Below are 144179 nucleotides of genomic sequence, written 5' to 3'. Positions count from 1 at the left end.
AATATAATGTAAAAAATTGGACATTCTACTTAGAAAGACAAACTTAACCTCTAAATCTTCTCTATGCCTCCACCAATAAAGAAACTGTTGATACTATATCATTTATGGTATTACTACAGATAACTATCATATTACGTATTATATACTTATTATAGATACTATGTATATCTTTAGACACTACTACTTTTACAAGCAATATCGTCCTTTATTGTTTGAAACAACGATGATATTGCGGGTAGATGAAGTTAGTGGAACACCCTGTATATAGCTCATACAGATATATCGAAAAAATGGACGTAGAAACCAGAAGCCATCACAAGCCATGAGGCTAGGATTATGTATAAATACATAATAATAAATAATAAAAATATAGAAAACAATCCATGCGAAAATAGTTAACCCTTCGCTTGCAACCTTATTTTTACTGACGTCGTTTGCATACTGGGTGGTTTAAGTCTATGCAGTTCCTTTTAGATCTTTGTATTTTAAAAAATCCTCCGAAATTCTTGGATATTTTTCCATGTTCCTGCAATATTATTCAATAGTTTGTATTGTTATTTTAATTTTTTTAGCAAAGCAAAATTTAAACAAAAACGTGGAAAAAATGAAAAGACCACTTCAAATTACTGGTCGAAAACGACCCAGCATGTAAATGGAGGGTCGAATAAGTTAATGAAGCAAGTGTAGAATTCATGTATCCCGAAAGAACAACAGTATTTCAATAAGGCAAAAGTTAATAATTTTAATGATTAAATAATAATTTAATAATTTGTTGAGATAAAATAAGTTTGGATAAAATTGTTTAAATAATTAAGTTAAAAAAAATAAGTTTAATAATTTTGTAATATCAAGTCGAAAAGTAAAAGGATATTTGAAAAATTTTGAAAAATCGATTAAAGATATTAAGAAGAACAAAATAAATCAAAGTTTAGGCGTCTGTTGACACCCTATGTACTTTTTCCGGTAGACTAACGAAAACACGATCAAATGGCGCACACGGGAAAAAGATAAAAAATATAAACATTTTTCTCACCCTATATAAAATGTACGTAAAAGAATACTTCGAAAGAATTAAGAAGGATATTGATGCAAAAATACAGAAACTATTTAATGGAAACAATAAAATAACAGAAGCAGTAGAATAACATAACGGAAAAATACCGAAATAACAGAAGACGACGTTGATGGTTTTAAGGGAACTTCGAATAACGGGGCGCAGGGAATAAAGAGGTGAAGGAAAACACAGTGATTCAGCTGAAAATAAAGCAGTTAAACTTTGAAGATGTGAAAACTCGACGTACTAGAGTAAAAAGTAAGAGTCATTAAAAATTGAGTAATGAACGTGATGTAACGAGTAAATTCGTTTGTGTTTGTAGCAAAGGTACGAGAAAATGGAAGTTTGAGACTCGAAGAAAAATATATGGAGGTAATTCTAGAGATATCGATTTTCTACTTCTACGTCAAATAAATCGGACGGTTTGTTGTCGTTGGGTCATTTTAATTCACACAAGGGATCGACTTTCCTTGAACTATGAGCCAAGGTAACCGATTGATTCTACAAAGATAATAAATTTAGCCATCGAAATTTGTTTTTCGTCCATTCACACCGATCAGCTTCGTTCTTTGGCTATTTTTCTACTTCGTTCATTTTATTAAAGTGATTCTTAGCCAACTATGTTATTGCAATTGAACTTGGTTAATAAATGATAAATATAAAGGTAGTTTGTGTGTATGGAGATAATAATAATTTTTAACGTCATTTACATTTGTTTTAAAAAGTTATATGTTAATATAAATAATTGCAATACGAAAATACAATGTTAAATTGACCAGCGTGGTTAACTGAAGCACCAGACTTGACAACGTCGCCGCCATTCGTACCGTTTTGCTTAACGTCAGATAATTTATACGATTCAGACTTAGTATGAATTTGAAGCAATTATACATCATATTTTTTACAACATACTATTGTAGTATCGTGGATAGAAAAGCCTAAAAATATCGGGTAAACTATAAACATCGTCGCGAGCCGAGGTGTCGGCCCATCAATGTGTCGTCGGTCCTTTAGCTGAAGATTTTTGCAGAAAAAGGCCTACGTGACTCTGGCCACGAGCGGTTACGTAAGACGTGCGTGGTGAGATTAAGACAAAGGGACAAAGGGGATGCTAAGGCATAGAGATAAATTCACAGTCAGTGTCAGTGGAGAAGTCAGAGAGTGTGAATCGAGAAGCTAGAGAGTGCGAGTTGCGTTGTCGATGTAGAGTTGCTAGCGTTGTCGAGAGAATATGGTCCGCGTGAGAGAGTGAGCGTTGGATCCGTTGTGCAAATTAATTATTGAATTGTCTAAAGTACAGTACGTTATTGCGATTAGTTCATATTAAATAACCATCGTTTCCCGTCTAATGAACATCTGTATCAATCCATATTCTTAAATAAACCATCATTTAATTATTATTAAGTAGTATAAATTCCCCGATACTACACTATTCTTTTTCGAATTAGCTTTAATAAAGAAATTGATGTATTTCAAATAACAGTCGCTCGCTATTTACATGTCTAAACGTATCCATTCTGCGACGTTGCCACGTCGACTGCTCTGCGTAGTTCGCACGCAAACCTATTTCTTCATTAGCATCTAAGAAAAAACTATATGGACAGTTTTACAGGAACTAATAAATTCGTTTCACGACATTTCGATATAATTTTTTGCCAATTTTGGTACGGTTTTGCATATAGCTTTCATGTTCCAAGAAGAAAAAGTAAAAGTAAAATCCTCTTTCTTCAGATACGCCATATGACACTGTGTTACGATGCATCAACTTTTATTAACAGTTTCCGGACAACTATTTGATAGATCGATTCCAGATTTCACAAAAGAGTTTCTTGTGCTTCAAATTAGCTCTGCTCGGAATTTGAGAATAGTCTCGAATTTTAAGGTTTTACTTCGTCATTTTATATCGTTATTAATTTTATTTTAATATTTATAGCTATTAGAATAATCGAATTACAAAATTATTCGAGCCCAATAAGCAAGCTGCGGATATTTATGCAAATTCTTATCCCTATAAATCTAATTAAACAAATGGAGTATAAGTAAAAATTTATTTCATTCACAGAGTATTATAATAAATACGCGCGTATTTTATATGTTTTACGTATTATGTATGCGTTACTGCAATTTTGAAGTTCCTATAAATGCGATAAAACGCACGAAAGTGAAACAAGCCAATAAAAGTATTGAAAAACGGGTTTCGACTTGGAACAAGTTCATACAACGTATGTAACTACATAAAGTGCTGGGCAACATTTTATTTATCTATTAAATACTAAATAACAATTGGAAGCAATATTTTTGCTGTGGACTTTCTTCTTTAAATAAAACTGATTTAGATGATATCAGAACTAATTCAGTTATTATTTTTTATTTGCAAATAAAATCTTATTCTTTATTTGGATTCCATTGGAAAACAAATGATGATATTTGTACGGTGAAAAAGTCATGAAACGAGTATGGTTATTTTTCACTAGACAGATCGTTTTCAGAATCACAGACTTTCTTTCGAAACTATATATTTTTCGAACAAGTTGTCCAGAAATATATTTGATTTTGCTATGTTCATCATAGCTAACATATATTATTAAAAATTACATTAATAAATTATTGTAATTTACAGTACTATTTCTGATTAAAGTGTTATATTTGTGTAAAAATAAATTTGTTCAGCGATCGATAAACAAATAATTAATTTCAGTATTTTAAGTAATCTATTTAGTTTTTCCCAAATAACAAATATTTATTTAAATGAAAATTTAGTCAACAATGGTTGTATATGACTTTATGTATAAACGACAACAAAAGATCTTTGAAATTATTTGAATCATTCAAACATTAACAATATATTTTCACACGTATACTATAGTATTTAATATTTAATTAGTCTCTCGATATTTAACATTAAAATATATACTTTGTTTAATAATTCAAGTTAAGTTTAATAACAGTTCGCCTTTGCTTTAAAATTCTTCCATAATTACAATGCTTAATTCAATTTAATTTTTACTTAATTTGTATTCTAATTACTTGTATCCTACATTTTGCATAACAAAGGCGATTAATAATTAATAACAACAATGACTAATTCTGTTAAATAACGTTATTATTATTGACATCGAGTAAAGCATTTAACTCTGTATAAACAAAAAATTTTATTTTTCCATGTAATAGGTAGCAGATTTTTATCTAGACAGCTTTTGATATTACTTACAAAATGCAACGTCGCTGGGATAACGCGAACCGAATGAAAAAGAGAAAAATAAATTACTGTCGATCGAACGAGAGAAACGAAGTGAACAGAAAACAAGAAGATACATACATATGGAAAGGATTTTTCTATGACATAAAATCCGATTCTGTGTAAAGATGGGAATAAAATGGATAGTCCTGGGAATGTGAGAAAATAGTGTGCCATTTGTTTAAAAACGATCGACAATAATGTTTTAAAAGCTGTTAATGATAATAATTCTCCTCATAAATATGCAATTGGGAAGAGTAAATACGGAAAGGGTTTTTCTGTGATGCAAAATCCGATTCTGAGTAAAAATGGGAATAAAACAAAAAAGTTCACAGATAGTGACGAAAAACTGCGCCATCTGCTTAAGTGATATTATGTGACGATAATAATTCACGATAAATAGATAGGAAAATGGCGTTCGAAATAAAAGTAAATTTGCCCTAGCGCTATTTCTCACTTAAGATCAGGGATTCAAAATAACCGTTATTTTAACCTTTTTTTTTTCAAAGTATTAACTTTTATTTAAATGGAAACCAGATATTAATTATAAATATAAATAAAGATATGAATCTCAAAGAAATTTCTCAAAAAAATTAGATGATTAAAAAGTATTAGTTTTTAATCGTTCCGATTACCAATAGTCATTATGAATGATTACGATCTTCTTTTTCTATCAATAACCATTATCGATGATGGAAATTTAATCTTGGTTGCGAGTAACCAATATAGATGAGCAGAATTTGTATTCGGTTATTAGTAAACACTATCGATGGCCCGAATTTTATTTTAGTTATCGATAATCATTATCGATGGCGGAAACATTTTGCGTACCTCTAACCAATATCAGCGACAAAAATTTTTTTAACTACATTCGATTATGTTTGTTATCAAGAAAACTTACTTATTAAGCAAAAAGAACGGTTTGAAAATACGTCAGATAAAGAATAGAATAAAAATTATTGTAATATAATATTTTTATTAACACTTGTGTTAAAATTGTATGATAGTAACTTTTATTCTATTCTTTCTTTCATATATTTTCATACCGTTTTTATGTTTATCCATAAATATGAAGTCAAATGGCAGTTGATAATACTCGAATGTGATAAAACAAGCTAATTCTCGTCGATAATGCTCATCAGTAATTGAAATAAAATTTGGGCCAAACTTGTGACCAAAGAGATCTATTTATTTATATTGGTTACTGGTAACCAAAATAAAATTTGCATCATCGATAATGGTTATTTGTAACCAAAATTTCTTAATTAAAGATATTACTTCTTATACCATAACTTTTAACATTTATCTTATAACAGTTATGATTTCTGTAGATGTTATGATATTTTTAAGATGTCTGTAGTGTAATTTGACTTTCTTACAATTTCTTTGAAATTTTGACGGTACGCTATTTAATATATTAGCTATATATGATTCAATTTTTAAAGAGTTTAGCCTTATCGAAATAGAGAGACAGTAACTTTAAAGATGAAAGTTTTAATTCGTAATTCCTATACTAAGTGTTGCTATTATTTAATATGAGAACTATCCGCAAAGTTAAAATACAGCAAGAAACTTTCTTGATCGCAACATATAGATCTAATGACGTAATAACATTCTATTGTTTTTTATGTTACTACTTTCGTAGTCTATTCTTACATGCAACTTATCCCAATATATATAACTGGAAAACTATATTAATTAAAACTATAATTACGTACATTTTTATATGCAGTTCACTTTTGTTCAACTTTCACATGACAGGTAGAAGATACGAGACCAACGGTTAACGTTCCTAAATGCATCACTTTTATATCACTTGTCAACCAATCAGACGATGTGAAATATTCAATCTCAACAATAATCTACTGCAGAAATGGCTCTCTAATTAATTATGGAAGAATCGCTCTTATAAAAAGCTAATATATTGTGTAAAATGGTTAAAATATCTTTTTGAAAAAAATTTTACTCCGACTCGCTCGTTTCTGGCGTTCAAAATGCTGTATACCATATTGTGAATTTGTTATCCGGACCATTTCAAAGTTATTTGTTAATGGTCGCGAATAGAAGAAACAAACAGCCAAAAAATGTTTTCCTAGAGAGAGAGAATCTCAAACCAGCACGAAAAATATGACTTTCGAGTTTCAGAGTGCTTTAGTTATGAAAAATATTATCGCGTTACAAATATCTACTTAAATAGGAAACCTGAAGAAAATAAACAATGAGTTAAGCGATGAGTAAAGCGTATTATCATAACGTATGACGAAAAGTGGAATTAATACGGTAATACAAAACATTGGGGTTAATAAATCGATAAGAATGAACATACGAAACAGGTTTCATAACCATCGCCTTTTTTAAAGGCTCCTAATGAGAAATCGAGATTTTGGATACGCCAACTAGTGACAGAAAATTAAACTACTGAGAGTAGGTTGAGTATTTATATGATCATCAAATTAAATTTTAATGGACGCAATGTGAATGTGGATGTGTTTTAAATTGATCAGTACAACAAGAATCGTATAATTATTTAAGTGATTATAAAAATTTGTGCAATGAAATTTTCTCCTCGAAAAAATAAAAGTAAAAGTAAAGGTGGAATACGGCATATATGTTTGGACACTCTTTAAAGCAGAATAACTTTTTTTAAATTGAACCTTTTTTTACACTATTTTTGTTAAGTTAGGAGGATTAGTTTAGTTAGAAAATTTCATTGGAGTCAGTTAATATGGAAACAAACGACAGGTAACAAAAAATGTAGATTTATTTATATAGACCGTATGTCGTGAAAAACCGTGGTTTTTTTAATTTTCAAATCTGCGAAACGTATTGTTTAAAATTTCATTACAAATTCAGATCTAAAAAAGTGCTAAAAAGCGACCAGCACTATTTTCTTTGCGATTCCGATAGTTTTTTCCAGAAACCTTTTACACGTTCGTTAATAAATAAATTCGTTTAATTTCTAAAAAAAAACAACATGTTTAATTCACTTTTAAAAGAAGTTATTCTATTTTAAAGAGTGTCCGAATATTAATGCCGACCACGATATATTACTGTGTGTACAATTGTTGCAGTCATACATATAAAAATGACATTGTCCACTTTTACTATTTTTCCTGAGAAAATGAAAATTTATTGAGATTGAAAAATAAATTAAATAAAAAAATAATCAGTGCATCAGTGCATGGGTGAAAATTCTAAAAACATGCTAAAACGTATCATCGTCTATGAGGGTGTCTATGCTCATTACACTTTACAAAACAAGATTTTATCCCATCAAGTAAACATCGTTGTAATCATAAATAGAGTTGGACATAAAATTTATGAGTTTTAGGAGGTCGTGTCTGAAATTTATCTACATCTTCTCTTCCAGATAGTCGCATACGTCGTTTAAACAACAAAGCTACTAAATATGTAGCACCCAAAGAACTTTTCTTTAATTAAAAAAAACTCTAAGATTGGTAAAAGCTACTGAGTATTCGTAATGTAAATAAATTATCTGATTTGGATAAATGCAAAAGACTAAAAGTTCTATTTTCAATAATTTCTCATTTTACCACCAGAGGACTGGAATTTAAGCAACGCCGCCTCTGAGTTTCCCAACACATGTTGATACATATTACAATGCATCTATCGATACGTTTCATGAAATCTGCATTAGTTTCAATTCACCTCCACGTCACCAATTCTTCTCAGTTTGTGATGTGATGTTATCGTTGAAACACGTGTGTCAAAATACCCGATTATTTTCATCTACACTATTATTATCGATAGAATAATAAATAAAAAATTAAAGATTAGAAAGAAATGTACAAAAAGATGGTTAATTAAGAGAAACAAATTTACTAATTCCCTGTTACTAAAAGAATTAAAAGTACATAAATAAGTGATAGTATTTCTGTGATATAGTGTTGGTTTCTATCTTCCTTTTCAGACTTATTTCTACCTTTATTGTAAGTAATTATTATTACATTATCCTAAATGAGGGTATACTATCTTAATACTTTGGACAAATTGCTCTATTTTTCATTACACTCTATATGAACTATCACTGTAATCTTTTTACATCCTCTTCAGTGTTTGCTCTCGTAATTTGCCTGCTATTTTTATTTGTACATATTTTTAGTCTAGATTCACTAGATTGTACAATATTCTAAGATGTGTTCGATTGATTTTGTTTTTCTTTCTGTCACATATTTGACATAGTTCGTCTTCATTTATATACTGTGGTATTTTATTTATTCTGCTGATTTTCCATTATTTTTTTCTACTTCTTATTGACACTTTATCTACTACTCATTATTGAGGTTACAATTTACTAACGACCAACTTAATTGCGGGGCACAGGTTCAGCGCTAATACCGGCTCGGCTTTAGCTTTCGCGAGGGAATGTATGTGCCTATTTATCAAGCTCTATCACTCTAAAATCAAAATGTGAGAGATTATTCATTACGTCGTTTCGATTTCTTTTGCTTCAGAGCAGTGTAATTTTGTCGGTATTTATAATTATCACAACACCATTATTATATTTATTTCACGTAATAGAGCTACTTATAAACTAATATTCGTATAATAGTTTCAAACAGCAGCTACAATCTGACAAATTATCTCAATAAAACTCCTCATCTTCATTATCTTGATCCATAGTAAACGATGAAAATTTGTAAAGATATCGAAAACTTATAGTACAGTTACTAACAAGTGAACATAAAATATGAAGGTTCCCAGTCGGTAAGTGTTGGCATCGAAAAACCGATTAATAAGCTATCGGTCGATAAACGATCGCATCAAAAAGCATTTAAGAGGCTTCCGGTAGATAAAATATTAATTGTGCTAAAGATTTTTTCAGTTTGATTGGAAGGTACATTTTTTCATATAATGTTCTTTGCTCATTCCACTTAGTTCTTTCAACTCTTTGTAATTAGAACTATAAAGACGTTTAAAGTTTTTCTTTCCATTCCTGAATACCTCTTTTAATTTGTTTTCAAACTACGGAAATTTCTATGATAATGCAGCGCAGCACAATGATAAGTCAAGAAAACTAGGGAATTTAAAATTTAGAAGACCTATGCGAGCGATGGTAAACGGTTTTCTCCCCTTTCTCGCTTCCAATCGCTTTTACGTGAAACTTTAATAAACGCTGATATTTCTTCGAAACCGCTTTTACATATCAAACCGCGAATAAAGTTTCTCGCAGTCTGGAATGCTTCCATTTTAAAATTTATTGGAAACAGTACGCAAGAGATCATTATAGCTATTCCCCAACATAAATAAATTATTCCAAAAATGTTTACCAATTGCAAAACCAGGCAAAGTAACTTTACTTATTTATTTAAATAACAACAGTAATATGTCACAATGGTGATTAAACACACGAATCTTTATATTTGTCGTACATTGTATTTGCAAAGCATTTGTCATACTTTATTTGTCATGTATTTATCTAGCCTTTTCCAGGTGTATTTATTAATACAATTTGTATTTTTTATTTAAAGCTTTTATTAACACCTTTAATTGTAGTTTTATTAAAATTGTTTTTAAAATTGAAGTTTCAAATCCGTCGGTACATCATAGTGTTTTTAATGAGTTGGAACTTCCAAACACAAAGAGAGTGATGTAGGAACTTTATTGTACATACAGCTTTGTATACATACATATGATAAAGTAGATATTATTTTTAACAAGATATTAATTAACAGAAAAAGCAACATCTAAAAAATCATCTCATTGATATTAACAATGCAATATTTTTTAACATCAGCAAATATTAAATAAAATTCCTTGTTTATGGAGAAATTGTTTGGCGAAAGCTTGGTTCTACGCAAGCTATGAAAACTCATACGCCTACATGGTCTATTTTTGTACATACAATGGTCTGCATATTGTACCATTATTATCAGTTAGTATTGATATTCATTTATTGCATTTTTACCTTCACCTATTACAATCTTAAAATTAAACAAACATTTATGGTAATTTTATTGATTACATTATATTATTACATTGACATATTATTTTCTTGTACTTTACTTATTTATTATACTCTATTATATTAATTTATTTACTTATAATTTCATACTTATAATTCAATTGCAACATTATAATGTATTATATTTTATATCACTATATCATTACTGCTATTATTACTATGTAGCGGCACTCGACAGCAAAATACCACCACTCGACACCAACTAGTATCCGACGACGGCAGCGCAGTGGTTGGCGCCTTAGGTTACGAACGTTCGGGACCCTGGTTGAAATCTCGACGACCGAAGTCCGATTTTTCTTCCGCGACATCAAAAACGAGAAGAAAAATGCAGTGGTACCCCAGCAGCGACATCTACATCCGCAGCAGAACCTGTCTCACTCTACACACTAGCAGTAGCGCACTATCACCACAACTATACAGGCTAGCGCACTAACTAAGAGACTACTAGCACATCTCAACTATTACTATATTTACTTAATTATAATTCAATTATGGTATATTATAATCCAATGCCAACCCCCAGTTCCAAGACTCACCTGAAGAAGTAGTAGACTGCAATGTCTATGAAACGTTACAGCAAAGTGCAAGTGCAAGTGTAAATGCAAAGTGCAAGTTTAAGTACAAGTGTAAATGCAAAGTGCAAGTGTAAGTGCAAGTACAAATACAAATGTAAAGTGCAAGTGAAGTGCAGACTACAAGTGCAAGTGTAAGTGCAAGTACAAATGCAAATGTATAGTGCAAGTGAAGTGCAGACTATAAGTGCAAGTGTAAGTGCAAGTACAAATGCAAATGCAAAGTGCAAGTGCCAATTGCAAAGGTAAAGTGCAAGTTTAAGTGCAAAGTACAAGTGCAAGTGCAAGTGAAAGTACAAGTGCAAATATGAAGTGCAAGTGCAAAGTACAAGTGCAAATATGAAGTGCAAGTGCAAAGTACAAGTGCAAATATGAAGTGCAAGTGCAAAGTACAAGTGCACAATGCAAGTGTGTAAGTAAATGTGCAAGTGGAAAGAGCAAAGAGCAAGCAAGATTGCTTCCAGAAAATCAATATTATGACAACAAGTAAAATGTCTCAAACTTTTCTATCTATGAGAAGACTGATTTATGGTAACGGAAGGCATAATGATGTATCTCATTAAAGTCGTTTTATTGATTTAATATTTTTGGCTACTGCCCTTATTTTTTTAGTTTCATTTACGACTTTAGGTACACAGTATCTCTAACATCATCGCGTAAATTGGTCTGACGAGCCCTGGCTATTCATTTAAGCGACATTTATTAAATTATACAAATTCCCATAATAATTTGTTTGTTAAAGGCTATTTATTCTAAATTACGTAGGTTTATAATTAATAATAAGTTACAATTAGATTGCTTTGAAGTAGACGTATGAAACCTCTCTTCAATGTATGTCTTTAACCTCTACCAAACACGATATTTTCAGACAATAATACAATCCGATTTTCGGTGCTTTCAGTTTAACGTTAAGTGCTGTTATAGTGTTCGATAACGATAGTGATGTGTACTATTGAAAGCATTATCGCGTAAAATAATTGATTTTATAAGAATCAATACACAGTGACATAAATTTTGTATGAGTGAAATAGAAACCTATAGAACTTACAAAACTTACTCGCAGCAAAAAGACGCACTGCCTCTAATAAATATTATATTTCAGACCAACAAATTTGTTCAGCACAATCTTAGCTTATCACGACTGCTAAAAGTACCATGTATTGTAACGTACGATTCTCTTTTCTCTATCAGGTAATAAACATTTTATTTTATTTTATTAAATATATTTAATTATTATACTTAATATATTTAAATATATATTATATTTTTATTTATTTATTTTATTGTATATTGTATAAAATGTTATAACATTTTATATAATCTTATGGCATTTACCACTACAAATACAGTAGAACCTCTATTATCCGAATTCTCTATTATCCGAATGTTCCATTATCCGAGCACGTTTCGTACGTTAAAAGTTCAATCCTTTACAGGAATTTTTGTTAACGACCAACGATACTACTGACGACAATGTGATTCAACTTCCCAAACAATTAAATTTAGAGGATTGCTGTTATACGATGACATATGTCTCGGAGGGCGCTAAATGTGCGAGACTAAGAAGAGTGTGCAAAAGGCTAGTAAATTACATTGAAAATACCATACAGGAAGAAGAGGAAGATAATGTTAGCGCGGATGAAGAAAATGCTCTTTATGCATTGAATACGATAGCAAGATCCGCGGATTGTAATAACGCCGGCGTGATAGAATAGTTTCAATGTGATGAATCTTCTTTAACTGGCCATGTTACCAATGTTATCTGTGCTTCGAGTAACGAATTGAAACACAAATATAATGACAGTGGTAACATTCCTCAACATGTTGTAGTACTCGATTGTCCCAAAAGTTTCTTTCGTTTTATATTATATAATAAAACAAATATAATATAAATATAATATAATATAAAAAAATATAATATAAATATAATATAATATAAAAAAATATAATATAAATTAAACGAAAGAAACTACTGGGACAACCTAATATTTCAGGCCTTGGAAATAAAGTTAAGATTGTAGCAAGCAGAAAAGGAATGTGACTTCAGCGAATTAAATCTGCTAAGAAAATTGTGTAGGTTAGCAGATTGAAGAACCTAAAGAGACTTGGAACCCGTGATTCTATTATCATATCACATTTAGTTTCACTATTTCTACTACTATTAAAGTACAAGAGTAGGAAAATGATTAGTTGAAAAGGCACTTTAATTTCAATCAAAGTGCTTTTATGTTTATGTTTTCCTTGTCTTCCAGACACTCAATTTGATGAAATTAAAATTGAAACATCTTTTAAACTAAACATTTTCAGAAACAAGCACCTTGATACCTTTTTGTATAAAATTAAGAACTTCACCGAATGATGTACAAAAAAGGGAACCATTTGCAAACAAAAAGATCACCTTGAGATCTGAGAAAGTCCACTTGGATAAATCTGGTGGTCGTTACAAGACATTCTTGGAAGAGAACAAGTTTCACAGTACAAGTTTGAGACACTTTTTCGAACAACGTATAATTTATGAAATATTTAATATTATATTAATAATATTAAAATCAGATAGCCTGTATATAGAAACATTAAGGTGTTTAACTAATAATTCTACTGTCGCATCTCATAACCTAATAACAAATAAAGTAGATTGCATTTAACCAACCTCTCATGGGAATATCACGTATATATGTAAGTACGTTGTACACAGATATAAATTTCTAGCTCTACCTTAGCCAACAAGTGGTTGGATAATACCAAAATATATGCCAGTTATTCATGTATGTGGAATGTAAATTCGGTTTATTATAGTAAATTTACATGCGTAAATAACGTCAGAATATTTGCACAGATAATAATCTTTTATTTATTTATCAAAGCAAACTCGTAGAATTATTTCCATCAAAAATACATTAACGACAAAATATCGTAGATTATCGTGTTCGATGTATTTTCTATCCAAATGGCTTCTTCTTTTTTAATTTCTAACCTCGCCGGGAGTTTGCCAACTCTTTACGTTTTTATTTCGCGTCACTTCTCGTTGGCTAACTTTCTCGATATAAAAATGACAAGTGAAACACCAAGAACATTTTAAGTGGCCATTTATTTTTCTTATTAAATTTCTTTTTATTATTTGTATCAAATAATATTTTATATTTCATATTTGTTTCCGTATTTTTAATATCTCTGGACACGTGCCGTTTGCAAACAGAATTTGAAGAGTTTGAAGAGAACTTTGAAGAGAAGCAACCGGATTACAATACATATTTAGCTATAAGCAGAGAACTTGAGTTAAGTTCTTTACACTTTTAACTTTTCCCTTTTATCTTATTTTTACTTAGAACTTCGATTGAAATTTCCTTTATGGAGTTTTCTTATTCACTGCGCGTCGCAACGAGGACGTTGCCGGTTAATGCGAGGATCGAATAAAGCAGAACCGAAGCAAAAGGACCTACCATGATTTAAGATAAATCGGTAATTTTCGCAGTCATAAAGTTTGTTAGTTTACATTATCGCGATAGAATGCAATGTATTGAAATAGTTAAAATTTATCTTAAATAGTATAATAGTTAAATTAATCTTTATAATAATCACCGTATTATACACTGCCGTTTATAGGTATACAGCTACTGCACTAATCGATTTTTCCATTTACAATTATTAAGAACATACAAGGGCTAGTATTGATCCAATCAGGACCAACGTTATGGTAACGCAACATTTCATTTGTAATCTTCTTTACTGGTAATTTACATTATCGAGCTCTACTTTTTAACATTGTACAATAGGCATGAAAAGAAATTTCAAGAATTTACTTCATATCCTTGAATAAATCCTTAAAATTTCTTCTATAAATATATTTATATAAATATTTTTAAAATATATATATATATGAAGTAAATCTTGAAATTTGTTTTATAAATATATTTATATTAATAAATAAATTAATATTTATTATATATATCATATATTATGTATTATGTAATGCATTATAATATGTATTGTGTAATATATATATATATATTACATATATTCTTTTTATTATTGTTTCTTCCTTCATATTCATAGATCTTGCAATTGTATACAGTTTGAAGAAATTGAAGGGTTATTTATAGAATTGTGATAAATTATATTGTTTTATTCATTTTTTCATATCCTTGACTTTTATAGTGTGCAAGTTTGTTTGTATATATAAAATAAATATGAAATAATATATATATATATATACAGTAATAACAATGATAATAATATATATAAAAATATTATTGGAATATATTTTCTTGTATCTTCAGGGAACAATATACAATTTATTTTATATACGCTTTTATTCATTATCTTTTATATTACTGTCTGGCTCTTAATGGGATAAAATAGCCTTTCATTAAGATGAAATGTTTTTCATATCCCTTCAATTATGATCATTTATATCTCATTATACTAAATAAATGGATTTATTTATTAGCATAAAAGAATCTCCCTCATCTGATTCAAGGACAAAGCAATCTGTGAATAAAAGATTATTCACAGTTCAGACAAAAAAGTTATTTCATAATATTCAATGCGTTTTAGTTTTATCGTTTCATCATATTAAACGATATATAACTACAAAGATAACAAATAATAAAATAACACTGTCTTACAAACAAATACCTATGCGTTCATACATATTTGAACATATTTGAACATATTTGAACGGTTGTATACATGCCTACATAGATATTAAATCCCGGCCTTATTTAAATAATGATAAGACAAAGATTAATGAGGTATAATCTAGGATCATGAAACTCATTAAACATTCCTCCGCTTTTTCTTATCGTTTTATGCAAAACACCGCTCTCGGAAGCAAATACGAGTTAAAGTAAAACCGACGAATGAAAATTCAGGAAAAACCAAACTGGTTACTACATTCATCGGTGCATTAAGGTACAGCACAACTTCATTCATCCGCATCTCATTTATCCGAACAAGTTACGACTGGAACCATTAATTTTGAATCTGCTTCTGAAGAAATGATTACAGCCAACAAGAAAAATCTAAAGAAAGAGTTACAAGGTTAAGTGCAATATACAGTACAACCTGTAGTAGTATACGAATTAATGGAGAGACATAGCAGCTGTTCCGATAATAAAATCTGCGTCACTGCGTATAATTATTATTTTATATTTCAGAAACAATAATACAAGAAGAATCACAGAGAATAATTTACATATAATTTAAATGCAATATTTTTGAAATTATCTGTGGATCCTACATCTGTTTTACTGCTAAATGAAATTTTGTTAATACGTTCATCTACGTTGAGTTATACTCTATGACTCAAACTATTTAATCGTAGGTCCTTTTCCTAATGCGTCACTCTGTATAATTATTATTTTATATTTCAGAAACAATAATACAAGAAGAATCACAGAGAATAATTTACATATAATTTAAATGCAATATTTTTTAAATTATCTGTGGATTCTACATCTGTTTTGTACTGCTAAATGAAATTTTGTTAATACGTTCATCTACGTTAAGTTATACTCTATGACTCAAACCATCTGATCGTTGGTCCTCTTCCTAACGCCATAAATGTTCCAAAATAAAAAGACAAAATAAATTCTCGTAATTACCTTCACCATGATTTTTCAGCATGAGAAATTAAAACGTTGATGATAATATTTATCCAAATTCCAACATTGTTTACATTACTAGTGTACAATACACATCTGCATGTTGGCATTCATTTATTGCCATGATTATTACCATTATATAACGGAATACAAATATTTATTTTTTATATATATTAAAATTCGTCTACTTCTCATTCTTCGTGTCTTTAATTATAGATCTTCCGACATTGTAAATCTTCCAACCAATTTACACGAGACTTCCACACCTTTTCCTAACTTTTCAGGCATCTTTTCTTCACTTTTAACGCTCCATGCAACATGTCTCATACTTCACGCCACTGTACGCAAGACGTTACCGTGTATCAACACTGTTCTGACTAAAGTAACAGAGGAAAGTAGCATGAAATTACAGAAAGGATATAGAATAACAAAGGACACAATTTGTAGAATTAATGTAAAATGTAGAATTAAGAGTGCATTCGCTGAAGGCTGCGCTCGACTGACTTAACAGGACACATCTGAACAGGATAATGCAGAGAAACGGAATCTCGGCGCGACTAAAAAAAGGAATAGAAGAAATGTACAGGGTAAAGAAGAACAAGCAAGAAAGAGACGTATTTTCGACGAAGGAAGAAACAAGGCAGGATTACCCATTAAAACTCTCGCTATTTGTACATAGCAGACTTGGTACAGGAACGAGCAAGGATGTAGAGAGAAGGGACGTTAATGGACAGGTTAAAGTGCATGTGCTGGCATATGCAGATGATGTTGTGCTGGTGGTGGGAACAGAAAAAAAGAATTGGAAAGTACGACGATTGAAAAGAAATTGGAGAGCTGGCTGAAAGTGAAGAAGTTGCAACTGAACAGAGAGAAATCAAAGATTCTGATTGCAGGCAGGGGAGGAGGTCAAAGAGGGAGACAGAGTAAAGCTGAGAAGGGGAGAGTATAAAAGAAATAAAAGGGCACAAATACTTATTATGCTAAAGACTGTAGGAGCAGTTGAGTAGGGAAGCAATGGCAAAAGTGTTGGGAACTAGGAAAAAGGAATCTGATAAACATTTTAAAACAGGGATGATGATGTACTGATCAGTAATGCAAAGCATTGGAATAATGAGGATGAACAGACCAAGAAAAATTGGAAAGCATAAAAGTAAGTATATGAGATGGATATTGGAACTAGACAAATGGACACCAATGTACACAGTAAAAGACCACAAAATTGGACAAAAATGGAATAGAGGCAGCAAGCAGAGCACATAAATATGAAGAAGAAATAGAGAAATAGAGAAGAAATTGCTGGAAGGTTGTACAGGGGAAATGAGAAAAAGGAAGAACAAAAAGTTAAAATGGGAGGAAGAGAGGAAAATTCTTTCAGAGAGAGGGTATGACTGTACAACCACAGAAGACAGAGAGAAGGAAGAGGAAAGGACATAGCACCATAAAGCAGACAAACGGATAGAGGCAGGAAGAGATTGCAAAGGTAAGAACGATATGAAAGAATCAGAAGCTCCACATATAACGAAGAGCACAGAAAGATGAGAACAGTGACAATTCCAGAATACTTAATTAATAACGACGTTCAAATGTGGGAAAGAAGAGTTGAGCAAGAAATTCTGGTCGAAGGAGGAAGAAAGAAAGTGCAGGCTGTGAGAGAAAGCGTGAGATCATTTGAAGAATAGGTGCAAGGAGATAAGGACAAAGAGGGAGCAGAGAAAATATTGGAGAAGGCGTTTCAGGAGAAGACTGGATGAGAAAATAAAGGGGAAGGAGTCGTCTTAGGGTAGCACCCCAAAATTTATTACGCTCAAAATGGGAATAACCTCTTACATTTGAAATTTGTTTAATATAAAAAAACGAGTAGCTATATGCAACGGATTCTTTCAACCTTATATTTTCTGAACGATGATGATGGGATTGTGAATATGCATGGTTTTAATTGGAAACGTGGAAAAGGCTGTAACAAAATATAAATTTGCACCGACATGTCAAGATATTGCTTCCCTTCCTTCCCCGGAAGACAATAACTTTGTCGATACTTTTGGTCCGAAAAGCTGTTTCCTGAACAACCCATTATAAATGGTTATTACAAAACGTTTATAGCTGCACGAGATTAATGATACCCGGCCATTAGTTATCATGATGGGTACGACTTTAATATACGAAATTTTATTAACGAGGATAAATAATATGCAGTAAGTGGCGTGATCGGATTAAATGAAAATGTATTTTATGGTAGAGGTGAGTTTCAACGGTACGTTTTTCTTAAGTAAGACAGATATGCCTGGCCCGAAAATGTATGCCCGCTATTATAATTGTACATGAAAGTTTAACAAGCTAACATGGGTAATCTATCGAGTCATTTTGCAAACAAAGTGTCGAGCTATCCCAGAAGCTGAATTTCAAAATCCTCTCAGGGCCTGTTATGTCAGTTACCACGATCTCGGAAATTAAGTAGAAAATCCTAGCGTTAAGTCCAAAATTTCCGCTGGATCGTATGCATAATACTCGCTTGATGTACCGTGCAAAGATCAGTAATAGTCTATCAGCATAATACATGTGCGCATCATTTATTTCATCTCGCCACTTCATAAACACTACATCATCGTTGCATTATGATAACATGTACATATATATGTATATTTCTTTTCTTTTGGGGGGGAGGGGGGAATCACACAGTTTTCAAGGTGTAGAATTCGGAAATACAAGTTCGAACGGTATTCCCTAGCGAGCGTCAAGACCTGTTTACATAAACGTGGACGTGAGCGTACAAGAGGTTAGGGTGGCTAGACATTCTATAGCGAATGATCGTAATTATCAGGCGTACCATTATTATAATATTGTAACGAATCTCATCGTATTATTGAATGTTGTGTGTTGCTGCTAACACGACAGAATCTGCTGGTGCAAAAGGTATGCAGAATTAAGTATTTTTAGGTTATGCGTATCTACGCCATATTGCTTCTATCACTTGATTGTCTGCACCAAAGTTGGGCATTGTTCGAATAGCATTTCGAATAAATTATACTTGGAATAAAAACTGCGGATAAATGAAGTTGTTCGAGAATAAAAAGCAAGTTTTTATTGAAACTTTGTTCAAATAAAAACTTGTTCGAATGAAGATTTATTCGAATATTATACGTAGAGAGTAGAGAGCTGTAGTAATGCGAGAAAATCATCGCCAGAGTGTTAACTTAAAGACAAAGATCAATAAGATACAAAATTCGATTATTCGTTCGTGGTACTGAACTTATTATATCGTGCTTAAATCGTACATAAGATAACTATCATCCGCTATCATGTACTCTATGATCATGATGGAAACAAAAAAAAAAAAAATAAAAAAAAATAAAAAAAGGAAGAACGTGAGTAAAAGAGAAATTGATCTTCGCATTACCAGCAACGTACTTACTCGTCATATTTCCACAATAATATTCATACAACTGTTCCTCGTGCCAGCACTACGTATGGAAATTTACATACATGTAATAACTTTAATTATTTATGTGCTTTAACCTTACCAAATAGCTACACCTAATATCTTACACATATCAATAGAGACCTGTATACTAACAAGTTGTAAAAGCTCATTAAAATCGAAGTCGACAAATTGGAGTCCTTTTCCCTTGTTAGTGGAAAGTTATGTAGGTAGTTTCTACAAGCATAACTGGTTACCTCACGACGTCCTCGGAGTAATGGATTGTAGAGGTTTGAATAAGAGCGAGAGAAAAGGGCGTGCAGGGAGGAAGACGAAAAGAGACTTACCAGAGGACTCGTTAGTGAGACTATCTAGCAGCCCTTGTCCTAGACACTAGGATAGGATAAGATATTTTGGAAACTACATTCGTAGCAAGCACTGGGAATTCGAGTAGTGGCGAAAAGCTCTTTCGTGTCGTCGTAACGGACACCCTCGGACGGTAGATGAGCAAGAAGTGTTCCCACTTTAAGGATAACCTAAATTTAAAATTGGTGTCTACTTTTAGTAAATGTAGGTCTCCACCAAGACAATTGGGTGGCCAGAGGAAAAGTTCACATAAAAGTAATCTATTCATGTCGAAAAGTGACTATTGGTTTAGCAGATATTTTGGTTATTATGTACAAAAGTGGACGTGGATTCCAATTTTGTTGATATGTTGTAGGGGATCGTGATCCAAAAATTCTGACAAAAAGAAGATGGTACTTGGTAAGTTACATTTATTCCAATATTAACAGTTGAAGATGAAATTGCATATGTAAGTTAGGTTAGGTTAGGTCAGATTCTATGGCTGACCCTCCAAAAGATCTAACCTAACTTATGCATGTTACTCAGGACCTTCTCGTCTACAACGTATGTGAAAAGCAAGGTCATTGGGGTTGAGGCTTCTTTCATGCATAATTATCGATAGCTTTCATTTTGTAGAACCTGCCGTATGAAATAATAGAAGGAAATTGTATTTGCCTTCCTTGTTTTTTTGTACGATAGGCTTTACAAAATAAAAGTTGAGATATCCGTCAAGCTTATTATAAGTCTTGTTATAGAGAATATCAAGACGGATCGATTGGTGCATTGAAAATTGTACAATTCCATTTAAGGAAACATATACGCGTCCATTTACAACAAAACTAATTACACGTAATATAGATACAGATTATGTTCCCTTCGAAACCATTCAATTTTTGTCTGAACTGTCTCCTGTTTTTGGTACAGTTAGTAATTTACTCGGTAATATCCGGACATTTTGGTTAACATGTAGTAATAATGCATAATCGTTACTAAAAGGTACAAAATTAATAATAATCTAATGATTAGTATTATGGCTTTTTTGGTACTGTGTATTATACTGTGTATTATATCCGAGAACATTGAAATGTACAAATAGTGCAATAAAATACTACTACTACTAATATGCAATTGCAAAAAGAACACTGCACGTCTCATAGGTTTGAAACCTGCCTGACCTAACCTGATCGCGAAAAGCTGTGTTCCAATTTAAAACTGCATAGATAATTGAAAATTAGTTAGAATATTGATGATTATATTTTTTATATTAATTATATTTTATTCACTATTAATTATAATATTATATATTATATATTATATTTATATATATTTATTTAATTATAATATTATATATATTATTAATTATAATACTTACAACAAGAGCTGCATTATTCAGGTAAAAAGCTGATGTATAATATAGTCGTACATCAAAGTACAGGCTGAGCAGAACAATGAAAACACCTCTTATATGTCATATATATCATATATGTACATGCTTATGTATACCAAATTCCAAATATTTAAAACAAAAACTGGATCATTTACGTAAAAACCTGATGATGCACTCGTACATCAATATACAGGAGTTGAATAAAATAATGGAAACACCTGTTATATATCATACATATAAGAGGGGTTCTCATTATTTTGTCCAACCCCTATATATATATTTATATATATTTGGTCGTCTGAAAAGTTTCTTTCGTTTTATAAGGAAATAGTGGATGCACAATATTTTCCGTTTTATATTATTTTATCGAATTACGTATGATCCATTTTGTTCTATCAAAATAAAGCTCACAACGCTCGACAAATTAGGTTTCATGTTTGTGTAAAGACGTTGCAAAAGACGTGTCTATAAAAGAAAGACACTTTTCGGACAATCTAATATATATACATCATATCTGAAGATATCAAGAGTATATTGGATAAGTCCTCCACAAATTCCCTCTTTGAACATCTTTCTTGTATTATATGGTACTGCCTATAACAGCGCTGCAGCGGTTCTCAACCCGCTGTACACAGACTCCCGGGACCATGAAGTCTGCAACACCCCGATTGTTATTGTATTATACTAATGAAAAGTATTTAGTACGTGTATTTGTATGTATAATATTTTTTAGTCAAATGGGCATATTAATGTGTACATATTTGGCGCATTAAGGATGTAAATTTTGGGTTAAATAGATAGATTTCTACGCAAGCACATTACAATGAAGTTTTTGATAGCTAAATTATAATTTTTCTTAAAAATATGATGCATATACTTTAACTTTAATAATTTACTTTAATAATTAATAATTAATAATAATAATTAGTTGAAGATTCTAAAAAATTATAAGGATACGGATCGGCATATTAAAAGGAGCATCTAATAATGGTATATTTATTTTAACGAAAAGCAACAATTGGTACCTGACACTGGCGTATCAAAAACAAAGACTATGTATTCTGTCTGTATATTGTTAATACTGTTATAAAATGTTGTAAGGGTAAAACAAGTGTGAAGCAAAGTAAATAAAAAAGATCATTTAGTTGAAACGGTAAGTGAATTAGTCAGTAGAGTGAGCCATAGTCAGTATAGTCAGCATAGTGGCGCATCATACCTAAGAGGTTAGGATGAATTCGTGCTAAGCAAAAGCTTGAGAACCGCTGACCTATAATGTTTTATGATTGTGCTTGCCGAAATATGTGACAAACAATCGATGCTTATGAAACAATTGCTACTCGATATCTGATTCCTTTTTGTTCTTTCCTCTATTGTAATTCTCCGCGGAGCGTCTAGTGTCTGCGAACTTCAAAATTAGATTGTAGGAAAGTTGCACAAAACAGCGCTTGATTTCACGAGAAACCAAGGAACTGAGTGTATAGTATAAAGTAAAAGAGAAACGTTGACCAAACCATATAAAACCATTGAATTTTACTTAAAATATTAAAATGCATGCGTTAAAAAAATGGCTGCTATTAACTGCGTGTGCATGGTCGTCTAATCAAATTTTCCAATCTGTTTGTTGCAAAGCCTAGTCATGCGTCTTCCTCTTCGAAATCCAAGAAAATAATTCATTTCGGATAGCACCGTGTGCTAGAGAAAGAAACATCGATCGCTAAATGGTATTCCTTAATGCAGTTCATTTCTTTAATTTCAATGAACTTTACAATTCGTCCTACAAGGACATCTGAAAATTTGTTTAACTGGTAATTGTAGATATAACACTCGTATGATTAGACTGCGGATGTTTACACATTTAGGAAAAATTTGGAGGCACAAAAATTTGCAGAATGCACGAATATTCCACAAAATGCATCAGATGTACAAAGTAAAGAACGTGTTACAATATTTAGCAGGTGAAACAAATTTTTGTTTAAGTTTCACTTTGTAAAATGGTAAAAATATGAATTTGCATAAACATTCGTAGTTTATTTATTACAAATAATATAACACTCTCTCAGTGTAGAGTATCTATGCATATAACAATTCTAAATTTTATGGATTTGTGACTGTTGTTTGCAATCATGCAAAAGTATTGTTTTATTAATGCGGCAGAAGGTGATTAGAATACCTTTTGTGTAGTTCTGTAGGTAAGTTATCTGTACAGAGTTCCTTGGCTAGGTCGTTAAGATGATTGTCTAGTCTGGTTTTGTATTTGTCACTAAAGCGTATAATTTCCTTAGTTACTGAACCGATTTTCAAGTCTTTACGGAGTTCGTAATTGTGCACATACCTCGGTGCGTTTACTATGGTCCTGAGCACAATAGATTGCGAAACACCTAATTAAGCTGTGCGGCTTTTAGTGGCCATCTCGATATCGTACGTCCAAGTGGGTTTGACGATTGTTTCGTAGACGAGAAGTTTGTTATCTGCACTGAATTTCCTATGGTTGCTCATCAGCCAATACGTCTCTTTCCTTTTGACCCTGAATTGGTCGATCCTTTAATATAATAGAAATTTTTTATTTATTACCCTACATAGTATCCGATTTAAACAATTAACACAAATAAAGAATAGTCTAATTATGGACCCTTAGGGATTTGGTAATTTAGAAAGAACTAGAAGAGCTGTGTAATAAAAAAACAATTCAGAATTTTGAATTTCCCGCGGTTTTAAAACACTACGTAGCCTCAAAAACAAACAACAAAAGACCAAATATTAAACATATGTATGCCCAAGTACGCACGAATTGGTGTGTATTATATACACACACACGAATATTAAATTTAAATTATTTATTTATAAACATATTAATAATGTATTGAAACGATTTCATTGATACACCGGTTTGAAATATCGCTGTTTGAATTGGCTACGTAAATCACTATAATATTTTCTTCTTTTTATATTTATGTTACGTTCGTATCATACAATTCCCTTTTTCGGAGATCACATATACGCTCGACTTGGATTACCGAAGCTCGCAAACGACGGACAGTAAGAATTTTATCCACGAAAATCTCGTGTTAGACATAGATTTCTTCTGGCTTCACTACTCCCTTATTCATAACTTTTGGGTATAAAGCAGGTTAGATCAATTAAATTGAGGTTAATAGTCATAACATAAACTCTTGTCTTGCCTTAGCGAAGCATGTGTGGACTTACATCTGGCCAGAAAAAGATAAATTCTTCCAAAATTGTTTATTTTATGCTCTACAATTGACTGTTAACTTATCAGACAATATCATTTTAGATCAATTAAATTGAGGTTAATAATCATAGCATAAAATCTTGCCTTGTTTTTGTGATCCATGATTGAATTTGTGCCAGGCCAGATAAAGACAAATTCTTCCAAAATTGTTTATTTTACGCTCTACAATTGACTGTTAACTTATTAGACAGTAATAGATTAGATCAATTAAATTGAGGTTAATAGTCATAGCATAAAATCTTGCCTCGTTTTTGTGATCCATGATTGAATTTGTGCCAGGCCAGAAAAAAACAAATTCTTCGAAGATTGTTTGTTTTACACTCTATTGTGCTAACTCAATTGAGTGTTACCTCATCAGCAATTGGTCAACTAAGTTAGGTCAATTAAATTAAAGTTAATAGCTTTCATCTAAACTCAGATCTATCTCGCTACGAGAAACGGAACGAACTTTCTGTTCAACCCGGTATAGCTTTATCGCTCGAGGTGTACCGATTAGTTAAACGTAACGAGGTGTACTATTAGGATATCCTGCAACTCCAAGCGTTACCCACACGTTGGTTCGTTCGCATATCACTTTCATGGCGCTCCAGGCGTTAGCCATACGCTGATTCGTTCCCACATCTTGACCTTTCCTGTGGCTTCTGGCGTTAACCATGCGTCAGTTTGTCCACGATAACCAAACTCTTGGAGCTGCCAACGTTAGCCATACATCGGTTCGCCCCCACGTCTATTTCTTTTGACAACTAGTACAATTAACAACACTGGATTTACTTCATAATAACTTCATAACCTAAAAGGGCGTCGACTACGTAGCCGCTTATGCTCCAACTTGCAGCAATTACGAGATAAATGAAAATTATTAATAACGATTACATTATTTGAGTAAAAGATACATTTGGCATCTATGTATTTTTCACAGACCTGTAAATGTTTTTCCTGAACTTATATAAATTATATGCTTGTAAAAATTATAATTGTGATATTGATTACGATTGTTGATTTCTTATTATGCTTAATTCATAAACTAATCTGCATCATAAGTATGTACTTTCAGCTTGTACAATAGGAAAAAGTTTAATACAATATCCTACTACAGTCTTAATTTACATTTCATATTAAAGTCTTCCATACGACAAGTTTAACAACATTGAAGTTAAAATATCTCACTTCCCAACACAAATACCTCGTCCATAATGAAAAAATGTACCGAGTGGTAAATAAAAAAATGTATACATACTTGCATCTAAAAAAAATAGATGACCTTAGTACGACCTTGACAAATTGACGATAAAAGTTTGCATTTTTACGGTGACATTCTACATAAAAAATGGTGATAAAAGTTTCCTTACATATTTGTCCTATCATCTCTGTTATCTAGTAGTTATGTTAAACAATACCTATCATGGAACAGCCTGTAAAATATTTATTATTATCTGCGGTTTTCGATATCCGCGAAAGGAACATATCATTTATTAAGTTGTTACGCATGAAATGCGTGGTTCTCCCAAACTGACACATTTTACTTAAACTAAATCTTCGATAAATAAAATCATCGGTAAATATCAAATGTCACGTGACATGTTAAAGCCCATATCCTATAGCATTCGTCACGTTTCGCATTGGTTGGTAAAGTGAGGTTACGTTTGTTTAGCAACAAGAGAAGGCGAATGATGGACTCCGATGAAATTCGAATAATTTATCTTTACGAATATAAATTGAGACATGGTGCTGTGGAAGCAATGCGAAATATTAACGAGCATTCGTTACAGTATGGCCTCCATTATCCGCACTGATGGGGAGGCAAAACTGTTCGGATAATAGAACAATTACTTTCCCGACCTGAAATTTCATTTATTCAAATTTAGATGAAGATTAATTGTCCGTTTCTTCAAATATTTATAGATCCCCAATCTCTTTAGCCGATAAGTCACATAATTCTTTTGATATAAGTAAATGCATAGAGTTACTTTGTTCTTCGTTCCTTTTGTATAATAATAAGATTTAAGACAGTAGGAGCAAGGACGAAGAAAATGAACTGAGAGAAGAAGATAGAATAAGGAAGGGATTTTACTTACTCGAGGGAATAGGATGATGAGGAACGGAGGTGAAAGAGTACAAATAAGGGAAAGAGTGAAAAAGACGGTAACAGTTATGAGATCAGTATAGAGGATAGGAAAGAGAGTATTTGGAATGGAATAGTAGATGAGGTTACGGTCATTCGACAAGTTGGTGTGGGCAATGTTAGCGTACGGACTAAAAGTTTCGGATTGGCAAGAGAGAAGGAAGATTGAAAGAGTGCAAGATTAGACTGAAAGTTTCTTGAGCCGGACGTTGTGGTGGACTGATGGGCGCCAGTGCATATGTTTTTGTATTATGATTAGAGAAGAGTTCCAGAGGAATCTGATGAGGATACGAACAGGAAACGCAGGGTGAAACTATGAACAGAACCTGTGACAGAGAAAAGATGGCAAGCTTGCAGGAGAATGTTCGCAAGAGAGTAGGAAAGAAGTTGTAAGAAGCAAAATAAGGGGAGGATGGAAAAAGGAAGGGAAAGAGGTTATGTTGACAAAGGGAACAGGAAGTCATATGTTGGCTATAGGAGAAGGGGAGGAGGCTCTTAAGAAGAGCTAAGAAGGAAGTTAAAAAGAGTTAGTAGGGATGAATAGAGAAATCCAAGAACGAGAGATGGCAGAGGATAGAGAAATCAAGATACAACAGATGGTACAGATGGTGAAAAGGAGAGGGGATTTTAAAGCATTTCGATCAAGGCTGGAGCGAAGAAAGTTTAAGACGGATGGCCAGATTTACATTAGGCAATGGAATGAAAGAAAGCAAATATTGGATGAGTGAGGAGGATAGGGATTGCAGGCTGTACGATTTGGATGAAGAAACGTGGGAACATATTTGGCAGGTGTGGGGCAGGAACAAGAAGAAGCATGACAGACCAACGTTAGAAGGATTCTAGGAAAAGAAGGGGAGGGAGAGGCATGGTTGTTTCGCTGGAGCTGTTATAACCTAAAATAGGAAAAGGGAAGTTTTAATGGATGATCTGTTCTGTGTTAATGTCGAGTTTGAAAAGTTTACTTGGGTTAAAATGTATAGTGAAATAGCGGTGTATTACAGCTATATAGCTATCGGTTAGTACAATCAGTGGCTATCAGAAAATTATAAATTCCTTTCACGGGTATCGAAAACTGCGGATAATAATAAACGTTATACAGGGTGTCCCACGATGAGCGTTGTTTGATATAACAACTGAGCCTGCAGAAGCGACGGGGCAAAAGTATATATGGAGATTCTCATTGTCATCTCTTACGTAGGATGTCACTGTGAAAGAGAAAATTTTTACCTTCGATTTTTTAAAGTAACAATAGGATCATCTCTACTTTTTCAAATGGAACTGTGTTATATAGCTGTCAGTTAACAGGCTAAGTTAATAAATTCATATTAAGGCAGCCGGGTATATCTAGTTATCGATGTGTTGGAAATGAAACACACGGATTGTTGAAATTGATCTTTGTAGAAGTATGACCATTACCGAGCAGTCAAACCCTCTCAAATACAAAGAAGAACACACTAAACTTTCGATATTGTACCTTTTAAATAAATAGTATGCCATAGAAATATAAATAATTAATATTATAACGACGAAGAAATTGTCTACGAAAAAATCTAACAATATTTAACAGAAACCCAGAATTCAATGATTTTATTCGTCGTTCAACTCTGCCAAAAAATTCTTCTTGTTCGATACTGACAGTTTGTAGACCTAAAAACATAGGTTAATTTATAGGTTATCTTATAGAGAATGCCACGACAGATTGGTTAATAAAAAAAAAGCGTATAGTTCCATGAAAAAGAACGAAGTTGACCTTTGTTCGATTTACAGAAAATTCTTTACGACATAGCCAGGGGGAGGTGGTGCGTGACTTTGCAGTGATTTCCACGAACAGCATGCATTTTCGAATTTTCTATTTTCGCCTTTCCTTGCCTCGATACATATACGGATCGTTGCTTCTCAAACGGGGCGAAAAGCACATTCTTTCTATATTCGCACGCAGACGTTGTCTTTTGTTTTACATTTCGAATGGAAAACGAAATTCTTGTCTACGGACGTGCTTTTTACGGAGATCCCCCCCCCCCCCTCTCCTTCGCCTGCCGTGTGTATCTGTCGACAATTGTCCGTCAGTGTGAACGTGACTTTAATCCACGAATGGTATCCGGACTCGAATTTTATTCATCGTCGTCTGTGAATTCTCCGTGAAAGAAAGATGCTGATTTGCTGCGACACGTGTCTGCGGACAATTGTCCGTTAATGCGACTCCAGCTAAAAGACATCGCGCAAAATTGTAGTAATTTAAACGTGTACTTACGAAGCCGTCGCTTCATGCGCATCAGCCTAATGGTTTTCTGTGATTACGTTTGGAGTGCTCAATATATACATCGACTATTTTTCTCACTTTTAAATCTGTTAATCTCGCCTTTTAGATTGAAAAATTGATCCAACGTCGCGTTTAAATGACCCGTGCCGCTGAAGTTGCTGCCACGCGGAAAGTTTTGTGAAATAAATCATAACGTGCCAGAAGAAGAGAGAGTGTAACGGATGCGATACCAATTTTCAGTTGAATTCGTTAATTCTCTCTATCGTTCTATTTGCATGTGTCTGAGCGTCATCGATTAAAAAAAAAAAAATGCGCTATTTTTTACTATTTGTTACTGCCGGTCATTTATCTCTCGAAGTTACGCTTAATCTATTTAATTGTTCGCTATAAACTGCAACCGTCATGGTCTTATTTTGTTTTAACGTTTAATTAGTTTGAAAAGTTTGCAATAAATGATTCTTTATATAACGCAGAGTAAAGTTCTCTAAGACGAAAATCAAATTTCACAGCAAGCGCTGCTCCTTAACCTCACGATGGCCATTGTTCTTTACGATTGCAGCTTTTATACAGAAGCTATTTTTCATCCCCAGTTACGATCCTGTCGAGAAACGCATGATATTATTGTCGATCTCATCAAAACGAATTAACAACGACGCGCCCACTGTTCGTTGCGAAGAATGCATTTCGTTAATATTATACTTTTTCTGCTACTTGTTCAGTAATTAAACGTGTTTTTCCTTCCTCCAGATATTTTCTCCAAATAACTGCAACAGACAAAAGTGTAAGTAATATAAATAAATACGGTGGTGAAACTGCTGTATAGGGGAGCCACATTCAATGGCCTTGACCTTAACACACGTCGTCAAGGTTGTCCTCCTCAGTAACCTTCAGAAGTTTTTAGACGTCGTTCGTTGTTTCTTAAAACATTATTGACGCTTCGTGTGCAAAGGTAGGTACAAATGCTGTGTCCATAATCGTTTCGTTCCATTTGAAGTGGGGTTAGGGTTGATTAGGGTAGGCGAGATAAAAATACCCAAACCTAATTATGATAACGTAGTTAAGAAAGTCCGTAGTTACTTTGGCAGTTAACTCGCGCTTTCTTGAATTTCTCCGCGTTGATATTCGGAACACTTGGGCAGAAGTCACATCCTATTTTCGGGTGAAGTTTGGAATACTTTTCGACTTACTCCTGTGTTTTTTCGACCCAATTCCTAGAATTCTTCGCATTTCTTCCCGCGAATGCGTAAATCGTTTAGGCTAGCTAGTGGTTTAAACAGCGCAGCCGATAACGAACGACCTAACACAAACCTAACCTCAAATTCAAACAGAGCTGTAAGTGCAGTAAATTAGTATACAACGCGTGTACACGTAGCATGTGTTGACTCATTAAACATGTATGGTATTTAGCGTTGATAAGGTACGTTCGACTTCTTAAAATTATTTCATTAATAAACGACAAACAACAAGCGCTGAACAAACGACAGCTGAAATCTTCTGCAGGTTGATGCGATGATCTGAGGTTGACTTTGATGGCATATGTGAAGGTGGAGGTCGTTAGAAGCGGGACCTAAACAGCAGTTTTATCTTGTTTATTAAAATTTGAGAATTCTTCCATCGTACGGAAGAAATTATTAATTTCTTTCAGATTATATAATTATTAGTTTCTTTCTATGAATGTCAGAAATTGTTGGAACACTAACTGTGCTATTAATATTGCGATATTGATTGTTTCGACATTTGGCAAACTTCTTTCACGAGTAATCGTTAAACAATTCCAAGAATTTAAAAACGCACGTATCGAAATATTTTTAAGAAAACAACGAGAGCTTCGAAATAATAATGCGAATAAGTTATTCATTCCTTAGAAAATAATATATACATCGTTAATTAAGTACTTCTTATATAAGAGTAACGATGTTCGAGGTTTCCTATTTTTAAGGAATGCGAACGAATTTGTTACATAACCTCGCAAAATATTGTTTTTCTTCAATTCACGCCGCGCACGATAGGTACAATGGATCTCTGGCACATATTCTTAGCTTTCTTGCAACGTTATAAAGAATGACATGAACGATGCTAGCATTTTATTTGAATTGAAGAATTTTTGTGTTATGAAAACCGCATCGGGAAGCTTTAAAATACACATACGCGCGCGCGCGCGCGTACACATAAATACAAAATATATTAACTATATTAAGATATACTTATAATACCTAATAATACATATAATAATAATACTACAGGATGGATAATATATAACTGACTAATTTGAAACTCTCTCGAGTCTGGAACGACGCGTCATCTTTTGTTCCACTTTGGCAATTGTTTCACGGATTCGTGGCAAATTAATAATATAGAGCGTAGCACAGTTCAGTAGCGAGTCACGATTTTAAATAGAACATTTTATCAAAGCAATTCGTCGATGAAGTTGCATTCGCTATATCATCAGACCGCGTAGATCTTGTGATTTAGCTGTGCTGGACATCTTCTCATGGGATTTTCTCAAAAGTAAAGCATATGTCGATATACCAAACACCATCGAGCACCTAAAAGATGAGAAGCAATATTACATAACTTTCTTATATATTATTATAACTTATTATATATTACAACTTATTTATTTATCAAATAATTTATTATACATAATACATAATTTTCAAGTATTAATAAATGACTCGTGTTGAGAAGACTGTTGCTGTTTTATTTCGTTTTAAAGCTATCGACAATGAAATTCAATCAGTTGTACATCCTGTATATACATTTTTCCTCTTGGTATATTCTAGACACCTTAGAGTCTTGGCAACCTAACCTCTTTGCGACCTAACCCCTAATCCCAGATTGGCATAACAGAATGGGACCACGTGCCACGAACACATCTAAATCTTATGATGGCGCCTGTACAAAATTACATTTTATTTATTGATTCTTGATACGAGTTTTTGAATTCTGTTTATGCAGAAGTATATTTCGCTGATAACTGATCAACTAACAGCTAGGGGAGAGTCGTGTAGCATCGATGGCTCCAAGTTGATTTGTTACGTCTTGAGTAACTATGCTACAGTGGGTAAAATTCAAAATTAAGAAAATGAGCTTGTGCAACAAACCTAACAAAAGGTGAGAAATTAATTTATTTGTATGTCTATATGCACAAAGTGTGCAAATTCCCCCGTCCTATCTCCTATTCCAAAAGATATGTTTCTGTGGCTTCTGTCGTAGCTTTCCACAGATTAAATGCAAACAATATAGCGTGCCGTGTACGTTGTTTACTGGCAGCCATGGTGTGTACTAGTAATTCAGAAGATTATGGTGCGACGACTGTAATATGTTCTGATGTACGTTGCTGAGACTTAATGCATGACTATACGGCGTTGTTGCACGACTGCAAACTTGTCTGCGAACGCTGGAAAACCACAAAGGAGTGGGAGAATATTTCGATTTGAATGGCCGTATCGTTTATGTGAATTCAGTCGGAAAGAATTTATATTTACACCTATTAATAGCCGGTGAATGACTGCATAATTACAATATTGTTAATACGTAGTTATTTATATATTGTAATTGCGCCTAATATGCGTTTATACCGTACATTTATTATTTTGTTCAACAAATTGACTGTGATAATATTATAAAAAATGTAGCTTCCAAATTTCAGAAACGTGTTGTCCTAAGAATTTTATGGATAAAAATAATTCTCGGTGCGCAATGATAATAATACGGTATGACCTTGATTATCCGAAACCCTGTTATCCGGATTCTCTTTTATCCGAACGTTTCATTCTGCAGATTCCACATTTAACAAACTCACTCTTCTATAAGAATTTTTGTCAAAGATCAACGATGCTACTGACGAAAGAACGGTACAACTTCGCAAATAATTCAGAGGATTGCTGTTTGTATGGTGGCATATGCTACTTGGATGAACGCCAAATGTGTGACACTACGAAGAGCATGAAAAAAGCTAGTAAACTACATTAAAGACACCATAAGGGCAGAGATGAAACATAATATTACGACAGATATGGAAGAAACTCTTTCTATATTGAATACAGTGATTGTGACAGCGCCAACGTTGTGGTATAGAATGGTCTCAATGTGATGAATCTTCTTCAATTGACCATGATACTAATGTGATGCTTAGCTATGCTTGTTATACACTAATGTGTGCTTCAAATAATGAATTGAAACACAGGTATAATAGTAATGATGATATTCCTTAATGTTTTGGAGTATTGCAGTCTTTCAAAATAGAGCTAAAATGGCACAAAAGGAATGCAATTTTACTGAATTAAATTTCCTAAGAAAGTTGGATAATTCGCTAATCGAATCATATTTAATTTTATTATTTGTATTACCATTATTATAAATTATATATTATTTGTATTGCCATTATTATAAATTATAAATTATAGATCAAAAATAAACATTCAAAGATGGACTTGTTTATTTAATTTTATTATTTGTATTGCTATTATTGTAATTTATGTTCCTTGAGATGCATAGAACAAAGATAAACTTTCAAAGATGTATATGTTTTTGTTTAATTTCTGTATTTATATTGCTATTACTACAGTTTAGGTTCTCCCTTGAAACAGAACAAAAGTGAACTTTCAAAGATGAACATCTTTTTATTTAATTTTATAATTTGTGTAGCTATTAGAAAATTTGTCTTCTTTTTTGAAATACATAGAACAAAGATAAACTTTCAAAGATTTACATGTTTCTGTTTAATTTCAGTATTTGTATTGCTATTACTACAGTTTAGGTTCTCCCTTGAAACAGAATAAAAATGAACTTTCAAAGCTGAACATCTTTTTATTTAATTTTATAATTTGTGTAGCTATTAGAAAATTAGTCTTCTTTTTTGAAATACATAGAACAAAGATAAACTTTCAAAGATGTATATGTTTCTGTTTAATTTCAGTATTTGTATTGCTATTACTACAGTTTAGGTTCTCCCTTGAAACAGAATAAAAATGAACTTTCAAAGATGAACATCTTTTTATTTAATTTTATAATTTGTGTAGCTATTAGAAAATTTGTCTTCTTTTTTTAAATACATAGAACAAAGATAAACATTCAAAGATGTATATGTTTCTGTTTAATTTCAGTATTTGTATTGCTATTACTACAGTTTAGGTTCTCCCTTGAAACAGGACAAAAGTGAACTTTCAAAGATGAACATCTTTTTATATAATCTTATAATTTGTATGGTTATTATAACATTTGTCTTCTTTTTTTAAATACATAGAGCAAACATGAGTTTGCAAAGATGAACATTTTTTTGAAGATGGACATCAGGAAAGTAACAGTTCTGTTATGCAAAAATTCCTTTATCCGAACAGGCTGTTCGCAATTAATTTGGATAATTAGTAATAAAATATTGATATCCTTGTAATAATAAAATATAGTAAATATTAAAAATAAAATATGAAGATATGAAAATCTGCGTATGTCAGCAAAAAATACTTCGAGCCGTCTATCATTTTACTAAGCATTCGAAGCGTAGAGTTTATTAGCATAGAGAGATTAAGAAGATTAGTGATGAATGTCGCAAAGGAAGGTTGTCCCCATTCTGTGTCCGTTGTTAACACAAGGGCTATTATGTAAATTTCAATGGAAACAATGGGAATATCCACCATATAATACGCACCTATCACTCTACAGTAGCAATGTGGCACATACATATAAAATCTAAATGTACAACGATATGATTGAAAATCATGTGAAAAGAAGGTAAAGAAACGAATTAAGTAGCCTAAAAATAATATCGGAAAATTAGATGTGAATTTTTTTAATACACAATTAGTAAATTGATTCCTCGACATTACAATTTACAGATATCCGCCAGTTTTATTGAGAAATAGTGGCTTAATGTAAAGTCATGTGGGTGATAAGCAACATTTTGTTCCACTTATTTGCATTATTATAAAGAAAATAACATACGTATCGAGTAAAAGTTATTGAGACCCAACAATGACAATGACAATGACAATGACAATGACAATGACGATGACGATGACGATGACGATGACGATGACGATGACGATGACGATAACGATGACGATGACGATGACGATGACGATGGCGATGACGATGACGATGACGATGACGATGGCGATGGCGATGACGATGACGATGGCGATGACGATGACGATGACGATGACGATGACGATGGCAATGACGATGACGATGACGGTGACGATGACGATGACGATGACGATGATGACGACGACGATGACGACGACGACGACGACAACGACAATGGCAATGACAATGACAATGGCAATGACAATGACAATGACAATGACAATGACAATGACAATGACAATGACAATGACAATGACAATGACAATGACAATGACAATGGCAATGACAATGGCAATGACAATGGCAATGACAATGGCAATGGCAATGACAATGACATCGACGATGACGATGACGATGACGTTGACGATGACAATGGCAATGACAATGACAATGGCAATGACAATGACAATGACAATGACAATGACAATGACAATGACAATGACAATGACAATGACGATGACAATGACAATGACGATGACAATGGCAATGACAATGACAATGACAATGACAATGACAATGACAATGACAATGACAATGACAATGACAATGACAATGACAATGACAATGACAATGACAATGACAATGACAATAAATGTTCTGGTATGATAGAATGTTATTACACGGTATAAGTGATTTATAATAACCAATACGCAACAGCAAAATTTATTTATTTATAAATGTCAAACGTTATGGAATAGTTTTATTTGTAGCAGCACATACGTCATAGGACGTTTCGATTCGAAGATGCCTCACGTAGTTGTTTTGCCACAGAGGATTAACAGTGTACGACGCACAAAATGTAATAAACAAACTCTGGACAAAGCAATATCACGGCTACGTGTAATCGTCAACCGGAGCCAAGTTCAAACCTTCCAATACCACCCCGACTAGTATAAATAGACGACCATGTTCTCCAGACATCGTCAGTCGCGCGAATCAATATCAGTATCGAGTCATCGAAATCATCAGTCAAGCGAATAAATATAACGAATCAGCATAACAATTAGTATCAGTACCGCAGTATCGCGCAATCTTATAATGAATATCATCGAGGAAGCAACACATACGATTTACTTTGTATTCTACATTTTACAATATCTGTAAATATAGTTAACGAAATTAACTCGTCTCGTTATTAATTTAACCAACAACACGTCTCACCGTCCACCACATATTATATGAAAAATTGTTTATCCTCGCATCGTTTACTCTGGAAATTGTTGATCCAACGAAGGAAGATTTTTAAATCTTAAACGAACAAGAACTATCGTGACCAAGTCAATAATATTTTAAGCACTGGTATATAAACGAAATAATTTCTCCATATACCGTTAGTAACTTGATAATCTGAGAAATTGGCAAATATCGTTTTTAGTTATTAACTTATTATTAATTTATATATTTTAATAATACTCATATATTGATACTACAAATTGACCAAAGTGTCTGCAGTCTGGACACATATAAACGGTAATATTTGCCATATTTAACTGTTTGTAGTTCATAGAAACGTTAATTAATTTCGAACATATCTTCAGCATGCAAACAACTCACGAATTATTAATAAATCTTCGAACCGAGTCGTCCAAATTTTCATTTCTCAGATAAAAAAGTCGTAAAGAGCGAGCTGCACTATTTTCCTGCAGGATTCCGATCAACCATAACCTTTCCAATGTTTCTTTCGCGCATCATCTAGTAAACTATTCCTTCTAACTTATAAAAAAAATCAGATCGTTTAATCGAATTTTAAGGAAAATTATTCTGTTTTAGAGAAACGTTCACTTAATTTTGTCCACAGTTGCGCGTATAATTATGTCAAGTGTAGTCAAAGTAAAGATCGAAATTACACGAAAGATGATCTGATGATTAACCTTCCGCGCCAGAAGCGCCTTGTCACCTCCCACCAGAGAAATATATAATTAAACGCTCGGAACTGTAAAATCGCAACTGCAACTTTCTACGTTCAGACGAAGGTAACGAGTACGAGCGATGGTATCGACAAGCTGACCAAAACATACAGCATGCAGCGTAGTTGAACTTCGCTGGGATTCACTGAAGTCTAATAAAATTCAGGATTTATGGGCCATCGCTTCAATCGTTACATCTTGCAGGAAATCTCGCACGATCATGCTGTGAATAGAAGCGTCGATGCTGGAAAGTAAAGGCGATCACGAATAATCGACAGATCGGACGATAGGAAATAAGACAACAGAATTATTTACGTATATCTGGAGCAACTGTGCTTAATAATTTGGAACATTGAGATATCTTGGCGAGAAACTAACCAAATCGATCGGCAACGGTGTCAAGTACTTCGTGAAAAGCAAAAGACGAGCATGTTGGCGTTTGAGCTTCGTTTGAAACTGTGTCGTTGCACGTAGTCGATTGTCGTGTTCGAAAGCGTATAAAGGTTATGGAGAGGCGAGCGAAACAGTGAAATCGTTTAGCGAGTGCAAGTTACAAAATATTCTTGCGTGATTTATCATAAAACGCGTTTGTTTTGAACTTATTTTCTTCTTAGGGTAATTATTATTTTTCTATCGAAATACGTATGTGCCTAATATGGAACACGTTAAGAGTTACGTATGTTATAACAGCACATGTCAATGATACTGTTACGAATGACGACACAGAATTACGTTTATTTTGTAGCGGATATTACAAAAGAGATATAGTGTAAGAATAAGATTTAATATAAAAAAGAATGATAGTGAAAGATGGATCTCATATATCCGCTGTTTTCAGTGAGATCACGAAGAATGCGCTTCAGATGCGTCAGTCACGTGTTCAACGTTTAGGAGACAAAGAAAATTAATATAGGGGAGATTCGTGCACTACCAACCGCCCTAAGTTTCTTTCTTATATCTTGGACTGGAGTAGATCTCTAGCAAACTCTTGTTGCGAGAGAATTTTATCAAAGGAAAATTTTAAAAGTGAGTTTGCTGTATAATAAAGCTTGGTGGAAGAAAAGAAATTAATTTTGTGAAATTCGATGATAATGAAAATGTTGCAATTTGTGGGAAACGAAAAATTGTCGTCCAGTACCGACCGATTATTTCATTAGTAGATGTCCCAGCCTAAATGATTAATAACGTTAAAAAACTGACATTTAGAGGTTAGAATACACGCATTTATTCAAATTGTATTCTTACATACAGTGTGTCTGGCTTATCTCGAAACGCACAAATATCTGGCAGAACACGGATGGTACGAAAAAATGTTTCGGACAGAAAATCCATAGCATGGGCGAGCACGTACTGTACTTTTGTGTATTTGACTTTGCGGTGACCTCCTGTGAAAGCCATATTACAATTTTTAGGTGAACACGTCCGCCTGGTATTACAACATATTCTTGTTGCTGACATTCGGTCGTTTTCAAAACACTGCAAAGTCGTATCTTTTGCACTATTCGCTATCAACTTGAAAAACTAATTCAACGGAGAAATACGAAGAATCGCCTAACCTAAAAACGATTGCTCGAAAGTGACTGATTGTTTTGGAAACATTAGAAAACTGCGACCTTGTGTTTCGGCAAAGCCATTTCAATAGTTGAGTTATGAAAAGCGCCTTTACGTGTCCCTGTAATGTACATTGAGTGGCGCTAAGATCGACGAATAGATCGAATCTTAAAGTTCATATTTCGGTAGCGAGTAATGCAAAAGACACGAGTTTGTAGTGTTCTGAAAATATCCGAACGTCGAACGTAAAAATATGTAATAAGAAATGAAGGTATCCATTTAAAATTTTAACGTAGCCTTCGCTGGAGGATTCGACGTCAGCGCAAGGTCAAGTGCGCAAGAACATAGTACATTCTTGTCGATATCACGCAATTTTTTTGTCATTTATGTTTCTCGAAATATTTGTGTGATTCAAGATAAATCGGATACACTGTATGTCACAAGGAAAGTAATTAATATTTTCGTGGTGTGTGCATCGGACATGTGTGCAGTCTTCGCATTCGTCGTTTTTGGAACACTGAATGCCTCAGTAGTCTGTCTCTGAATCATTTTATTTCCGAGGACTAGCTTCAAAGCCGAATTCATATTCCTCTCTGCCTAATTTTCTTTTTTGTGCTTTGGAATTTCAGATATTTTTCTGCGTGAAAATGTATAAGAAAGATTAAACGAACATCTTCTGATTTAATTTCACCTGCCAACAGATTGAACTTGCAGATGAAAAAGACGTGGTGTGTACTAGTCGACGTTTGATTGGTCGATACTGGACGATAATCGATTGGTCTTGCCTGGATGACAAACACATGGAAATGTTTTATATTATAGTGTATATACATAGAAATAAGATCGCAAAATGCGACTAGTAATTAAACTTAATAGGTTAGTTATAATAAACATAATGAACAATAAACAAAATATCAGATTTGGAAGATAATTTTTAACACTAGGAATATCAACGTGTACGTTTAAAGTGTTAGAACAGTGAAAAAAATTGAATAAACAATATAGTTCATTATATGTTACACAGAATTCTTATATTCATCGCTTCATTCAAATAAAGTGCTCATATTACATGAAGAAAGACCAGAACTAATTTTGGTCGGTGCTGCACTCCTCTGATATGATATAAGATAAAAAACAAGACATATTCGTTCATTTGATTTCTTTATTTAAATAAATATTCATTCTGTATTCAGATATTCGTTCGAAAATAAACTTCTTTGAGACTTCTTTACAAATTTTTTAGCAGTTCCATATTAATTAAGTATCATTCTTCTAACTCCGCAGATTGGACATTTTTTACATTTCTTACATCTAGATACTTAGGCTCTAGCCTTCAGTTATCTATTAACCAGTTAGCTGTTTTTGACGAGTATACTCGTCACGAAGAACCGGCACTATTTTGTGTTACGACGAGTATACTCGTCACGAAGAAACGGCACTGTTATGTGTTACGACGAGTATACTCGTCACGAAGAAACGGCACTGTTTTGTGTTACGACGAGTATACTCGTCATAAAGAAACGGTGCTATTTTGTGTTACGACGAGTGTATTCGTCATAAAGAAGCGGCACTGTTTTGTGTTACGACGAGTATACTCGTCACGAAGAAACGGCACTGTTTTGTGTTACGACGAATATATTCGTCATAAAGAAACGGCACTATTTTGTGTTACGACGAGTGTATTCGTCATAAAGAAACGGCGCTATTTTGTGTTACGACGAGTATACTCGTCATAAAGAAACGGCACTGTTATGTGTTACGACGAGTATACTCGTCATAAAGAAACGGCACTGTTTTGTGTTACGACGAGTATATTCGTCACGAAGAAACGGCACTATTTTGTGTTACGACGAGTATACTCGTCACGAAGAAACGGCACTGTTTTGTGTTACGACGAGTATACTCGTCATAAAGAAACGGCGCTATTTTGTGTTACAACGAGTATACTCGTCACGAAGAAACGGCACTGTTATGTGTTACGACGAGTATACTTGTCACGAAAAAACGGCACTATTTTGTGTTACGACGAGTATACTCGTCACGAAGAAACGGCACTGTTTTGTGTTACGACGAGTATACTCGTCACGAAGAAACGACGCTATTTTGTGTTGCAACGAGTATACTCGTCATGCGTAAAAAGTAGTTCGAATTTACTGTTTAATTGGAATTTTAACGAAAGCTAAAATATATTCGTAAATGTTAAGATGTTTTGAATATTTGCAGGCCAAGGCGAAACAAAACGAACAAACAAAAGAGTATAATTAATTCTTATGAGAAAACTGTATATATGATAGTGTGGTTCTCTTCTCTGTCTTTATCCTCTGCTATGGTTTCATTTTAGGTACACACTTTTCAAAGAGGTCAGCTAACTGGTTAACGCACGAATATCTATTAATTCCCTGGTGTGTTAACGTTAGTTTTGTTAAAAGAGAAGAATGGTTCTATCTTTGGGCCGCTCTTAAAGTCAGGTGTTCCAGACTTGGCGCAATTATCCTACGCCTAAACGAATGTGCCCAAGTATATGAATGTACAAAAGAATAAGACAAAGAATTATTAAGTAGATGGATCGCGTGATAAATAGAAGGCTAAGGGTGGAAGGGAAAGAGAGAAAATCGGAATGAAAGAGGAAGGGGGAAAGAGCGAGAGACAGGGAAATGATCTGCGTCTGCGTTAAAATTTCGGGGCGGCTGCAACATGGGATAGCGTCGCGGCGACATTAGCTTGGCCGACGTCGCTCGGTTCCGACGTTCTCCGTCACGGTTGCGTCGTTCGTTTCTCCAACTGCTCGCTTGTTGCATCTCGTTGTGTGTCTTCCATTCGGTTTAAATTTCAATCGTTCCAACAGCTACAAAATAAAAGGAGAAACAAAAAAAAAAAAAAAAGATACTTAATTACGTAAATGAAAATTTAAATTAATCGTAGTGTATTAACTGTTCGCGTTTTAGTTGCGTTTTGTTAATAAGAAAGGAAAATAAAAAAGTAAAAACTGTCGATCCGTTAAATGTGCTCGCTAGAACAATCGTACGAGACGAGAGGAATTTTCCAGTGTCTTTCTTGAAAACGTACGATCGAAATGGTAAATCGTATTTGAAAAGAAAGAAACGGCCATACAAATGAAAGGTAAACTGTTCGATTCGATCGAGCCGTCATCGAATGATAATTTCGTTCGATTCCTATGAGAAGATCGAAACTGCAAAATATACTGCTGACTAATCCACCAGCGCCACAGAGTCTTAATTTTCCTTTGATTCGAAGAACATCGTTAAGGATAAGCGGCGATTTCCCGACAGATTCTAAAGTCTCAAGAATAAAAGAACGGAAGTCGTAAAGGGAAGCCAAAGAGGATTTCTTCGAGGACTAAGCACAAGAGTGCAACAAATTTTCAAATAACTCTCTACACGGTTCTAAAGATAAAGAACAATAAACAGAGAGAGAGAGAGAGAGAACATTTCTAACAATAACGCAAAGTACCAGAAATATTCGTCCATACGTATGTTCTTAATCATTTCTTCTTAACGATTAATTCTTTCTTCTTGATGGTTTAAACAGCATTAGCAAAACGTACAAAAATGTATCGCTCTTCTTTTCTCGTTTTCTCATTATCGTATTAATTTGCGGGAAAATTCGGAGAACGAAATTCGAAGGATCGATATCGCGATATTTAAGGGATTTCCCTCGGAAAACATTTCTGTACCTGGAAAAGGAGGAACAGCCACGTTCGGTTACGCGGAATTACCGTTGCGAGCAGAATACTCGAACATCGAAGATCATCGAAGATATCCCATTAGGATAATTACTTATCGAAGACCAGCCGGCAAACGAGCAACGACGAGAGCCGTTAAAAAACGAGAGAGATAAAAGAATAGCTAGTGCATTTCACACGATCATGGATTTCAACGCATCAACCAGCTACTACATTTGCGATTTATCGTCGTTTCATTCCTATTACTCACGGCTGCACGGCTGGATTTCTCTTTTCGTTTGTATTTTCGGTTCGATCGCCAACATTTTAAACATTCTTGTCCTGACCCGGCGAGAAATGCGATCACCAACCAATATAATTTTAACGGGATTGGCCGTGGCTGATCTGCTCGTCATGATCGATTACATTCCGTATGCGTTTCACCTCTATTTGTATCGGCGATCAAGAAGGGACACCTTCACCTACGGATGGACGATTTTTGTGCTGTTCCATTCGAATTTCGCACAGGTAACGGACAATTAACACGATTGAATTAATTAACATCGAGATTAACAGATTCCGTTAAGAAGTTGCTTTTGCTTGCAAGTTCGACTAGGCCGGGCAATCTCCGGTACGCGAATTGATGATGGGTCGACATAACCTCTACAGCGGTAGAACGCGCGTCTGTTTCTCGAATTATCTAAGAAAAACGCATTTGCCGAATTGTTGTATATATCGTAAATTACAGCGATTCGCGTACTCGAGATCTAATGATAAACCATAGAGTTAGGGTCGTGGTTAACCAGCGGAGGAAATTGGCTTCTCGCTTGAAACAGTATAGCTCCTCTATCTTGAATAGAATGGTAGTTGGCTTGCTCGATTGTTGATTGTAGGAATAAGGTCCAGTCCGATTGAGATTGCACGAAGAATTTACGAGTTCGACGAATTTCTGTAACGTGTAAAAGGGGGAAGTTAGTATTTGTCGTCGACTGATCTATCCGCCAAGTAAATTTCATAAATTAGCGTGGCATTCGTTTCGCTTCCATTTGAAAAGAAATCGTTCATCGTTTTCTGCTCTTTGATGGATAAATTGGAGAGCAGCGCCTTGAAACGACCAGGCGCTCAAATTAAACAATAACAAGAAACTAGTTAAATAACGAAAGTTAAAATTGCTTTCTTTTTAAGAATACGAATTTCCATTTCATGTTCCTGGAAATAATTTTGCCTGGAAATTCTATGAACTGTCTGAAGAGCAGATAGGCAAATTCGTCGCTGAAAATGTCGATGATTTGTTAGAAAATTTGAAAGCATTTCTCAAAGTGAAGAATGATTGCATCGAATAAAATACAGTGGAACCTGCAGTATCCGAATTAATGAGGGAGCATAACTGTTCGAGTTTCGAGTAATGGAACTCGCGTCTCTTTTTTTTTTATTATTATTCTATATTTCAAAATGAATAATATCACGTTGTCCCAGAAGTTTCTTTCACTTTGTAAGGAAATAATCCGCAACATTCTCTGTTTTATATTATTTTATTGAATTATGTTTCATTCTATTTTATTTCTATTATTATGATCATACATAATTCAATAAAATAATATAAAACAGAGAATGTTGCGGATTATTTCCTTATAAAACGAAAAAGTATAATATTTTTTTAATTATTTATGAATCCTATATCTTTTTCGCTACTACATCACATTTTGTTAATACATTGAACTACGTTGAACTACAGTCTGTATATGCCTCAAATTAACGCTTCTAACGCCATAAACATTTGTTAGAAATATTGGGCCCGGCATAAAGTTCGTTCCGTTTTTCTTAGCGACTTCATGTTCTTGGATCTGAGTTTAGACAATTGTCCTTAACCACAATTCAATTGGTCGAGCCTGGTATTGTCGATTAATTAACAGTCGAATGTGACACGAACATTTTTGGAACAACTTGTTTCTTGTTGATCTGGCACAAATTCGAACATGGTTCACCAAGACCAAATGCGTCAATCGGTACACGACAAAAATGATGACGTAACTTGAATAGGATATTTTATCGCGTGTAACATATTTTCACGATCTTGCACGCTCAGACTATCGCTTGTCTCGCTTGTTATAAAACTACCTCAACGACAAGAACTTACCATTCTTTGGAAAAACGAACTGGAACGTTTCTTTTCTTCGGAAGACTAAGCACTTGCGCACCGATGGAATGACGAAGTTACCACACGGAAGGCGAAAAGTTATCGAAAGGAATGGTGCGTACATTGATTGAAGACGATGCACGTAAAGAAGAAAACACGTTCTTCAGTTTGGCCTGAAACTGAAAAACGGAACGAACTTTCCGTACAATTCAATATAAAGGTTCCTCATCGTCACTTTCACTATAATCTTCTATTTTCCAGCACGAGGGCCTAAAACGTTGATAATAATTTTTATCTACATTCCAAAATTTTTACGTATAATATATATCTAGATATTGGCATTGCATTACCTCTGATTTGTTATTTTTTATTATTTTTCATATGCATTAAAGTTTTTCTATTTCTTCCTAAAACACCTGGATAATTTTCAATTACACGTTTTTGTTTTGACAGCATTAATTACAGGTCTACCAACGTTGTAAATTTTTGTAATTTTGGCAACACTTCCATACGTTTTTCTAACTATTCGAGTATCTCTTCCTTTCCTTTCAATACTCGATGCAACACGTTTTCTCGTTGATCCCACTATACACAATATATTACACGCGTATTAGTTTCGTATTAAAACAATAGGAAAGTAATAGGAAATTAGAGAAAATACGTGTAATAGTAAAGAACGCGAGCAAGAAATATCGTTCCGTTAATAGAACGTTTAGATAGTGTAATATTCGAAATAATAGATGTTTGGATACTGGAGTTTCTACTGTAAGTTTCTACGAAACGTAATAATTTATTACTACGAAGGAAGGAAAAGGAAGGAAGAGGAAAATTCCAAATTTTTCCAGTTGTCTGTGCATTACGTACATAGTTAAACAAAATTAGAACATTTGATAGAAATTTAACTTACTAACTTGAGGCTGACTTAAGAATGCGAGGGTTCGAAGTAATTTTGTCATATGGAATTAAAATTTCATTTCGAAAATACGTGTTAAATAATTATGTGCATAATAGCAATGTGTTTATCGTACTAGTGACCTATAAAATCGTTTGGTATTTATGGCTCATCGCATTCTTTCTGAACCGTCGTTTCCTTGCTTTGTTTGATGAGAATCGACCTATACGTTTGAACACCAATCAATCCAATATACAATATATTGGATTTGCCTTCTTCTTTAATTAAAAACCAAATTGCAGTCCAACATGGTTTATCTTTATTTTATTTCATTTTCTTCAAATCAGACTCTGATATTAAAATTACTAGAATTGGTAATATATTAGTATTAAAATGCTAATGTTGGTAATAAACTAGAAAAAACACTAGCATTAGCAGTAGACTAGTTTTAAAATACTTGATCTAACTTTTCTAACCAAATCAGTTACTATACATGCATTGGAACCAACCAAAGTTCTGCAAAGTTTCACTGCGATTTAAACAGAGAGGAAAAAAGTAGAACTCGTGGAAGTTCGCTCGGTATTTATAGCGAATGTTTCTGTCATAAACATTTTTCTCTTCAACATAAATCGAGAAAATAAGCATACGATTCGTAATTGGAAAATATCGATTTAACAAAAAGGAGCAACAATACAGATAAATTCACGGAGTTTCAATATAATATCCACAGGTTTGTCACACCATTTCAATTTGTTTAACTTTGATACTGGCTGTGTGGAGATACGTGGCGGTAGCAAGGCCGCAACAAAACAGAGAGTGGTGTAGTTACAAGAGAACTATTTTTGCGATTTCGATCGCGTATATTTTCTGTCCTGTGCTTTGTATACCCGTGTATATCACGACAGAAGTAAGACAGCAAGTAGAAGTTTTGGATTCCAATGGAATGAGCATAAAGTCTCGAAATGAAAGTTTGATCGGTAAGTAGCACTTTATGCATGTCACTTATGAATTTGTATTATTCGGCGAAACATCAACGACTAATTATCATTAATATTTTCTCAACACTGTCTAAATACGATCGACCATCGAACGCCTTTGAAAAGAAAAATTCAAATTAGATTTACAAGTAATAAAATATTTTATATAGGATAAATCGTCTGATCAACATGATTTACAATCACGGATAAAGAGATAGCGCACTTATGTTATCATTTGATTCTTAACAATATATTCGTATGATTTCCTACGTTGAAGGAACGAAGTATGATTATTATCTTCTAAATTAATATCTTCCATGTAGTACCACGGTTGATTTCTGCGATTTATCGCTTAAATTGTCGAAATAATTCGCGAGGAAGAGAAGACGACACGATAAAACAGTCGAATGTCTATTTAGGAACAGAAATGAAATACGAAATTGCAACTGTGATTTTTAATAATAATCTTCTCTGGTATTCGATTAATATAGACATTAAGAAAGCATTAAAGTAATTTCAGCTCATTTGTTGTCTTTATACACGTTTTTTTCGGCGATTATAAAGTCTAACAGGTAGGTTGAAAAGTTTAAAGTACTTGGATGGGAATATGCTTATTTTAAAAGATGTTTCGACTCTAACCTTGTAACGCTTATGGTACAAAAAAGAAGGAAAGATGGCGCAGCGCTTTCCTTGTTGTTCGTACGCTCGATTTGACGAAATTAACATTGAGATATTTTTCAGATGCAAGTACCTCAATGCCTTTTTAGTAGAGAATTGAAAATTACATCAAACGGTGTACCAAAAAAATGTATAGTTTCATTTAAAAAATCACAAACAAATCTGGTGATCATCCTGAAATGTCCCCCTTCAAGCAGAACAAGTTTTACGTGCAGCAATTTTTCAAATAACGTGTTATTTAGGAGATATTTGCGTGGGTCGATTAAAATGAAACACCTTGTGTACTGTAGATATTTAGAGACAATAAATATTCTAAGCTATATAAACTATATAAAAAAAGCTATATAAACGTAATATTCTGCTCTTTACAAAAAACAAAATTAAGAAATACGTAGAATAGATATAAAGCATTACAGGAGTAAACGAGAATTATATACTAGTATAGTTTACATAGCATCGTCTCTATAATTTTGGTTATTAAATTGTCATCTTTTTGTATACAAAAAGATGGTAGCAAAGATACATATTCACACAGATGTATAAAATAGCATCATGAACTGAATGAGCAGTGACAATTACGAAACGATTATTGTTGCATTTATTTGAAATTAAATTTATCACACTAAATGTCTTGATTTAATATGCAACAGGGCAAAGTTGAAAGCAAGTGATTTTAATAGCGTAGTGACAAGATCATTGAAGCATATTTTCCACAGGAAAATATAACCTTACATTAGCCCCACAGATTTGTAAATATTTTTATAAATAATTGTTGAGAATGACTTGGGTAAATTGTTTGTAAAGGCTAAATGTTTGCAAAAACAACGCTGTTTTGTACATGTTAATGGATTGAAAAAGCGACTCAAGGAAAGATAACCTAGCGTCTGAAATAATTCTTTGCTAACGACTACAGTAATTAGAAACAATGGAGGCCTTGTTAAAAACTGCATTATTACGAATCACAGTTACATTTTAATCACCATTTTCGTTCCTAAGTAGACATCTTAATGTTTTTATAGATCTACGAATTGTTTCAATAAGTCGAGATACAAATTACAGAAACCAAATTTGTAACTATACACAGTATGCATATTATATTATTACATGAAAAGATGAAATTTATGCGTTCCATTGAAATCACCGACAAGAATTTCACCGACAGCTATTCACCGACACCAGATTTCGCCGACGACAGCTTTAACTGACTGGCAGTATTAGCACAGGGAAATGAAAGAGGATTTTTACTTATTCACGTAGATTTATTACTGCGGATAATTGATGGCCGGCTGCCTTATGGTGGCCGGATTAAAAAGACTAGACCAAAGACAAACCTAACGCAGACTATGAATTTCACATTGATTTGTGTTAAAATTACACTCAAACTTACCATAAATTAATTGAAATCAAACCAAAATAATTAATTGCTAGCCAGCTTATGCACGGTATTAGGTTTAGATCAGTTTTTTTAATCCTATCAATTATCTGTAGCATTAAACCTACATAAAAAACAATCCTCTCTAAAATTGCCAGTCAAAGCTGTTGGCCAAAGCCACTGTCGGTGAAATGTGGTGTCGGTCAAGTTTCTTATCGATAAAGTCTACTATTGTCAAGTATGGTCAAGTCTGGTGTCGCTCAAATCTGCTGTTTGTCAAGTTTGCTATCTGTCACGTCTGGTGTTAATCAAATCTGATGTTGGTCAAGTCTACTATCGGTCAATTCTGATGCCAATCAAATCCTGTATCGATCAATCTGATGCTGGTCAAGTCAGCTATCGGTCAATTCTGATGTCAATCAAATTGGGTATCGGTCAATTCTAATGTCAATCAAGTTTGACACCAGTCAGTTCTGATGTCAATCCAGTATGATGATCAAGTTTGGTATCGGTCAAGTCTACTATTTGTCAAGTCTGTCAATTAAGTCTGGTGTCGGTCAAGTCTGATGTGGATCAAGTCTGGTGTCGGTCAAGTCAATTTGTCAAGTTTGCTATTAGTCAAGTCTGGTGTCAATCGAGTCTGCTGTCGATCAAGTTTCTTATTGGTCAAGTTTATTATCGGTCAATTCTGATGTCAATTAAGTGTGGTATCAGTCAATTCTGGTGTCAACCAAGTTTGGTATCTGTCAATTCTGATGTTAATCAAGTATGATATCGGTAAAGTCTGATATCAATCAAGTGTGATGTCAATCAAGCATGATGTGGATCAAGTCGGGTGTCGGTCAAGTAAATTTGTCAAGTTTGCTATTAGTCAAGTCTGGTGTCACTCAAGTCTGCTGTCGGTCAAGTTTCTTATTGGTCAAGTCTATTATCGGTCAATTCTGATGTCAATTAAGTGTGGTATAAGTCAATTCTTGTGCTAATCAAGTTTGGTATCGGTCAATTCTGGTGTCAATCAAGTTTGGTATCGGTCAATTCTGATGTTAATCAAGTATGATATCGGTCAAGTCTGATATCAGTCAAGTATAATTTCAATCAAGCATGATGTGGATCAAGTCTGGTGTCGGTCAAGTCAATTTGTCAAGTTTGCTATTAGTCAAGTCTGGTGTCATTCGAATCTGCTGTCGGTCAAGTTTCTTATTGGTCAAGTCTATTATCGGCCAATTCTGATATCAATTAAATGTGGTATCAGTCAATTCTGGTGTTAATCGGGTCTGGTGTCGGTTAAGTCAATTTGTCAAGTTTGCTATTAGTCAAGTGTGGTGTCAATCGAGTCTGCTGTCGGTCAAGTTTCTTATTGGTCAAGTCTATTATCGGTCAATTCTGATGTCAATTAAGTGTGGTATCAGTCAATTCTGGTGTCAACCAAGTTTGGTATCTGTCAATTCTGATGCTAATCAAGTATGATATCGGTAAAGTCTAATATCAATCAAGTATGATGTCAATCAAGCATGATGTGGATCAAGTCTGGTGTCAGTCAAGCATGATGTCAGTCAAGTTTGGCGTAGATCAAATTTGGTGTCGATGAATAGTTGTCGGTGAAATCTGTTTCGAGTATTTCAATGGTACCCCAAATTTATACAGTAGAACCTCAATTATCCAAAATAGTTGGGGGGACACAGGTGTTCGTATAAGGAAATTTTTGGATAATGGAACAGTTACTTTCCTGATGTTCATCGTCATAAATGTATTTTGAAAAGGAACATAAACATCAATAGCAAAATAGTAAATAAAAAAAAAATATTAACAGTAATACAAATGACCGAATTTCTTTACCAGATTTCGGTGAAGTTACATTTCTTTTCTCTCCCGCCATCTTAGCTCTATTTCTAAAGCCTCAAATACTTGAAAACACCGAGGAATATCGTCATTACCATTCTATTCATGTTTCAATACATTACTCAAAGTGCACATTACATCAGTATCACGGTCAATTGAAGACGATTCATCACATTGAAAGCATTCTATTATGTCGGCGTCGTCACAATTTCCGAACGCTGGTGTTGTATTCGATATAGAAAGAGTTTCTTTTACGTCTGTCATGATATAATCTTCCACTTTTTCCTGTGTGGTGTCCTCAGTGTAGCTAATTTGCTCCGTGCTCCTCTTAGTATCACACATTTCATGCCTAAGCGGGCGTATGTCACTATATAACAGCAATCCTTTAAATTGCTTGATCGTAAACAAAAATTCTTGTAGAGGATTGAACTTTTTACACGCGTACGTGTTCCAATAATAAATCGTTCGGATAGTAGAAAATTCGGATAACAGGAGTTCGGATAATCGAGGTTCTACTATATATCATTCGACAATATCTTTTTATCCAGAAACGTATTCCTTGCAAGGTTAACTGTGTTAATAAATGATATAAAAAAAAGTTGAATAATCTCATGTCAATTTCCATAGAACCTAATTTCTTTCTTTTTTTTTTTTTTTTTAATGTGACTGTGAATTAACAAAGTAGAATTGTATTTTTCTTTCCAATCAGACTATTGTACGTATCTCTGTATACCGTAACTAGTATGTATATAGTCTTTTAATGCCTAAATCTTCTGAATTTTCATCAATATCAAAAAATCCATAATTACGTTACGTTTGAATATTCTTATTAAAAGTATATTACTAGAAAGTAGCCAAGAGATTTTTGTTCCATTTCACCGACGATCATAAAAGTAGTATCACGAACGCCTTATTTGTATTCATACCAGTTGCTTAATCACTACGTTGCATTTGAAGAAACACGCTACAGAAACAGATAGCATGAAAGCATTTTATTCTTCTGACGTCTTTATTTTTTTCCTTTCTTATTACTCTTATTATTAATGTTATTAATCTTATGAAAGAGATTTTTACATTAATACAAATTAATAACGTTAATGATGCTTATATATCCTACAATTGAACCTTCTACCTTTTTAACATTTATGAGCAATTTCTGCTATTAAAGTTTGATCCCAACAGCTCGTTTTCGCTTAGCAGGAAAATGTCGTATAACCAATTATGCAAAGTGTCTCATGGCAAAGAGATTCTAAAACATTTTCATAGTTTTTTAATAACATTAACTCTTAACTTAAGATAAGAATAAAACGAGGATTTGTAGTAAATAAAAATATGAATTAACATACTGCAAATGAAGTATTGTACACTTAAAGGAGAGTTGTACAGTAGCGGCTAAAGCTGGTTTTCGCCAAATGGGAAAAACAAAACGTTCCGAAATTTCCTTATTATTATTTCTGTATTACCAGAATTCTAAGACATTTAATGTTTGACGTTCTAATTTGTTTTAGCTGACTTTTTATTTTCCAGGTAATTAAATAATTTTGTCATATTACGTACAATATTTTTAGACTACCAGGTATACATAAATTCCTCGGTTTTTTGCTATTTACTTCACGCGTTAAACCTGAGACCTTCCCCATATGCTTGTCGTACAGTGGCCAATACTTTCTAATCGCCCATAGCGGTCAAATTTTGTTAGATCTTTTCGTATAACCAAAGTTTCTCCGAGAGAGGAAGCAAGCTCGAAAGAGAAAAGAATAGCTCGCCAAGGAGAGAACTAAACTTCGATGAATAAGTCACCGAGTGCACCGTTTGCAAGAAATCGTTCCACGAAGATTGAACGCAGTGCGTCAGATTTATAGGTTATGTTTACATAGAGCGGAAAGACCAAGAAAGTGCCGATCGTTTTACTTGCGATATTCGCAGACGCGCTTAAAAATAAATTCTATTCTGCTTAAATGTTTTTCACTAATTTACACGTAACAATTAATACTTGGATCTTAAAATCTACTAACTAAACAGTTCGCCAACAAGCTTCTTGATCTTTATCATTTATGATTAATCTTAACGATAAAATTTGAAGGAAACCATATTTGTCCCCCTTTATCGAACATCGTTTGCATCGCAAATTACTTTCTTTCAAATTTGACCCTTGTCAAGATTAGTTACAGTATAGTACAGTATAGTGATTACAGCACAGAAACTTAGCCCGCCACTGTACGTCTCTGCCCATCACATTTAAACGTTTATATATTTTACTTATACGCTCGAAACGAGCGTTATAAATGGCAGTATGAGATCTATTTAAAGTTGCCTGAATCGATGCTACGTATCTATAGAAAAGGAAAGGGGCTATTATTTCCTCGTTCGAAGTGGCTAGCAGCGAATTTACATCTGCACGAAGAAAGCTGTCGAGCTTCAAAAGATCAAAGATTTTACTATCATTGGTAACAAATTCTCGCATATGTAAATAATTCGCTGTACGTTACGTATTTACTTGAGACACTTTGCATGTTGAACGTTTTCTACTATTACGATATTGCATATCGAATATGGCAACTAATACAGCTACGTAAAACGATCGCTTTCGTGCTTAGCGATAAGCTAATAGCTAAAGGTTTCCGAAAACAATTTAGAAGTCAGGGAACAAGGATAAAATAAAAATAGAATGTCATAAAAATTTAGTTTAACGAACTTGTTGAATATTTATTATGTTTTATTTACTATCACGAAAATTAAAACTTTAAAAAAATTAGATGCATATTTAAATAAAATTTTTAATGTATAGGGGGTAAGGTTATGTATCAATAACTATTAAAATTAGTCCTGTTGTATTCTTCGAGTCGTTTTCGTTTTGATAGTATTTTTCTAATTTGTTAACAAACTTATTATGTTCGTAAAAGTGTAATTTTTCATTTCAATTCTTTGCCAAAGATTTTTTTAAAATGATCGCATGAATCAAATATAGGAATTCGAGGACCGTTGCAGAGTTAATAATAATAATTTTAATAATATTTATTTATAATAATATTTATTAATAGTAATATCTTTACATAGATTTTTGTCTTTTTATTCAACTCTGTTGTTTTCTTCAATGAATGCAATTTACAAAAATGATTAATACTCCAATCATTTATTACATATTCGGAACATTGTTAAATTCGTAAAAATGTTCTGCTTTATCAGAAGTAAAATATGAAAATTCAATCGAATGAAAAGTAGGAACAAAAGTGACGCAATTGTAATTTTGAAAAATGATAATATTTATTCAGTTGAATTACGGTGAATGAGAATGAAATATTTATATTTGCAAATAAATAATCGAATACACGAAGATTGAATTCAATCAAAAGTAGAAAGAGAAACGACACGATTACAAATTCCAAAAATCGTAATATTTGCTCAGCTAAATTACAGTAAATGCGAATGAAACATTTATGCTTACGAATAAATACATAAATATACGAAAATTTAATCTAATCAAAAGTAGAAACACAAGCAACACAGTTGTAATCTCAAACACTCACAGTACGTTTTATTTGGTCGAATTACAACGCATGAAAATATATAATATTTATGTTTATAAGCAAACTAATTAATAAAAAGTCAAAAGCAATAAGTGAGATTATTTACAAATTATTTCGAGTCAATTAAAAATGAATTAAACGAATTACGAATCAATGAAAATTATCAAAAACTTTTCTGATAGCACACAGTTTAAACTATTCGTTCCTTAAATCACTCGAAAATTTAATTTATCGCCACTGTGTTAGAAAAATGAATTAAACATAACAGATCTTCTTTACCGATACATACGATTTGTTTATTATGGATTTCTACGGTTTACTGAAATGCTGAAACTGCAAACTCAGTCAGATTTTATCAATGAAATACGATCTCAAATTTCTCCCAGGGACAAGTAGTCTGTAATTAAGGGATAAACCACATTGTGGCTAGGATCGATCGTAGCGTTACATTCGGCTTTGACCAAAGATGCTGCGATCGTCTCCGATCACAGTTTTAAACTTTAACTAGAAGTTTTCACCGACAACCTGCGTGAAACCGAGAAGTAACGGTTACGTTTCGTTCAAAGTCGCTAGATTAATAGTTGAGAAAGAAAAAAGATAGAAAACAGCACATATGCCCGGTATATTACCTAGAATTTTAAAAAGTTAAGGAAATGGAACTTTACGATGTCGATAAGTTAGTTTGTTTGCTGGATATCTAAACTATTAGAATACTAATATGGCTGCGTGGCATTGACAGTGGCACAGCTAAAAATATTTCAATCTTGTTTAAATTGAATAGAAGATCTACACTGTGGTTCTATTTTTACCATGCAAAACGGTATATTTATAATTCCATTAGTTTCGCGTCAGATAAAGGAATTACCACTTATACCGCTATCAATCTTAACGTTGTCTTGCGTTAAGTCAGTCTTATGATGTTATCGAAATGAATCACGAAGACTTCTTTGTAAATTTAAAAAAAATCTCTCCTCTAAAATTTACATTTCTTCAGTTGCGCCACTATCGACACCACGCGACGATATGTGTATTATAATCGTAATTATTTATTACATCATGTATTAATGGCTAAAACATGTATTAAAATAGTCAACTTCTTGCTTTCGTTCCTTCTTATCAGATTGCAGATCTTTATGCAGATTTATATCTTTGCCAGCTGTCCGCCGCAGCTTCGCTAGCGCAGTATTTGTTTCTCTAGTGATTTATGTTTATCAACCTCTGTGTGAACACGCTCGAGCACGTGATGGTTTATTTTTAATGAGCTGAGTTTGTTCGTCGACGGCGAATTTTTACAACTTTAGCCGATATGGAGATACGGTTATCACTGGAGAAAAAAAATCTACCCGTTTTTCACTCCTACGTGAGTTATGAGATATATCCAGGATGAACAATATATATGTCTAGGACAGAGTACTGCAGTACCGACTGTTATACAATATCGACCAAAATTATTTCTGACATTTTTCACAAGATATTAGCACTTTATTTGAACGAACAGATGGATATAACAATTCTGTGTAACATGTTTCGTAGTTCTAACGTTTATTTCATCGTTTTCGCTGTTTTGACACGTTACGCGTATAAGTTGATATTCCCAATGTTAGAAGTTATTTTCTAAAACTGATATTTTATTGTCCAGGTAAGTAAATGTTTTTCTACTATGTATACTATATGTAGTCTAACAGAGTGTAATTATCAGCCATAAAATAGTTCTGCAATCTTATTTGTGTATTATATATTAGGTTGTCCCAAAAGTGTCTTTCGCTATCTGTACGCAGCTGCTTTATCTGGTAATGTTTATTCAAACGTGAAACTTAATGTGCCAAATGTTGTCGTCTTTATCTTCAGTCGTCCTTTGGCTATCGGTTTGCATTCAAACAAAAAATGTGAGTCTTTATTTCCTTATAAAACGAAAGAGACTTATGGCCCAACCTAATACGTTACAATCAAAAACATTTCCACGTGTTTGTAGTCAAATACCAAGCGTTTAACTATCGTCCATTACCGACCGATCAGATGTCGCCCAGTACGGACCACATTCTTTTTATCCGAAAGTTCAATCTATTGACAGATGAAATTAAATTAGAAGATGTTCGTTTTTTCTTTCTTGTACCGTTACATGCAGAAAAATATATAAAATTCCAAAGGAGAAAAAAAGAAAAATGGGCAGAGCGTAGTGTGGATGTGACTTTGAAGCTAATCCTCAGAGATAAAATGATCCAGAACAGGCTACTAAGGCTTTCAGTATTCCAAAAATGACGAACGCTATGACTGATCACATGTCCAGTGCACACATCACAAAAATATTACTTATTTTCCTTGTGACATACAATGTGTCCGGTTTTTCTTGAATCACACAAATATATCGAGAAACATAAATGACACAAAAAGATTGCGTGATATCGACAAGAATGTACTATGTTCTTGCGTATTTGACCTTGCGGTGACCTCGAATCTTCCTGCGAAGGCCACGTTAAAATTTTTAAATAAATACCTCCATTTTTTATTACATATTCTTGTGTGCGACGTTCGGATATTTTCAGAACACTACAAACTCGTATCTTTTGCATTACTCGCTACCGAAATATGAACTTTAAAATTCGATCTATTCGCCGGTCTTAGCGCCACTCAATGTACATTACAGGGACACGTAAAGGCGCTTTTCATAACGCTGCTATTGAAATGGCGTTGCCGAAACACAAGGTCGCGGTTTTCTAATGTTTCCAAAACAATCAGTCAATTTCGAGCAATCGTTTTTAGGTTAGGCGATTCCTCGTATTGCTCCGTTGAATTAGTTTTTAAGTTAATAGCGAATAGTGCAAAAGATACGACTTTGCAGTGTTTTGAAAACGACCGAATGTCAGCAACAAGAATATGTTGTAATGCCAGACGGAGCTGTTCACCTAAAAATTGTAATATGGCTTTCACAGGTCACCCCAAGGTCAAATACACAAGAGTACAGTACGTGCTCCTTCGTACTATGGATTTTCTGTCCAAAACATTTTTTCGTACGATACATGTCCTTCCAGATATTTATGCGTTTCGAGATAAGCCAGACACACTGTATGTAAGAATACAATTTGAATAAAAATGTGTATTCTAACCTCTAAATGTCATTTTTTTAACATTATTAATCATTTAGGCTGGAACATCTACTAATGCAATAATCGGTCAGTACCGGATGATACTTTTTCGTTTTTCACAAATCACAACATTTTCATTATCATCGAATTTCACAAAATTAATTTCTTTTCTTCCACCAAGCTCTATTTGTACAGCAAACTCATTTTTTAAATTTTGTCTCTTACTCACTCTAACCTAAGACGTAACAAATGACTTAGAGATTGTTCGGTACTACACGACTCTCCCCTAGCTGGCTGATTTTCATTGTTATTGACAAAAAGTTATCAGTGAAACATACTTACGTGTAAACGTAATTTTGTACGAACGTCATCCAAAGGGACAGGCGTGTTTGTTGAACATATTTCTATCCTGTTATGACATACCGAATATCCTTCTTAAACAAATTGTAAAGACTCTGGGATACTGAAAAAAAAGATACACATACAAGGTGAACAATTTACAATTGTCAATTATGTTTAACCAGAATAAAAAGATCAACAGTCTTTTCAATACAAATCATTTAATAATACCTGGGAATTATGTATGGAACGCAACATAAGAAAGTTGTCCGCTTCCAGACGCTGTACGAAGTCGATCAAGTACGACAAATACGATCAATCGTATTTTCCATTACATCTTACGTTTCGAAAGTTATGTTCGTTATTGTTTCTCGAAAAACGTCTGTTAGCTGCTCCATTGTATTTGGTCTATTGGCATACACTTCATTTCTAAAGAAATCTGATAAGAAGATGTCTAGCGCACCTTCGGATGATATTGTCAAAGTCATCGTTATCGACTTTACTTCGATAAAGTGTTCAAACAATTTTCTATTTTTCAATTCATATTCATAGAACAATTGCCAAAAGATATCGCTTCGTTCCAGAATGGCGGGACTTTTAAATGACTCAGTTACGCGTATATTGTTCACCCTGTATATATTTCGAAAAACGCTCAAAGACGTGTTTGTTTATTTTTAACGAGAGTTTGATACGTCGAAATTCGTGTTCCCGACTGAAACAATGCGTGAAATATAGATATCGCTTGAACAGAAAAAAATGTTATCTCCTTCTAGCCTTTTAGGTTTCATATTTCCAAAAATACTATGCCTACGTCATAAAAGGGATATACTGTTCAAGTTTCACGTTTCTAGGTATAGGAGTTTAGCGTTGGCGTTAATGAGCGTGTCAGTCACTTTTTCCTTTTACGTGCGAGATTATAGATAAACAAAACTGACGAAGCAGAATTTAAACAGGAATTTGGTTTTCCTATTAAAAACTGTAACTCTATCTATATCGGATGCTTCATGTAGTTTTGCATATTACATGCATTCTGTATAGTTTTGTGTCTTCGTATTTCGCATAAATGCATAAAAATCCGCAGCCTACTAATGAGGGACGAAAATGTGAGATATTTAAGAATTTATCATAGCCATTAAAATGTATATCACAATCACTCTCAACGCCGATTTAGCCAACATTTAAATCGATATATGTACTGCTGAATTCACTTGTTTCGATCAACGAAAAATGTTTTTATATTTCCCAATAGGAAATACAACAAACACTACCCTCTACTTCGTTCGATTGACGGAAATGGCAGAAAATCATGACATTTTGAAGGAACTAAATTTCTGGATTTATAGCGTGGTAATAAAACTTCTGCCTTGCCTCGTCCTAACGATCGTCAGCTTAAAGCTTCTGCAAGTTCTATTGGAAGCCAAACGAAGGAGGCGAAAGTTAACCAATATTCAAGAACAACAGCTGGAAAAAAAGAAAAGTTGCCGAAGAGGGGACAAAGAGCGACAAACAGATAGAACTACGATGATGTTGCTAGCAGTCTTGCTGCTCTTTCTACTCACAGAATTGCCACAGGGAATACTCGGACTTTTCAGCGTGCTTCTCGGTCCAGGATTCTTCTCCACTTGCTACTTGATGTTAGGTCAGTATACCAAAACTTATGGAATATTTATTTTCTATCGCTGTAAATAAAAGATCAACAGAAAGTCTGGCTGGAAGTTGAATCCTCTGACTGTACAATCGTGGATACAAATTTTGAAATTTAACTCTACTAGCTTTATTTTCTAGCTTCACTATTAAATTTAGCTTTATTTTTTAGTCAAATTTGCAGAGAATTTTACATTTATTTATTTTGGAGATTCTTACATGTCACAGCAACAAAGCTTTGTATTGCCAGAATGAGAAACAATTTAGCCAGGAAAGTACTTTCATATTGGATGTTAAAATATTCGATAAAGAGGATGTAATTTCCATATTGTAACGATGATAATTTCTCATTAAATTAATTGTTTATTTTTAGTAGCTGTGTAAGTATATATGAATACAGATATTGATTGCATATCTGGCAAACTAGATATCCAATATAACTTTAGTAACTATCAATTTCTCAACGACCAGTATGCTCTATTTTACCTGCAATTTTACGATCTAATTACAAATTCAGATACGATTAATTATAAAATATCGTATGTAACATTATATAGCAAATTCCAATGTAATTTAAGTTCGTATCGGTAAACGTCCTTACCGACAGTTGGCAATTCCAGATGATCTGAATGATGAGAGCACAGAATAAAAGAAAGTGTTTAATCTCAGCAATTTTATTTATTTTATTCATTCAAAAACTGCTGAAGATGATATGCATGCTTTTGCATACATAATTGTGCTCTTTTAATTAAATTTCTATGGACTGGCGATCCGATGATCTTCGTCATTCCCTCCAAAAGCAAACACTCTTCACTGAATTCAGACTTGTCTGAGTGCACGTGTATCGAAAAGATGTTCAAACTTGATTTTCTAAAAAAAAAAAAAAAAAATGAAACGGAATCATCAGTTGTACTACCAGTTACCAGACACCCTGTATAATCTTAAGAATTTCTTTTTCGTGATAAGATAAATCTTCCTCCTCACTGTATAGCAACTGTACGAGTGGAAATATTCAGAACTTTGAATGGCACGTATATACAGGGTGCGTAGAAACTGCAAATTTGGCAACGTCACGATAGAGTTGTTTATATCTAAATCTTATCAAAGAAAAATGAGAGAACATATATTAACAATCAGAATACCATAGAATGTTAGTTAGATGAAATTGTTTTTGAAAATTCCTTCGTTTGCGTCGCTGCAAGCTTTGAGACGTTCCATTGATCTATAGAGGCACGCACCGTACTTTGATCAATTTGCTTCCATGTCTTCATCAAATGACGCTTTAGCGACTCCACCGATTTGTACGGCTTAAAGCAAACCGCTACCTCGAGAATCCCTCGAATGGTACACTCCAGGGAATTCATGTCTGGCGAATAGGTAGACAGATTATAAATTATCTTTGATTTGTTGAAAAAAGTTCCTAGTTTATTATTAGAATGTGAGAAGAAATTCATTGATATTATTGGTATTTTATAATAAAACAATTTTTGTTGACATTGTGGTATTTTATTGCCACTTCTTAACACTTTACCGATCGATAGCCTATTAGTCAGCTTTTTGTCGTCTACGCTTACCGATCGATAGCCTATTAATCGACTTTTTATCGTCGACAATCTTTCTGATTATTTGAGCAGTAATTTGTTATTTAGTACTAAGGTACCTTGCTCAGTTGCGTCAGTTGCGTTGCTTTGTAAGCTCCCACAGTTTTATACCAATTTGAAAAACTTATCGTTCGCGATGAACGAAAAGAATAGTATTGGAGAGTCTAAACTGAAACAGAGCCAGCGCCAGGCAGAATCTGCGCCTAAGCTGCCGGTCGGACGTGCGTATGCTGTTGAACCACTAGCGGTCAGTAAAGTATTAAAATTGATTATGCCCATAGTTAACCTACACCATACTGTCCACCATAAGTCTACCAACCATCATGATGGTTGACAAACATGGAAAGTGTAAAGAAACGTTAAAATATCTTAATTGCTATCACATTAAGTAAACTATAGTCATTCAATCATAAGATAGTTAACCAGTTATAACTGCGTTCGACGGGTATATATATATACGTCAAAGCAAAACTTCATTTCAGTGCGGTTGACGTATATACTCGTCGTGTAAAATAAAAGATTACCTTTTACTATAAAAACTCGAAATTTTAGTAAAAAGTAATATAAATGATATTTAGTTTTATGTTTCCTTTATACTTCCAGTAAAACTATTGTGTATTTTATAAAAGAAAATTAATTTTTTTTATTATTCTCTTTTCATTCAAATTTCATTTTAACTACGCACCTCGTAAAGGATTTTTTAAAGTAAACTCCGCAGTTAACAGGTTAATTCAAATGTACGATATGCAAAAAGTGTACAACAGTGAAACCAATGCATAAATTAGAGAAGTACAAAAAAGTATAGTCAATACGAAAAAGTATATGCTTTATCGATTATAATAAAAAATAATATTTTGCGCACATAATTTATTAAGAATGAAAAACTAAAATAGAGACCTACCAGGTTCTACTACTACAGAGTACATGGAAATACAAGGAAATAATAGATGCACAACATTTTGTGTTTCATATTATTTTATTGAATTATGTATGATCCATTCTGTTCTATTACTACAAAATATATAATTTAATACAATAATGTAAAACAAAAAATGTTGTGCATCTATTATTTACTTATAAAATCATTTTGAGGTTAGAAACAATCCATTTTGTAATAATACAACTAAATGGATCATACATAATTCATCAAAGTAATATAAAACAAAAAATGTTGTGCACCTATTATGTCATATTATTTAAAAAAAAATGCTTTCAAAATTATGACAACGTCAAAGAGAATGATAAAGAAAATATAATTAATTAAATTATGCAATAATTAATATTATATATTTTTAAGGGATTATCTGTAGTAATATATGAATACGTGTTCAAAGAGATAAGCACAGTGAAATGAATCCTGGAAATTGTATTTTACTTCAAAAGCGTATGTACAATTAATACTATAATTTAATATACGTAGGCATAATTGAAAGAAATACGACCTTTCAGAATGTTGGATATATTCGATACGCCTTATGGTAGTAGTATTATGAAATTCTAGATTACTTTATTGTATTACCTACGATTCTAATTAATAAATGTTTCGAGGGCACACTGTATATCGTATTATATAAAAAAAGTAATTTGAAACGACGTTCAGAAGAATTATAAAAAAGACATAATCAAATGAATTATGCAATAATTTTCAATCCGCAAAAGCTATTAGAAAACTATTTATACATATATATATATTTAATACATATTTAAAATAGAATATCTTTTTTAATGTTGGAATAAAGCTGGACTTGAGCTACTTTGAGATGTTGGTAGTTTAGAATAATTAGTTTGCTAGATGGCATGCAAAAACAATTTTGAGAAACTGTGATTGGTCAGAGTGACGATAAAAATGGCGAAGATAACATTTCACAACATTTTGATCCTAACCTATAGAATGAAAATATAAGAAGTACGTTTCGCAGATTTATGTCTGTCATACATATACAGTTTATTACCGTAATAAATGTAAAGATTTTTCGATAAAATTCTCAAGACGCATGTGACTTACATAAATCTACAAAATGTACTTTTCAAGCTTCCGTTTTAGGCTCAGATAGAAAGGTTGTAAAAAGTGACTTTTACTGTGCCCTTCGCCGCTTCGACCAATCGCAATTTTTTTGAAAAATTTTTTACTAACTTCGCAAAAACTCAAGTCGTTTGATGAAATCTTAAACAAAGTTATTCCGATCTAGAGAGTGTGCGAATACTTTTTACTTTTTACACTCAGTATAGATACATGAGAAGTTATTTTTATGAAAGTACTGTACTATATATAGGTTAAAAATTATTTCTATAAGGAAGATTTATTGACACTTCAACGAATGCAAAATAATTAAAATACGAAAATCATTTTAATTACCTGCATGGTAAGAAGAATTTAAGTTTTACATTAACAAATTAAACATATGTTATTCTCTTTAAATTATCCAAAACAAAATTTATTTCTATAAATCAGAATAATTATTAGGTTGCCCCAAAAGTTTCTTTCATTTTATAGGGAAACAATGGATGCACAACATTTTTTGTTGTATATTGTTTTATTGAATTATTTTATATACTTTTATTGTTCCAATAGAACAACATGAATCATACATAATTAAATTATTTTATACTATTTTATTGTTCCAATAGAACAAAATGGATCATACATAATTCAATAAAATAATATGAAGCAAAAATGTTGTACATCTATTATATCCTTATAAAACAAAAGAAACATTGGGCAATTTAATATTATTATTTATTATTAACCGAATAAAGACCGTACAATATTATCAAATTATAATATTCAAAGAATAAATTTGCGATATTCATTACCCTACATTTGTTTAATACTTTCTTAGTAATTAACTTCGTAATTAACTCAGATATTTTCCTGGCGATTACCTGGAATTTCTTAGTAATTAATTTTCTTATCAACATTATGTCTGATAGAAAAGCAAAATAATATATAGTCAAAGAGAAAAAAGAATTTTTTACACAAGAATTGATTTTCTACCTCTATGAAAGAGAGTTATCGTCACTTTGACACAAAGGAGTATAGAACATTGTGTCAGCACTAACAGCGCCATGCAGTTAGGAAAAATTTAAAAGCGCGTGAAATATTCACTAGATAACCTTCAACAGAAAAACAAATGAAAGTGAAAAATTTTGGCAGCTTTACTAAAGGATTCACGATTATCGTTTATTGCTAAATTTTTATCAATAAGGACATTTACAATATAAATAAATTTTCATTAATAATAACGTTCTTTTAAAATTAATAAAATACTATATATCAGTAACAACATAGATCGTTCATTTTGAAAGTTATGAAAGTCCATGTTTTGATTAAGTTGAGAAAACGACAAACACATACTTTAACATGATCTTTTTATTTATAAACAATTTATAATTTAAATCTTAAAACATTTTTGTTTCAATCAACAATGAAATTTCGATTAAAAAATGGAATTGCATAATGATTTATTTTGAAAGTGGTGTAAGTCCATTTTCTGTAACCTGTAGCCTGTCTAAACAGTGGAGACACGAACAATCAGAAACAAATGATATTGACAACGATATTCTGCTTCTACTAGTTTTGTTGGATCAAAGTAGACTAAAGCGAGAAACATAAGTTTCAAGCAACTAAAATTTAATGAATTGTACGTGTTTTCAGATAAAACGGATACATTGTATAAAAAACGAGAAAAATATTTTTTGTAATATAAGATAATATATATAAGAATTTACTAATACTGTAAGAAATATTAACAGAAGAATTTGTCAATTTTCAGGTGATGTTATAGATATGTTAACGCTTGTAAACTCAGCTATCAACTTCATACTATATTGCACGATGAGTAGACAATTCAGGAAAACGTTTAACGAACTTTTCTGCAAAAACTGTAAAATCCCCAGAAGCACTGCAAAACAGATTTGTATAGAAAATAATGGAAATACCGGCACAAACCACACAGTGACGCAAGTAACACAAGTATAGTTAAGAAGGACGTGGTGGACTCCTCTTTCTGCGATGCTCTCGTCTACCAAACGAACATCTGATGATTGTGATTTTTAAATAAGTAAAATAATTTAACAATAAAATTAGTGTTTACTCGTTTCTTTGTGTTTCGCCAATATGGCCACAAGCAAATATAAATAGACACTAACGTCATATAAAGGTCTCTATGCACATTGAAACATATTGTGACATGCATCGACACCTAGGTTTCATGATACATCTTGCAATATAGTTCGGTATCGGAGAATCGGCATCAGAAGTAGCTTTTATCGATGCAGAAATCAGAATCCTGCGTTAGTAGGTAAACAAGATCCGGTTGAGGTGCAGGTTTCAACGTGTAGAGGGAGGCACCGATAACGAATATAATGTACAGCAGACTCTCATTGTTTTATTTTGTTTTTCAATCTTTAGGCGTACTTTATCCAATAGATGTTAAAAAGCAGCATTATCCATACGCAAATAATTTCTATAATCACTCAGTTCATTCGTTTTTAATTATTTTAATAACGCGGAATTGGAAAATCTGTTTCTACCAATTAACCATGTTTTTGCCCATTTCTTTTAAGCCTTAGATCATTATTTTTTTATTGTGAACATACCCTCTATTATATTAATACTGATACTGGAATTGAAAAATAACCAAACATTTTGACATATGTGTTTCGGCGTTGGTGTCGCACCATAAACTGAGAACAATTGGTAATGTGGAGATAAATCGAAACCGATACAGATTTCTTGAAATCTAAGTGTCGATGCGTGCATCGCGTCACGTTTGCAAGTGTGTAGGGATCTTAATAATTAGTTTTTACATACGAAATGTCTTTCCCACAAAACTGTGCCAGCATATTGTACGAGAAAAAACTAAAGGTAAGAAAAAAATATCATACAATAATACAATATAATAACAAAATATAATAATACTTTACAAAAATGTTATTTCAGAAATACAAAATAATAATAATTAAATGAGAATTATCTTTAAACATAGATAAACCGAGGAGAATTGATTCATTGGCTTTCAAAATCACCAGACATCATGTCACTGAATTTTTAATTGTGGGCAACACTAAAAGAAAAGGTCTACCAGATAAAAGTTAATACACGTGAGAAATTAATATCAAAGAATTTGTTCTACAATTTACCGAAATTGAAAGAAATCAATTTGCAATGTAATAATTTAAATTTTTTAAGGATGTTAATTCAATAATTATAAGAACAGATGACGCTTCGAAAGGAACTAATGTAGGTAAATAGCGCCAATCTGTTATTATACTGAATCGAACGAGAATCAGTCCGTTGTTATTCCGCACTTTTGTTGTAATTTTTTACTAAAGCATTTTTGAACCTATGTTTGTGATATTTTTTTTAGTTGACGTTCGAACGCTGTGCGAATGATTGATTTTTGCATTCGAAATTTTCTTTTATTTCCGATTAGATTAGTCTAGTTCTCCTTAAATCGTTGCTGAGATCAACCCAACCGTACGAATTTAGGAAATACATTAAATCAATTTTGTTTTATTCAAAAAGTGCTTTTTTCAAATAAAACAAATATGCCAGCATCGTCTTGCAGAAGGAATTAGAATGAACTATCTATGAATATCCTAATAAACTAGGATATACATCGTGTATATTATTAGTAGAATATAATATTGACAATGTTCTTTATTTATTCTTACGAGAAGTTACATACATTTTAAACTTTATCTTGTGAGGAAGCAATTTCTATCAGATATTGTCTACTATATTAATAGATGGCGCTGAAGATATAATTCCCTGATATAATTTAGTTACAATTGAAACTTTTATGAATTTAGGAATATTTAACTGAAAAAGACTACTGCCAAAATGAAGCTGACGAATAATCTCATTACATACGCATAACGCAGTGATTTTTCATCAAAGAAACGTAAAAAGATAAACACCTACTCGATATTCCTAAATTCATCAAAATTTACTTATGCGTTATTTAATTCCCTTGAGAATTTCAATAAATATTGCTGTGATTTCAACGAAAAATTTGTACATTAAGAAATTAAAAAAATATGAAATACGAATTTCATGTTAGAGACACACATTTATTTATTAAAGCTAAGTTAATATATGTTAATCATGAATTGTAATGTAAATGCTTTCTATTGCTCTTAATAACATAACAGTAATGATATAATGTGATCATGATATTTCTTAGTTCTAAATAACTGTACAAATTGTAAATATCAATATTTTTACGGAGACGTATACGTATATGTATAGATAAATATCCGTAATTTATAGCAACGACTATAACAATATAAATATACGTAATATGAAATATAAATTGTACGTAGTATATCACGTTGTATCCATCTTTCATTGCATAATTCTACTTCTTGAAGCATATTTCATCTATTAATTCTCTTCCTACTGTTGAATGGTCAAAATTAACAATTTAAATTTTGGAGGTAATTCTATTGCCGAGTTTGAACACCCCCTGTGGTCGATTCTTAGAACTAATAATGCCAATGGCGGAGCTAGCTCGTTTGGGACGCTAAAACATATTTGCCGAAACGGAATCTCTGCACAAATTCTATTACAAATGTAGAATAAGTGAAGTTAAGTAGTGATAGCCTTCCAAATTCGTAGTTTGATTAGTGAAAAACGTTTCAGAGTTCCCTTAAAATTGATATTTATATTGTGCAACTGTAACTGTATATACACGAGGGAGGACGCTTCGAGAACGAATGTACAAGGTACGTTCACCTTTATCCTTTTAAATGTTTATTTTTATACAAATTTCTAATTTCTCGATAGTTACTTCTCTTTCCGGAAGTAGATTACTTAAAATAGCATAAATTCATATAATCGAAAATTCTAAATAGGGAGAATATTCGTAAAGGAATGGCGTAATACTTCTTCAATTATATTTTTTCGATTGATATTTCTTTAAACTAATTAAAATACAAGTTCCAAAATGACATTGACTTTATATGAATAGTATGATCTTATATAATATATTGTGTTGTTATTGTTAAACATCTTCTCACTGCTTATTACTTTATTACTATTATTTTATTGTACAGAACACAGAAATTTATATACTTGGTGAATATATTGCTAATGTCATTAGAAGTTTTACAAATAGATACATATGTATATTTTATAATTTAAGAAATAACCGATCGCAATCTTTTTCCATATTAATTCTATGTTTGAGTGTGTAACGACTTTTAATAATATTATCATTACGTTTAGTATCACGAATGTTTAAACTGTCAATCGTATATTTAAGAATTACACGTGTAAGTTTTCCAATTTCTCTATCTATCTCTATCCTTTCTAAGATATTATATTAGTACAACACATATTATTAGCACTATATTATGATAATCATTGTTAAAAAAGTAAAAAGGTATTCAACGTAAAATTCGTAAATTGTTTACTACTGTTTGTTCACCGTATAAATCATCTTTATCTTAATTATCTATTTAATGATACTTGCAAGATCTGATAGAGAACCTAATCTAAAGTGCACAGATAAATCAGTAGCATTCAGTAGCAATCATCAGTAGTAATTTATCTTTACAATAGAAGATGTTAAACAACATAAGAATTAAAGAGAAATATCAGAGAGATAGTGCTACTTGTTTACATCCAAAATATTAAGAAATTGCTATTTTACTTACAATTAATAATTTTTTAATTAATATATTGTAACTTTGAAACTCTTTTAATTATAATTTCCCGTAAAATACATTACATTTTGTGCACGGGAAATCATTTAGGAGAAATACTGGTAATTACATTAATCTTATTTCAAGTTTTCGTCATGCTGAAAAGTACACAAAATAAGCGTTCTGTTTGATCTGTGATGTTTTTCGCTCTCAACTGCAAATATTTACGAAACAACATTTTCTAAGAAAAAGTCTTTACGCCAAATCTCCTCATTTCTAATTTAGCACATTTTCGTTTTATATTTACAGAATGTAAACTTAGTAGTGGCGTGTTCTCTTTATAGAAGATTATGAGCTTACAAAATTAAAATTTACGATTTTGAAAATGTTTCCTTGAGGGCGTAATACTCCGCAATAATGTACGTCTTATTTCATATAACATATATTCCATTGTGCTTTACATTGTGAAATAATCTTTTAAGCAAAACTTTAAGTTGGTCCTATAAATATTAAACCCACTTTAATTTTCTATTTTTAAATCTATCCTTTACTTATATTTTATTTTATTTACATTTTAAAATTTATTCCTTAACTTATTTAACTTCTTTCTTAATATATCATTATTTAGAAGGTTGATCATAATTTTAATACTATGACACTATGATAAAAATTATTTAATAGACGATATTATACACAAAATCGTTGTAACAATGACATACAGTTCAACATTAGGATGAAAATAAAAATTATGTTTAAATTTTCATAACTTCTGTTATATCTTTTCACGTAAGATCCTTGTACAAACAGATGTCAGTAATCAACTTTGTTAGTCCTTTATAACTGTACATTGGAAGTAACATACTCATCCACTTATCTATTTCTTTCATCTACCATATTATCTCATATTTCTATTAGTGGTTGGATCTTTTTATTTATAGTATCTGCAACCTTGGGCCCACCTCAACTTTTTTTAGTATTCTAGGCTTTCAAAAAATTCTATACAAACTTAATATAATTTACTAACGTCTCTACTTCGGTATCTGTTAGAAATTTAAGCTAATTGTTAAGGAGAGAATTTTATTTTTAATTAATAGCAATAAAAAATGGGGACGGATATGCAGAAGTGAAGTTTGGTGCTCGTTTAATTTTTATTAATATGGAACCCTGCAATATCCCGGAAGTAACTAACAGAATCAGTTGGCAACAATGTAAAATATTTCGTAAAAAGCAGAAGACATATTCACGTTTCAGCTTTACTTGGAAATCTGTCGTTCAATGTTGTTGACTGTTGTGTTTGAATGCGCATAAAAGATTTTGACAGACGAGTCAAACAGTGAAATTTTTTAGCAAGTTAAAAAATACTAATCATAAAAAAACTTATCATTATACACGCTTGTTCCCGTGTATTCAGAAGAAATTTACCGTTAAATTTAGTTTTTTCTTTCAAGCAAATAACAGGAAATTTCAAACAAGTTGGCTATATGTGTATTCGATGCTTTAGATATTAGGTTGGTACTGAAAGAGCCCTAAAAGGATTTGCCTGTGCGGCTCTTTATTTTCGAGAAACTAATAAGTTTTTTTTACATCTTACTTCATACATTTTTGGATATTGATATTATACTTTTTTTTTAATATTAAATACTTTTGATAAATTTTTGATCATTTTTATTTATTATAGTGCTCCTGCATAGTTCTACCATTTTGTGGGTGGAAATTGAGATAAAAACATTTAAAAGAAGAAACAGCTACACCAAGAATTACTTTAGAAGATTAATTTGTCGAAATCAAATGCACTCAAATTCCTTTGGAATTGTTTTATCATCAACCTGAAGCATTGAATGCACATACAGTCAACTCATTCGAGATTTCGCAGTGCTTGTCATCTCCTTGTTAATGTAATTACTATTTGTCTGTCGAAATACGTATGTATTCAATATGCAACACGTTGAGTGTGCTTAATATGGAACATGTCAATGAAGCTGCTACTGATGTTGATGATGATGATGGTGATACAGAGCTATATTTATTTTGCGGCGGCAATTACATGAGAGACAACAATAGCGAAAAATGTATACAACGTATTCGCTGTTTTCATTGACATCTTCAGACGCGTCATTCGCATGCTCAACGTGTACGAGACAAAGGAAATTAGTATAATATATGTTAGAAAAATAGAAGTATCGATTTTTCTTTTTTATTTAAACGAATATTAATTTTTTCATAGTAAAAGTAAAGTTCTTTGAGATATCTTTACATATTTTCTAGATATTCCATATGAGTCATCCACCTGCACATGAAAATGGGTCATTTTCGACCAGTAATTTCAAGTAATTTGTCATCTTCCCACATTTTTATTTAAATTTTGCTCTGTTTAAAAAAATTAAGGTAACATGTGAATACTATTGGATAATATTCTAGAAAGTTGAAGTAGCGTTCAAAAATGTTGGCAGGGTTTTTTAAGACACAAAAACATGAGAAAGACTGCATGGGCATAAACGACTCAGCATTTAACTTTCTTTACCATGACCTCAAGACACTCAAGCTTTGAACACAGTTAACTAGTGAAATACAAATATCTATTGATAGGGATCGATAGGGTTATGGAACTTTTTAATAGGTTCTATTTCAAACACGTACTATGGAACTTTTTTTTTAGAAAACGTCCTCGCGTTATAAGTTCCGATGAGAAAGAAAATTTTTACTTCGGGTAAAACTTATAAAATATAAGAATAAAAATGTTTCTATAACAGGAACAAGTATTTTGTATATCAACATTAAAAAAGCTCTATTACAAATACTGAATGCTGTTGTATGAATAGTATTAGAATTGCAATAATACTAGAGAATTATTACAGTTGAATTCATATTCTGAATACGTTATTTATTTGTAATATTTATGTAAGTAGATGATCCACAGTTCAAAGTTTCTTTGTGTTACTATTTGAAATGTACATTTAGGAAGGTAAGAACGTTATCTATACATTATACTATAGAATTTGTATGTATTTCAATTTATTTCAACTATGCAAAATTTTATTTAAGTATTATTTTTGACAAACTCTTTTTCTCTTAAATACTGCATATAAAACTATTAATCACTTATATTATGATTTACATGTTTTTTATTCAATAAACATATCAATAATATGATATTAATGTTGTTAAGTAAAATTAAATAAAAATAGTACTAATAGGTTGGTACTTTTAGTCAGCTTATGGAATCTTTTTTAATGCACGTTCCAAAATAACTCGTTTTTATGGAAGTTTTATTACACAGGCTCTAAAATACCTGTTCCACGAGAACATTTTTTAAAGAAATTCCTAAGGGTAACATTTGTTTCCATAAAAATTCCACAAAACAGATATTTTTTTAAACGAAACACCTAAGTTCGAGGAGAATATTTTTGAAAACGGAAGGCATCTGTTTATTTCGATCCCTGTCTACTAATTTCGCCGTATGTTAACGTCAGTTTGATTGACGAAAGCATGTTTCTCTTCTTGGGAAGGTTTTAAAATCAGGTGTTCCATGTTATGAGCAGTTACTACTTCTTTATATTTTTTTATATTTATTTATTACTTACAGTAGTACCATAATTTATCAATTTTTAGATGGCAACGAAGAACTATAATTATTTAGAATTTCTTCTCTGAGAAAGGTAATAATTAAATTGTGGATTTTTATGCAACTGTGAGAAATTTAAGGAAACAGATAGAATGCACATGATATACAGAAACATATAAAATACCCAAAATGTAGTACTTTTTATAATATTGAATAGGTAAGCCAAATTTCTGTCTAGGTTTTAAAATTTTTTAAACCATTTAAATAGGTCCTACTTTGTTATTGTATCCATAAAAATACAAATTTGCATTAAAATTGCATGAAAATCTGCAATCTAGTAATAGCGTATAATTTGGTGAACATTTTCGATTTTTTCAAACACTAAAATATTAAAAACAATTCTTTAAATAGGTCCTACTCTTTTAATTGTATCCATGAAAATATAAATTTTCATAAAAATCCACAGTATAGTAATAGCGTATAGTTTGGTGAGCATTTTCGATTTTTTCAAACATTCTTACTTTAGAACTAAACCTGAACCTAACCTCAATCTAGGAAAATAAGAATCTAAAACATATTTAAAGCCATCAGTTAAGAGATGTACAATTATGATACAGAAATTGAAAAGCTACCGAGCACTAACCATGAGCTAGATACTTACAGCGACCCAAATGATTACCAAGTTTCATTCTTGTTATTCAATCTTTATTATTTTTGACTGATTGAATTTATTACCAGTAAACATTAGATCAAACTTTTTCCGTGACTGTTTTCTATTTACTTTCTGTCACTTAATTTTCGTTTATAATATTTTTATAAATTTTATTATTTTTGTAGTTACTTTTAGGTTAGGTTTAACCTTAATAACCCTTTCCAACATATTACAGTTTGAAAGAAATCAAAGACACTCGGCAAATTGTATATACTATTTACCTCTTTCGGACAAAAAATTCGAAATAGCTAGTCATAGTTCTTCGTTGTCATCTAAACGTTGATAAACGTCGGTTTGGTATCGTTATTACCATGAGAGGCATGTACATAAAATTCTAGTCGTAAAGTGTTAACAAGCGTGATAATCGAACGCGACACGAGTGTGTAGTGTAAACACGATAAAAAAAGAAAAAGAAAAGAAAAAAAAGAGGGGAGGGAGAGATATGTAAAACAGTATTAGCATCGCGTGAAGTATATTTCGGACAATCGCTGACTCGACCTTAATCGGAAGGCGCGCCCTTGGACAGCCGATTCGAGGAAAGGTCGATTCGAGAGAACCGAGTGTAATCGCCATAAAGAAGTTTGTTTGTTTGCGATAAGATGCCTGGCTCTACCACAAGGTAACAGACACGATAACAGCCACTATGAGGCCCATATACGCGACCAGTTGAAATGGGAGCATAGCGTGTCTCTCGATTTCTCCGTTCGAAACGTTCCTGGAATCCTCTCTGAAATAGTCCTCGATCCACCTCGATGAACGGCCAGCTCGTTTCTAGTAACCTTTATCATTCTAGCCCGTACTGCTATTCCTACGCTTTGCTAGGCTTTCTAATTTGATTGCGCCCGGTAACGCGCCGCGTATTATAAAATCATTTACGTTCCTGTGAAACTACGGTTTAATCGTAACAAATTACATCGACACGCTCCGCGGAAGCTGAAACGCGCGGACACGTGAGATTTTCGTCCGTGGGATACGTATTAGACAGTAGTTCGATACTTTCGTAATTCAACGTTCGAGTTGAAATTGCGATCGTGCTCAAGTCTCGTATCGTTTCAAGGAAATCGTTCCAATGGATCTATCGCTGCTTCAATTATTGCCAGTGCATTGTTACAGAGGCGTACTTATTGTTAGCGATAATTGGTACTCCATAATGCCATAATACGGATATGTTATTTATTTCGCCGTTGTTCTGTTATTGAAACGAAGCAGGTTGTTACCAGGGGTCTATTTAACTTTCACGAGAGAGTAAAAACCCAATAAAAATGAATAGAGGACACGTGCTGGTATTCTCGTTTACAATCACGGGATATATATAAATATAGAACTCGCTGCTTTAATAAATTCTATTATTTATCGACAGTGTAGAGGGCGTTTCTGGCGAAAATTTTGAATGTTCGTTTGACGAATTAGAACGGGAAAGAAAAGAGTTAATCTAACTACGTTTATGGTTCACAGGCGTATCATTATCGTTACTTTTATGGTATGTTTAAATATATTAACGTAACGTAATCTTGTCGCTTTTAAACGAGTCCGACAATTTATGGCGAGACTATTTATGTCTATGCGTGCCACGAGTTTCACAGAGAATACTTTAACACCTACTTCGAGTTTACTTTTTCGCCATTAATATCCCAATAATGCTATGAACATACACACTTTAATTTTTTTATTCGATTAGAGACGCGAAGCTTACATACATAGACATACATATTCAGGCATTTCTAGGAAATTCAGAATTCTGAGAATCTACCGGGTGCACATAACGTGCACAAACATATAGAATATTTAAATCAGATATTTAGATATTCAAAAAAAACGTATTTTATAAATATGTTTATATTATACAGATATAAATAATACTCATATGCTTGCTCGAACTTTTTGGGACGTGGTGTATGCAAAAAGCTAGGTATATCAATGTTTAAAGAATACGTTGGAACAGTTCAACCTCGAAAAGAACGATTTCTACAAAACCCGGCAATTTACCACGAAATCTCCCCCACTAGGGTCCCCGTAAATACACAATGGGACGCATTGTATTCCTAATAACGGAATCGGCCTCCACCCATTGTTCAGGAAACATAAAAGCTTTCTGGAAACGCACGATCTACGACGACACGTTTCGAACATTGTCGGTCATCACATTTTTTATTACCGAAATAAATGTCACGAGGATAGGAGTGTAACGTGTTTATATATTATATATGAAAGTACTTAACATCCTGGTAATCACTTCGTTGCTACTAAACTGACCAATTACATTCAATTAGATTCTAAGTTCTTACGTTTACTATTATTAAAAACATGAAGGTAAAATTTTTGGTAAAATCAATATCGACTTTCATTGAAGTAGAAATATTATTATATATTGTGCATATATTTGTTACATTTACCTTCGTCGTATCTGTTTAATTGTAATTATCTGTATATTATTTATAATATATCGTTTATCTTAAAATCAGATGACAGTACCATTTTTAGTAATCTTCAAACCAATACATGTATTCTTTATCTAACCGCATCAATGGAATCACTTATCATTTTATCTTGGCGAAATATCAATTGATATGTATATATAATTATAAATAAAGAGTAAATATATATATATTAAATTTATTAAATATAATTATTATAATATAACTAGTTTTATTATTAAATATATTAATATATATCTCTTTTGATTTTTATTTTTGTAGAAATGATTCTTTAGTAATGCAATTAGTATTTTTCATATAGGAAATGTTTTATTCTTTAGAAACAGTTTTATATGCTTATTAAATATAATTGTTATAATATAATTAGTTTTATTGTTAAATATATTAATATCTTTTTTTATTTTTAGTTTTGTAGAAATGATTCTTTAGTAATGCAATTAGTATTTTTCATATAGGAAATGTTTTATTCTTTAGAAACAGTTTTATATGCTTATTAAGTATAATTATTATAATATAATTAGTTTTATTGTTAAATATATTAATATATCTTTTTCTATTTTTATTTTTGTAGAAATGATTCTTTAGTAATGCAATTAGTATTTTTCATATAGGAAGTGTTTTATTCTTTAGAAACAGTTTTATATGCTTATTAAATATAATTGTTATAATATAACTAGTTTTATTATTAAATATATTAATATATATCTTTTTTTATTTTTATTTTTGTAGAAATGATTCTTTAGTAATGCAATTAGAATTTTTCATATAGGAAATGTTTTATTCTTTAGAAACAGTTTTAAGTAATGTTAGGTGAAAGGAAATTCTAGTTTATTGGAGAAAGGCGTAGCCAATGTAGCTAATCTAGCCAAAGGTAATGGCAATGTTGGGCGTTATTGTATTTTTCTTTAAATAATTGTTATTAATAAAAAACAGAAACATATCATCATACATATCTGAATACATTATTTACAATAATGAAGTTGATTGTCATTTACAAATACAAAATTATTTTTTATTTATTATTTATCGGTCGTAGAGCAAATTTATTTTTACACAAATGTAACGTTTCAATCAGAAAGATTACCGTAAATTACAATTTGTAATGTTTAATAATGTTTGTTGGCTTTGATGAATACACCAAAATTAAATAGACTTTGGGACAGCTTGTTCGGAAAGATTTTATCCATTGAAAAATAAACATATTAATTTAATGATCTTTTCATGTTGTACAAAATGAAACAGGTAGGGCAACGCCAAAAACCATTTATTTATATATCATCATTTGTTTTCCAATTAAATGCAAATAAAAAATAAAATATTATTTGCAAGTAAGAAATGATAAATATTTAATTATATATAAATTCTATATAAATTTAATTCTTATTCGGAATAAATATATTGTTTAATTCGTTATTTATTGTTTAATAAGTAAATAAAGTTTGACAATATATATATATATACATATTCAGATAATTTTGCTGTAGTTATTTTTGATGCGTCAGACCGAGTATTATCATGCAGAAACATACGTCTATCTATTAATCAATTTTCTATGCATAATTTCGATTTTCTGCCAATGTGATGCTGCTATTATTGTTTCGTCTGAATTGAAAAATAGATGAAGTTCCATGAATAACCTCTTTTATGCTTCACCGACGTACAACAATTAGCAAAACCTTTGCAAATTTTGAATTCTTATTTTTCAATATTTTGTTATTTTTCAAATTACTTCAAAATGCTTCAAAAAATCAAATCAGTATTTCGACGAGTATTCCTGTAACGTTATTCGCAGATATTATCTTCTTTGCTTACATAAAAGCAGTTAAACTTAAAAGAGTAGCTACAGACGGGTATAAACTCGAATAACTTCCATCCAGGATGAGCACTTTTAACGATACGCACGATTTTTCAGCCATTCGACGAAGAATAATAAATACAATAAACATAAAATATAAAATAACAAACACTTCAGAAATATTGCTTTCTTTCGTAACCAATTCAAGGCTATTGTTACGAATAAATACGTATAGCTCACTGCGTGAATAAAACTGCAATTTTTCGTGTTTGTTGACTTAGTTCTCGATGTCTCCGATATCTCCATAAGATAAAACAAACACTGTGATTATCCAACAAAGCCATGTAACAAACTTCAGGCAGCTTGGCGTCTGTTAAGGGCATAGAAGTCAAACTTTGGTCAAAACGAAATACGCTCATATAAGCATAATAATAATAATAATAATAATAATATAGCCAAAATTTAACACCTAATCTTGCATTGCTCTGTAGATACTATAAGTATTCTTCTTTGCGAAACTAACAATTCTGACGTTTGATTTTTGCCCACTAGAGGTCCAATATAACCTAATACGTGATATTTTCAAACGCGCCAATGTTGCCAATTTTCTCTCTTCTTTCTAGAGCGTTAAGTACTGTAAAGAGCGTTTGTTCACTGCGGACATGCGAAAAAATTCGTTTCTCCTATTTCTCTCTTCCTTTTTTTTTTTTGCATTTTCTTAAAATGCACAGATATATAATTTCAAAAAATAAATCATGAATAAAATAATAAATAAAATTAGAAATTCTGAGGGTGACTCGTGACGCATGTTATTTAGATAGCACTTTTTTAAAACCGTGTTATCTGAAACGGCTTTCATAACATCTTGAAATCGGTTCAACTGATTAGCTTCAAATTTTCCCTGCACCTTCAATGCGTGTATTGTTATCATCACGGTCAAGGATTAAAAATATCTTTCTCCTTCTTTATCTTGTTTTTCTTTTCTTCTTTCTTTGCAAAGACAGATTAAAGGGCCGTCATTTTTTTTTTCTTTTCATATATATGTATATATATAGCAGATAATACACAGGCACCACAAATGTATATGTATATGTGTATATATGTATGTATATATATATATATAAAGAAAAAGAAATGGGAGCCCTTTAAAGTTGGACTGTCTGACTTTGCAATAAAAGAAGAAAATAAATGCAAGATAGTGAAGAAAAAAAATATTTTTAATTCTGATATATATATATATATATATATATATATATATATATATATATATATACCAGTTTTATTTCTATTTGAAAAAATGTGGAAATATTACAGGAGCATAGATAAATGTACAAGGTGAGACCCGTAACTGGAACCACCTCGATTACGACGAAAGTCATGATTTTGACGAAGAACATTTCAGATAAGAGTTGGATAATTTCGAAAGGGACGTGATTTGACGTGATTAGTTTTTTCATAGGAGAATGCGTCAAGGACGTATGAAGGTCAGTTTCATTCTTTTAAATGGAACTTCTTTTTCCTTTTTTCTACACATATCGATTTTTGGAAACATCTTACGTCAAAAGATAATAAGATACAATATAAAAAAAAAAATCAACAATTCGTGAGATATTTTAAGTTGAAAGGGAAGATACTTGATATAAAAATCTGAAATATCTCACGAATTATCGACCTTGTTGACATTGCGTCTTCATGCTCTGTTAGACAGAATGTTTCCAAGAATCGACGTATTAAAGAAAACGGCAGAAGTTCCGCACCAAACAAAGGAGTATTTGTCCAGTTTCGTATAAAGCAAAATTCCTATTCTTCCAGCGATCGGTATGTTTCTTATCGCGAACTGGCTCTCTTTCGAACGTTCCGCGCAATAAAACATCAGGCTACAGTGTCTATAAAATCAATAAATCGTGAGACATCAAATACCGGAAACGTTTTAGAATTTTTCAAGGAAAATTTTAATATCTTTTCCGAAAGGTAATTTTCTTCGATGAGCTAATCGCCGTTTTAATTTTACAACTGAACTGGCCTCTTTCGTGAGTTTGAACGCATATATTCATCCAATTCCTCATCTTCGACGACAGACGGACGTCCTGAACGCGGCACGTCATCTAACGAATCATTTCCTTCCTTGAACCGTTAAAACCATTTTCCTGCTGGCCTCTTTCTAACAGCAGCTTTTCCACGTACAAATGCGTTCTGCTGTATGTGCTACAAATTTAAACGTTGTAAAGTGAGGAAGCACGAATTTTTAACTTTTCGCTATCTATGTTTACTGTCATCGTGTAAACAGTAAACAAGGAAATTTCGAAAGAATTAAGAACAACGAAGCGTGCGTATCACGGTTGTATACACAGGACTGGCAACTCCTGCGGTGGAGATATAGCTGCAGATTTGAGGACAGAAAATTTCTCGTATCGTCCACCACATGCAGAATACTTGTAAATTTGCAAGTAAATTTTTTTTAATTTTTCTATAATACTTTACAAATACTTTGAAAATTTGAAAATATCACGTATTAGGTTGCATAGTATCTCTGCCGGGCGAAGGACTGTACATCAGAATTATTAGTTTCGCAAACAAGCACTTGAACAAGAAAGATATAAATTTGAAAGAGAAATGCAAGGTTAGGTGTTAGATTTTAGATACACGATTAGAATCTCAGGTAAAAAAAGCAGGAAAGAAGTGAAATTGGTTTGTGTTACTGAACTCAAAAGCAGAGAGAACAAGGTACAACATACAGGCTGTCTCAGCTAAATGAGATCTCCTAAATATCTGGCTTGTTCATTTCATTTTATGAAAAAACTTCTCGGGACAAACTATTTCAAAAGGCACGTATAATGGCGGAAAGATTTCGAGGTTTCGTGTGCCCTCTACACATTCTCCTATGAAACAACTAATCACGTCAAATTATCTCCCTTGACATCATACAACTCTTGCCCGAAATATTTTTCAGGAAAGTCATTGCTTACGCAGTAATCGAAGTAGTTCCAGTTAAGAACCCCACCTCGTATATGTAAAGTCCAAACACGAAAGATTATGTAGATTCTTCGTAGGGAACGCCAGAAAAGTCCTAGAAATTCGATAAAGTACTTCCTAGCACTATTAGATGGTTCATGACACTTAATGGACTAATCGAAGATTCGTTGAACAAAGAGAGGGAACTCTAAATTTGTAATCATTTGTAATGGTTATCCGTAACCAAAGTACAATTTCTGTCGTCGATAATGATTACCGGTAATCGATAAATCGTTAATTCTCTATGAAGGTAATTCGTAACCAAAGTAAAATTCGGGTTATCGATAATGGTTAGTGGTAAGCGAAATTAAATTCCTGTCATCGATAATGATTACTAGTAACGAAAAACAATTCCGCTCATCTATATTGGTTACTGCTAAATACAAGTAAATTTCCGTCATCGATAATAGTTATTCCTAACCAAAATAAAATTCTCGTCGTGGGTAATTATTGCTCGTAATGCGAAAAAGTTTCATCATTTACAATGTTTATTCGTAACCAAATTTTTTAAATTAAATATATCAACTTTTATACCATAATCTCTAGAATTCTTGTAACAGTTAGGATACGTGGCTTTTTTTGAATGGAACTATATTTTTCCGTACACTGTTCGATACGCTTTTTGATTCTCTACAAAAAGATATTGGTTTAAACATTAGTTAAAGTTTTAGTTTAAAAAAATTATCTTAATTTTAACCTCGCAAGACTTATCGTATGAAAGACGAGGATAGCTAATTTAAATACAGTTTAGCTTAACAAAACCAATAATTTTTCTAAAACCAATAATTTTCAGATACAAGCACTTTGGTACTTTTTTGTAGAGAATTAAAAAAATTAAAGAACTAAATCGAACGGTGTATAAAAAATATATAGTTCCACCTAAAAGAACAAATATCGCGAAGAACAATTGGCAAACAATTTGTTACAGTAAAATACTTCCTAGAACATTATCAAACGGTTAATAATATAATACTTAACGAACTAGTGGAATATTCGTTGGGCGATGAGAGGGAACTTTCCCTTCCAAGCGCCATCTTTTGCGAATAGGTTATGTTCATGCAAACTCTATACCAAAGGATTCCAAAAGAGAAATAAATAACAAACTAACTACTTAATGGACTATATAAAAGGTTCTCGTCGGTCAGAGGATACGAATGGCTGTGTGAAAGAAACGTCACATGGTCTGGTAGGATATAGGTCTCAGAATTATGACTCACGACCAGGTGTTCCTCTTTTGTACTTCGTGTATCATCAGTAGGGAACACTTTTCTGATGGGTAAAGGTTTCATAAAATTTATGGGTTCAGTGAGTTTGCTCGATTTCAACACGTTTTTGGAATAGCAATTTCCACGAATACACATGCTCAAATTACGTAACGCGTACTCGTTATTGCTTAAACTTTCGTGTCACAGTAATCGTTGAAGATAAAAGTATGACATATTTATTTCCAGGACAGAACAATTTCGTTAGTAGGAATCATGATCGCGATATAAACAGTAATTAATTTCTTCTCATTTCAATATTTTATTAGATGCGTGATTTGTATTTCTAGGAAATTTGAAAGCGCAAAACTACACATACAATTCATATGATATGTAAAATTATGTAAAAATATTCAAACTAGAGTACTTATAATATTTAGTTTACTTGGAACGAATTTCTATTCAGATTCTATGTTTTTTTCTTCTCTTTTTTTTTTTTTTTTTTTTAGTTATATTCATAGAAATATGAAAATGCATAAAAATTTGCAGTTCAATGTTTATTAATATATATGTATATATATACATATACATTATTAATACACATATATTATTATATATGTGTAATATGAGCGATGTACATTATTCAACGTCCGATTATTCAATGATACTTGTACTTGCATAAAATACGTATATTCATTATGAATATTGATAAACTTTTTCAAAGATTTATTCAAAACTAAATCGAGTCGAGGTTCGTTTAAAACGTACGGCTTCTCATAAAAATAGTTTAGCATAACGTACAAAAAGTTTAGGACATTAGTATTAAGATTTGATCCATCAAAGATGGCAAAGTACAATCTACAAATGCAGCATGTTGGCAGTGAAAAATCTTCACGATAAATATTGCAGAATTCTGAAAGGAAGATTGAGTCTTCAGATAAGATTTCACAGTTTCCAGTGAAAATTTCCTTGAAACAAATGCTTGCCAGGTATATTGGACCTAGAGTGAATCGGAAAGCTTGCAAAATGTTTGGAAGGGAGAGGGACACAGGGAGCAGCGTATTTTGTTAAGAGAAACTCGTATTGTGCGACCAGCTGGATTCTTACGGATTTATTCTTGGAAATGAACAAGAATAACGTGTCTTAGGTACGCGCAACTCTCTCGCTCTCTCTCTCTCTCTCTCTCGTTTCCTCTTTCTCTGTGGGGTTTCGCCTGCTCGCTCGCTTTCTTTCTTTCTCTACCCTCCTCTCTTCCTCTCGATTCCTGTCCGTGTCTTTTTCTTCTCTTTTTTTGTCCCTTCCTTTACCAGAATTCTTCGTCAATCGTCAGATACAACGTACGACTATTACCTGCATTATTTTTCTTTTTTTTTTTTTCTTTTTTTTTGCCTTCTTTAAATATGTATGTATGTTATTTATTGCGGTGAATCTTAATGACTAGTACGTATATCTTCATTTACACAAGTGCGCGTTTAGTAGAATTTCGCTTGCTTTTTAACATGTTACCTACATGTATCTATATTGCAGTGCTGCCAATGTAATTTTTATAACTTATACTCTAAGTATTATTAGTTTTTATAACTTATACGCTAATATATTTATATTTATATTATTTTCAATATTTTCAATAAATTCAACATTTCTCTATCATATTATACTTAATGTTAAAATAAATATATTATGATATATCTCAGTACAACAATATATCATCATATCTTCGCTAGTTTGTGGTTTCTTTGGTTTCTTCACGTTTTTTTGGAACTAGTGTTGTTCGCCATTGTCTTTTTCATTGTCTATGGAAAGGAAACAGGGAACCATAATAAATACGTTATTTGTAAATCATACAAATGTTTAATATTTCCAAATCTCGTTTATCTCCACGTTGACAGTTTTTAACAAAAATGTAAAGGGAAAAAGGAAAAATTGAAGGCGCTATAAGAGCTAGCGAAAAGTGTAACAGTTACGTAGCTTTCCGCGAAAATCAATTAAAATTATCCACGTCGACGATCTTAGTACATACATAAAACATCTACTGATTTATCATTAAATATCAATGGCACACGATAAATGTTATTTTCCAAGCATCGGCTAATTGTTATGATTAACGAAAGAGATAGAACTTTTTTTAATAAAAACTTAATATTTTGTAAAATTTGGAATTCTTATTTGAGTGAACAATTCAAGTTGCTAGGTGTTATACAGGGTGTCTCGTTTTAATCGATCCATGTAAATATCTCACACACTACACATTACTCGAAATAATGTTTCAAATGATATTATATTGATTAAAATATTTTTTACCTACAACTAATCATTATCGATGACAGAAATTTAATATTTAAATAATATTAATATTAATGAAACAGGAGTTTTTTTTTTTTTGGTTAACTATAATTTGGTTAACCTAATTACACTTGATTAACTATGATCATTACATTATCGATGCCGAAAAATTTTTTTATTATCGCTAACTAATATCAACTGTGAAAACATTATTTTTTAGTTACATTCGACTATTATCAATTTGTCATTAACATTACTGATAATTACTATTCATTGACAGCATAAAAAAACTTAATTATAAGACTTATTTATTAAGTAAAGAAACTGTATGAAAATGTGTGAAACAACGAATAAGATAAAAGTTATGGTAGTACGATATTTTCATTCTATTCTCTGTTTCACATATTTTCAAGCTGTTTTTAAAAATATAATAAATTTTATAATTAGCTTTTTTTATGTTGTTAATGATGTCAGTGATACTACCAACAATTGACAATAGCCAAATGTAAAAAGAAAACTATTTTGCTGCCGATAATGATTATTCGTAACCAAAATTTTCCATTATCGATAATGACTAATCATAACCAAAATAAAATTCCTGTCCTCGATAGCCAACAATCACTGGTAATCAGAAGATTGTACTTCTTAGTTTGAAGGGTTATTTATAGCCAGAATAAAATTCGGTCCATCGATAATGATTACTAGCAAGCAAAATGAAATCTCCTTCATCGATAATGATTATTCGTAACGAAAATTGTATCGAATTAAATAAATCAACTCTTATACCATAACCTCAAAAATTCGTTCTATAACAGTTACAATGTCTGGCTTTTATAAAATGAAACTATACATTTTTCTAGAGACCATCCGAGGCATTTTTTAATTCTTTGCAAAAGGGTACTTTGATCGAAAAATGGTTATTTTAAAAGATACTTCAACTTTAATCTTGCAAGACTTATCGTATGAAGGACAAGGAAAGATAACGCAGTGCTTTTATGTTTACGTTTTCCTTGTTCATACGCTCGATTTCGTTAACGTGCAAATGTTCTTCAAATTAAACATTTCTTTATACAAGTACTTTAATACTTTCTCTGTAAAGAATTAAAAACTTCATGAAAAAAAAAAAAATTGTATAAAAATCTATAAAAAGGATTGTATAGTTCCATTTAAAAGAATAACGACAGCTTGAGACCTGAAAAACGCGCGCACCCAGATAAATTTGATGGTTATCGTAAGATGGCCCCCTTGGAACAGAACAAATTTCATTTGATACACTTTTCTCAATAATATACAGTTTAGTAAATATTTACGTAAGGCGATTAAAATGTTACAGCGCTCGTTCGATCGGAATGTATTTCTACGGTATCGCGATTTTGTAAAAATTGTCAAGTTTTACGAACCTCTGATCGTATAACAGTTCGTGAAATGTTTGCCAATGTCGAGAATATCGGCGGGGAGGGGGTAGCTAGTCTGGCAGAGGCGATCGATTGGCAGCCAACATCGTAAGTGTACGGCGTCAAATCGTCGGAATTCGTGACGTTTCGACGGGAGGCCCACGGAAATACGAACTCGTAAGCGAGAACGATGACGCGATAGCAGAGGCGAGATCGCACGTAAACCAGTTAAAAGGAATCCATTTTTCCGCGAGCCATGTGCTCTGTCGCACATGCAATAGCGACAGCTTCGATCAATCCTTGCTAATATTTATTTTTATCCAACTTGTTCAACAATTGTTACGTGTAACATTTTCCTTCCTGGTAATGTTCTATAAATAGAATTAACAAATCAAATTCGATGAATCGCATCTAATTTAGAAAGATTGTCATTGGCAACGATTTAATGGAAATCTGCCTTAAGTACGATTATTGTCATTATGAATTTTTTAATTTGTTTTCATTAAAATTGTTCAATTGCGCGTGATACGCGAACGATTATTCTCGGACGAATGCCATCCTAAAATATTTGATTGATATGATCGGAGCGATAAACAGGTTCTATGAATTGCATCTAATTTAAAGAATTACGAAGAAAACGATTTAGCAGTTAACTTATATAGTGTGAGTTACACACGTTGTGCAACGTTACTTGTTACATACAAAATACATTAGTGTTAATATATTTGGAATGGCTACAAACAAACCGTCGGAGTATCTCGAAACGAAACGTGAGAGACAAAATTTGGTCGTTTATTATCCTTTACCGTAGAGAGAAACCTACCGAGAATCCGATGTATTTTACAATATCTAATAACCTATTAGATAACCAACCATTTATGTACTAGTACTGAATCCTTATTCCAATTCCGAGTTTTCATTATTGGCATCGTTCAAAACACCCTATTCGATAAATTACTAATAAACTAACGATTCAAAGTCCATTCGGAACTCGCGTTTTCTACCAATTAAGAGCTAAATTCACGCTCCTAAGATCCTTCTTCGGAAGATCTTCCGCGGACTGGATTCGCAACTGCGCATGTGCTACGAAATTCGTTGTGAATCCGTTCTCCGTGTTACGTTAACATAGCACATAGTGTACTACTAAAATATACATATGTAATCAGTGTGTTCGTTCATCAAATTCCAACAAGCCTACATACAGGCTCCTTTTATAAATTTTTTCATAATTTGTTTGTTTTCGTCGTACCCTGCAACGCTTGTTTCCAAGTTTAGGAACTAGCATAACAAAAAAAAAAAAAAAAAATGAAATTCCAAGAAACAGTTGCTCAACTTACTTTTACGTAATACACAGAATATTCATCCGCTAGATACGTATCTTCTATTCGATCTTGTATGTTTTTGTAGCTGTATGTTTATATAACTAAGGTGATAAACACACAACATAGAAGATGATAGTCTAGACCAACAATTTTTGTCATTTTTTTCCTTACCGTTTTCATTCATTTCGTTCGTGGAATAGTGGAACGGCGGTCTGTTACGATAGCGAAACGTAGGCTGAAATTCCGCGTCATTCGCAAGTTATTAGTCGAAGTTTGAATGGATTGGTTCGTTAGTCGTTTCCGTATCGTAGCCATCGCTAAAATAGAGTTCTTAATGCTCCCTCGACGAGTCTTCCACGATCTGCCCCACCACTCGGCTCTGGATCACGTGCTCGCCCCCACCATGTTCCTGTACAAAAGCAATTATAGATTCATTCAGTGAGTAGCAGCGCCAGTGCTATCCCGACTTTTACGTTGGGGCGGTTGGTCTGGTAGCTGTTCTCGGCATTACGCCTCGGCAATCTTTGAAAAGTAGACACCGCGTATTCGCCAGACAACTGTATTATTTATTATCGAGTTTCTATCGAATATTTCACTGTTGCCGATCCTTAAGGAAAATCGAAACAATTCGCCAGTTTCTATCGCGTGCATTGAACGAGAAATATTTTTAGCAGTGCTACGGGTTTATTTTCGAGAGACTCGAGGTGAAAGTGGAAGTGCCTTTTCGGAGAAAGTTTCGTGGGGGATTTCTTCTTCTTCGCTGTCACCGAATTACTAAAATATTCCAGTAAGTTACGCTTTTAGACGTTCTACAATTTCTATCGCTCGTTTACCGAGAACTCGACCGTTCCATGCTAATTTTTTCACCTTCCAGCATCGTTCTGGATACATTTACATCCGTTTTAACTGTCAGCCTATGAATTTTAATGCGGTCCGCGGCAGAAACTTTGCTTTACGTTTTCAGTCTTTCTGTGCAAGTTCATTGTTTGCCCCGGACACTGTCAACGCTCTTTTAATCGAAATCCCGAATATTTGTGCTTTACATAGAAGATTGACAGATTTATCGGCTTTATTAGCCGATAAGACGAATGACATTTCCCATCATTTTTCGTTCCTTTCGGCCTCCTTTCGCGGAGAAAAAGACTCGAACAAACGGAGTGGGGGGAGGGATACAGAAAACCGCAGTAAATAGGAGAATTCGTGTTTTATCAACGCGTTGCACGATGTTCTGGCATTAAGAGGTTAGGAAACGAACCACTTTGCAATAACAATTCCACCACACGCAATGTTTTAATATTTATAATTTATCATTGTAAAATCGATTTATTGACCTGTTGAAGACACTGTAAAATAACATTGCGAACGTTAATATTTAACAAATTCGCGGTGTAAAAAATGGAATAACCTTACATTTGTTGGTTCATGTTTTGCAAATTTCGTAGTTTGTGGGGAAAGTTGCCAACGTAATTTCGTCGTTAGATCAGTGATTCCTGTAATGGTTGCTTTAAAATGGTCTTATGCAAAATTCAAATTAGTCCGGTGGAAGAAAAAGAAATTATTAATTGATTAATAGCCTGAGGGTAATGCTCTAAATACTTGCAACAACAAAAGCCGATTCTTTCACGGAAGCAGGTTTATTTCCGCGAAGGCTTGTAAAATAAAATTCACGCTTATCTGTAAGTGATAAAATCCGTGTTGCCACTCATTCGAGGAACCTCTTCTCATTTATACTTGCTGGAAATCTTGCCGATAACGAGGCCAGCTACAGTATCATTCATAAATGGTGATTACTCAATTAGCTGCAAAATTCCCTAGAATCGTCTTTTATTCTCAACAGTTGCAAATTCCAATTCCAATTGGTGCGTGTAGCTCTAGTAAGATTTTTAAATTGATGGTTTACAAAAAATTTGAAAAAAAAAAAAAGAAAATTTACTTTGTTTATTACTTGAAAGTATAGAAAATGTTTATTAATAAAAAAAAAAAAAGGAAAATGAACTAAAACTCTCCCATCCTGTATATTTACGTTCTTTGGTGCTGCATATCGAATTCAACTATCTGTAGTTCATAAATAATTATTTAAAGATTTAAAAAAAAAAAAAAATTGAGAAGTAAATTACAACGTGATATTGGCGAATGTCGGTCGCCGTTTGTGAAAAGAGCTGTATAACGAAAGGACCGTAGAGGCATCGATGAAGTTGACCAGTAAAATTAGCATTCGCTACGACGAACTGTATTTCGCCGGCGTATAGGTCATCAGCCCAGTTCGTCGTTTTCCAAGAAGACGAATTTCTAGCCAGACCCCTTGAAAACAGGGTAGATCCCAAACCCTTCTCTCGATTTATGATGCCTTCGAACCACCTTATGACTTCGAACGTGCATCGTAAAACTCGTTCGTTGCTTTTTCTTCGCCAAATTTATGCACTCCGCCATTCTTCGTTTATCCTTACACACGTGAACGTGTAATAATCGTTTCTTACTGTTTATTCGTTTATCCTTTAATTTTTTTATCATCGTTTCTTTATTATTTCAATTTTCTTTTATTATCCTAACCTTTATATTTATCCAACGTCGGCCATATACAACGATGTATTTCCTAACCTCTTTTAAGCAATTTTCGTGTTGTACATTCTTTATTACACAGTCGCCAGTCACGTTTACATTAAAAACCGCAAATAACGAATTATTATTATGCACATTGTGCAACGTGATCTACTTATATCATTAACTAATTCGTCCGCACATATTTGGAACATCTACGTTCGAATGATAAAACGATAAATGCCGTGGTAATAAACAGGTATGCGTTAATAAGTGAGAACGACAAGGAAAAAAGAAAGGAATTATTTCTTCTTATAAATATTGCCTCTGCTGCATTTTTACGTCCTAAATCTTCGTGATAGGACAAAAAATATATTCTCTTAGATTTCTTCTAATTTCGTGGCCCTCCATCAGAGTCTCGTTCTGTTTCCTCAAATAAAACTACGACGTCCGATTCTGCGAAGTCCTCGTTGCTCGAAGAAAGATTTTTCTCTCCTTCTCTCTCCTTCGGCCGTTTCCACTCCCCTTAGCATTCCAACGACAGGAGAGAACAGATGGTCGAGGAAGAATAAAGATCAGGGCTACTGTGAATAGTAAAAAATCGAAATTAATGAACAAAACATGGCGGTATTTCTGTTTTACAGAATCCACAAATTCGATTCTTATGTTGGTACTATTTTTTTTTTTTATTTTTCTTCTTTCCTTCTTTTCTACTTAAATACTTCGCAATCTTATAAAAATAATCCGCCAGGATTTTATTAGAAACGAAGAAAATCTTCGAAATTCTAGGTGGAACGAAATGTGCAGTCCTACTGTACTAGATGCAAATGGATGAGATATAACAATTATCGAAGCATGTATGTAAACTATAAAGCAGTAGCGAGGAAAACTGGATGTTGTTGAAGCAGTAAATTAAAATAGACATAAATAAAAAATCATAATATGTATTCTATGAATATTGAAGCACATTTTTTCCCGAAACCTTTTAAACTAGAGTTCAGTGTTTTTGCGCATATTCTAAGAACACGTAATTACACGTCTACTATCAAACTCGTTATTCATACACTCAAACAACTATTTGTATGTGTATTTCACACTTCTGTGCGTTTGAAATACGGGCTGTCTCACTCTAATCGATCCGTGCGAAACATCTGCTAAATTATACATTTACTGGAAATAGTGTTTGAAACGAAACTCGCTTTGTTTCGAGGGGGGCGCTCCGCGACGGTCGCAATCTCGTCTAGGTGGATGTGTGTTTGGGATCTCAAGGTGACCTTTGCTTCTTTAAACGGCACTATGCATCGTCCGATGCACTTTTTAATTTTCTACAAAAATATTCTTAAGATACTTGGCCGAGAAATGATTAGTTTAATTAAAAGTGTTTTAATCTTGTAAAATTTATCGTACGAAGGACAAGGAAAGATAACTCGACGTTTATGTTTTCCTTGTCTTTCGTACATTCGATTTGATCTAATTAACGCTGAAATATCTTTTAAATTAAATATTTTCAGATACAAAGTACTTTGATAATCTTACGCATAAGGATCAAAAAGTGCATCGGATAGTGTAGAAAAACATATAATTTTATTATGTTCCAAAGTGTGTGTAGTTTCGTCTAAAGGTCACCTTCTTCCTACTGGCGGACATTAAAAAAAATCTACACTAATTTGGGATATTATTTTACTTCTCGAAAGTACTGTACGTTATATCGATAAAAATTAAAACGGAATTTAATTATTAAATTATCCTTTCTCTTTCATAATTATTCTTTGTTAGATGAAATATCAGTGTTGCGACTTTCCATTATTTGATTATTATTCTCGAAGAAAAGTAGCTTTAAATTGCTTCGCTAAACGCATATAACGTCTTATGTAATTATACGTTACCTGGAGCAAATCTGCGTAATAGGTACTAATTGATAGATAAGATCTTGTTTTCAATCTTTTTCACTCTGAACAAATTTGTATTCTCTCTTGCTTCTTTTCCCCCTCCTTTCTTAAGAAAAATTCTACGATCGGAAGATTATTTCGCGAAAGAAACGAATATCGTAGAGAAATAATTTCTCACGCGAGCGAACAAAGCTACGTAGTAAAAATTAAAAAAAGGGGAAAAAAGGAAGCGATTTAAGCGACGATAAGCGATTCAACAGAAGTGATTTTTTAATTAACATTCTTCGGGCAAATAGCATGGAATCTTAGAATTCCAAAATAAGTTGCGAACGACAACGCTTGAATGCGTAGTAGGCACTTTCATAAAAGGTACTGTACATATATTTCAATACCACATAATTTCGATATCGTGTACGTGTCATCAATTGACGGCTATTACTTCAAGGAATACTCGATAAGGAAGTGAGTTTGCGTCATGAAACAGAATAATTGTTTGATCATTCCATATATCTACTTGACAAACCTGTAACCATGGAAAATATTTGGGCAAATTGTAATTTAAAGTTCCATGAAACTAAAAGCTCGAATTGCTTGCTATGCTGGTCTTTTTAGAATGACGGGAAGATTAGATAAAATTCAGGTGAAAATGTTTCTAAACATTTGGTGTTATCGTTTAAAAAATAAAAATAGAACTAGGTACGTTCTTCTTGAAATATTTGTCATATTCGCGTTAAACGGTGTAAAAAACATTCGAAAATAATTCGAAGACAATACATTTCTTGTTTCAAAAATAGTATAAAAAAAAAAAAAATCTTTATTTGTAGAAAGCAGTATATGATATTATTGAAATATCTCGCTAGTATCTTAAATAAATGAAACAAGTAATTTTAATATCATGCTTGATAGATAACACATACGTGCGCATACTTATATTTCTTATTATTTCCCAGGATGCATTATAGGTATATTATATTTGATTGGTTTTGTATCTAGAATTGTACATTCGTGGAAAATGTTATCTTGGTAATTACCTTTTACCGATACCGATACCGACATTGTAACCTGACTTATCGATGACGCGAAAAAAGGGGTTGTAAACATGTGAAGAGCCTTTTGGTGGAACCGATTATGGGGTTCCGGATAATACCAATTCGTCGATGACGTGATGTGAAATCGTTTCTCGAAATCGGCACTGGCACTCGTTCCTTTTATTCGCAACGATGAATATTTATTGTAACTGCAGGTTTGTTAATCGTGACACGACGATTCTGGCGAAAGTGTTCTGTTCGCTGGAATATTGCGTTACAAGAAAAACATTGATTCTTTTTTCGCGGCGTTTACGACGCTCGCTATAATGTTCATCGATATTGTTCGTAGATACCTGTGTTTTTAAGAAACGATCGGCTATTTTGAAGCCAGCGTAAGAGGCACGGAATAATAGGACCATTACCACGCGAATAATTCTCATTTTCTTGGTACAATTGGAGAAATAAAAAAAGAGAACACCGGCTATTACTACAATGCTATTTAGTGGTATTTCTATTAAACGCTTGTTCGAGCTCGAATACCGCAGTTGGTGATATTTGAAAATTGAAAATATTCCTAGCGATCTTGTGTGTTTGCTTTTCAAATTTAATCAAATACCGAAGCGTATGTTGTTATTATCATTCAAGGTTTGTTTTAAATTGCAAACATGAAGTTTATCTCGCACGAAACGAACAAATATTTGGTAAAAGCTCTGAATATGATTGATATAGGGAAACCAGTAGTGTCGTTGCGAGGTTAGGAGAGGAGAGGGATATTGTCAGTTGGTCGGCGCCAGTAGTGGGGCAAAGAGAGGGTGTGCAGTGGTGGGGAGTTGGAGAGGCCAAGAACAACTTCTAAATGGGGGCTTGGCCTTCTAGCGTTGCGACACGTTCGTGGAAAAGCGGCTCCGTGCCGCTTTACTAACACTCGGACATCTCTCTGCCACGTGGCCCATTAAAACACAATGGGAAAAGAAGGCAGCTGCGGTGCGCGCGAACGATGTCGAAAGATGCGTCTCTATTCCTGCCGGGATCACGGGAGAATGCGACACCTGGTCTTAAAACTATGAATCGTAAAGCCGTACGTGGAAGTTGCGCCTGACGTTTCGTCGATTATTTAAATAACCTCAGTGAGACACTGACAAGGTTAACGGACTCTTATGTCAACGAGTGACTCGACCGATCTGTTGGTAGGGAGATATGCATGAGAAATCGATTTAAATTCATTAGACAAATTCTTTGTATTTCTCGTTTTACGTTTCACCACTATTTCTTGGTACTTTGTTTGATTTTATAACGACGTTACGATCGTGTGTATTGATCGAATGGTAACAGAGATGCATTCATCCCTGACAAACTGAACAGAAATTACCAATTAACGGGATTGCGTAATTTTATCGTTTTTATAGAAATTTCATTTTCTTTTTCTTGCTCAAACTCATGGACAAATTCATCGATCTTAGAAACGATTTCCACGCAAGGTTTAAAATATTAGTAATTAAGAAGATTCAGAAGAATGGCAATAATCTGATTCCGTTCGAATTCCTTTGTTTACTACGCAATGTACAATTATTCACTGTTTTTTTTTTTTTTTTTTTTTTTTTACATCTGTTGATCAACCTTGCAAGAACACGGGTTGAACGCGAAACGTTTTATTCTTAGAACAAGAAACAGCTGCAGGTGGTGTATAATTATTTTATGACTTGATTATAATGTGCTAATAAAGTAAGGTGGAATTAAAGAAACGTGATCTTTCTCTTTCTCTTCTTTCCTTTTTCACTGTAAAAAGAGATCAAATTTTGATTGTAAAAAATGTCTAGAACTTTGTGAAATGAAATAGCTCTATAATTAAAAATAAATTATTTTTTTTATGTAAGTCATGACTCATTGGAAATATGTTTAAATTTACTTAATCATATATGCGATAGCATCGTAACCTAAAAATTAAGAATTTAAATTAATTAATCAGGCTGAACTAAAAGTAACATGTAAATTAAAAACGTCGAAGACCAAGGTTCAAGATACTATTTAAAATTTAATATAATCAAGATTTATTGCGTTGAAGTAAAATTGAAGACAAAAACAAAATTACTGAGGCATGTTAGTATTTTTAGTTGGAACAGATTTTCATGGAAAATATCTTACGCAATGCGGTCAATTACGTAAATTATGCCAGTCACTTATAAATAATCGCGTATAGCAAATGATTATAAAACATTGCCGTATAATTTTATAAAAATTTTAATGCATTTTAAAACAATTTGCTTTATTTTCTTCTAATATTTTTTATAAAAATTATGCTTCTATACAAATTATATAAGTAATGTATGGTGCTTCTAAATATTATATTAAGTTATACTATAAGAGTACAATATATTTATAATTAATAAATTTTTATTAGAAGCGTGATCCATTTTATTTGGCTAATTGTAAGAAGTAAGAACTTTTTTTAATTTATAGTAATATACCTTAAATCTAGATGATTTCGCTCAAATAATATTAGTAAATAATTATGTGTATTTTGCTAATTATAATAGTTTGTCTTTATCGTATTTTAAATTGATTTTTACTATTATTAAATCTGACTTTTGTATAATTTAATAATTATAAATCAAATGTTATTAAAGAAATATTTTTTATGTATTCATACTGAATATTTATATTTTATATACTTTATATTTTAGAATATTTTTATACTGTACATGCTAGTTTCATCAAAATATTAAAATGATCTTTGTCTTTTCTGTTTACAGATACAAGACTGTTATGCTGAAAACAAAGTAGTTTTACAAAAAATGTTGACAGTAATGTGTCCAAACTGTCGTCACCGATTTCCAGCTCCAGGTTGTTGCAGAGCTCAAAATATGGACGAAGATAATACTCTAATTCATTCAGCAACCTGTTATTATGGTGGTCTGCTAGTTCCTGAAGGCTATAATAGTGGTCGTGGTTGTTTTATAAATGCACCAACTATTATACAACCTGTTATCAATTCCTTCAACTTTCCATCAATGACACTTGATTTGGAAAAGCCAAGAATCGATAAACAAAAGGAAGGTTTCCTCCAAAAATTTGAAAAAAATACACAAGTTCTTGGATTTCCGTTAATTAATGAAGAAATCCAAAAAAATAGTTCTGGATGTCAAATTACTACAAGTTGCGATTTAACTGGAGGAAGTGTAACAATCACAACACCAAGTATACAATCCGGAGGCTGTTTAATTCAAAGTACAGATTCCGGAACTCTTATGCAAACACCACATATGGAAATCCGTCCAAAATTGTCTGGTGGTGGATGTTTTGTGCAAAAGACATTATCAACTGAAAATCAAGAAGCCTCTACTGTATTTCATGAACAAAGGAATCAACAAGAAAGTGTGACTCACGATAAAAGGATGTTTTTAATACCCCCAAGTGGTTGTCAGGAATTACCAGGGACTCGAAGAAATATCCTACCGCAAAAAGCAGAAGAGGGAACTTCATTTGAAAATAGTGAAGCAAAATCAGTTTTTTCAAATTTTCAAGTGACTAATGTGCCAGTCATGCAATTTCAACAAGCTAAAAGTTCGAAAGGAAATGGTCAAGAATTAGATCAAGATCGAAATTTTAATTGTTGTTGTAATAATATTCAGAAACTTTATCATGTTAAATCAAATAACTTTCAAGTTTCTGAAAATCGTAACTCCATGGTTTTAAATTCTAATCCAGGAGTACAGATTCAAGTAAATGCAACTGTACAGCTTCCTGCAAGTTTAGGACAATGTACAGTAAATATAACTGCAACTACTACAAATTCACCTGAATCTTTGGCAGGTATAACTTCAAGAACTAAAAACAATTTTAATGGTGGAGGTTTAGTGCAGAAAAATGAGACTCAGAATAACGAAGAAAATTTTGATGAAAGAAGAGACAGAACTCCAACTACACCAGTCTCTTGGTTAATGCCATGTCCCTGGAGTTTTGACAGTTATATGATGAACAGGGATGCAGCTAGACTGAGCGAAGTTAAAAGACTTTTACAAATTTGTGGTTGGTACCACGAAGGTCTTAGTTGGCAACAGAGTGAAAATTTATTAAAGAATGCTGCGATTGGCAGATGGCTGATGAGAGATAGTTCAGATAGCAGATTTATGTTTGCTGTGTCTGTACAGACTGCTAGAGGACCTACCTCTGTTAGAGTTCACTATTTTGTGGGGCAGTTTCGATTAGATGCTGAACCTAGGCTTGCTTTTGCGATTCCTCTTTTTGATTGTCCAATTAAGATGCTGGAATATTATGTGGAATATTCAAAAAGTGTTGATGAACATAGAAAGGAAGTTTGGGTAGATTATAGTGGACAACTGTATAGTGAAATTTATTTGACGAAGCCTTTAGTTAAAGAAGTTAGGTCTCTTAGTCATTTGGCCAGGTTAGTTGTTAATAGGAACAAATTACCCACAGAACACTTGCCACCATTAATTAGAAATTATCTAGCAGAATATCCATACAGTCTCTGAAAAATGATACATAACGTTTTTCTGATTTCTGGATTTTCTTTGTCAGTATTTCATACAATTTTTAAATTTATGTACTAAATGAATTAATAAATTAATTTTAGATAAATATATAAGACAAATATTTATGAACTGATAAATTTAAATGTATTCCAGTAAAATTCCTCTCTCAATTTCTATTAATTTGTAGCAACAAATAAAAATATTTAATAAAATAGTTTAATTCAAATATCTTATTTCAGCTTTATAGTACAATATAAAGTAATAGAAATTTTATTGTATTAGTTCCAAAAGTCAGAAAAACTCCAAAATATCGTTATTTTTATACATTTTAAGACGATTTATATCAGAATTTGTGGAGTAATATGAAATATAGAGTTTAACTAGTGAGATACTAGAACTTACACTTTTATAAATTAAACAATTAAAAACAGCGCCTGTTATTTTATTAGAAGGGTTCATGAAATTGAATTGTTGAAATAATCAACGAATTCGAAAGTTAGATGAAAGCGTATAATTTTGTTCATAGTCAGGAAAGAGCATAATATTGTAAGATTGATTATTCGACCGAGTTTCTCCTTATTTAAAATTTTCTTGAAAGACAGGGTACCATTTACATACCCTGCTCGGACCAATCAGTCTTTGACGAGTTTCCTCTTCATAAGTAATCAATAAAACTATTTGTTTTTAAGTTTTTCTTGGATCTGAAACCTCATTTGATCGTAAGTCTTGATAAGTAGTTTTTGGAGCATTAAAAAAGACGTATTAGGAAGATGAATTAAATTTGATAATTTTATTATAATATTGTAACCAACTGTAACCAACCTGTTATAATTTAAGAACCATATTCTTGTAATTATTATAGCCTTTTTAATGCTTTGAAAATGTCTTACAGATTTTTCAGACATTGATTATTAAATTGTATATACATAGAACTCGGTCGGTTTTGATATTTTTTGAACAATGATTGACAGCGTTCTTTAATAGTGGCAAATTTGTAGACTTTTAGAAACCTGGAGATCATTGTTTCAAACTTAAAACTGATTAAGAATAGCAAGAATGATATTAAATCGGCTTCAATGAAGAAATCGTAAGGCAGTATTAGATTTTAAAAAGCGTCCATTTGACTCTTCGTTCTTCAATAATACTAGAATTCTAAAACAGTTCATTGCCAATGAATATACCATTGATTTGCAAATTGATTTTCTATCGTGATGAAGTAATTTACTATGATTTTTTACCGCGATCTTGAAGTTTTTAATAGAATGCAATGTATGCTGTAATACTCAAAGGGTAATTAGCAGTAATAAAAGTAACGTCATTTTCAATATTATGACTTATTAATGTATTATTGAATATAATACTAGAAATGATACCCTTGTTGCATGTAAAATGAGACGATCTATAAAATAGTAATATTTGAAACGAAGAGTTGAACTGCAGAAGAATCAAACGCTAAATTAATTTAATTTTCGTTTATTAGCGAGTTTCTCTGAATGTATATGGTACGCGTGCGCGCGCGTATGTGTGAATGTGTGTAAAATGAATTTGTATATGTACGAATAATAGGAAATGCGATTTGAATGTCGATTGTTACTCAAAAACATAATTGATATATTTTTCTAAAGTAAGAATCGGCGACCATTTCAAAGCAAACACAATTTTTCTAATGTAAAATATTATACAGGATGTTTCCAAAACTGTGCCTCTTTAGATAAAATTATTAAAAGGAATTGCATCGTTTGAAACTCTTTCTGCATTTTTCCGTATAACTAATAATCTTTCGATGGAACACCCTGTATAAATTAATATAGGAATTCTTGTTCATTGTCTCTATATTAGAGATATGCTTTTAAACTGTCGATATATCTGCCCTTCGTAGACCATTTCGGAAAAAGAACCTAGCATAAAAGAATCACTTTTCGTATTAACCGCCAATCATACTTATCTTAATATGTATTTCATGAATTGTCGTTGACAAAGTAAAATTAATTTACAGTTACCTAAACTGTACATAGTACTACATAAATACGAGACATTCTGTAGAATATTTAATTCTTATTGACGATGAAGTGGTAGCTACTAATATTATGCGATGTTTGCGTTATTACGTAGCAAGATTGCGAAGGGTTAGTTAATTTCGATTTTCCTGATTCTAAAAGTTGATTCGACAGAGTATGTTTGTTGTTGAAAACTGCCACTCAACGAATCCTACGATGTGTTTTATATTGCGATTATAACAATGTATAGTGTGACATGAGTTAAATTATTAAAGAATTATTTATTACCATGAAATATTCATGAAATATTATTTATACTTCCCTTTCAAAATTTATTTTAATATCATTATTTTATTAAACGATAAATTCATTTTTCCATTAATTTATTATAAATATATGTATAAGACGTTTGGCGTTAACAACCTCCATGATTTTTTCTTCTAATAATCTGACAGAAAAAGATATTTTAAGTACAAATTAATCAGAATACCGAAATGATAATCGACTAACGTAAAAAAACTGCCAACAAATTTGTTCCAATAAAATATAGACAATATTAAGACATCAATACGTATAGGTTCAGCAGTATGTATTAGGTTAAGTTGCTTCTTTTAAATAACTTGCTTGGAAACGTAATAAGATAATTTCTTACCGACGCGTAAGGAATTCGGTGATATTTTGTGGCTGAAATAGTAATCACATTTCTTGTTTATAATAATTGTGTATAAACCTACTACTAATTTATTCTGAACTTGTCAGTGTGACAATTATTTATGTCGATGTTAACGATTTACATACTTGCCAGGATATTTATAATCCACCGTTTACAAAACACACATTAACATAATCGAAGAACTTTGAAGTTAGATAAATGCAGAACTATATAGTGTTCAAAAGTTTATTTGCTTTTATGCATCCAAACTTAATGAACAAATTAGAACATTTAGCATTCTATGTCGTGTCTATAGCGAAGGTAGCATGCAATTGGAGAATGCTTATTAGATGTTCGATAATAATACAATTACATGCTATGAACAAGTGTATGACAAATGTGCTTAATCCTTACAATACATTTAGTCACAAAGTATCCATTCCCTCACTAATCAACTCAGAAGTCAATACTGTTAATCATGTCACGATGATAACGTCGAGTCTTCACGCGTGATCTGTCATCAGAACTAAGCCGGCTGTATATGTCTATAACAAGTATATATATATATATATACATACATGAACACAAAATGCAAACGAGCGTGTTGATCGATGATATTGCTCCTGAGTTAAATAGCGAGATGATTTTGCACGTTCAATAAAAAACCTTATTTTGTTTCGGAATGACGTAAGCAAATTATTAAAAAAAGGTAAGCTGATTTGTTATTCCTGAATTTGTCTCCACGTTATCCACAACAACTGATAGAAATAATTATGCATATTTAAGAAAATATGTAAAAGTGACATTGAGACTTTTTAATGAAAAAAATTTGAGTTTTTGAAGTTGTTGCAGTCGAAAATAAGGGTCGGTTTTCAAGGAAATAACGAGTATAAAATTTTGGCCAACCTGGTCACGTGTGACGTACTCATAGATTTAAATGATATACCTTTCCTGAAAATTTGGTACTTTTAACTTACTGCATAGATTATCCTGTACGCATTTGAACATTTGGAACGTTGTCGTTGGTTGTGTCATCATTTATTTTGCCTCTTTACGTAATCACGATCTTACGCGAATTTCTACAGTTAAAACCTTTGATCACCAAATATTAATAAGTTCGAATATTCCGAACTGTTCATTTCCGTGAGAGATGAACCTCAGTTTCGGCTTTAGCGATCTAAGGTACCTCCGAAACGGCACATTCAGGTAACAAATTTTACAGTTTGGACACTACCCTTTCTCCGAAACCTTTTTAAATTTACCCAAATTGCGACAATTTTGAACAGTGCTGTTTCATAATTTTACTCAGGTGCGCTTTTAATCTCTTCAAAAAGATTTTATATTTTTAGTAGAGTTTTTAAGCTTCCTTAATATGCTTTTAACTGCTTCGCAACTACAAACGAGACATTTCGCGATTGTGATAGAAATCATTCATAGTCATACTACGTCACGGACGAGATATCTTGTACGTTTGCTTATTAAAACAAAAATTGTAATTACAGAAAAACAGAGTCACGGGACATCTTAACTACGTTGTAGTACGAATGTCGTGTCGAGGGATAACATCTTCCGTAATAATATACAAACGGTATTGTGTCGCGAATAAGCTGTTCGTGCATCGTGCGAATGGTACCGTGCCGCTACATATGTCGTCCATGGTTACGAACAGAGGGGAAATTGGAGTGCTCGCGCTTATGGATCTGCTTGTTCCTGTACTAGTGCTGCACCATGCGGCCAAGTGTTAAGTTCAACTGAAATTAACGTACAAAAGGATCTATAAAGTTAAAGATCTGCCCTCCTTGGTCGTAATTTAGCATATACAAGAACCTACGTAATTAAACAGAAAGTTAGGGATCTACCCTATTTGGTTGTAGACTAATATAAACCTGTTGGGTTTCACACTACGGAAATCTATTTAATCGTACGGTTTTACAGAAGAGTTCATATCTACTTTTCTATCCGAGAAAGACAACTATGACAATAACAAAATGGCACAAGAATGAAATTAATTAATAAATTGTATGTTACCTTAGAAAGAGAAATTAATCATTTACTATATTTTTAAACCATGATACATATCAAGTATAATCTAGCATTGGTATATTAACAAATAATTAATTTTCTTCTTCTTCTTATTCTATCCCTTCTTTATCCGCTTCCTGCTATTGTTGGTAGTGCTAGTAGTTGCATTGATGTCGTCCTTCTTCCCCTTGTCTTTCTTTTCTAATCAGCTGTTTTTCGATAACATGCTGCCTTTCTTGTGCACCTTCCCTTTCTCTTTTATTTTCTAATATATTTGTTGGTTGTTCGGATACAGTATGCTTTTTCTTCTATTCGTATTTTTTGCATGATTTTGTTTGAAGATTTCGCTACTTCTTAAAGTAGCGCAGGCATAACACTTTAGGAAGAGATTGCATGCTAAAAGAATAGTGCATATTAATAATAAGCAAAAGTGACATAGATAAAACGAGTAAAATACATTGATGTAAAGATACAAAGGTATCTCGTCTTATATTACAATTACCAGACTGACAGGAAACCTAACCTCAATCTCGTATAGTAATTTATTCGACATTTATTTCCATTTGAGAAAAAAAAATTACAATCTTTTTACATTTTAGATAAACATAATCAAAGATGTCAGTTATTGAAAAAAAATTGAGCTGTATGTAGACGAGAATCGGATTCGCCTACTTGCTCTTACGATTCGTGGCGCGCAGGGACGTGAAATCATTGGATGAAAACTTGCGAGACTCGCTTTTTCAGCGATCGTCCCCTTCTTATTGTGTCGTCTTTTGTTTACGAAGAAATCTACTATAGTTAGCCGATTTTAACAAATTATATCGTGTTTGGTGTCGTTTTAATTACAAAAATATCACGGTCACGTTGATGAAAGTTTAAATATTTAATAGTTAAATGAAAGTTTCATAAAAATGGGTCAATAATATGAAAGTATTATTATCGTATTGTTGCCTCGTCGATATTCGGTTCTGGATCGAGTAATACTACCGGCCACTATTTCTATAGACAGTAGTAGTTGTATAATGAAGTAAACGTATGTAATTGTTTGTTGTAAATCCTCGGATATCATCAAAATGCTAAAATGTTGCTACTGTGAATATATTTTAATCGAAGAACTGGCTAAACTTTGTCTGCAAACATCTGCAAATTTTTTCTCAACTGTTATTGCGTTTTTTGAAAATACACGAAACATTTTGTAGTTGTACTAAAATAGGGATCCATGTGTTGCGATAATGGAGAAACATAAACTATTCTACATGTAGAAACTGAGACCCTAGGCGTGTCGAACGTAAAGAGACAATGCGTGTGAAAGAGAAGGAGGGACTGAGAATCAACAAATATGAAAGACCCGTGATAAGCTGAGTCCTCCAATTCAAAATTAAAATTTTTTTGTTCTTGGTTTTGTGATGAAACTTTTACCAACACGGTGCTTACATTTTTATAATTAAAATGAAATGAAACATTATATATAGTCCGGAGCATATTTGCTAAATTATTTTAATCGGAAATATCTCACAATATTGATCGTAAAGCGCTATTCCATAATTCTGAACACAATATGTGTTTAAATAAATAATAAAATTTACTGTTTGCATGGGTACCACGTAAAAGAAAGTTATACAGTAAGCTAAAAGTACTAAAGTTTAAAAACGCAAAACTTTTGAACCATTGGATTGTTACATTGGAAACATTCATATGTTGTCTCTATTCTCTGTTCATATGTGTGCTATCAGAAACTGTCAAAAAGGTTAGGAAGGATAGTGGCCAGAAACGAGATTTAACCGAAAACATACCGGCCGCTAATGTGTTAATTCAGAACATTAACAGATACAAAACACACGTATGTACAGTACGAATACTTTGTACTTACCAATTTCTCAAATTCATTCCTTATGAAGGGGATTGTCTTGTTTGGGAAAGTGATACAGATGATATTCTTCATGCCGAGTGTCGATACGTTCGATGTACACGCAAATATTTACAGACCTAACCATTCTCTGCAAGATTATAACATAAAAACCAGAAGCAAACTACGCAATATGTCTCACTTGTCGAAGAAAACGACGTCGCAAAAATAAAATACAGGTCAAAATGATATATAGAAAAAAAGAAGAAATGAGCATATAAAGATATCTATATATGGAATTATTTAATGATTTATATGGGACCATCATTATTTTCGGTTATCTACGGTAGACGATAGACGAGTACATCTGGGTAAAATTTGTTGTTCCCAAGATTCGTTAGAAATTTCGAGACAAGGATGGGGGTAGCACGCGGATTGGAATGTTTACAAATTCATTGGATGAGAAAGGATTAATGGAAGAAGAAGGTAAACGCTTACGTTTATTGGTTACCTAAGATAGCAATTGACTAATTCAATTAACCTTCAAAACACCTAAAGCCAGGAAAAATTGCAAGTAGCAATATTTTTATACAAAAAATTGTTATGTTATATAAAAAATTATATTATTATTATGAAATAAATTATAATTATTATAAAAAATTTTTTTAATTCTATGCTTTTGGAATCTTAATAATAAAATGTGTTTTATAGCATTGTCTACCATAAGACAAACGCTGCCTCACTGTCTATCATTCCCCTGGTACAGAAATGCTGCAGATTGCGAGATTCTAACCAATCCACTCCGAGTTTCCTTGACAACAAACGAACATACCGCGTGACCGAACACAGAGCCGTAGGAGAACCGTCTTTCTTTATCTTCGCTAGTAAACAGCTGACAGACAGTTAGTAAATATGTTACAGTTGCCAGATGATGTCTTTAATCAAGATCGGAAAGCAGAAGGTTACGAATTCAATATTTATTCTGTTTATATAAATCCATCGATTATTCTGCCAAGGATAGGTTAATCAAAATGAAATCTTTTACACTTTGTAAAGAACTGGAGGTTGTAAAGATTCCTGTATTCTATATATCATTCTACGACGTATGAATATTCTACATCGAACATCGATACATGAATCAATCAGAATGAAACTTTTTGCATTTTGTTAAGATAATCCCTCGATGTTTGAAGAAATGTTCGGTTTCTTCGCCGGAATAAATACTCCTTAAATAACGAATTTTTCACGAGCCTTATAAAAACAAATTTTACGCAGATTCAGTCCGTCGTCTACCGCAGATAACCAAATACATATGTAGCACAAATAAATACATCATGGCCTGAGTTATCTCTCTTAGTTGAAAATTTTCCAGCTAAAACATCTGTACCTAATTTCAATTGTCATTCGTTTCTATTTAGTTAACTACTTTAAATTATGTGTTTATTAATTTTCTTTTTACTTTTGTAGTACGTCTTCACGGAATTGTGCGTTGTTTTTTTGTAGCTTGTTTCAAGTTTTTATGTCATGGGTTTGTAGAAAAAGGTTAGGTCAGTGGATATTCGCGTGTATGCAACAACGGTTCATATCATGGACATCGACTGTGTTATTTTTCGTAGAAGATTTTAAATGATGATAAGTACAAGATGTTCGTATTCTGTTTACGTTTATTTTGTATTTGTCTATGTTCTACATTAGCAAAGTAGCATATTAACTTCCGGTATTTTTTCAGTACTCATATGAATGGAAAATAAGGACAACATATAAAAGTTTTTAACTTAGGAATCCATCGGTTCAAAATTTTCACATATTTAGTCATTAGCATTGCATCAACATGTTCTTATAACGAACAATAGAAAAAAGAGAATTACTACGTTATTATTAACATTAAAGCTACCGGCGCGGTTAAATTGACCGCTCTCGGAACTTCTGCACAAATTTAACCATATTTAAACTTTATCATATCGCTTTAGAATTTCTGACTTTTCCTAAAACATGCATACAATATATTTTTCGGTATTTAATTTTAGTTTGCTCTTTTGTTTCCTGAGAAATATTTATACTTCTTCTTGCCTATCGTGAGCGGAATAAGTAACAAAATGTGTAACTTATTTTTAAAATAAATACAATTAGTACAAAGAAAAGGTTATCTCAATGTCAGGTTACAAACAAAATCAGTAATAACAAATAATAACTGCTGTTACACCTGTAATCTTGTCATAAATGCTAAATAGCACATAATGAAAGGACAAGTAAAGGCGGCATTTTATCTTGTCATTGATCACCGTATAAGGCATCATATAATAAAGTGTACGGAAGAAGAAGCATTTAGAGTATTGGAGACTAAGAGGGAGCTAGATGCAACTGAACTAGATGCATTTATTGTTCTGCTTCATGCCCGCATTGTATATCAGGCAAAAAATTAGACGTCTCGTATTTGTGGAATAAAATTTAGAGACCTGCATTTTTTCGAAGACAATGGGCAGGAATTATTTTGCTGAAATGATGAGGTTTATACGATTTGATAAGAAGAGTGAAAGAAGCCAACGTTTGCGAACCAATAAATTTGCAACGGTATCTACAGTATGGGCCAATTTACAGAGAATTCACAAAATTGTTATAAACCTGATGCATACGTTATTTTTACTTAAAGAATCAGAAGTTGAGATTCATTGCTACTAAAATCTTGTCAAGTGAAAAACTGTAAAGGTTACGATATTACGAAAATTCGTTTAAGTCGCGGAAAATATTTATACGAATATGTATATCTGATAGTAAGATAATTTGTAAAAAATGCAGCGAAGTTGAATAAGATATATCTCTATATAAATAAAAGTGTAATCCTGTTTAAGTCAATAACTGAAATTAAACAAAAGTAAATTTGGACGAAATTTTATGAATGTTCATCATTTTATAGACATGTAGTTTGTACTATTAATTTTTTAATCGCGGGTCATCTTGACCGTACACGGTAGGAATAGGTATACATGAAGTGTCGGAAGGTTTAGTATTAAATGATTAAATGCTCTTAATAATTCTCGTTATAAGTATGCATTTATTTCGCTTTGCGTTATTGAATTTTATTAATTCTAATATTTTTAATATTGCCGTAACTGTTACATTCTTTAAAATATAAACGTCTTCTAATAAAAAGTATAAAAATCTCTTTCGTCTCTGATATAATTTACGCGGATTTAAATACGGATTTAAAAACGAACTAAACTACAACAGTTTTGAACAATATTGATTCATAAGTTTATGTCCGAATTCAATCTTTTTAAAAAGATCCGTACATATAACCGGCTTCAATGTTTAATCTAAAGTTTTACATTCGTTGTTATTTTTTCGTTCATCTGACTTTAGGGAAATTCTTATATTATCGGATTAATTAATTTGTCAATTACCGTTAATATAAGAATGTTTACGAAAGTTGCATGAACGAAAAAAATAACGTTAAATGTACAATTTTAAATTAAATTTTGAACACGATCATTTGATCGTGCATGGTGTTAATTTACTTTTAACCATGGACGAGATATATTACAATACGATATTGTTGATACGATACTACAGCTGACACATATCGCGATTATGGTACAATATCGTTCATAGTCATACTACGTCATGGACGAGATATCTTGTGCATTTGCTAATTATAACAAAACTTGTAATTACAAAAAACAGTGTCACGGGACATCTTAACGACGTTGTAGTACGAATATTGTGTCGGGGATAACACCTTCCGTAACAATATACAAACGGTATTGTGTCGCGAATAAGCTGTTCGTATCATCGCGCGAATGGTATCGTGTCGCTATATATGTCGTCCATGGTTACGAACTCTGGGGAAATAGACGCTCAACTGAAGTTAACGCACAAAAGAATCTATAGAATTAAAGATCTGCCCTGCTTCGTCGTAATTTAGCATATATAAGAACCTATGTATTTAAGCTTAAAATTGGGTATCTGCCCTATTTGGTTGTACACTATCATAAAAAAGAACCTGTTGGGTTTCACTCTACGGAAATCTATTTAATCGTACTATTTCTCGAAAGTTTTTACCTAGACTTCCCTCAATTTAGACGTCACAGTTTGTCTGCGATGCAATCGTTAGCCGTTCAATAGAATCCTCGTTGTCAGCATATTTTAACGGTAATCTTGTATAGTCTGGCATTGCTATATTAACAAATAATTCCTTTTCTTCTTCTTATTTTATCTCTCCTTCATCCGCTTGTTGCTATTGTTGGTTGCGCTAGTAGCTGCATTGATTTCGTCCTTTTTGCTCTTTTTTCCTGATCAGCTGTTTTTCGATTACAGGATATCTCTTTTGTACATCTTCCTTTTCTCTTTTATTTTGTGATAAATTTGTTGGTGATTCGGATACAGTATGCTTTTTCTTCTATTCGTATTTTTTGCATGATTTTGTTTGAAGATTTCCAGTAAAAAATAATCAGCACAGCTATCCATGCTTCTTAAAGTAGCGCTGGCATAATATTTTAGGAAGAGATTGCCTGTTAAAAGAATAGTACATATAAATTATAAGCGAAAGTAAAATAGATAAAATGAGTAAAGCACATTGATGTCAAGATACAAGTTATCTCTTCTTATATTAAAATTGCCTGACTGAGAGGAAACCTAACCTCAATCTCGTATAGTACTTTATTCGACATTTACTTCCATTTGAGAAAAAAAATTACGATATATTTACATTTTAGATAAACATCGAAGATATTAGTTATTGGAAAAAGGAAATTGAGCTGTGTGAGGAACAGAACCGGACTCTCTTGCTTGCTGGAAAGTTTCGTGTCGTGCAGGGACGTAAAATCATTGGATGAAATCTTGGGGGACACAGTTTTTCAGGATCGTGCCCTCCTTATTGTGACGTCTTTCGTTTACGTTGAAACTTACAATAGTTAGTCAATTTTAACAAATTTTATCGTGGTTCGTGTCATTTTATTTACGAAAATATCACGGACACGTCGATGAAAGTTTAAACGTTTAATAGTTAAATGAAAGTTTCATAAAAGTGGGTCAATAATATGAAAGTTTTATTATCGTATTGTTGCCTGGTCGATATTCGGTTCTGGATCGAGTAATACTACCGGCCACTATATCTATAGTCAGTAGTAGTTTTATAATGAAGTAAAGGTATGTTATTGTTTGTTGTAAATCCTCGGATATCGTCAAAATGCTAAAATGTTGCTACTTTGAATATATTTTGATCGAAGAATTGGCTAAAATTCGTCTGCAGGCACGATTCTTTCTCAACTGTTATTGCGTTTTTTGATAATACAGGAAACATTTTGTAGTTGTACTAAAATAGGGATCCAAGTGTTGCGATAATAGAGATACATAAACTATTCTATATGTAGAAACTGAGATCCTAGACGCGTCGAACGTAAAAAGGGACAATGCGAGTGGAAGAGAAGGAGGGACTGAGAATCAACAAATATGAAAGGCTCGTGATAAGCTGGGACCTTCAATTCAAAATTTAAATTTTCTTATTCTTGATATGTGATGAAACTTTTACCAGCACGTTGTTTACATTTTTATAATTAAAATGAAATGAAACACTATATATAGTTCGGAGCATATTTGCTAACTCATTTTAATCGCAAAGATCTCACAATATTTATCGTAATTATTCTGAGCACAATATGTGTTTAAATAAATAATGAAATTTACTGTTTACATGGCTATCACGTAAAAGAAAGTTATGCAGTAAGCTGAAAGTACCAAATTTAAAAAAATCAGTTCTGCCTTGCATTTGAGCTAAGCGGACGCGTGAATCAGTGCCTCCGTAAGTGCGACAAGTGGGGAAAACAAAGTGACTCAAGTCATAACCAATCGCTAAATAAGCAAAACAATGCAACAAATAACACCAATTAGAATACTAAACAACGGCGAATGATATGTTATAAACAGAGCAAAAATATAACAAACCCAAACCAACCAACAAACGAAGAACACGATTGCTCAGTTATAAAGGAAAGAGAAATGAAAACTACACAAATGAATGACGAGAGGAGTAACATCAACATCGATCTATCACACCAGAATGAAAGCTGGAAGGTTGTAACTCCTAGCAAAATACGAAAAATAACATCAAACACAAATGCTAGGAGGGCTGTAGAAACAGAAAGGCAACAATGGCTTCAAGAAATTCCTCTCCAAAACTCCTTCAGCGCACTGCCACAAGAGAAGGAACCAGACCCAACTGAAAAACCAAAAACACACAAGGCCAAACCACCAACAATCTATATAGATGCCCAGATAATAGACCCCCTCATCGAACTGCTAAACATCACGGTAGGCAAAGAAATCTACAACATAAAACAATTAAAACTGGACCAGGCAAAAGTGCTAACCAACACCCCAGAAACCTACAGAAAAGTGGTAAAAGTGCTAAAAGAAAAAAACGCCGGATACCACACATACCAGCTTAAAACTGATAAAAGTTACAGAAGATTACACCCAAAGACAGATACAAGTAACATATGTGAGAAACTAGCCAAAATCGGACACCAGGTAAAATCAATAAATAACATAACCAGACACGACACTAAACAACCACTACCGCTATTTCTAATAGAACTTGAACCTAAAAACAACAACAACAAGGAAATTTTCGAAATTAAAAAAGTTCTAAACAACAACTATCCCACACAACAGGACAGCGCAGAAACTGAGACATCAACAAACGTACAGCACGTAATGAATATCAACATTAAAAGCGATTTAGTAGTAAAAGCACTAATGTTACGCCAACATTTTCTTGGAACACATCGACGAAATTTTAACACTGTCACGTTATGAAAACAATGAATGGAAAATAAATAAAATTTATCCGATACCTTCTAAACAAAACTCTGTATTCATTGCGCCTGTAATAGAAATTGACTTGATACTAACCAACTAAGAACAATACACCTTTGCCGATAGTCACTACTTAGACAAATATTGTAAACGAATAGCAATCATCCACATTTGTAAAAGAACTCAACCGAGTCGCAATAGGATGAATTCACCTGAATACGGGTCAGAATTAATTAATAATCAATGGACAGTCAAAACTTGCCCGACTGCTGTCTTCAAATTGGAAGGATCGACGTTCGTACCTTTGCAGACAGCAAACCATTATATTATTATTCCTACGAAAAATGTACAAATGTGAACTTTTCGAATGTCTACGCCGATCACTTCTCATAAATGTATGTATCAAAATACTCTGCCCTACCGCTCGCGTAAACAGGATCGATCAAACATCAACAGCACCAAGGACGGTTACTTACCAAAACATTGCAGAAGATGAAAATAGCGGGATCATTCAAATCAGGTGACCCACCAGAGCCATACGCTTCAACGGAGCAAAGCGAATCTAAGAAGGGGGGAATGTCACACACTCAAGAAGATCACCTGCTCAAGAAGGGCCGTTCGCTCAGTAACCGGATAGACCGAACACCCTGCATGCCACAGCTATTGAAACAATAACTAAAAAGGCCCCTCCAAAAGGAGTAGACCCTCGGTAGAAGGACCTTTCTAAATTAGCGCTCGAACAGTCTGTTCTAACATTCCGAACCACGCTATTGTAACGCTAGAAACCGTCACTCTGTTGGATTTCTATAATAAATTTTATTGTCGCATACGAAGTTCAATTTTCTTTGCCCTATTCGTGAAAGAATCATTTCGTTCGAACCGCGACGCGAGGAGATTACCGGCGATCCGTTAATTTCGCGATTTCTCGTGTCTCCGATGTGTCACGGTCAACGTTTGGTCATGTTTTCACATCGTGGATCTAGCGACTTGTATCTAAAATTAGGCGTATTATATTATCATAAAATACATATTACATATAAATGTTATATATGATGTATATTATATTATAATATGTATTATATCCTATTATATTATCATATTATATATTAATAAAATATGATATATAATATATATTATATATTATATTATAATATAATACGTCTTTATATTATATTATTGTATAGTATATATTATATACTACATACAATGTAGTAATAATAATAATATTAAATATTAAATATTATAATAATACAATAAATGATATATAATTATACAGGGGATTTCCTGCTTCTCCGGCAAGATCGTAGGAGCATGATTTACAAGTGAATATAAGAAAAAAATAATATAAACATAATATCCTAATAATACATGTATCCTAACAACAGTATGCACATAATTTCAGGTAGAGAACTAGCGGACGGTATTAATCTACATTGTCTCTGGTCTCGCCAGACAATTTCAAAATTAGATTGTGAAGAAATGTTGGAGAACGTAACATTTGATTTCAACAAAATCCAAAGAATTCAAGCTAAACTATAAAATCACGATAAAAATTTAACGATTGACTGGTTAGCTGTTGCGAGCTTTTTGAAAACTTTGAAGAGTACCTACAATTAGAGGCAAAGTGTAAGCGACGACGAGTATACTCATCAAAAACAGAGCATGTGTGTAATAATATAAAATTAAACTGTAACGCAACAACCGTTTTATTTTTTAATTTTATTACTAATAGTGCTCATCATAACACAAAATATTGCACCACTTCTTCATGACGAGTATACTTGTAAAAAACAGCTACCTGGTTAGGAACTGATGTTACAATACTGTTTATTGCGCAGCAACCCAAAATGAAAGTTCTTCTTTATTTGATCCCATTCAGTTGAGCAAATTTAATGATAAATTATATGTCCTTTTAAATGCTTAGTTACGCGAAGAACGAGACCTGCTTACAATCCGTGAAAGTAGCTGATAATATTACGAATAACCAGGCAATAAGTAAGTATGATTGCAACAGCAAGCATAAGACACCAACGGAATGCGATTCTTCTGATGATGACTTGACTGCTTTCTGTATTTTATCGCGTAATTCATCGATTTACGATCATCTTTCATACAGAAACTTTTTCATTTTGATATTCAATATCTTGACATATTACAATCGTTCATACAATTCTAATTATTTTTAATCATCTTTATATTACGTATTTCAACTGCTTTTACACGGTAATAAATATTTAATACGAAGCTGAATAAGAATGAGTACTAAAGCGGTAGAGGTATACTTGAAAGCGATGTAGGGCCACTTTTGTTGTGGGGCTCCTAGCTACGATGGTTCAGTATTATGTTTGAAAACGATGCTTTGCGAGTTCGACTCTCGGCTTGGTGGATATATTTGCACAAAGGATGGAAGACTCTACATTTCTCATAAAACGGAGCCGAAATATTTGGCATCAATAATATGCAAAGGCAAAAGGGTAGTCTTTGCGTATTTAAGCACCAAGGTCCGACGATCACTCGCAGAAATATCTTCAAACACCACCACCCGATGTTCGTGGAGGTTTTAGCCGGTAAGAATCCGGCACTACCTTCTGCTACATGTGTTTCTAGCCCCACCACATGTTAATGAAGAAGGTGTCTATGAAGATTTCCTCCACGTTAAAAAAAAAAAAAAAAATTTTTTTTGTAGTATGAAAGGAGATACGTTTAGCACTCCCCTAGCTAAGAATGGAACACATATATAATTAATAAAGCTCTGTCGCCTTTGGGCGGCACTTGCCAGATATTTTTTTTTTACGAAGCTGTTCGCACCTTTTGCGAGCAAGTTACGCTCGTAAAGAAGCGGGCAGAGAGGGAGAAAGAGAAAAACTCACACCCTTGTCGAGTAACGCGGCGCAGGGTGATGGCGGTCAGGCAACCCACGTTCGCTCCACCTCGCCCCCTCGGACCATGATAACCAGCGTGGGTGGTGATTGGGACAATGCCCCCCCCCCTCCTAGCGTCAGATTAATCAACTAGGAAACTTATAGGATCGTCTCACTAAATCATCTTACGAAAGAACAATGGACAGACTTCAATCGCGCCACCTGGGGCCACGAGCGTGAAAAACTGTTGTAAACAAACGATGTAAATGTTCGCGACTATTATCATTTTACGTTTTACGTTTACATTTAACATGATGTCATACACGTCATTCGTGTAATCACTCGTGTAATATTTAGTAATAATTCGTGCAATAAATCGTATAATCCAACAGCTGGAATATTAACACTAAGCTTAGCAGGCCTGGTGAAATAACCGGTTTCAAAGTTTATTTAAAAATTGCATATTCGTTGTTATTTCTTTTGATCGTCTAACTTTATGAAAATTCTTGTATTCTTAATAATTCTTATATAATAATTCTTGTATTATTTTCTAGGTTTACAGTCATTTCGATTGCGTGGAATCTGATATGATAAAATATAATGTAATATAATAAAATACACCACATATGTAGGAAGCTTCGAGACTAGAAAGTTTCGAAGGAGATGAATTTCGATAAATGTCTGTCTCAGAATTACTAAAACAAACCATCAAAAACACTGAAATGTTAACAAAAATGATAAGAGAACAAAATGCAGTCCTCAGACAGCAAACGCAACAAATCACAACCATGTTGCAACTACTTACAAACATAATAAGCAAAAAATAAAAATGGACATGGTTGAAATAGTAGCCTGGAACTCTAACGGCCTACAACAAAGGGCCCTGGAAACTAAAACATTCCTGTATCACAACAACATCGATATATTACTCGTGTCAGAAACGCACTTCACCACAAAAAGCTACGTAAAAATACCTTACTACACTATATGCGACACCAAGCATCCCTCAGGAAAAGCACACGGAGGGACCGCAATAATAATAAGAAACGATATCAAGCACTACCTACACAGCCAAGTTAGTAAGGAATATTTACAAGCAACCACCGTTACTGTACAATCTAGCAGCAACCATTTACAGCTGTTAGCGGTATATGTACCACCGAGACACAAAATTACACACAAATGTGGGAAGAGTACTTTCAACAATTAGGCGACAAGTATATCGCAGCGGAAGACTACAACTCCAAGCACACACTATGGGGATCAAGGATCACTACACCACGAGGTAGAGTCGTGGTAAAATACATTTAAAAAAAATAACCTCAATTTATTATCCACAGGAAGACCGACATACTGGCCGACAGACCTGAGCAAAATCCCTGACCTACTTGATTTTGCAGTTACAAAGGGTCTAAATGGAAATAAAGTAAATATAGCACCCAGCCTCGAGCTTAGCTCCGACCATACACCCATAATAATTACATACAGAAATAAGCCAATACTTTACAACAACTCAGAGACACTATGCAATAAATCCGCCAAATGGCAAACATTCAAAGAAATAATCGAGAGCAAAATCAACTGCAACATCCCATTGAAAACACCTGAACACATCGAACAAGCAGTAACAACATTTACAGAAACAATACAAGAAACAGCAAGAGCAACCATTATACCTGAATCAACCATTAGACAAACAAAAATAATTCCGTCAGACATCCTCGAAAAAATTAGAGAAAAAACAAATGCGAAAGCAAAATGGCAAAAACATAGAACAAAAGAAAACAAAAAACACCTAAACAAACTTGCAAAGGAAATAAAAAACAAAATAAAAGAACACAACAACAACGAGTTCACAAAGTTCATAGAGTCACTATCTGCACACGAGAACTACAACTACTCACTATGGAAAGCCACAAAAAAAATAAAGAAGACACTAAAACTAGTTCCAGCAATCGGAAAAGCAGACAACATAAGGGCAAGAAGCAACGAAGAGCAAGCTGAAGAATTTTCCAACCACCTATGCAACACATTTACACCACATAACATCAATAACAGCAACCTCAATTGTCATACGGACGAGGATGCGCTAACCACTAGTTCAGCAACTGACAAGCAATACACCATACCTACAACAACAGCACAAGAAATTAGAAACATAATCGAAGAAACAAAAAGCAACAAAACACTAGGAATCGATCTAATCAATGGTAAAATCTTGAAAAACCCTCCTCCAAAAGCGATACGACTAATAACCATAATTTACAATGCAATACTAAGAATCCGATACTATCCTAAACCATGGAAAATAGCAGAGATCATAATGTTACCTAAACCAAGCAAAGACTCACACCAAACATCATCCTATAAACCAATTTCACTACTTCCCGTGCTCTCCAAAATACTAGAAAAAGTAATATACGCCCGATTAAAAACAATAATAGACAAGGAAAAACTAATACCAGACCAACAATTCTGATTCAGAAACAAACATTCCACTATAGAGCAAGTGCACTGGCTCGTCAATGAAATAATACCAGCACTAGAAAACAAACAATACTGTACAGCCCTCTTTATGGACATAGAGAAAGCATTTGACAAAATAAACCACGAAGGACTACTACAAACAATCAAGAAACAATTTCCGGAGCAAATATACCAATTAATAAAATCATATCTAAGCAGCAGAACCTTCGTAATAAAAATCAAAGACGCATACTCCGAAGTCAAAGACATTAAGGCAGGGGTTCCGCAAAGAAACGTCTTAGGACCAATACTATACACACTATACACGGCCAACATACCAACAAGTACCAATAGCAAAATACTGACATTCGCGGACGACACAGCTGTACCAGTTAGGCACACTAACCCTGTAACAGCAGTCACAATATTACAAAAACATATCACAAAAATAGAAAAGTGGATATAAGCTAAACAAATTAAAGATAACCCTAATAAATGCAACCACATCACATTCACACTGCGAAAACAGATACAACCAACCATCTTCCTGAACGGCACGCAAATAATACAAACAAGGCAAGTCAAATGCCTAGGACTCCACATAGATACACAATTCACATGGAAACAGCATATCAAATCAATTATAGACAAAATACAGACAGCAAGGAGACAAACGCACTGGCTAACAAGTCAAAAATCCAAATTAAGCACAGGAAACAAATTTAAAATATACAAAACAATCATAAAACCAATCTGGACGTACGGAATTCCACTATGGAGAACAGCAGCAATGAGTCATGTAAGTAAAATTGAGACAATACAAGCTAAAATTCTTAGAACGATAGTAAACTCCCCATGGTACGTTAGAAACGAGGACATTCGGAAAGACCTGGGAATACCAACGGTCAAGGAAGAGATTAGTAGACTTGCAAGAAGGTACAGAGAAAGAATAGCAACGCACTCGAACCGGCTAGCAGCGGAAACGATCAACGCAGCAAGCATTGAAAGAAGATTCAAAAGGAAACACCCAACAGCTCTCACAAAGGATATAAACTAGCAAACACGAAAATGGTATCCCGCTGGGGGTAGCCAGCCACATCCTATATTTTTATTTTTATTTTCTTTTTACTCACTAAGATATAATATTTTACCAAATGTCCTTCTGGACAAAATGTAAAAAAAAAAAACAAATCAATAAAAAAAAAAACTTTAAAAACGCAAGACTTTTGAACCATTGGATTCTTATATTAGAAACATTCATATGTCGTCTCTTTTCTCTGTTTATATGAGTGCAATCAGAAAATGTGAAAAAGGATAAGAAGGATGGTGGCCAGTAACGAGAATTAACCGAGAAAATACTGGTCTCTAATGTGCTAATTTAGAACATTAACGGATACAAAACACACGTATGCACAGTACAGATACTTTGTACTTACCAACTTTTCAAATTAATTCTTTATGAAGGGGTTGTCTTCTTTCGGAAAGTGATACAGACAATATTTTCGATGTCGACTGTTGTTACTTTCGATGTAGACGTATATATTTTCTCTCCGAACCATTCTATGCAATTTTATAACATAAAAGCCTGAATTGAACTATCGACGATTACGCAAGATTCGGCGAATATGAGGGTAAACAACGGTGAAAATCTGATAAAGGATATAAAAGTAGAAAAAATTAAGTAAGACATAAATAGCTCTATATACGGTAGTAGTATATGTTCTATATAAGACAAACATTTGGTTCGGTTATGTCCGGTAGACGACAAACGAATAAATGTGCCTAATATTTGTTATTGCCAAGATTCGTTAGAAGTTCCGAGATAAGAATGGGGGTTCCAAGCGAATTGGAATGTTTGCAAATTCATTGGATGAGAAAGGCTTGATTGAAGAAGTTGGTAAACACTCGCGTCTATTGGTTATCCTAAGATAGCAATTGACCAATTCAACTAGCCTTCAAAACACCTAAAGTCGGCAAAAATTGCGGGTGGCAATATTTTTACAAAAAAAGTCGCTATTTTATATTCGAAAAATTTTTAATTTCATACTTTTGAAATCTTAATAATAAAATTTGTTTTATAGCATTGTCTGTCAGAAGACAAACGCTATCCCACCATCGTCTACCATTCCCATGGTACAGAAAACCTGCTGATTGTGAGATTATAACCAATCAAATCCGATAGTCGATTCCTCCCTAAATTATGTTATCGTTTGTCTATTGCTTTCCCTTGAAAAGGAGCAACATGCCGTGTGGTCGAACACAGAGCCGTTAGAGAACCGTTTGTCTTCATCTTCGCTAGTAAACAGCTCACAGACAGTTAGTAAATATGCTACAGTCGCTCGATGATGTCTTTAATCAAGTTCGGAAAGCAGAAGGTTACGAATTCAATGTTTATTTTTTTTTATATAAATCCATCGATTATTCTGCCAAGGATAGTTTAATCAAAATGAAATCTTTTGCATGTTGTAAAGAATTGTTCAAACAAAAGGAAACCCTACCACACACCTACTACTCCATCCTGAAATCTCACCTAACATATATACAATTCATGGTAAAACACTTAGATGCTATAACCTCAACATTTCCAATGGAAGCTGGTATACACCAAGGGATCGTCCTCGGATATCTACACTGCAGACTTACCAAATTCGACAGATATAAATAACCACAGCGACATTTGTTGTCGATACAGCCTTATTAGCCTCGCACTCAGACTCGACAATTGCCTCCTCTACTCTCCAGCGAGGCCTTGACTCTATGGCACAGTGGTTCCACAAATGGCGCATCAAAGTCAACGAAAACAAATCTAGCCATATAACTTTCACGCTACGAAAACAAGCTTGCCCACAGGTGACGATAAACAACATACCTATTGCATATAAAGAGTCAGTCAGATATCTGGGCATGACTCTGGACAGAATATTGACATGGAAACAACATTTCTTAGATAAATTCAAACAACTCAAAGCAAAATTAAAAAAATTCTACTGACTCATCGACCGACGTTGCAACTTAAATACGCCAAGTAAAATTACACTACACAAAGCCATATTAAAACCTGTTTGGACCTATGGTATCCAACTATGGGGAACAGCAAGTAATTCCAACATAGAAATTCTCCAACGATTCCAATCGAAAACCCTAAGATCCCTAATAGATGCACTTTGGTACGTCACCAACGAAACGATACATCACGACCTCAAGATACCAACAGTCAAAGAAGAAACATCAAAATTCAGCAATAGACATAGCACAAGAGTCAACAACCACCAAAACCCTGTAATTACTCAACTACTCGACACGTCGGAACAGATCCGCAGGCTAAGAAGATATTACACCTTAGACCTAAGCACTAGATTCAACTAGAATCAAACATATTATGAACACTTATTAATCATGTCATAGTACCACGTCAGATGAATTTGCTTACAATTCTGTAATGAGAATTGATTGTAAAATAAACGCAAAGAAAATAAAAGCAAAAGAAAAATGATGTAAAGAATTGGGGGTTGTAAAGTTTCCTGTATTCTATATATCATTCTACGATGTATCAATCTTCTACATCTGTTACGCCGTATGAAGCGGCCAACAAGTCAGCCCTTGTTACCTGACTGTCAACGGCCCTCATACCGTTATTCTGACCTTCTACAGACCCAAGGACCCACCATATACTATAACGATAGTTTAATGTCTAACGTATATAGATGGGTCAATCGGTCTGCACTAAAATTACGCTACGTAGAGTCCCAAAAAGTACTTTACGTTTACAGCGGACTATTCACCACTACCTGGAATTTATTACGTGCTGGTAACAATCACGAATAAAACAGGTATCTGCCATACGGAAAGAGCGGATGTGTATACAAAGAACAAAGGGACTTCATCCCAAAAATCAATATCATCCACTAACTAAGACAGTAGAAAGTCTCCCACTCCTGAGATGGCGAAAGAACGAACTGTGAGTCGAGTCTAGGCCAGTCTGTGCCACACATTTCCCGGGTTCCTTTGGCTCTTCAAGCCCTCGCCACAGTCAAGTCAACTGTTCGTACGACAATCGGGCGTTCATCCTAACTCCACGTTCCGTCTAAGTAATCAAATTCACCGACTTCGCTTGTGTATGAGAGTGTGTATCCGTGCAAATTAGAAATAAATATATATATTAATAAAACTGTAGACTACAGTTTTATTCCAACTGAACTACCCCTATTATCCTAAAAGAAATACGGGGATCGACCTGCTCGTGGTGTCGATTGATACAATCGTAACGGGAATTTACGACTCCCGTTGACGCGCCTCCTCGCGAACGCGTCTCCCCGCGACTGGCCGAATTTACAACATCGAACATCGATACCTGAATCAATCGGAATGAATCTTTTTGCATTTTGTTAAGATGATTCTTGAATGCCATTTGAAAAAATGTTTGTTTTCTTAGCCGGAATAAATACTCGGTAAACAACAAATTTTTCACGAGCCTTATAGAAACAAATTTTACGCAGATTTAGTCCATCGTCTACCGCAGACAACCAAATACATATGTAGCACAAAGAAATACAACATGGCCTGAGTTATCTCTCTTAGTTAAAAATGTTCCAGCTAAACATCTGTACCTAATTTCAATTGTCATACGTTTTTATTTATTTAACTACTGTCAATTATGAGTTTATTAATTTTCGTTTTACTTTTGTAGTACGTCTTCACGGATGTGTGCGTTGTTTTTTGTACCTTGTTTCTAACTCTTATGTCGTGGATTTGCATAAAAAGATTAGGTCAGTGCTTACGCAACACAACGGTTCATATCAAATACATCAACTGTATCATTTTTCAAAAGAAGACTATTCGTAAAAAATTTCAAAAGCTGGTAAGTACAAGGTGGTCTTACTTTCCATACGTGTGTTTTGTATTTTTCGACGTGCTACATTTGCAAATTAGCATATTAACATCCGGTATTTTCTCAGGACTCATACGAATAGAGAATAGGGACAATATATAAATGTTTTTAACTTAGAGATCCATCGGTTCAAAAGTTTCACGTATTTAAAGTTGGGTACTTTAGCCTACTGTATGGTTTATTTTAATGTGATAACAACTCTGACAGCAAATATTATTGTTTATTGAAACGCATATTGTGTTCAGAATATCGCTTTGCTGCAGATGAAACACATGTGTTGCAGTACAACAGTACGTTTGTAAAACTTCCCAGTCTTTAAAAATAGTTTTAGAAAACGACAATTATTTATGGACAAGGACAACCTAACGGCGCGGAATTTTTTGGAATTAGCATTCTTTTTCCTTTTCTTAAACTCTGCGTGCATTGTTATGTTATTGCCTGCGAATCATGAATTGGACATCCCCGTCACCTCAGGGCCTATATCTACATAATATGTACGGAACATAGAGGTTCGTCTTACTGCCTCTTAGAGACATACATTCGCCAATTCATTCACATGTATTTATCCATCCTATTAAACCAAGAATGAGCCAGTTGAAAATTAACAAAGTCGACGTACATCCGCGAGGTACCATGCTATCATGTAATGGGAAGCGCAAGAACTCGTTCGAAGATCGATGCGAAGGGTGGAAAGAATTGGTCCCACGCATTCCAAGTAGATCGACATTCATTGTATCAGCAACTAATGGTAAAAATGAGACTAGTTTGTAAAATTCGGAATAGTTCATTGGGACATTTATAAATTCTCAAGCATAATTTGAAAATAAACTGATTTCAGTATAATAATTTTTATTTGTTTACACTTCATGTTTAACTTTTGTCATTAATTTATCGTCGATCTTAGTCATTAGCATTGCCTCTATATATGCTTATAACGAACAATAGAAAAAATAGAAGTATTACTGTTACGATCGTTCGCGGAGAGACGCTGTCGCGAGGAAAACGCGTCAGCGAGAGGCGTAAATTCTCGCTGCGATTCGGTTAATCGACGCCGCGAAAGAGTCGTTCCCCTTGTTTCGATTAGGATAACAGGGGTGGTTAAACTGAAATCAACGCTGTGTTAACAGACTAATATGACATATAATCTTCAACAATGGATTACACAATATTCTGAGCGTCACAAGTATTTGACGATGAGTACAGTTAATGCGTTACAGAAGTATGACCCGACTTGACGATATCTCCCGATGAGATAGTTAGAATTTACGAAACGGATTGATTTGAGGGTAGAACCGTGGTAGACTAGTTGACTGTTCTGACGACGAAAACGGACTACCCTGAGGGTAGAACCGTGTTAGACTTGTTGATTGTTCGGACGACGAAGACGGACTACACTGAGAGTGACGATGCTGTGTCAGAGGAGAGTTAGGAAAGGGTGTGTCTAGCGCACGGGATCATCCGATTTGTTGATGACAGTTTTTGGCCAGGAAAGTGAGGGTAATAGACATTGTTTCTATTGGCTATTACGATTGTTGGTGGACTAGGAGGGGCCTTACCGCCCTCGATAGAAAGTTGGTGGTGGGAAGCATCGTACGTGTGAAAAAGAACTAATTTTAAAGTGTTTCCGGACGCAAACCAGAGATCTTAGAAAACGCCTTCGTAGAAAAGATCTTTGTTCGATCTGAATAACTCTAGTTGGAATTTTCTAAGATTTATGATCGGTCCTTGAGATTCTTAAGGGTACGCAATAAGGATGTGCAGACATATGGTTGCTATCCCGCTCGCGATGCGAGACCCGGTCCAGGTAGAGAGTCGGCCGACGTAACAATTACGTTATTATTAACATTAAACCTACCGGCGCGGATAAATTGTCCGCTCTCGGAACTTCTGCACAAATTTAACCATATTTATGGTTTACCATAACGCGTCATAATTTCTGACGATTCCTAAAACATGCACACAATATATTTTTCGGTATTTAATTTTAGTTTGCTCTTTTGTTTCCTGAGAAATATTTGTACTTCTTTTTGCCTATAATGAACGGTCACTTTGACCGCAGGACAAAATATGTTAGTTATTCTTAAAATATATACAATCAGTACAAAGAAAAGGCTATCTCAAGGTCAGGTGACAAACAAAATCAGTAATAACAGATAATAACTGCTGTTACACCTGTAATCTTGTCATAAATCAATCCATCCCTCGATCAACATAGCTACCAGCTTTCAAGGCGTGTCAATCAGGCCCATAATAATTCTATGGAACCGCCACAAAATTTAGCATTTTCTACAGTCCATTGTGACAAACATTTTAAAAGTCGAGAAGTTTCTTAGGGTTACTGCTCATTGCTATAAAACACCGGAAAAGCTTTCCCAACTCCACCCTTGAGTTACCGTTGGTGGAGTACGGACAATACTCATCAGTATCTTGGTGTAAATATCGCCGTCACAGATCAAATTCTTACTCGCTATTGTCTTTTCGACTAAAATACATTTCGGTTTGTTATTCAATTAGTCGACATCTAAACTTGTTATCTCCAAAACTCAGACAGAAAGCATCTCAGAGCTTCTTGTGCAAAGTTGTTAGAAAGGGAAAAGTAAAGTATATCAAATTTGACACTGATTTTGTATTCCGTACATGGTATTATTCTGTGATAAATATTTAGCCTAGAAAAGTCAAGATTTAAAAAAGAATTTAAAAAAAGAAATAACGAACGTATAACAATAGTGTTCAGTGTACGATGAACGAGAAACATCATTCATAATATTTTTAGGGATATACCAATTGGCATATAATGAAAGGAAAAGTAAAGGCGGCATTTTATCTTGTTATTGAACACCGTATAAGGGATCATATAATAAAATGTACGGAAGAAGTAGCATTTAGATTATTGGAAACTAAGAGGGAGTTAGATGCAACTGAACTAGATGCATTTATTGTTCTGCTACATGCCCGCATTGTATATCAGTCAAAAAATTTAAATGTCTCGTATTTGTGGAATAAAATTTAGAGACCTGCATTTTTTCGAAAACAATGGGCAGGAATGACTTTGCTGAAATTATGAGGTTTATACGATTTGATAAGAAGAGCGAAAGAAACCAACGTTTGCGAATCTATAAATTTGCAACGGTATCAACAGTATGGGCCAATTTACAGAGAATTCACAGGATTATTCTAAACCTAGTGCATACACTTCTTTTACATAAAGAATCAGAAGTTTAAATTCATTGCTACAAATAAATTGTCAAGTAAAAAATTGTAAAGGTTACAAAATTATAAAAATTTGTTTAAGTCGCGGAAAATATTTATGCGAAAATGAAATCTGATAGTAAGATAATTTGTAATAAATGCAGCGAAGTTGAATAAGATATATCTCTATATAAATAAAAGTGTAATCCTGTTTAAGTCAATAACTGAAATTAAACAAAAGTGAATTTGGACGAAATTTTATGAATGGTGATCATTTTATAGATATGTAGTTTGTACTATTAATTTTTTAATCACAGGTCATCTTGACCGCACACGATAGGAGTAGGTATACACGAAGTGTCAGTTGGTTTAGTGTTAAATGATTAAATGCTGTTAATAATTCTCGTTATAATCATGCATTTATTTCGCTTTACATTATTGAATTTTATTAATTCTTATATTTTTAATATCGCGGTAACTGTTACATTCTTTAAAATATAAACGTCTTCTTATAAAAAGTATAATAATCTCTATTTCGTCTCTGATATAATTTGCGCGGATTTAAATACGGATTTAAGAACGAACTAAACTACAACAATTTTGTACAATATTGATTTATAAGTTTTTGTCCCATTTCAATCTTTTTAAAACTATCTGTTCAAATAACCGGGTTCAATGTTTAATTTAAAGTTTTACATTCGTTGTTATTTATTTGTTCATCTCACTTTAAGTAAATTATTATATTATCGGATTAATTAATTTCTCAATTTCCGTTAATATAAGAATATTTGCAAACGTTACATGAACGAAAAAAATAACGTTAAATGTACAATTTTTAATTAAATTTTGAACACGGTCACTTGATCGTGCGGGATGTTAATTTACATTTAACCATGGACAAGATATATTACAATACGATATTGTTAATATGATACTACAGCTGACTCATTTCGCTATTATGGTACAATATCGTTCATAGTCATACTACGTCATGGACGAGATATCTTGTGCATTTGCTAATTATAACAAAAATTATAATTACAAAAAACAGAGTCCCGGGACATCTTAACGACGTTGTCGTACGAATATTGTGTCAGGGATAACACATTCCCTAACAATATACAAACGGTATTGTGTCGCGAATAAGCTGTTCGTATCATCGCGCGAATGGTATCGTTTCACTATATATGTCGTCCATGGTTACGAACTCTGGGGAAATAGAAGCTCAACTGAAGTTAACGCACAAAAGAATCTATAGAATTAAAGATCTCCCCTGCTTTGTCGTAATTTAGCATATATAAGAGCCTATGTATTTAAGCTTAAAATTAGGTATCTGCCCTATTTGGTTGTACACTATCATAAAAAAGAACCTGTTTGTTTTTACTCTACCGAAATATATTAAATCGTACTATTTCTCGAAAGTTTTTCCCTAGACTTTCGTCAATTTAGACGTCACAGTTTGTCTGCGATTCAATTATTAGCCGTTCAATAAAATCCTCGTTGTCAGCATATTTTAACGGTAATCTTGTATAGTCTAGCATTATTATATTAACAAATAATTCCTTTTCTTCTTATTTTATCCCCCTTCATCAACACCTTGCTATTGTTGTTGGCGCTAGTAGTTGCATTGATGTCGTCCATCTTCCTCTTGCTCTTTTTACCTGATCAGCTGTTTTTCGATTAGCAGATATCTCTTTTGTACATCTTCCTTTTTCCTTTATTTTGTGATAAATTTGTTGGTGATTCGGATACAGTATGCTTTTTCTTCTATTCGTATTTTTTGCATGATTTTGTTTGAAGATTTCCAGTAAAAAATAATCAGCACAGCTATCCATGCTTCTTAAAGTAGCGCTGGCATAACACTTTAGCAAGAGATTGCATGCTGAAAGAATAGTACATATTAATAATAAGCAAAAGTAACAGAGATAAAACGAGTAAAGTACATTGATGTCAAGATACAAGGTATCTCGTCTTATATTACAATTGCCTGACTGACAGGAAACCTAACCTCAATCTCGTATAGTACTTTTTTCGATATTTACTTCCATTTGAGAAAAAAAATTACGATATATTTACATTTTAGATAAACATCGAAGATATCAGTTATTGGAAAAAGGAAATTGAGCTGTGTGAGGAACAGAACCGGACTCACTTGCTTGCTCGAAAGTTTAATGGCGTGCAGAGACGTAAATCGTTGGATGAAATCTTGCGGAACACAGTTTTTCAGGATCGTGCCCTCCTTATTGTGACGTCTTTCGTTTACGTTGAAACTTACAATAGTTAGCCAATTTTAATAAATTTTATCGTGGTTCGTGTCATTTTAATTACGAAAATATCACGGCCACGTTGATGAAAGTTTAAACGTTTAATAGTTAAATGGAAGTTTCATAAAAGTGGGTCAATAATATGAAAGTTTTATTATCGTATTATTGCCTGGTCGATATTCGGTCCCGGATCGAGTAATACTACCGGCCACTATATCTATAGTCAGTAGTAGTTGTATAATGAAGTAAGGGTATGTAATTGTATGTTGTAAATCCTCGGATATCGTCAAAATGCTAAAATGTTGCTACTGTGAATATATTTTAATCGAAGAGTTGGCTAAAATCCGTCTGTAGGCACGATTCTTTCTCAACTGTTATTGCGTTTTTTGATAATACAGGAAAAATTTTGTAGTTGTACTAAAATAGGAATCCAAGTGTTGCGATAATGAAGATACATAAACTATTCTATATGTAGAAACTGAGATCCTAGACGCGTCGAACGTGAAAAGGGACAATGCGAGTGATAGAGAAGGAGGGACTGAGAATCAACAAATATGAAATGCCCGTGATAAGCTGAGTCCTCCAATTCAAATTTAAAATTTTTTTGTTCTTGGTTTTATAATGAAGCTTTTACCAACTCGTTGCTTACATTTTTATAAATAAAATGAAGTGGAACAATATATATAGTTCGGAGAATATTTGCTAACATATTTTAATCGGAAAGATCTATATTTTTATTTTTATTTTCTTTTTACTCACTAAGATATAATATTTTACCAAATGTCCTTGTGGACAAATTGTAAAAAAAAAAAACAAATCAATAAAAAAAAAAATTTTAAAAACGCAAGACTTTTGAACCATTGGATTCTTATATTAGAAACATTCATATGTCGTCTCTATTCTCTGTTCATATGAGTGCAATCAGAAAATGTGAAAAAGGATAAGAAGGATGGTGGCCAGTAACGAGAATTAACCGAGAAAATACTGGTCGCTAATGTGCTAATTTAGAACATTAACGGATACAAAACACACGTATGCACAGTACAGATACTTTGTACTTACCAATTTTTAAAAATCATTCGTTATGAAGGGGTTGTGTTCTTTCGGAAAGTGATACAGATGATATTCTCGATGTCGACTGTTGTTACTTTCGATGTAGACGTATATATTTTCTCTCCGAACCATTCTATGCAATTTTATATTATAGAAACCTGAAGCGAACTACCTACGAAAACTTCTACGGAGTTCGTGACATTTACTAATAACGAAATAGTAAAATAATATGAAAAATACATAAATATAAATAAACTGAACACTACGAAAGAAAAATTCAAGGATAAGCCTTAATATATAATCAAAAACTTCATAGACACCAGCCATTTTGTTCGGTTATCTGCGATAGACGACAAACGAGTAAATGTGCGTAAAATTCGTTATTCCCAAGATTCGTTAGAAGTTCCGAGATAAGAATGGGGGATCCAAGCGAATTGGAATGTTTGCAAATTCATTGGATGAGAAGGACTTGATGGAAGAAGTAGGTAAACACTCGCGTCTATTGGTTATCCTAAGATAGCAATTGACCAATTCAATTAGCCTTCAAAACACATAAATTCGGGAAAAATTGCAGGTGGCAATACTTTTACAAAAAAGTAGCTATTTTATATTAAAATATTTTTTAATTGCATACTTTTGAAATCTTAATAATAAAATGTGTTTCGTAGCATTGTCTGTCGTAAGACAAACGCTACCCCACCATCGTCTATCTTTCCCATGGTACAGAAATACTGCTGATTGTGAGATTATTGCCAATCCAATCCGATTGTCGATTCCTCCCTAAATTATGTTACCGTTGGTCTGTTGCTTTCTCTTGACAACGAGCAAACATGCCGTGTGCTCGAACACAGAGCCGTTGGAGAAACGTTTTTCTTCGTCTTCGCTAGTAATCAGCTCACAGACAGTTAGTAAATATGCTACAGTTGCTAGATGATGTCTTTAATCAAGTTTGGTAAAGGAGAAAGTTACCAATTCAATATTTATTCTTTTTATATAAACCCATCGATTATTCTGCCAAGGATAGTTTAATCAAAATGAAATCTTTTGCATGTTGTAAAGAATTGTTCAAATAAAAGCAAACCCTACCACACACTTACTACTCCATCCTGAAATCTCACCTAACATATATACAATTCATGGTAAAACACTTAGACGCTATAACCTTAACATTTCCAATGGAAGCTGGTATACACCAAGGGAGCGTCCTCGGACATCTACATTGCAGATTTACCAACTTCGACAGATATAAATAACCACAGCGACATTTGTTGACGATACAGCCTTATTAGCCCCGCACTCAGACTCGACAATTGCCTCCTCTACTCTCCAGCGGCGCCACGACTCTATGGAACAGTGGTTCCACAACTGGCGCCTCAAAGTCAACGAAAACAAGTCTAGCCACATAAATTTCACGCTACGAAAACAAGCTTGCCCACAGGTGACGATAAACAACATACCTATTGCAGATGATGAGTCAGTCAGATATCTGGGCATGACACTGGTCAGAAGATTGACATGGAAACAACATTTCTTAGATAAAACCAAACAACTCAAAGCAAAATTTAAAAAAGCTACTGGCTCATCCGCCGACGTACCAACTTAAATACGCCAAGTAAAATTACACTACACAAAGCCATATTAAAAATGTATGGACCTATGGAATCCAAGTATAGGGAACAGCAAGTAATTCCAACATAGAAATTCTCCAACGATTCCAATCGAAAACCCTATGATCCCTAATAGATGCACCTTGATACGTCACCAACGAAACGATACATGACGTCCTCAAGATACCCATAGTCAAAGAAGAAGTGCCCAAATTCAGAAATAGACATAGCACAAGAGTTATATACATAGCACAATAGAATCAAACATATTATCAACACTTATTAATCATGTCATAGTACCACAAAACTTATTAATTTTCTTGTTACTTTTGTAGTACGTCTTCACTGTGTGTGCGTTATTTTTTGTAGCTTGTTTCAAGCTTTTTTGTCCTGGATTTGCAGAATAAGGTTAGGTCAGTGGATATTCGCGCCTATGCAACAACGGTTCATATCATGGACATCATCTGTATCATTTTTCGAAAGAAGACGATGTCATTCGTAAAGAATTTCCAAAGTTGGTATGTACAAGGTGTTCTTATTCTGCATACCTGTGTTTTGTGTTAGTCGATGTTACACATTAGCAAATTAGCATATTAACGTCCGGTATTTTCTCAGTACTCATACGAATAGCGAATAGCGACAATACATAAATGTTTTTAACTTAGAGATCCATCGGTTCAAAAGTTTGACGTATTTAAAGTTGGGTACTTTAGCCTACTGTATGGTTTATTTTAATGTGATAACAACTCTGACAGCAAATATTATTGTTTATTCAAACGCATATTGTGTTCAGAATATCGCTTTGCTGCAGACGAAACGCATGTGTTGCAGTGCAACAGTACGTTTGTAAAACTTCCCAGTCTTTAAAAATAATTTTAGAAAACGACAATTATTTATGGACAAGGACAACCTAACGGCACTGAATTTTTTGGAATTAGCATTCTTTTTCCTTTTCTCAAACTCTGAGTACTTTGTTATGTTATTGCCTGCGAATCATTAATTGGACATCCCCACCACTTCAGGGCCAATACCAACATGATATGTACGGAACCTAGAGGTTCGTCTTCCTCCCTCTTAGAGAGATACATCCGCCAATTCATTCACATGTATTTATCAATCATATTGAACCAAGAATGAGCCAGTGGAAAATTAACAAAGTCGACGTACATCCGCGAGGTACCATGCTATCATGTAATGGGAAGGGCAAAAACTCGTTCGAAGATCGATGCGAAGGGTGGAAAGAATTGGTCCCACGCATTCCAAGTAGGTCGACATTTATTGTATCAGCAGCTAATGATCAAAATGTGACGAGTTTTTAAAATTCGGAATAGTTTATTGAGACATTTATAAATTCTCAAGCATAATTTGAAAATAAACTGATTTCAGTATAAAAATTTTTATTTGTTTACACTTCATGTTTAACTTTTGTCATTAATTTATCGTCGATCTTAGTCATTAGCATTGCCTCTATATATACTTCTAACGGAGAATAGAAAAAATGGAAGTATTACGTTATTATTAACATTAAACCTACCGGCGCGGTTAAATTGTCCGCTTTCGGAACTTCTGCACAAATTTAACCATATTTATGCTTTACCATAACGCGTTATAACTACTGACTTTTCCTAAAATATGTACACAATATATTTTGCGGTATTTAATTTTAGATTGCTCATTTATTTCCTGAGAAACATTTGCACTCCTTCTTGCCTATCGTGAGCAGAATAAGTAACAAAATATGTAACTTATTTTTAAAATAAATACAATCAGTACAAAGAAAAGGCTATCTCAAGGTCAGGTGATGAAAAAAATCAGTAATAACAGATAATAACTGCTGTTACACCTGTAATCTTGTCATAAATGCTAAAAAGCACATAATGAAAGGACAAGTAAAGGCGGCATTTTATCTTGTCATTGATCACCGTATAAGGGATCATATAATAAAATGTACGGAAGAAGTAGCATTTAGATTATTGGAGACTAAGAGGGAGCTAGATGCAACTGAACTAGATGCATTTATTGTTCTGCTTCATGCCCGCATTGTATATCAGGCAAAAAATTAGACGTCTCGTATTTGTGGAATAAAATTTAGAGACCTGCATTTTTTCGAAAACAATGGGCAGGAATTACTTTGCTGAAATTATGAGGTTTATACGATTTGATAAGAAGAGTGAAAGAAGCCAAAGTTTGCGAACCAATAAATTTGCAACGGTATCTACAGTATGGGCCAATTTACAGAGAATTCACAAAATTGTTATAAACCTGATGCATACGTTATTTTTACTTAAAGAATCAGAAGTTCAGATTTATTGCTACGAAAATCTTGTCAAGTGAAAAACTGTTAAGGTTACGATATTACGAAAATTCGTTTAAGTCGCGGAAAATATTTATGCGGAAATGTATATCTGATAGTAAGATAATTTGTAAAAAATGCAGCGAAGTTGAATAAGATATATCTCTATATAAATAAAAGAGTAATTCTGTTTAAGTCTATATCTGAAATTAAACAAAAGTAAATTTGGACGAAATTTTATGAATGTTCATCATTTTATAGACATGTAGTTTGTACTATTAATTTTTTAATCACAGGTCATCTTGACCGCACACGGTAGGAATAGGTATACACGAAGTGTCGGAAGGTTTAGTATTAAATGATTAAATGCTCTTAATAATTCTCGTTATAATTATGCATTTATTTCGCTTTGCATTATTGAATTTTATTAATTCTAATATTTTTAATATCGCCGTAACTGTTACATTCCTTAAAATATAAATGTCTTCTTATAAAAAGTATAATAATCTCTCTTTCGTCTCTGATATAATTTGCGCGCATTAAAATACGGATTTAAAAACGAACTAAACTCCGATAATTTTGAACAATATTGATTTATAAGTTTTTGTCCCTTTTCAATCTTTTTAAAAAGACCTGTTCAAATAACCGGCTTCAATGTATAATCTAAAGTTTTACATTCGTTGTTATTTATTTGTTCATCTCACTTTAAGTAAATTCTTGTGTTATCGGATTAATTAATTTGTCACCTTCCGTTGATATAAGAATGATTGCAATCGTTACATGAACGAAGTAAATAACATTGAATGTACAATTTTGAATTAGATTTTGAACACGGTCATTTGATCGAGCGTAGTGTTAATTTACTTTTAACCATGGAGAAGATATATTACAATACGATATTGTTGATACGATACTACAGCTCACTCATTTCGCGATTATGATACAATATCGTTCATAGTCATACTACGTCATGGACGAGATATCTTGTGCATTTGCTAATTATAACAAAAATTATAATTACAAAAAAACAGAGTCCCGGGACATCTTAACGACGTTGTCGTACGAATATTGTGTCGGGGATAACACCTTCCGTAACAATATACAAACGGTATTGTGTCGCGAATAAGCTGTTCGTATCATCGCGCGAATGGTATCGTGTCGCTATATATGTCGTCTATGGTTGCGAACACAGAGGAAATTGAAGTTCAACTGAAATTAACGCACAAAAGAATCTATAGAATTAAAGATCTTTCCTGCTTTGTCGTAATTTAGCATATATAAGAACCTATGTATTTTGGATTAAAATTAGGTATTTGCCCTATTTGGTTGTACACTAACATAAAAAAGAACCTGTTGGGTTCCACTCTACGGAAATCTATTTAATCGTACTATTTCTCGAAAGTTTTTCTCTAGACTTCCCTCAATTTAGACGTCACAGTTTGCCTGCGATTCAACTGTTAGCCGTTCAATAGAATCCTCGATGTCAGCGAATTTTAACGGTACTCTTGAATAGTCTGGCATTGCTATATTTACAAATAATTCCTTTTTCTTCTTATTTTATTCCTCCTTCATCCGCTTCTTGCTGTTGTTGGTGGCGCTAGTAGTTGCATTGATGTCGTCCTTCTTGCTCTTGCTCTTTTTACCTGTTCAGCTGTTTTTCGATTAGGAGACATCTCTTTTGTACATCTTCGTTTTCTCTTTTATTTTGTGATAAACTTGTTGGTGATTCGGATACAGTATGCTTTTTCTTCTATTGGTATTTTTTGCATGATTTTGTTTGAAGATTTCCTGTAAAAAATAATCAGCACAGTTATTCATGTTTCTTAAAGTAGCGCTGGCATAACATTTTAGGAAGAGATTGCATGCTAAAAGAATAGTACATATTAATAATAAGCAAAAGTAACATAGATAAAACGAGTAAAATTGATGTCAAGATACAAGGTAACTCGTCTTATATTACAATTGTCTGACTGACAGGAAACCTAACCTCAATCTCGTATAGTACTTTATTCGACATTTACTTTCAGTTGAGGAAAAAAAAATTACGATATATTTACATTTTAGATAAACATCGAAGATATCAGTTATTGGAAAGAAGTAATTAAGCTGTGTGAGGAACAGAACCGGACTCTCTTGCTTGCTCGAAAGTTTAATGGCGTGCAGGGATGGTAAAATCATTGGGTGAAATCTTGCGGTACACAGTTTTTCAGGATCGTGCCCTCCTTATTGTGACGTCTTTCGTTTACGTAGAAACTTACAATAGTTAGCCAATTTTAACAAATTTTATCGTGGTTCGTGTCATTTTAATTACGAAAATATCACGGAAATGTTGATGAAAGTTTAAACGTTTAATAGTTAAATGAAAATTTCATAAAAGTGGGTCAATTATATGAAAGTTTTATTATCGTATTGTTGCCTCGTCGATATTCGGTTCTGGATCGAGTAATACTACCGGCCACTATTTCTATAGACAGTAGTAGTTGTATAATGAAGTAAAGGTATGATATTGTCTGTTTGTAAATCCTCGGATATCGTCAAAATGCTAAAATGTTGCTACTGTAAATATATTTTAATCGAAGAATTGACTAAAATTCGTCTGCAGGCACGATTCTTTCTCAACTGTTATTGCGTTTTTTGATAATACAGGAAACATTTTGTAATTGTACTAAAATCGGGATCTAAGTGTTGCGATAATAGAGATACATAAACTATTCTATATGTAGAAACTGAGATCCTAGACGCGTCGAACGTAAATTGGGACAATGTGAGTGAAAGAGAAGGATGGACTGACAATCAACAAATATGAAAGGCCCGTGATAAGCTGAGTCCTCCAATTCAAATTTAAAATTTTTTTGTTCTTGGTTTTGTGATGAAACTTTTACCAACACGGTGCTTACATTTTTATAATTAAAATGAAATGAAACACTATATATAGTTCGGAGGATATTTGCTAACTCATTTCAATCGGAAAAATCTCACAGTATTGATCGTAATACGTATTCTGAACACAATATGAGTTTAACTAAATAATAAAATTTACTGTTTACATGGCTATCACGTAAAGGAAAGTTATGCAATGAGCTAAAAGTACCAAACTGTAAAAATGTAAGACCTTTGAACCATTGGATTCTTATATTAGAAGCTTTCATATGTCGTCTCTATTCTCTGTTCATATGAGTGCAATCAGAAAATGTGAAAAAGGATAAGAAGGATGGTGGCCAGATACGAAATTTAACCGAGAAAATACCGGCCGCTAATGTGTTAATTTATAACATTGACAGATACAAGACACCTGTATGCACAGTACGAATACTTTGTACTTACCAATTTTTCAAATTCATTCTTTATGTAGGGGTTGTGTTCTTTTGGAAAGTGATACAGATGATATTCTAGATGTCGACTGTTCTTACATTCGATGTAGACGTATATATTTCCTCTCCGAACCATCCTGTGCAAGTTTATCACATAAAAACCTGCTGCAAACTACATACGGTTACGCACACGTTGGCGAAAACGAAGCGCCAAAATGCGAATAAATTGGGCAAATATATAATAACAAGTAAGCCGTAAAAGAGGATATACATAATCCGTCAGAATCTTTACTGTAACATTTAAAACTTCGTCGAAATCAAACATTTTGTTCGGTTATCTGCGCTAGACGACAAACGAGTATATGTGCGTAAAATTTGTTATTCCCAAGATTCGTTAGAAGTTCCGAGATAAGAATGGGGGTACAACAAGGATTGAATGTTTGCAAATTCATTGGATGAGAAAGACTTGATGGAAGAAGAAAGTAAACACTCGCGTCTATTGGTTATCCTAAGATAGCAATTGACCAATTCAATTAGCCTTCAAAACACCTAAAGTCGGCAAAAATTGCAGGTGGCGATATTTTTACAAAAAAAGTCGCTATTTTATATTAGAAAAATTTTTAATTCCGTACTTTTGAAATCTTAATAATAAAATTTGTTTTATAGCATTGTCTGTCAGAAGACAAACGCTACCCCACCATTGTCTACCATTCCCATGGTACAGAAAACCTGCTGATCGTGAGATTATAACCAATCAAATATGATAGTCGATTCCTCCCTAAATTATGTTATCGTTTGTCTATTGCTTTCCCTTGAAAAGGAACAAACATGCCGTGTGGTCGAACACAGAGCCGTTGGAGAACCGTTTGTCTTCATCTTCGCTAGTAAACAGCTCAAAGACAGTTAGTAAATATGCTACAGTCGCTCGATGATGTCTTTAATTAAGTTCGGAAAGCAGAAGGTTACGAATTCAATGTTTATTTTTTTTATACAAATCCATCGATTATTCTGCCAAGGATAGTTTAATCAAAATGAAATCTTTTGCATGTTGTAAAGAATTGTTCAAACTAAAGAAAACCCTACCACACACTTACTACTCCATCCTGCAATCTCACCTAACATATATACAATTCATGGTAAAACACTTAGACGCTATAACCTTTACATTTTCAATGGAAGCTGGCATACCCAATGGCAGCGTCTCGGACCCATGCTGTTCAACATCTACTCTGCTGACTTCCCAACTTCGACAGATATAATCACAGCGACATTTGCTGTCGATACAACCTTATCATATTAGCCTTGCACTCAGATCCGACAATTGCCTCCCCTACTCTCCAGCGAGGCCTTGACTCTATGGTACAGTGGTTCCACAAATGGCGCATCAAAGTCAACGAAAACAAATCTAACCACATAACTTTCACGCTACGAAAACAAGCTTGCCCACAGGTGACGATAAACAACATACCTATTCCAGATGATGAGTCAGTCAGATATCTGGGCATGACACTGGTCAGAAGATTGTCATGTAAACAACGTATCTTAGATAAAACCAAACAACTCAAAGCAAAATTTAAAAAATTCTACTGGCTCATCGGCCGAAGTTGCAACTTAAATACGCCAAGTAAAATTACACTACAAAAAGCCATATTAAAACCTGTATGGACCTATGGAATCCAAGTATAGGGAACAGCAAGTAATTCCAACATAAAAATTCTCCAACGATTCCAATCGAAAACCCTAAGATCCCTAATAGATGCACCTTGGTACATCACCAATGAAACGATACATCACGACCTCAAGATACCCACAGTCAAAGAAGAAACATCAAAATTCAGCAATAGACATAGCACAAGAGTCAACAACCACCAAAACCCTCTAATTACTCAATTACTCGACACGTCGGAACAGATCCGCAGGCTAAAGGGACATTACACCTTAGACCTAAGCACTAGATTCAAATAGAATCAAACATATTATAAACACTTATTAATTATGTCATAGTACCACAACACTTATTAATTTTCTTGTTACTTTTGTAGTACGTCTTCACGGTATGTGCGTTATTTTTTGTAGCTTGTTTCAAGCTTTTTTGTCCTGGATTTGCAGAATAAGGTTAGGTCAGTGGATATTCGCGCCTATGCAACAACGGTTCATATCATGGACATCATCTGTATCACTTTTCGAAAGAAGACGATGTCATTCGTAAAGAATTTCAAAAGTTGGTATGTACAAGGTGTTCTTATTCTGCATACCTGTGTTTTGTGTTAGTCGATGTTACACATTAGCAAATTAGCATATTAACGTCCGGTATTTTCTCAGTACTCATACGAATAGAGAATAGGGACAATATATAAATGTTTTTAACTTAGAGATCCATCGGTTCAAAAGTTTCACGTATTTGAAGTTCGGTATTTTTAGCCTACTGTATGGTTTATTTTAATGTGATAACCACTCTGACAGCAAATATTATTGTTTATTGAAACGCATATTGTGTTCAGAATATCGCTTTGTTGCAGACGAGACGCATGTGTTGCAGTGGAACAGTACGTTTGTAAAACTTCCCAGTCTTTAAAAATAATTTTAGAAAACGACAATTATTTATGAACAGGGACAACCTAACGGCGCGGAATTTTTTGGAATTAACATTCTTTTTCCTTTTCTCAAACTCTGAGTACTTTGTTATGTTATTGCCTGCGAATCATTGATTGGACATCCCCACCACCTCAGTGCCAATACCAACATGATATGTACGGAACCTAGAGGTTCGTCTTCCTCCCTCATAGAGAGATACATCCGCCAATTCATTCTCATGTATTTATCCATTCTATTGAACCAAGAATGAGCCAGTGGAAAATTAACAAAGTCGACGTACATCCGCGAGGTACCATGTTATCATGTAATGGGAAGGGCAAAAACTCGTTCGAAGATCGATGCGAAGAGTGGAAAGAATTGGTCCACGCATTCCAAGTAGATCGACATTCATTGTATCAGCAACTAATGGTTAAAATGAGACGAGTTTTTAAAATTTGGAATAGCTCATTGGGACATTTATAAATTCAGAAAATTACGAAAGTTTATTTAAGTCGCGAGAAGTATTAGATAGTAAGATAATTTGTAAAAAATGCGAAGTTGAATAAGATATATCTCTATATAAATAAAAGTGTAATTTTGTTTAAGTTTATAACTGAAATTAAACAAAAGTAAATTTGGACGAAACTTTATGAATGTTCATCATTTTATAGACATGTAGTTATAAATTAACCATAACATAAGTTAAATCTAAAAACTATTAATTTTTTAATCACAGGTCATCTTGACCGTACACGATAGAAATAGGTATACACGAAGTGTCGGTAGTTTTAGTGTGAAATGATTAAATGCTGTTAATAATTCTCGTTATAATCATGCATTTATTTCGCTTTGCATTATTGAATTTTATTAATTCTTATATTTTTAATATCGCCGTAACTGTTACATTCTTTAAAATATAAACGTTTTCTTATAAAAAGTATAATGATCTCTCTTTCGTCTCTGATATAATTTGCGCGGATTTAAATACGGATTTAAAAACGAACTAAGCTACAACAGTTTTGAACAATATTGATTCATAAGTTTATGTCCGAATTCAATCTTTTTAAAAAGATCCGTACATATAACCGGCTTCAATGTTTAATCTAAAGTTTTACATTCGTTGTTATTTTTTCATTCATCTGACTTTAAGGAAATTCTTATATTATCGGATTAATTAATTTGTCACCTTCCATTGATATAAGAATGTTTGCAAAAGTTACATGAACGAAAAAAATAACGTTAAATGTACAATTTTAAATTAAATTTTGAACACGATCCTTTGATCGTGCATGGTGTTAATTTACTTTTAACCATGGACAAGATATATTACAATACGATATTGTTGATACGATACTACAGCTGACTTATTTCGCGATTATGGTACAATATCGTTCATAGTCATACTACGTCATGGACGAGATATCTTGTGCTTTTGCTAATTATAACAAAACTTGTAATTACAAAAAACAGAGTCACGGGACATCTTAACGACGTTGTAGTACGAATATTGTGTCGGGGATAACACCTTCCGTAACAATATACAAACGGTATTGTTTCGCGAATAAGCTGTTCGTATCATCGCGCAAATGGTATCGTGTCGCTATATATGTCGTCCATGGTTACGAACTCTGGGGAAATAGAAGCTCAACTGAAGTTAACGCACAAAAGAATCTATAGAATTAAAGACCTGCCCTGCTTTGTCGTAATTTAGCATATATAAGAACCTATGTATTTAAGCTTAAAATTGGGTATCTGCCCTATTTGGTTGTACACTATCATAAAAAAGAACCTGTTGGTTTTTACTCTACCGAAATCTATTTAATCGTACTATTTCTCGAAAGTTTTTCCCTAGACTTCCCTCAATTTAGACGTCACAGTTTGTCTGCAATTCAATCGTTAGCCGTTCAATAGAATCCTCGTTGTCAGCGTATTTTAACGGCACTCTTGTATAGTCTGGCATTGCTATATTAACAAATAATGCCTTATCTTCTTCTTATTTTATCTCTCCTTCATCCGCTTGTTGCTATTGTTGGTTGCGCTAGTAGCTGCATTGATGTCGTCCTTCTTGCTCTTGCTCTTTTTACCTGTTCAGCTGTTTTTCGATTAGGAGACATCTCTTTTGTACATCTTCCTTCTCTCTTTTATTTTGTGATAAATTTGTTGGTGATTCGGATACAGTATGCTTTTTCTTCTATTCGTATTTTTTGCATGATTTTGTTTGAATATTTCCAGTAAAAAATAATCAGCACAGCTATCCATGCTTCTTAAATTAGCGCTGGCATAACACTTTAGGAAGAGATTGCATGCTAAAAGAATAGTACATATTAATAATAAGCGAAAGTAACAGAGATAAAACGAGTAAAGTACATTGATGTCAAGATACAAGATATCTCATCTTATATTACAATTTCCTGACTGACAGGAAACCTAACCTCAATCTCGTGTAGTACTTTATTCGACATTTACTTTCATTTGAGGAAAAAAAATTACGATATATTTACATTTTAGATAAATATCGCAGATATCAGTTATTGGAAAAAAGTAATTAAGCTGTGTGTGTAACAGAACCAGACTGTCTTCCTTGCTCGAAAGTTTCGTGGCGTGCAGGGACGTAAAATCATTGGGTGAAATCTTGCGGGACACACTTTTTCAGTGACCGTGCCCTCTTTATTGTGACGTCTTTCGTTTACATAGAAACCTGCAATACTTTGCCGATTTTAACAAATTATATCGTGTTTCATGCCATTTTAATTACAAATATATCACGTACATGTTGATGAATATTTAAATGTTTTACCAACGTGCCTTTTACAAACATGTTGCTTACATTTTTATAATTAAAATGAAATGAAACACTATATATAGTTCGGAGTATATTTGCTAACTCATTTCAATCGGAAAGATCTCACAATATTGATCGTAAAGCGATATTCCATTATTCTGAACACGATATGTGTTTAAATAAATAATAAAATTTACCGCTTGGATGGCTATCACGTAAAAGAAAGTTATGCAATAAGCTAAAAGTACCAAACTCTAAAAACGCAAAACTTTTGAACCATTGGATTCTTACATTGGAAACATTCATATGACGTCTCTATTCTCTGTTCATATGTGTGCTATCAGAAACCGTCAAAAAGGTTAGGAAGGATGGTGACCAGAAACGAGATTTAAGCGAAAAAATACCGGCCGCTAATGTGCTAATTTAGATCATTAACAGATACAAAACACACGTATGCACAGTACGAATACTTTGTACTTACCAACTTTTCAAATTAATTCTTTATGAAGAGGTTGTCTTCTTTCGGAAAGTGATACAGACAATATTTTTGATGTTGACTGTTGTTACTTTCGATGTAGACGTATATATTTTCTCTCCGAACCATTCTATGCAATTTTATAACATAAAAACCTGAAGCCAACTAAAAAATGTATCGCGACTGTCGGGGAACACGACGTCCCAAAAAGAAAATAAATTGGCAAAAGATAAAAAAATAAACAACCTGATTTATAATATATATATATTTAAGGAAATAATGTAATGTATAATATAAAAATACATGGAAGACAGTCATTAGGTTCGGTTATGTGCGGTAGACAACAGACGAGTAAATTTGTTTTTCCCGAGATTCGTTAGAAGTTCCGTGATAAGAACGGGGGTACCACACGGATTGAATGTTTGCAAATTCATTGGATGGGAAAGGCTTGATGGAAGAAGAAGGTAAACACTCACGTCTATTGGTTATCCTAAGATAGCAATTGACCAATTCAATTAGCCTTCAAAACACCTAAAGTCGGCAAAAATTGCAGGTGGCAATATTTTTACAAAAAAAGTCGCTATTTTATATTAGAAAAATTTTTAATTCCATACTTTTGAAATCTTAATAATAAAATTTGTTTTATAGCATTGTCTGTCAGAAGACAAACGCTATCCCACCATCGTCTACCATTCCCATGGTACAGAAATACTGTTGATTGTGAGATTATTACCAATCCAATCCGATTGTCGATTCCTCCCTAAATTATGTTATCGTTTCCCTATTGCTTTCCCTTGACAACGAGCGAACATGCCGTGTGATCGAACACAGAGCCGTTGGAGAACCGTTTTTCTTCGTCTTCGCTAGTAAACAGCTCACAGACAGTTAGTAAATATGCTACAGTCGCTAGATGATGTCTTTAATCAAATTCGGAAAGCAGAAGGTTACGAATTCAAAGTTTATTTTTTTTATATAAATCCATCGATTATTCTGCCAAGGATAGTTTAATCAAAATGAAATCTTTTGCATGTTGTAAAGAGTTGTTCAAACAAAAGGAAACCCTACCACACACCTACTACTCCATCCTCAAGTCCTATCTAACCAATAGACAATTCATTGGAAAACACTTAGACGGTATATCCTCAACTTTTCCAATAGAATCTAGCATACCCCAAGGTAGCGTCCTCGGACCCCTGCTATTCAACATCTACATCTTTTCTTTCTTTTTTTTTTTTTTTTTTTTTTTTCGTAGAGGAAATCCGCACGGACACCCGCCGCTTCTAGGGGGAAGAGCAGCGTGGTAGTGTCGGACTCCAACCGACTGAAACCTCCACGATGACCTTCCCTCTTGCGATCGAGGGGGCCCGGGAACCGCTGAGGTGTCACACCAGGCCCCCCGCGCACAACATTCTGTCCGCAAATGGTGCAGCCTGCTGCCATGTCACGTCGCGTCCTCTTCCTGGGGCTGTCCGGATCGCCAACCGGACCTCTTGGTGGCTGCCGGGTGCTGGAGAGTCCAGCACCTAATTTCAATTCCCTTCCAAGGTCGCGGTGGCCCTGTCAACGGGCACCGCTGCGCTCTCGACGGCCTATCCTCTCGGGATGGTAAATCCGCTCCCTCACCCGCTCCGCTGTCTCCTTCCGCAACATAACTAGCTCGCAGAAGGAAGCTACGGCCTTCCTGCCCTTCTCGCTTGTCAGCAATGCTTCAAAAATCGCCGGCGGCGAGAGGTCGCATCCTATTTCCCCGGTGAGAGAGTGTTGTGGCGCTGTCCACGCCGGGCAATGTTCCAGCGTGTGCTGCGCCGAGTCCACACTTGCGTCGCAGTGGTGGCAACGCGCGGTCGCCTCTTTCCGATTCGGTGCAGATACTCCCCGAAGCACCCGTGTCCCGTGAGCACCTGCGTCGCCCTGTAGGTCAGGGGAGGTACGCCTCCGTCCAACCAAACGTCCCAGTTCGGAAGGACGGCCCCGAAGACCCTTAGCACCGGCACGCCCGTTCTTGGGTCGAAGCCGGCGCGCCATCTATCGAGCAACTCTCGCCGAGCCCACGCCTCAGCGTCAGCGTCAACCGCGCTGATCCTACCCAGCGGACACCGAGTGCGGAGATATATCTCACGACACCACAGGCCCTGCAGCTTGAACGGGGGAAGCCCGGCGAGCAGCGCCGCTGCCGCCACCGAAATGGTGCAAAAACCACTCGCTATTCTGATGGCCACCGCCCTGTGCAGCCTCCTGATCGCTCGGAGATTGCGACTGTTGGTCACCAGGTCCTCTGCCCAGATCGGAGCTCCGTAATTGAGCTTTGCTCGTACCACGCCGGCGTACAGCCGACGCACTCCGACACCGGGCCCGCCTAGCCAAAGCAGCGAACGTCCTAAGGCGTCCGCTTTCACCTCGACCGACGGTATAAGATGCTCGAAGTGAGCGCCAAATGTCCAGAGGCTGTCGAGAGTAGGCCCATCAACATCTACATTACAGACTTACCAACTTCGACAGATATAACTACAGCGACATTTGTTGACGATACAGCCTTATTAGCCTCGCACTTAGACCCGTCAATTGCCTCCTCTACTCTCCAGGGAGGCCTCGACTCTATGGAACAGTGGTTCCACAAATGGCGCTTCAAAGTCAACGAAAACAAGTCTAGCCACATAAATTTCCCGCTACGAAAACAAGCTTGCCTACAGGTGACGATATACAACATACCTATTGCAGATAAAGAGTCAGTCAGATATCTGAACATGATTCTGGACCGAAGATTGACATGGAAACAACGTATCTTAGATAAATTCAAACAACTCAAAGCAAAATATAAAAAATTCTACTGACTCATCGACCGACGTTGCAACTTAAATACGCCAAGTAAAATTACACTATACAAAGCCATATTAAAACCTGTTTGGACCTATGGTATCCAACTATGGGGAACAGCAAGTAATTCCAACATAGAAATTCTCCAACGATTCCAATCGAAAACTCTAAGATCCCTAATAGATGCACCTTGGTACATCACCAATGAAACGATACATCACGACCTCAAGATACCAACAATCAAAGAAGAAACATCAAAATTCAGCAATAAACATAGAACAAGAGTTAACAACCATCAAAACCCTGTAATTACTCAACTACTCGACACGTCGGAACAGATCCGCAGGCTAAATGGACATTACACCTTAGACCTAAGCACTAGATTCAAATAGAATCAAACGTATTATAAATACTTATTAATTATGTCATAGTACCACAAAACTTATTAATTTTCTTGTTACTTTGGTAGTACGTCTTCACGGTGTGTGCGTTATATTTTGTAGCTTGTTTCAAGCTTTTTTGTCCTGGATTTGCAGAATAAGGTTAGGTCAGTGGATATTCGCGCCTATGCAACAACGGTTCATATCATGGACATCATCTGTATCATTTTTCGAAAGAAGACGATGTCATTCGTAAAGAATTTCAAAAGTTGGTATGTACAAGGTGTTCTTATTCTACATACGTGTGTTTTGTATTTGTCGATGTTCCACATTAGCAAATTAGCATATTAACGTCCGGTATTTTCTCAGTACTCATACGAATAGAGAATAGGGACAATATATAAATGTTTTTAACTTAGAGATCCATCGGTTCAAAAGTTTCACGTATTTAAAGTTGGGTACTTTAGCCTACTGTATGGTTTATTTTAACGTGATAACAACTCTGACAGCAAATATTATTGTTTATTGAAACGCATATTGTGTTCAGAATATCGCTTTGCTGCAGACGAAACGCATGTATTGCAGTGCAACAGTACGTTTGTAAAACTTCCCAGTCTTTAAAAATAATTTTAGAAAACGACAATTATTTATGAACAAGGACAACCTAACGGCGCGGAATTTTTTGGAATTAGCATTCTTTTTCCTTTTCTCAAACTCTGCGTACTTTGTTATGTTATTGCCTGCGAATCATTAATTGGACATCCCCACCACCTCAGGGCCAATACCAACATGATATGTACGGAACCTAGAGGTTCGTATTCCTCCCTCATAGAGAGATACATCCACCAATTCATTCTCATGCATTTATCCATTCTATTGAACCAAGAATGAGTCAGTGGAAAATTAACAAAGTCGACGTACATCCGCGAGGTACCATGTTATCATGTAATGGGAAGGGCAAAAACTCGTTCGAAGATCGATGCGAAGAGTGGAAAGAATTGGTCCACGCATTCCAAGTAGATCGACATTCATTGTATCAACAACTAATGGTTAAAATGAAACGAGTTTTTAAAATTTGGAATAGCTCATTAGGACATTTATAAATTCACAAAATTACGAAAGTTTGTTTATGTCGCGGAAAATATTTATGCGAAAATGAAATCTGATAGTAAGATAATTTGTAATAAATGCAGCGAAGTTGAATAAGATATATCTCTATATAAATAAAAGTGTAATTTTGTTTAAGTTTATAACTGAAATTAAACAAAAGTAAATTTGGACGAAATTTTATGAATGTTAATCATTTTATAGACATGTAGTTATAAATTAACCATAACATAAGTTAAATCTAAAAACTATTAATTTTTTAATCACAGGTCATCTTGACCGCACACGATAGGAATAGGTATACATGAAGTGTCGGAAGGTTTAGTGCTAAATAATTAAATGCTCCTAATAATTCTCGTTATAAGCATGCATTTATTTCGCTTTGCAGTATTGAATGTTATTAATTCTTATATTTTTAATATCGCCGTAACTGTTACATTCTTTAAAATATAAACGTTTTCTTATAAAAAGTATAATGATCTCTCTTTCGTCTCTGATATAATTTGCGCGGATTTAAAAACGAACTAAACTACAACAATTTTGAACAATATTGATTCATAAATTTATGTCCGAATTCAAACTTTTTAAAAAGATCCGTACATATAACCGGCTTCAATGTTTAATCTAAAGTTTTACATTCGTTGTTATTTTTTCGTTCATCTGACTTTAAGGAAATTCTTATATTATCGGATTAATTAATTTGTCAATTTCCGTTAATATAAGAATGTTTGCAAAAGTTACATGAACGAAAAAAATAACGTTAAATGTACAATTTTAAATTAAATTTTGAACACGATCCTTTGATCGTGCATGGTGTTAATTTACTTTTAACCATGGACAAGATATATTAGAATACGATATTGTTCATACGATACTACAGCTGACTCATATCGCGATTATGGTACAATATCGTTCATAGTCA

The 144179-nt window shown here is 33.4% G+C and overlaps 3 protein-coding genes, 2 long non-coding RNA genes and 1 other non-coding gene across 14 annotated transcripts; 5 read left to right on the top strand and 1 right to left on the bottom strand.

Moving 5' to 3' along the window:
• Nucleotides 1–13791: 13791 nt before the first annotated feature.
• LOC139996397 (uncharacterized) lies at nucleotides 13792–18104 on the top strand. The gene is made up of 3 exons (XR_011802223.1): nucleotides 13792–14309; nucleotides 14462–14544; nucleotides 16738–18104. It is a non-coding gene; the product is annotated as an uncharacterized lncRNA (long non-coding RNA).
• A 22986-nt stretch (nucleotides 18105–41090) lies between these two features.
• On the top strand, nucleotides 41091–65896 carry LOC139996657 (G-protein coupled receptor dmsr-1). Of its 5 annotated transcripts, none has more exons than XR_011802315.1 (5): nucleotides 41091–42987; nucleotides 46219–46465; nucleotides 58553–58942; nucleotides 64322–65415; nucleotides 65537–65896. XR_011802315.1 is itself a non-coding variant. In XM_072021172.1 (4 exons), the coding sequence occupies exons 1-4, from the start codon at nucleotides 42664–42666 to the stop codon at nucleotides 64525–64527; spliced, it is 1167 nt and encodes a 388-aa protein (XP_071877273.1). In that variant the 5' UTR covers nucleotides 41091–42663; the 3' UTR covers nucleotides 64528–65896. The 5 variants fall into 5 exon arrangements, 3 of the variants coding, with proteins under 3 accessions (XP_071877273.1, XP_071877274.1, XP_071877275.1); XR_011802316.1 differs by having other exon boundaries at nucleotides 65491–65896; XM_072021172.1 differs by having other exon boundaries at nucleotides 64322–65896.
• Nucleotides 65897–67040: 1144 nt separating this feature from the next.
• LOC139996655 (uncharacterized) lies at nucleotides 67041–98155 on the top strand. 3 transcript variants are annotated; one of them, XM_072021169.1, is made up of 2 exons: nucleotides 67041–67277; nucleotides 94121–98155. In XM_072021169.1, exons 1-2 carry the CDS (start codon nucleotides 67269–67271, stop codon nucleotides 95861–95863), a joined length of 1752 nt encoding a protein of 583 aa, XP_071877270.1. In that variant the 5' UTR covers nucleotides 67041–67268; the 3' UTR covers nucleotides 95864–98155. The 3 variants fall into 3 exon arrangements, with proteins under 3 accessions (XP_071877270.1, XP_071877272.1, XP_071877271.1); XM_072021171.1 differs by lacking the exon at nucleotides 67041–67277 and adding an exon at nucleotides 72909–73091; XM_072021170.1 differs by lacking the exon at nucleotides 67041–67277 and adding an exon at nucleotides 86378–86702.
• On the bottom strand, nucleotides 96360–99047 carry LOC139996658 (uncharacterized). 3 transcript variants are annotated; one of them, XR_011802318.1, is made up of 3 exons: nucleotides 98595–99047; nucleotides 98149–98283; nucleotides 96360–96873 (listed from the first exon to the last, which is right to left on the bottom strand). It is a non-coding gene; the product is annotated as an uncharacterized lncRNA (long non-coding RNA). The 3 variants fall into 3 exon arrangements; XR_011802317.1 differs by having other exon boundaries at nucleotides 98149–98308; nucleotides 98659–99047; XR_011802319.1 differs by having other exon boundaries at nucleotides 98149–98308; nucleotides 98961–99047.
• An 8998-nt stretch (nucleotides 99048–108045) lies between these two features.
• On the top strand, nucleotides 108046–109202 carry LOC141445940 (uncharacterized). Its single transcript, XM_074112164.1, has 2 exons — nucleotides 108046–108905; nucleotides 108970–109202. The coding sequence occupies exons 1-2, from the start codon at nucleotides 108285–108287 to the stop codon at nucleotides 109024–109026; spliced, it is 678 nt and encodes a 225-aa protein (XP_073968265.1). The 5' UTR covers nucleotides 108046–108284; the 3' UTR covers nucleotides 109027–109202.
• A 2671-nt stretch (nucleotides 109203–111873) lies between these two features.
• On the top strand, nucleotides 111874–111984 carry LOC139996783 (U6atac minor spliceosomal RNA). Its single transcript, XR_011802362.1, has one exon. It is a non-coding gene; the product is annotated as a U6atac minor spliceosomal RNA (small nuclear RNA).
• Nucleotides 111985–144179: the final 32195 nt, after the last annotated feature.

This window comes from Bombus fervidus, chromosome 18, assembly GCF_041682495.2.
Source record: "Bombus fervidus isolate BK054 chromosome 18, iyBomFerv1, whole genome shotgun sequence".
NCBI classification, from domain to species: domain Eukaryota; kingdom Metazoa; phylum Arthropoda; class Insecta; order Hymenoptera; family Apidae; genus Bombus; species Bombus fervidus.
This window is presented reverse-complemented; position numbering and strand designations above follow the sequence as displayed.

What these genes read in the sequence shown, in the direction of transcription:
- LOC139996657 (XM_072021172.1), top strand. Translation starts at nt 42,664, where the DNA reads ATGGATTTCAACGCATCAACCAGCTACTACATTTGCGATTTATCGTCG. An exon ending in TCGAAATGAAAGTTTGATCG is followed by an intron (nt 46,466 to 58,552) that starts GTAAGTAGCACT and finishes ATTTCCCAATAG; the next exon opens with GAAATACAACAAACACTACC. An exon ending in CACTTGCTACTTGATGTTAG is followed by an intron (nt 58,943 to 64,321) that starts GTCAGTATACCA and finishes GTCAATTTTCAG; the next exon opens with GTGATGTTATAGATATGTTA.
- LOC141445940 (XM_074112164.1), top strand. Translation starts at nt 108,285, where the DNA reads ATGATATGTTATAAACAGAGCAAAAATATAACAAACCCAAACCAACCA. An exon ending in TAGCCAAAATCGGACACCAG is followed by an intron (nt 108,906 to 108,969) that starts GTAAAATCAATA and finishes TATTTCTAATAG; the next exon opens with AACTTGAACCTAAAAACAAC.